At 35.8% G+C, this 103,552-nt stretch overlaps 1 protein-coding gene across 1 annotated transcript; it reads right to left on the reverse strand.

Moving 5' to 3' along the window:
- Nucleotides 1–15,659: 15,659 nt before the first annotated feature.
- fam149a (family with sequence similarity 149 member A) lies at nucleotides 15,660–102,963 on the reverse strand. The gene is made up of 15 exons (XM_051928548.1): nucleotides 101,973–102,963; nucleotides 65,280–65,387; nucleotides 59,680–59,815; nucleotides 59,441–59,583; nucleotides 48,957–49,076; nucleotides 44,701–44,874; nucleotides 42,455–42,636; nucleotides 36,237–36,388; nucleotides 34,859–34,962; nucleotides 31,678–31,885; nucleotides 28,505–28,636; nucleotides 27,351–27,479; nucleotides 25,524–25,602; nucleotides 21,551–21,703; nucleotides 15,660–16,791 (listed from the first exon to the last, which is right to left on the reverse strand). The coding sequence occupies exons 1-15, from the start codon at nucleotides 102,434–102,436 to the stop codon at nucleotides 16,715–16,717; spliced, it is 2,361 nt and encodes a 786-aa protein (XP_051784508.1). The 5' UTR covers nucleotides 102,437–102,963; the 3' UTR covers nucleotides 15,660–16,714.
- Between the last annotated feature and the right edge of the window lie 589 nt (nucleotides 102,964–103,552).

Genomic DNA, 103,552 nt, shown 5'->3' on the forward strand with positions numbered 1-103,552 from the left:
TTTTTCACTCTTTGTCATATTGCAGCCATTTGCTAAAATCATTTAAATTAATTTTTTCCCTCATTAATGGACACACAGCACCCCATATTGACAGACAAAAAAAAGAATTTTTGAAATTGTTGCAGATTTATTAAAAAAGAAAAACTGAAATATCACATGGTCCTAAGTATTCAGACCCTTTGCTCAGTATTTAGTAGAAGCACCCTTTTGAGTTAATACAGCCATGAGTCTTCTAAGTGGTATGTGTGGAGACAACCAGGCACTGCTCATCACTTGTCCAATACAGTCCCCACAGTGAAGCATGGCGGTGGCAGCATCATGCTGTGGGGGTGTTTTTCAGCTGCAGGGACAGGACGACTGGTTGCAATCGAGGGAGAGATGAATGCGGCCAAGTACAGGGATATCCTGGACAAAAACCTTCTCCAGAGTGCTAAGGACCTCAGACTGGGCCGAAGGCTCTATTCAATAAGGGCGCGTAGATAATTTAGTTCAAATTGCTCTGGAATATGTGAAGAGCAACAGGTGCAGATCTTTATTTACGCGCGCCTTTATTCGCTGCGCCCAATTGAGGTCGTCCTTTTGAGGCTCGCCTTTTTGTGCGCGCCCTTATTGAAGGATGCCTGCGCGCGCCCTTATTGAAGGATACCGTCTTGTACGTCCGCTGGCTTGTACGTCCGTAATATACGTCCGTACGTCCGTAATATACCTTTAATTTTCAATGGCGGTAATACAGGCGTGCGCGTCGGTAATATGCCTTTAATCTCCTCTGACAGTAATACTGGCTTGTATGTGGCTGTAATATGCGTCACTGTATTGTATACCTTTAATTTCCTCTCGCAGTAATACTGGTTTGTATTTCCGTAAAACGCCTCTAACTTTCTCTGACAGTAATATCGCGCATAGCACCGTGCCACGCGCATGCGCACTTCACCAGAAGACACCCACACACGGACACCTGGACGCACATAGGGATTTTATATATATAGATACTATGTACATTAAGGAACCATCAACAACAAATCAAATTAATAATATATTGAACAATTATTATTATAAAAGTAAAGTTGAATAAATCTGACTCTGCAGCTGTATAAATAAAAAAAAATCGAGTATGTGTTCAGGTAAAGTACCACTTCCGGTTGATGGATTTGGCCCAAAAGTTAATACAGATCTATAATTGTGGTGTAACAACCACATGCCGAATTTCATCCATCTATCTAGTTGCGTTTTTGAGTTATCGTGTTTACACACACACGCACACACAGACACACAATTCAAAATAATAGTATTGTTGGACACTGGTTAGTCTATAACTTCAAGATTCATCAAAATATCGAGGTCGAATTTTTTCATGATTACTATACTTTCTATATACTTTGTATATGAGAAAGTAAAAATGATTTCTCCTGTGCGAAGTGGCAGGTGAATTGCTGTCAACAAAAAGCAGACACCTGAGAAATAAACTGAAACATTACTCACTCGTGATTTTTCTGTCAATATGGTAAACGTTTTTTTGACCAGCAAATTCTGATTTCAGCCGTTTGAATTACATCTTGATATACAAAAAGCGCAAAGAAAGGCAGCATGCAAATCACTTTCTATTTCACACACTTTACGCACCTGCACTCAGCTTGCTCCATCACCGCAAATGCTGTGTGAACAGCCGCCCTCCGTCACCAGCCGTCGCTCACTGGATGAATATATGCGGGCAGCTTGTGGTGGATGACTTTCTATTTTAGAGAAAACTTACAAGGGTTAAAGACTAACGGCAAGAATATTCATTCAAAAATGAAAACTAAAAATATTATAGTAAATTATTATTTTATTTCAGTTAGTTTTCCAGCTACTTTAATAGTTTCGTTTAGTTATAGTTTTTCATTTCGTTTTTTTTAATTATTTTATTTCATCCATCCATCCATTTTCCAACCCGCTGAATCCGAACACAGGGTCACGGGGGTCTGCTGGAGCCAATCCCAGCCAACACAGGGCCCAAGGCAGGAACCAATCCTGGGCAGGGTGCCAACCCACCGCAGGACACACACAAACATACCCACACACCAAGCACACACTAGGGCCAATTTAGAATCGCCAATCCACCTAACCTGCATGTCTTTGGACTGTGGGAGGAGACCGGAGCGCCCGGAGGAAACCCACGCAGACACGGGGAGAACATGCAAACTCCACGCAGGGAGGACCCGAGAAGTGAACCCAGGTCCCCAGGTCTCCCAACTGCGAGGCAGCAGCGCTACCCACTGCGCCACCGTGCCACCTATTTTATTTCAGTTTACAAAAATGTTTTTTTAATAATAGTTTCAGTTTTGATTTTAGTTTTCGTTAACTATAATAACCTTGGTTGGAAGGGACAGATAATTACTAAGCTGATTTTCTGTTTTATACCACTTTGCACATACCTGTAAATATTAACTGGCAATTTTAAATCTATTTCTAGTTACACTGTGTATATATACTGCTCAAAAAATTATAGGAACACCTTTTAATCAGAGTATAGCATTACGTCAATGAACTTCTGGGATATTGATCTGGTCAGTTAAGTAGCAGAGGGGGTTGTTAATCAGTTTCAGCTGCTTTGGTGTTAATGAAATTAACAACAGGTGCACTAGAGGGGCAATGAGACGACCCCCAAATGGTTTCACAGGTGGAGGCCTCTGACATTTTTCCCTCCTCATCTTTTCTGACTGTTTTTTCACTAGTTTTGCATTTGGCTACAGTCAGTGTCACTACAGGTAGCATGAGGCAATACCTGGACCCTACAGAGGTTGCACAGTTAGTCCAACTTCTCCAGGATGGCACATCAATACGTGACATTGCTAGAAGGTTTGCTGTGTCTCCCAGCACAGTCTCAAGGGCATGGAGGAGATTCCAGGAGACAGGCAGTTACTCTAGGAGAGATGGACAGGGCCGTAGAAGGTCCTTAACCCATCAGCAGAACTGGTACCTGCTCCTTTGGGCAAGGAGGAACAGGATGAGCACTGCTAGAGTCCTACAAAATGACCTCCAGCATGCCACTGGTGTGAATTTTTCTGACCAATCAAAAACAGACTTCATGAGGGTGGCCTGAGGGCCCGACGTCCTTTAGTGGGCACCTTTCTCACTATCCAGCACCGTGGAGCTCGATTGACATTTGCAATAGAATACCAGAATTGGCAGATCCACCACTGGCTCCCTTTGCTTTTCACAGATGAGATCAGGTTCACCCTGAGCACATGTGACAGACATGAAAGGGTCTGGAGAAGCTGTGGAGAACGTTATGCTGCCTATAACATCATTCAGCATGACTGGTTTACAGGTGGGTCAGTGATAGTCTGGGGAGACATATCTATGGAGGGACGCACAGACCTCTACAGGCTAGACAACGGCACCTTGACTGCCATTAGGTATCAGGATGAAATCCTTGGACCCATTGTCAGACCCTATGCTGGTGCAGTGGGTCCTGGGTTCCTTCTGATGCACGACAATGCCCATGTGTTGAGAGTATGCAGGCAGTTCCTGGAGGATGAAGGAATTGATACCATTGACTGGCCCCCACGCTCACCTGACCTAAATCCAATAGAACATCTCAGGGGCATTATGTTTTCGGTCCATCCGATGCCACCAGATTGCACCTCATATCCATGAGCTCAGTGATGCCCTGGCCCAGATCTGGGAGGAGATCCCCCAGGACACCATCCGTCGTTACATTAGGAGCATGCCCTGATGTTGTCAGGCATGCATACAAGCACGTGGGAGCCATACAAACTACTGAGTATTATTTTGAGTTGCTGCAATGAAATTTCAGCAAAATGGACTAGTCTGCCACATCATTTTTTCACCTTTTCACCTTCCATCAAACGATGTGCCATCCTTTTTGTTCCTAACACATTACCCAGTCCATATCAGTATGGATATTCAGCATGATTGCTTTTACCGTTGAGATCTGATGTGTTTTCAAAGTGTTCCTTTAATTTTTTTAAGCAGTTTATATTTTTCAATTTGTACAGTATGAATAAAATCAAAAGGAAATCAACATGCCAGAATAAGAAGCTATTAATTTGTGAAATAAATTCAGTGGCACCCCTTTTCCTTCACGTTCACTCTTGCCCCTTGTGTCGTGAAATAGCACTAATAACTGCAGCAGTGACAACCATCTCAGCTACTGCATCACAAGTTTGTGCTCATGAAAGATTAAGTTTTGAAGCAGCTGGATTTGCTGAATGCACAAACAATTTTTGATGCAGGCAGCTCCAGAAGAATCAAATTATAAAAGGTAGAAAGCTTCAATGTAATCAGGCCTAGGGTCTTCCACCTAGCGGCAAGCAGAATTATAACAGCTACTGTGGCCTGACAAATGAATTTATGTTGGTGCACAAAGCGAGCAAGGCATAAATGGTCTAGGAGTATAAGAATATATGGAAAGTGGAGAATAGTAACTGATAGCAGAGAATAAGAAAGAGATTAGTGACCAGAAAGGCAGAACAGTTGGACAAAAACTAGTAAATGTAAATGACCTTTGAACATCATGTGGACAGAAGGGATCTGGCCATAGGGTAAATATAAAGGGTAAGAAATAACCTATGCACAAATTTAAATGCAGTAAATTGATTGCCTGGGTTTCTATATGAAGAATTAAAAATATATTATAATAATAGTATCCTTGCAAATAGAGGATAATGTGAGATCCTGAAACTGCTGAGAGATGAGGGAGTAGGGTTTTACAGTAAGCCTAACATAGTAACAAGTAAAAAGAAAAAAGTGACAGGCTTTCTGATAGGAAGAAAACAAGCTACCAAGAGAAAAAAAATAGAATGAAAGGATAAAATTCAAATTGGCACATAGAACTGAATTTAATTTGTGCAGGAGTGCAATTGTACAGCCAATGGGAAACCAAACTGGGAGTATTTAAGGGCTTACCCCACTCTGGATATAACTCATAAGCCAAATGGCATAATTGTAAATCTGCAAGTGAGATGCCTTCATCACACCTACAGTATTCCAGATTAAAGTGGCATGTTCCAGTTTTGGTCTCCTTCCATTATAAATAAAACTGGAGATCAGAGAGTATACCACTAACCAATAAGAAGGGGAAGGGAGTTGTGAAGGAGTTGAAAATAAAATGTGAATGACACATAGCGTTGAGAAAAATAAAAATCTTTTCAGACACCAGTCTACGTTTTGATGGCCCAAGGTAACAGATCTTCTGTCTTTAAGGACTTACGGCAGGATGAGGTAGGTCCAGGTTGACAGTCACCAGAAGTAACATCATTGTTGATAAAGCTGCCAAACTTCCGGTCAGCAGAGGAGGAAGAGATAATATGTTAGTATATAGTGCCAAGCTATGGACCAGTGGGCAGTACCATCACCAGAGCCCTTAAGCTGTTCCACTTGCACACACACGTGACAAAATATATATAACTTGAGCCATCATATTAGGCCACCTGCTCCAATTTCAACTTTCTTGTTCCCATTGTGGGTGCTTTTGGCGGTGAACAGGGGTCAGTGTGCGTACTTTGAATGGTCTGTAGCTGCACAGCCCCATATGCAGCAAACTGTGATGCACTGTGTGTTCTGAAACCGTTGTTTCATGGCCAGAATTAACTTTTTTTTTTAGCAATTTTACTATAGTAGCTCTTCTGTGGGATCAGACCAGCCTTGGGAGCCAAGACCCTCTTGCTAATTTACTGGTTGGCGTTCCTTGGACAACTTTTGGTAGGTACTAACCACTGCATATCATTAATATCCCACAAGACCTGTAATTTTCGAGGTGACTTAGTCATCTAGCCATAACAATTTGGCTCTTGTCAGAGTCACTTAGATCTATACGCTTTCTTGTTTCAAACACATCAGCTTCAAGAACTGACTGTTTACTTGCTGCCTAATAGGTGCCATTGTAACAATTTTCATGTTGTCTTATTTTATTTTCATGTTGTCTTAAAGATTCTGATTGCTGGACTGTGTTTTGGACTTTGCCCCTTGGACCTTTTCTTTGTATCTATATTTCTTTGTATTTGGCTATTTTTGTTAATAAGTCTTTCTTTATAAAGATTCCTGTTTGCACTTATCTGTACAAGCTGAGGGATCATGGCCATCCCTCATCTTATGGGACTTTTGATATATGTTTAGCGATATATATCATTTTTTTCCCCAGCTCCCCATTTTTGGGCCTGTTCTGGCTGAAACCTGTAGGTAGCCTTTTGGGCCTAGCTAGGCTAAAAAAGAGGCCCTGTTGGGCATACCAGGTGGAATTCTGGCATGCTCCCTAGCTAGTATTTGGAGGAATCACATCTGTTTTACCTTGGAGGAAATACTGTATCCTAGCATATACTGTACATATGTACTGTATGTATTTATGATCACATACAGTGGTGTGAAAAACTATTTGCCCCCTTCCTGATTTCTTATTCTTTTGCATGTTTGTCACACAAAATGTTTCTGATCATCAAACACATTTAACCATTAGTCAAATATAACACAAGTAAACACAAAATGCAGTTTGTAAATGGTGGTTTTTATTATTTAGGGAGAAAAAAAAATCCAAACCTACATGGCCCTGTGTGAAAAAGTAATTGCCCCCTGAACCTAATAACTGGTTGGGCCACCCTTAGCAGCAATAACTGCAATCAAGCGTTTGCGATAACTTGCAATGAGTCTTTTACAGCGCTCTGGAGGAATTTTGGCCCACTCATCTTTGCAAAATTGTTGTAATTCAGCTTTATTTGAGGGTTTTCTAGCATGAACCGCCTTTTTAAGGTCATGCCATAGCATCTCAATTGGATTCAGGTCAGGACTTTGACTAGGCCACTCCAAAGTCTTCATTTTGTTTTTCTTCAGCCATTCAGAGGTGGATTTGCTGGTGTGTTTTGGGTCATTGTCCTGTTGCAGCACCCAAGATCGCTTCAGCTTGAGTTGACGAACAGATGGCGGACATTCTCCTTCAGGATTTTTTGGTAGACAGTAGAATTCATGGTTCCATCTATCACAGCAAGCCTTCCAGGTCCTGAAGCAGCAAAACAACCCCAGACCATCACACTACCACCACCATATTTTACTGTTGGTATGATGTTCTTTTTCTGAAATGCTGTGTTCCTTTTACGCCAGATGTAACGGGACATTTGCCTTCCAAAAAGTTCAACTTTTGTCTCATCAGTCCACAAGGTATTTTCCCAAAAGTCTTGGCAATCATTGAGATGTTTCTTAGCAAAATTGAGACGAGCCCTAATGTTCTTTTTGCTTAACAGTGGTTTGCGTCTTGGAAATCTGCCATGCAGGCCATTTTTGCCCAGTCTCTTTCTTATGGTGGAGTCGTGAACACTGACCTTAATTGAGGCAAGTGAGGCCTGCAGTTCTTTAGACGTTGTCCTGGGGTCTTTTGTGACCTCTCAGATGAGTCGTCTCTGCGCTCTTGGGGTAATTTTGGTCGGCCGGCCACTCCTGGGAAGGTTCACCACTGTTCCATGTTTTTGCCATTTGTGTATAATGGCTCTCACTGAGGTTCGCTGGAGTCCCAAAGCTTTAGAAATGGCTTTATAACCTTTACCAGACTGATAGATCTCAATTACTTCTGTTCTCATTTGTTGCTGAATTTCTTTGGATCTTGGCATGATGTCTAGCTTTTGAGGTGCTTTTGGTCTACTTCTCTGTGTCAGGCAGCTCCTATTTAAGTGATTTCTTGATTGAAACAGGTGTGGCAGTAATCAGGCCTGGGGGTGGCTACAGAAATTGAACTCAGGTGTGATACACCACAGTTAGGTTATTTTTTAACAAGGGGCATTTACTTTTTCACACAGGGCCATGTAGGTTTGGATTTTTTTTCTCCCTAAATAATAAAAACCATCATTTAAAAACTGCATTTTGTGTTTACTTGTGTTATATTTGACTAATGGTTAAATGTGTTTGATGATCAGAAACATTTTGTGTGACAAACATGCAAAAGAATAAGAAATCAGGAAGGGGGCAAATAGTTTTTCACACCACTGTATATTGCTGTTATAAAACAAAATGGTTTATTTTTGCCTCTCCTAAAAATGGCTTTGTTTGGATCTTGTGAAAATTGTGAAGGATAATGTTTAGATGTCTTTCTTATCTATGTCTATTAAAGCATAAGAATGTGTACTCAGAATGGCTTAAGCAGAATGAAGAATTCACTTGCCACTCTGTTAAATTAAAATAAATATATATATACAGTGATCCCTCGCTATATCGCGCTTCGTCTTTCGTGGCTTCACTCCATCGCGGATTTTAAATGTATGCATATGTGAATATATATCGCGGATTTTTCACTGCTTTGTGGATGTCTGCGGTCTACAGTATGTGTGCTTCCTCAGTTGATTTGCCCATTTGAATTCAAACAAGGGACGCATTTGAATTTAAACAAGGGACGCTATTGGCGGATGGCTGAGAAGCTACCCAATCAGAGCACGCAGTTAATTTCCTGTGTGCTGCTGATTGGCTCAGCAACAGAGTGCTGCATTAACCAGGAAGTCTCATCTCACTCATTCAGCATTAATGCACGTTACTGCTAATGCTTCAGGATTGCAGAAAAGGTAAAAGTTTTGGATATGTTGAAGGAAGGAAACAGCTACACCGCTGTAGGACACAATTACAGCATCAATGAGTCCATGATTCTTTTTATTTAAAAAGGAGGAAAAGCATATAAGATCTACGGCCGCAGTGTCCTTTAATCAGGGCGCAAAACGAGTTGCAAGGGGACGTGATAAGGCAGTAGTCTGGATGAAATCTGCTTTAGGGATTTGGATTGAAGAGTGCTGGAAGAAGAACAACGGCAGTGCTAAACAGTGGCCTGAAGAGGCTCCTTTAGAAGAGCTGTAACGCTATCCTTTGTTGTGCAGTAAAATTAAACTCATCGTTATTGGACAAGTCGTCGTGTCATTGTTGGTGAGTAACCATAATTAATTATTTACGTACAGTACTTATTACATGTACATAGTTTAGTGTCGCTATACACACATTTTACTGTATACAATTTTTCTTGCATTGTACGTATTTATTGCTGGTGGCCTGTCTGTTGTAATGGCTGTAATGTATGATATCGGAGACGCTCGATATCTTTAAAATAATATTTAGGTTTTACTGCATGTAAACTGTGTTTACATACATAATTTCAACGAATCTTACCTAATATCTAAGAGAATACAAAGGGTTTATGCTGTATAACTGTGCGTGAAATGTTTATAATAGTGTGGGAGAGTTTGTAAGGACTTAAAATATATAAAAATAACCATATAAACATATGGTGGCTCTGGAACGCAACCCCCGCGATGGAGGAGGGATTACTGTACACCAAACCCTTTTCAAAGTGACTTTAAAGAAATCCATGACAGAGTAGAAGAATCCTGGAGGTTCCAAAGTTGAGTCTGGGTACAACATTCATCTGTCTGGGAATGAAACACACTGAGTAGTACTTGTGCTAATTGCTGGAGATTTTAACCATGTGATGCTGCACAAAACATTACCTGCCTTCTCCCAGTATGTGGATTGTAACACCCCGGGGAAATAGGACTACTGACCTACTGTATGCAAACGTTAAAGACACATACAGCGCCACCCTGCTGCCTGCGCTTGGGAAAGCAGATCATAACCTGGTTCTGCTTCAGCCTCACTACAAACCAAGAGTGAGGGAGCTACCTACAACCACACGCTCATTTAGGAAGTGGTCCCCTGAGTCAGAGCAGGCTCTGAGAGACTGCTTTGGAACTACAGACTGGGATATCCTGCAGGGATCATATAGTGAGAACATTGAGGAGGTTGTTGACTGCACTACTGACTACATCAACTTCTGTAGGGACATTGTAGTTTCAGTAAGAACAGTACGCTGCTATGCTAACAACAAGCCATGGTGACATCAAGGGCCTTTTGAACCAGAAGAAAAGGGCTTTTAAAGGCGGTGAACAGCATGAGCTCAAGCGCGTGCAGAAGGAACTCCGATTCCAGCTCAGGGCGGCGAAGGAGCAGTACAGGAGAAAGCTGGAGCAGAAGTTGCAGAATAACAGCATGAAGGAAGTCTGGGATGTGATGAAGATCATCACTGGCTGCAGCTCGAAGCGGGGTGCCACCATCGAGAGAGACGTGGAGAGAGCAAACCAGATGAACAACTTCTTTAACAGATTTGACCACCCTAACCCACTCTCACTCTCACCTCAGAGTACTGCACCCTCCATCCATCCTTCTGCTGATACCAGCATAGGAGAAAGTTTCCCCCAACCCACAATTACAGCAGCCCATGTAAGCAGGGAGCTGAGGAGACTTTGTGCCAGCAAAGCAGCAGGTCCAGATGGAGTATCGCCACGACTGCTGAAGGCCTGTGCGTTGGAGCTGGGGAGTCCTCTACAGCGCATTTTCAACTTGAGCCTGGAACAAGGGAGAGTCCTGAGGCTTTGGAAAACATCTTGCATCACCCCAGTCCCAAAGGTATCACGTCCTAGTGAGCTGAATGACTTCCGGCCTGTCGCCCTGACGTCACATGTCACATGTGATGAAGACCACCTAAGGCCATAGGTCCGCCACGCCCTCGACCCTCTGCAGTTCGCATACCAGGAGAAGGTGGGAGCGGAGGATGCCATCATCTATATGCTACACCGAACCCTCTCCCACTTGGACAGAGGCAGTGGTGCTGTAAGAATTATGTTTCTGGACTTCTCTAGCGCCTTCAACACCATCCAACCTCTACTCCTCAGGGATAAGCTGACAGAGATGGGAGTAGATTCATACCTAGTAGCATGGATTGTGGACTATCTTACAGACAGACCTCAGTATGTGCGTCTCGGGAACTGCAGGTCTGACATTGTGGTCACCAACACAGGAGCACCATAGGGGACTGTACTTTCTCCGGTCCTGTTCAGCCTATATACATCGGACTTCCAATACAATTTGGAGTCCTGCCACGTGCAAAAGTTCACGGATGACACTGCTATCGTGGGCTGCATCAGGAGTGGGCAGGAGGAGGAGTATAGGAACCTAATCAAGGAATTTGTTAAATGGTGCGACTCAAACCACCTACAACTGAACACCAGCAAAACCAAGGAGCTGGCAGTGGATTTTAGGAGGACCAGACCCCTCATGGACCCCGTGATCTTCAGAGGTGACTGTGTGCAGAGGGTGCAGACTTATAAATACCTGAGTGCAGCTGGATGATAAATTGGACTGGACTGCCAATACTGATGCTCTGTGTAAGAAAGGACTATACTTCCTTAGAAGGCTGGTGTCCTTCAACATCTGACTTCTTAGCACTTCCGGGTCAGATCAAAACTCTTCTTTTTCATCCCGGAAGTACGTCATTTCCTCTGTCACTGTGACTAAGACGTACTTCCGGGTTATAGGGGAAATACACGACCTTAGGCCTCCCTGCAACGACTCCTGGCGGCCCCCATGGTAGCCAGCAGGGCTGTGCATAAAAACTCTGTTGTCCATAATTCCCTGCTGGCATTCGGGGCACCTCCATGCTGCAATGAGGGCTCCATCTGGCAGCCTGGGGGTATTGGCCGGGATAAATGGCCGGCCATATCTCACAGGGTGTAGATCTGTGCATGACTGTACCCAGAGATGAACAGGTGTCCATTCAGGGCTGTATCTTGTGTTATGGTGTAGTCAGGATTTTGTCCCTGGCTCAGATGTCCTTTCTTTGCATTTAGTCTTTTTGTTGTTTTTTTTTTTTATCATTACTTTGTAAATTGTGTTATTAGTGATGTTTTTGTATAGTCATTAGTGAGTTTTGTCTTGTTTGTTAATTTCAAATTATTAACATGTTGTTTATAATTCTCTTTGTTTCTATGTCCTTTATGTTGTGGGCTCTCCTGATGCCAGAACTGTGGGACTGCCTCCAGCCCAGTATAAGCTGGGGTTTAACGCAGGACTAGTGTTGCAACATTATGATTTAATCTTCTGTTCTTTGGCTTCCTTCTTGGATTCCTTGAATTTTGTTTTTGTTTATCATTTTGTGGTTTATGAATTTTTAGATTTCTGGATTACACACAGCTTTGTTTGTTTGAGTTTCCCTTTTGTGTACATCTTTTAGATTCAGTATTCTCTGTGTTAATGGCTTCGTGTTTGGATGGTTCCCCCTCCTCCTTTTGATATGAATTATCTTAGTCTGGTCTGCTGTGGCCTGTGCAGGCCAGAAATGTGCTTCTTGAGTTAACTGTAATTGGAGCCTTGCAGCCTAAAGTTTTGAAGAAAGCATGAGTTGTGAGTTTTGTTGTGTCCAGAAGATCATAACTGACTTTCATATTACTTTACAGTAATATTATTATATTATATTTCAAGAATCTGCAAAAAGAAGCATAACATGTAGACCACATACACATAATTTCAAAAATGTCAAGTTGATTTTATTTTCATACTTTAATGCAAATGATTGCATACTTATGAATGATTTAAAAATGTTTTCCATAGTACTAATATCAAAATCTGTACATGTGCCAAGTTTTAGTTTCAAACAAGTAGACAATTAAAATTTCATTTGGCAAAAAAAGTTAAAAAAAGCATACAAATGAACAGCTTTTTCATTGCATATTTTACAAGCAACAAATCATTTTGCATATAACAATGTTAATTCCATTAGTTTTGTACATAAAAATTTAATATACTGTACACCAATATAAGATAAAAAGTATACAAGCAAATATATACACATATACATATAGTTGCTAAAAATAAAGATAACAAAAGAAGAGTATTTGGCAATATGCACAATGAAAAGATTAAAACATTTTAAAAAATGCTTTTATCTTCTTTTAAACACTATTGTCAGATATTAAATACAACAGACCAGTATTTAATTGATCTTATTGTTTAGTTATCGGGCTTATACAGTGGGGCAAAAAAGTATTTAGTCAGCCACCAATTGTGCAAGTTCTCCCACTTAAAAAGATGAGAGAGGCCTGTAATTTTCATCATAGGTATACCTCAACTATGAGAGACAAAATGAGGAAAAAAAATCCAGAATTGTCTGATTTTAAAGAATTTATTTGCAGATTATGGTGGAAAATAAGTATTTGGTCATCTACAAACAAGCAAGATTTCTGGCTCTCACAGACCTGTAACTTCTTCTGTAAGAGGCTCCTCTGTCCTCCACTCGTTACCTGTATTAATGGCACCTGTTTGAACTCGTTATCAATATAAAAGACACCTGTCCACAACCTCAAACAGTCACACTCCAAACTCCACTATGGCCAAGACCAAAGAGCTGTCAAAGGACACCAGAAACAAAATTGTAGACCTGCACCAGGCTGGGAAGACTGAATCTGCAATAGGTAAGCAGCTTGGTGTGAAGAAATCAACTGTGGGAGCAATTATTAGAAAATGGAAGACATACAAGACCACTGATAATCTCCCTTGATCTGGGGCTCCACGCAAGATCTCAGCCCGTGGGGTCAAAATGAACACAAGAACTGTGAGCAAAAATCCCAGAACCACACAGGGGGACCTAGTGGATGACCTGCAGAGAGCTGGGACCAAAGTAACAAAGGCTACCATCAGTAACACACTACACCGCCAGGGACTTCAATCCTGCAGTGCCAGATGTGTCCCCCTGCTTAAGCCAGTACATGTGCAGGCCCGTCTGAAGTTTGCTAGAGAGTATTTGGATGATCCAGAAGAGGATTGGGAGAATGTCATATAGTCAGATGAAAAAAACTCTACTTGTCGTGTTTGGAGGAGAAAGAATGCTGAGTTGCATCCAAAGAACACCATACTTACTGTAAAGCATGGGGGTGGAAACATCATGCTTTGGGGCTGTTTTTCTGCAAAGGGACCAGGACGACTGATCCGTGTAAAGGAAAGAATGAATGGGGCCATGTATCATCAGATTTTGAGTGAAAACCTCCTTCCATCAGCAAGGGCATTGAAGATGAAACATGGCTGGGTCTTTCAGCATGACAATGATCCCAAACACACCGCCCGGGTAACAAAGGAGTGGCTTCGTAAGAAGCATTTCAAGGTCCTGGAGTGGCCTAGCCAGTCTCCAGATCTCAACCCCATAGAAAATCTTTGGGGGGAGTTGAAAGTCCGTGTTGCCCAGCGACAGCCCCAAAACATCACTGCTCTAGAGGAGATCTGCATGGAGGAATAGGCCAAAATACCAGCAACAGTGTGTGAAAACCTTGTGAAGACTTACACAAAACGTTTGACCTCTGTCATTGCCAACAAAGGGTATATAACAAAGTATTGAGATGAACTTTTGTTATTGACCAAATACTTTTTTTCCACCATAATTTGCAAATAAATTCTTCAAAAATCAGACAATGTGATTTTCTGGAATTTTTTTCTCATTTTGTCTCTCATAGTTGAGGTATACCTATGATGAAAATTATAGGCCTCTCTCATCTTTTTAAGTGGGACAACTTGCACAATTGGTGGCTGACTAAATACTTTTTTGCCCCACTGTAAATATCTATAAGCGATTAGTAAATATTTATATTTTCTTCTTTCAGTCCTTATTTTCTTTTTAATTTACATTTTTTTATAATTGTATGTAAATGCTAGTGATCTGCAATAAATAGTGATATATGTGCAAACAGCGCTGAATGCTAAAGGGGAGCAACCATTATAGTGCCATATTCACTTGTCTGCTAATTTTGTAAGAAAAGTTTCTTAATGAGCAGCTAAATAAAAATGGCAGTGAAGCACTTCAATATAATTAAGGGAGCAAATCTCTATAAATAGCGTAAATTAAAAAGAAATTTTCATAAGAACATAAAGTATTCAAAGTTTTGGCAAAAATATAAATATTTTGGAATTTCTTAGTATAACAGAATAAAAAGGGCAGCTCATTAAACAGTGAGATCAATTAAAATTAAGAAGATGTACTGATTGTGAAATAGGATGGAATTAAGAACCACAGAACTGAACTTGTCAATCAATGTAATAGACCACAGATACAACACAAATATTTTACCTTGTAAAGTTGGAATGAAAAAATATTACCCACACAAATATGTGTATGTATCTATATATTTAAAGTATACATCACATTAATTTGTTATCTTTATATTGTGTACCAAAAATTTTATTAATATTGTTTCTTTGCCATAAATTACCATGGATAAATACTTCATTTCTGAATCAAATATTTTATTTATGTAGTCCTTGAATTCAGCTCATATGGTTAAATGAGGTTTAATGTGTCACAATGTCAAATTAACGAGGCAAATATATATATATATGAGTATGATACTGTCAAATGTAAATCCTTCTCAGGGTTTATATCAAAGCAGAAAGTGTATTTTTGCATAAGGTGCACCTGTTAGACTGATTCATAGTGTATAAACATTGTGGCAATCGTCATGATCACTCTCATTCATTCCTTTTTTTGTCTTTTACAATATGTTTTGGCATTGCTGCTGCTGAATTCAAGTTACTTATTTTAGCCTATGGAGATAGGAATTATATTTCTTGAGAATCACTGGAATCAATGGTGAATAAAAAATGCTTAGCTTAGCTGAGCTGACTTTAAATCTGTGTAGTTTCAAACTGTGGACTTTGGTATAGTTTCGTATGGAAACTACCAAATGGCCATAATCGTAAAGCATATATGCTATATATTTTCATGTATTCAGAAATGTTTATATTTTTGATAAAAAATTATGCCTATTTTTATAAATATACTATCTCAATGATTTAGAAATTTGGCAAAGGCATTACTGGTGTTTCTAATAGCTATTACTGCTTGAAATGACTGATTTATAATTTAATATTTAGAGATGCTTGCCTTTGAGGTAGAGCTTAGAAAAAAAAGTCCTGCCTGAAACTGGCAAATAATAAGAAAAGGTTAAAATTGGACAGACACTGGATGCCTAATAACTGGAAAAGTATGTTATGATCAGCATTCTGGAGTCATTTTTCTTTGTTGCAAATGACACTGGTATTTGTTATGTATTTAAGGGAGGAGGCAATTAAGGCATTTGTTTCTCAAACTGCAGACTCTAATTTACTTATCCTGTTATGCAGTTGTGCATTTCTCATCTTTTTCTGTCCTTTTTAGATACGGTTTGCTTTCTTCTGTCAAGGTAGTAATAGACACCTTTTGTATGAGACCTTCAGTTTCTTGGCAATCTGTCACATGGAATAATCTTCATATTGAGAAAGAAAAAAACCTGATAGACTGACATATTTCTTGAGAAAGCTGTTTGGCCATTTCTGAACCCAGAACTGAACTTTAGGAATGCCAATGCCTTGCCAAGCAAACGAACAGAAAAACAGGTTTCAGAGGTGCTAATATAATTACAAAGGTTTATTAAATAACTAGTTACCATTTATAATTACTATTTAGGGATAAGGTAAGGGAGTTTACTATAAGGAAACTGAGCTTTACAGTCATATGTGAATAATAAATTAAAAATCACTAATTTCAAGGAGTAATAGCTATTAGAAAGACTAGTAATGTCTTGGCTGTAGATCTAAATTAATTTAATGGTGTGCTGATAAAAAAAAGTATCTGTCCAAAATATGAAAAAACTGGACGATTTCAAATTTTTGACCAGTAGTATATATGTATAAAATAATATATATTTATAAATATTTCATTCATCCTTTTATGAACTTGCTTTACCCAGTAAATAAACAATTTTGTATTCATCATGACTTAATTGCAAATTCATTTAACATTATAATCCATGTACATATTTTATTTTCTTGTCTTTGTTATTCTTACATTTAAACTGTAATATTTTATAGACTGTACCAGTTTCAGTCATTGAAAAAAATATCACGAGGAAACCATCTGGTATTTCTTTTTCCAAAATGTTGAGTTCCGATTGAAGGCTCTTGTCTGGTTATGTGGACCTGGAATGTACAAATGATACATACATTAATTTTCTGTTTATATTTGTTCTCTTAAATATGTGAATACTTTCAGTCTTACTGTATTAGGGGATTTAATTTTTCACTTCAAGAAATAATAATGTAAAGTTTTAAAGATCACCCAAATGTTGATAACTTGACACCAGTGGAAATTAAGGGATTGTGCATTTAAGACTGAAGCCAGGAAGCACTTCTTTACGCAAAGACTTTTGGGAATCTGAAACAAGCTACCAAGACATGAAGTTGAAGCAGAAAACTTCATACCTATAAGAAGTATCTGGATGAGATATTGGGATAGCTTAGCTAAACAAATTAGCTGATGGATTTACTGTTCTCTTCTCATTTGTAAAAATTCTTAACATTCTTACGTTTTTACATAGTGTCAAGCCTGGTGTTAATATGTGTGTAATCAAAAGATACAGTCTTGAGGCTAGTGTTTTTGGTCCCTTTTTTTTGGTTTCAAGAGGATCCTTGAGAGTGGGAAATGAGTGTACGGGTAAAATGAATGCCAAGAGGGTGTTTCCAGGTTTAACCAGGTGAAGCCTAATTGATCTCAGGATGACTTCACTGTGAAATAGTCTTTTAAAAGCACCTAATATCCCTTTTCTCTTGTATAAGATGTTTGTTGTATTTAATTAAAAATGACAGTCTTATGGTTTATAATATCTTTTATACTTAACCAAACTTAAAAGACTTTGCAGGCACAGTACAGCAGAATTTATCAACAGAGTCCAGCTGCAGGTGAGACAGTCTGAGGCCTCTGACCTAAGGCATCCTGAGGTCCATAATAATGACGCCCATGTCAGTAGCATCTTGTTGACTCCACCCACTTTCCAGGAGCCACTCCCCTGGTTTGCCGGTGGACTGATGCCTTTATTACATGCCTGTCATGTTGATTTTAATTCTTTTTAGTTTCTGCTCTAAAATGTGTAGACTCTGAAGTTTTGAGGCCTGTGTATACAGCATTTATTAGACATCTAAACTGTCAAAGAACATTGCAATGCTGTCAGAAAAAAGGACCTACAATCTCTGATATACACATATACAAGTTCAGCCGGACAAATGTTTAACTGGGACATGTCGCAAGTAAAATTTAGGGCTAATACTAAAAGTGCCAGAGGACTGGCTGAATCATGGCTCTTAAATGAAAACGCCATTAACAAGACATTTGAACATGAACCCAACATATGCAGGCTTAAAAACAAAAACACCTAAATAATAAAAAAGACTTTATAACCAACATACTCCAATCCCCACCTTATTGATCCACCCCTTCCTTCTGTGTCCTCACCCCCTCATTTGCTATGTATTGCCTTTGATTCCTGTATGTCTAATCAATTTCCTCTCCTGATAGGTTGTCGAAAGCTTAGGAATAAAAACCTTTTTTAAGATCTGTGATTCATTTTCTCCCTTTGTGGATTACTAGCTACAAATATGAAAACTGTATCACAGACCTTTGCTTCCATATATATATATATATATATATATATATATATATATATATATATATATATATATATATAATTTTTTTCAGAAGTCAATGTAACGTTTTTTGAGTGAAAAAATAAAATGAATCAATTTTCTATGTAAAGCAAAACATTACATTAAAAGTGTCTACTGAAATTATTGTTTAATTATTATTTAACTAAATTATTTAATTGTACAGTTATACAAGAGGTAAAAATAAACATTGTCATGTTTCTCACATGAATACAAAGAGGTTCCAGGCCTCATAGTGTATGAAGTGTTCAGATATGTCAAAGGCCGAAAAATGTCCTGACTATAGCTGGATACTTCTCGAATTTAAGCATAATGTAAGAGATACAAACTGCTCTTTAGGGTTAAATGACTTTAAGTATAAGACATAGGGTTGATGTAATCATGTAAGGATAGAAGATATTGTATTTAGTATTGTTTTTACATTCTGTTTTTACAATCAAATCAAGCAATCAATTAATTAATTCTCATATCTGACCCTCAAATATGTTTATTATTCAACAACTGACATTTATCAGAAGGACTAAAAGAAAGTATAAAAAGAGGCCGATGAGATTCAGCAGCATAGTCTTTTAACAGCTTAAAATATATTTTGCATGGTTCATGGTGAGAACAGTAAAGTACTAGGTCATTGCAAGGCAGACTAAATTACAATTTCTGTAGATACTGCATAGTAATTCTGTCAAAGACAGTCCATTTATTTCTCAGTAGAGCACTGTGAATCACTAAGGAACTGAAAGTCCTACAGAAAAAGGGTAATTGTAAGTCTGGATGTAAGAAAGAAATCAAGCCCGAGGGTACTCAAGGCGCTTGCTAGACTGCTTTGTTGGGCTCTTTGGTACCTGTTTATCCTTTCTTTGAATCTGTTAAGAAAACCAGACCTGTAAGAGATACTATGCATAACTGTAGTACCTAGAAATAGGTGTCACAATAATGTTAAGGATTGCAGACCAGTAATTCACATCTCAGTCATTTTGAAGAACTCTGACAGATCTTCAATCATTAGTTACAGACCACCTAGGAAACTGTAGATTTGCAAGGTTCCCAGAGCCTACTCCCACCTGACACTATGGTCAGGATTATAAATAGTACTCTGATTTCTCTAGTGCTTTTTAACTCTCTTCACCCTCTCTAATTAGGTAATAATGTTGAATAAGGAATTTGTCATGCTGTATACGGACATCTGCATGTAGGTGAATATTATCAATATGAAGTTAACGGTGGTGAACTTCTGGCCTGCCAGGCAGCCCCTGAGATCATTCACCATTATGATGGAAAAGATGGAGGTGGTGCAGTTCTATAAGTATCTAGGGTTCCATCTGAACAGCAGAATGCATTAAAATGACAACACAGACAAGCAACTGCACTATTGGACTGAACTTGGAATCACTAAAGAGAGTCAGAGAAAAGAGAATGATGACAAAATTAAAGGCCATCATGACTAATAGATGCCTGTCCTCTTCATGGTGCATTCTGGAGTATCATTAGACAATAACTCATTTAATGATGGCATGTTGTGAGGTGTTACTGGTATATTTCTCTTTGCGGCAATCAAACTATAGGAAGATGTATCCATTGTGGCAGTCTTTACTCTTGTCTGTTCAAAACAGGAACAATATATTACAGTAAATTTTAATGGATACAGTATATTGTGTACCTAGTTTTGCATCTTGCACGTATATAATAGTTTTTACTTTATTTTGCACTATGATTTTATGTTCCATGTTACTGCTTTAGCAAGGGAATTTCCACTTTGAAATTATTCCGTTGTAGCTATACAGTAAAAGCTAGTACCTTCAATATGCACATACAAGGCAGTAAAATCTTAAATTGTATTTACTACTCTGTGTGTGGCTGACTAAAAATTAGTTTGCAAGCTCAACATAATAGATTGTCACTTTGTCTTTAGTTAGGACTGAAATTACAAGGTGGCGGCAGAGGAAAATAGGAGATTACTAAATGGTGCCAATTGTGAGCTCTTAAATTTATCAGTAACTACTTATTACTGTCAAAAACACAGATTTACACATTACATCACTGGTTACAAATGACCTTGCAAAATTTACAGTCCAGTAGGCCACACTGAACTTCATCCTATAAAGATAACAACAACTTTATCTTATCAGTTTAACAAGATGTTGGTCACATGATTCATAGGCATCTTGTGCTATTACGAAAAGCAAAGAATGCAACACTATAATCAACTGCAAACTAAAGTTTAGACAGTAGTATGAAGTCCATCATAATAATATATCTATTTATGCAATAAAACAACCCAAAGCAGATTAGATGACCACTTATACATAAACCAGTACCTAAATTCTACAAGGCAAAACTGTGGGTAGTGTAATTAAACAAATACTTTCAAATTCAGATACTTATTGACATATGAGAGTGTTCCTTTTCTGCATAGTTGTTTTATGGTTAGTTTATCAAATATATACTGTATACTATATAACTGTCATATTTGCAAGACATTAAGAGTTTGTTTCTTACTTCATATTGAAACTAATGACTGCATTTTGGCATTAGAGAAACAGATGCAAAAAAATTAAGGAACACTAGCTATGTATATAGTCTTTAATGCTAAATGTTTACATACAGTATAATAAAAGTAAACAACTTTTCATCTGTAATGGTCTACTATAATATTAATGAATTGTGAAAAACTATTTTTCTATCTTTAAACCACAATTTACAGTAAGGATGTCTGACCAGAGTGGGTGCTATACTGTACTTTACCTTGCTCCAGGAAGGTAGGTAGATAATGCAAATCTAGCATCAAATGTGTGGAATTTGAAACTGTGCAGCATGGAGAAAGTTATGTGACCAGCCTATAGTAATGCTCCACTTTATAAAATTCATTGAAGAGAATTCATTAAAAAACCATTATGAAAACGACTGATTAACTACATCGTATTTTAAAAGTTGTATTATTAATAGAAATGTCAGAAATGCTTATGTTTTCATTTATTTTCCCAATTACTTTAATCCAGCACATGGTTGCTGGGGACCAGGGAGTGTCACAGCTGTATCAGGCATAAGGTTTGAGCTAAATCCAAAAAGGGCACATGTCCAGTATAGCACAGAGTTAGAAAAAGTATTCTCTTTAATCAGCTATTATTATGAATTTAAGTAAAATATTTTATTTATGGATGATCACAATCCATATATCATCAATGTTATCACAAAGTGTGTGTTTAAAATCCTTTTTACTATTATGAAAAAATATTGTTTTTGTTACCCCACGATGGTTGACATTCTCCTTCAACATCCTTTGTTATAGACTGGGATAAATGATGTCGCTGATGGTGTAGCAGAGGATCAGAAATAGTATTGGACCCCAAACAAGGAGCTCCAACACTGAATCCAGTCACTCCAATATCCACAGGTTCACCTACAAATGCAATGCAAGACATATTTTAAGAGCAAATTTATCTGATAGGCAGAATTCCATGTGAGACTATAAAAATTACTATTTTAACTTTATATATCAGTCTTTTCATTTTGCTAATTTGCTAGATGTAGAGTATGGTCAAGGGGACTTATGCAGTGTCTAGCATAAGTCAGACATCTTCAGATTTTTCCTAATCAACTAAACAAAAATCAATCATCACTCTCTATAATAGCGTTAGAATTTATAAAATTCTCTTCAATTAGAAACAGGATGTGCACAATCATTTTACACAAATATGAAAAAGCATGTCATTACATACATTTTTTGCTGCAATATTTACAGTTTAATTTGGTTCTCTTACTTTACTTTTTAATAACTTTTTTTCTGATGACATGCTTCTGTATCTTCCCTTTATTGTCTGTTTATTCATTAATGTACTTTGAGAAGTCATTAGTTATTAGGGTTCAGGTGCTAGAACGGGATGTGGAAAAAGCTAATGCCCCGAACCAATTTTGTAATAGATTTTCCTCCCACTGCCACCTTCTTCCAATGATCAGTCTCTCCAGTCACACCATCCCTACTACATCAACATCTCTTAATATATCAAATAGAGTGGCAAGACCTTCAGTGTGGACTGTCCATAACTGAAACCCAAGTAAGGAGACAACCGTGGAAGCTACACACAGGAAAAGCTGCAGGACCAGACGGAGTTTGATTGGTTTGTTTGATTCAACTTGCAAGGCTTAATTTACTTTAAATGCCGAAGAAAATCTGTAGGTTGTAACCTATTAGCTGTTCCCTGAAGAATGCCCATTTGTAATGTTCTGATATTTTCTTTTTTCAGTTTTTGCCAATCTAAACTTTAAATTTAAACCTCTGGCATTTTACTGCTTACCTTTTCACCATTTTAGGTCATTCATTGATTTTCAACTGATTAAATGTGAAGAAAAACTGGAAAAACTGCGGTGTTATAAAACGTTTGACCATGTATAAGACTGAGATGACTGAACTAATATTAGCTGTAGGTTATTATTGTAAAGAACTGACATTATCAACCTGCATATAAATGGTGGCTGAACTACTTAATCTGATCCCCTGATCTATGGTGCCCAGCCTAGATCTTTCAGTCCCAGATGTACACAAACAATCTCAGCAAGTCCATGAACTTCTTGCCTATTTTGTACCCTTCGTATTCCCAATAATTATTATTATTAGTTATTTATATAATTGTATCAAATTGCTGTGTTTTAACTAATATTAATAGCTAGAAAGGGAACTTATTCAGTTCCTTTTCTGCTTTCATAGTGTAATATTAACAACAATTTTGGACATTTTGTAATAATAGATATTTTGGGTATATTGGGTATACTTTAAAAAATGTTATGTTTAAGAAAGCTGAATAACAATCAGTCACAGAACCTTCACCACTAACACATGTCACAGGATGACATTTTCACATCACTTGAATTATAATCTGCTGTGTATAAAAGCTAATGAGCCACCACAAGCCTATTTGGGTTCTGTTTTTAACTCCTTTGTAATATGGCGTGTCACATATGTGCGATTGGGAGACATCTGAAAGGTCTTAAGAATAGTACTACCACGCCAGACCAGGGGGTGGCGAGCTGCACTAACTCTCTTTCTCAATCTTCTGCAGACATTCCACGGGAAATTTTGCCAGATCCCAGTGCCATGGATGATGTCACTTCCGGTCCCCTCTGGTTCGGCTTGGATTGGCTAAGGGGGGGGTGGGGGTGGGATGTGTAGGTGTTTGGGGCATGCATGATGCCACTTCTGATCCAGAAGACATCACTTCCAGTTCCGGTGACAGTGATGACATCATTTCCTGTCCTGGGGCCTAATGCATAACGCCGTGCGTAGAATTCGCACTATAACATGACGTAAGCACAAAAGCCGAAATGTACTTACGCACAGAAAAATCCAGATGCAGGAATCTGTGCGTTCGCCAACTTCCGCATTCTTTAGCTACATAAATCCCGCTCAGCGTGGAAATAAACACACGTGCACGTGCTTGCTGTCCCACCCCAACTCCTCCCAGAATTACACCTCTTTGAATATGCAAATCAATATAAATAGCCCTTAAGCCCAGCATTCTGTGAAAAAGCAATGGCAAAAGTACGAGGAAAAACAGAAGAATTTCAGCGAATACCAAATGGAGGCAAAGAAAAAGGTACTATTTGTTGGTTTAAACAGTTATATAAGCAACAAAAGGAAGTTGATCGAGTGACATAGCGTGTCGGAGAAACTCGAAAGCTCAAGTTCACAAAGTCGCACAGTGCCCGAAATAAAAAAGTTGTCACATATCAAAGTCGGCGTGAAAAGGTGAGTTGTAGCCCACCGTCTGAGTGTCATATGAAAGCTTATTAGGGTACAGTGAAAAAAAAAGGCACACAGTGTGAAAAAAGCACGAAATGTCAACTTTAATCTCGAAATTTCCACTTTAATCACGTAGTTTAGTTTGTCATTAAAGTAGAACATCATAAACTTCATCTTAAAATCGTTTAATTTACTAGTTTCTCAAATCCCATCGTAACTAAAGTAGCACGTTAAATGCTTTGTTTTGTATTTGATCTTATATGTGCTCTATGTGCCCGAATCACTACGTGCTCTTCCTCCAACAGGACACAGAATCCATTACTTTCGTAATATTACAGCTCTCTGAGTAATTAAAATACTGAGAAGTATACGTGATATCATTTTCATGATGATATGAGTTAAAGCATGTTATTAAACATGGGAACACGGTGGCGCAGTGATTGCTCATGTCTTACAGCAAGATGCTTGCTGCGCCATGCGCCATCCATCACAATGTCCATTTTCATTTGTAGGCTCTGGGAATATGAATAACTTGATATGCGACCCTTCTGATAAATTGAGCTCATAATAGCATGTCTATACACAAACCATATTTTGTTTGTGCTATGTAGATTTTATTAAGTTGCCTTTTTCCTCAGAAATCTTAATTTTTAAACTGACCTAAAATGCACTCAATATCTAATTTTGCAGCTGTTGGCAATATAATTACAAATAGTTTTAAAAAGCATTTTACAACTTATTTAAATCTTTCTTTTAGAATCACAGCAAGATCTGACACAGTTGGTTTTGCAGACTGCAAATAATAAGCAGATAATTAATAACCTGCATGCACTTGAGACTCAAAATTGTATTGACTTATTTAAAAACGTAATATAAGATGAAAATTATTATGACACTGTATTTACAAGTACTATTATTGCATCTGTGGGAAAATTTTTATAAGGTATATATAGTTGGTTTTCAGTTAAAAATCTTTTATGTAACAACAATTTATAATACATTTGCAAGCTATCTGGAGAATATAGTGTACTTTGATTAGTAACCTCTTGTGCTAGTTTAATTTCTGTCATTTTAAAAACCTTTTACACAACCCTTGACAAACACTTATTCATCTTTGTGCCTTTAAATCTCTGGAACCTTCTTCCCTGGTTTATTTTTATAACAGAAAGGACACATCTTTGGGACATGGCAAAAAAACAGTGTGCCAGAGAAAAAAACAAGACAGACATAGGATCTGCAAACTGAACAATGTTATGATTAACCCATACTAAGAGGAAATGTCTGAGAGCCCTAACTGACAAAAACTGGGGTTTGGGAGTAATAAAAAGACAAATCAAGACAAATTTTAAATTCCCATTTCAGGTTTCAAAGCAAGAGCACTGAAGCTGTAAAACAGTAGCATTAATCCCAGTATCAAAAATAATGCACTTGTGTCATTTCATAAAAGCAGGATTTGGTGTATGTAAATGATGTAAAATGTTACCTGTAAACGATCCTTTCCCAAATCGAGTGTGGCTCGCAAAATCCATTGGTGTTAAAGATCTTTTAAATAAAGTGTCAGACTAAAAAGGATAAATAAAAAGGAAGATATTAATGTTATTGAAATTGTAGTTTAATCAGTCATTTTCCAACCCGCTACATCCTAGCACAGGGGTCGACTGGAGCCAATCCCAGCAACAAATCCCCAGGCAGGGCACCAACCCACCACAGGGCACACACACTAGGGACAATTTAGGATGGCCAATGCACCTAACCTGCATGTCTTTGGACTGTGGGAGGAAACTGGAGTACCCAGAGGAAACCCACACAGACTCCACACAGGGAGGACCTGGGAAGTGAACCCAGGTCTCCTTACTGCGAGGCAGCAGCGCTACCACTGCACCACCGTGCTGCCCGATTGTAGTTTATTTAACAAATGTCAGTATTAAATGCTTTCATTTCAGTTACTTTGTTTTCAGAAGAAAGTAATCATATTTGATGTTATCAATGTGTCATTTTCAGAAAAAAGTAAAAAAAAAAAAAGAACAAGCAAGTTTACCAAATGAAGATAGAGGTGAATTTACATTTTTTAAAATGTTCCCATAATTAAAATGGGGTATAATGCTAAGGATTTATTTTTAACTTTGATCGTAAAAATGAAAACAATTTATTACACAAAATTAGAATTATGCAGTATTATAAACTGTAACTTGTGGTAAAAATCGACATATTACTTAAAGAAAGATACTTATCCTCTACCAGGACAAGTTTGATAAAACCTTTTTGAGTCAGTAATCAGGCAGGAAAACCTTGTCCATCTGCATCATTTATTAACCCTTGCAGCACCATGCTGAAGGGGGAGCATTCACCATAACAGTCTGTGTCAGAATGGTCCAAAAGTACAGGTAAAAGGTTATATTTATAGTCAAATGAATTTGCATAACACTGCTGAATTAATGTTTACATATCATACTCTGATTGGTTAAAAGAAATGAGGTGTTTTAGCATAGAGCACAACCAACCTAAAATAACAGTCTTTCTCCACTATATCCTTGTTCTACAATATCTGTTGATTTCAGCACTTATTCTGTTATGAAAACTAACATGTCTTACTAAGTGCATGAAAGAAATTTACATCAACAGATTTATTGAGCTACCCCCCTGGAACATTCTTCTTGTTTACTTGACCATTTCAGCAGTGTTTTTATGACATTAAAAAAACAAATGTTTATATATTTCAATTTGCATTACAAACAAAAATACTTAACTAATGCTACCTCTAAATTGTATACTAATTGCATTTTCCAACTGGTCATTTTTGTTTGTAGACTGACAGAAAGGTCTTAATATGACTTAATATTAAAATGGTTTAGTGTTTACTGGTTTTGATTAGAATAGATTAGATTCTATTAGATTAGATTAAATTACATTAGATTAGATTAGATATTTTTAAGTAATCCCATGGGGAAATTTAAATGCACACAGCAGCAGTAACATAAAAACCAAGAATACAGACTCACAGGAGAGATAATACAGCCAATCAATCAATCAGTCAATACATAAATAAAGATTAAAAAAAATTAAAATAAATAAAAATAAACTTCACGAGTTTACAATAACCTCAGACAGAGTTAGTTGAGATTTCATTATTACACTTAAATGAGGAATTCCATTCCTATCAATCTTTGCAGAAAATAAGGTTAGACTCTTAACACTGCAAAAAATATTGATGTATTTCTCATTATAAAAGTGACTCTAAACGATATTCCTTTTAGATTTCTCAATAGCTTTTTAAAATACATTTTTATAAGCATGTATGTTTCAGGCTTACCCTAAATGTATGAGTTGTTTTAGGCCTTGACAATGGATCCAGCGCAATAGCTCGTTCCCTAAGAGGTCGATGGCCGATGCTTTCAGGAACAGCACTTAATACTCTGTTGTGTAACATTTTTCCTTTGCACTAGAAAAGAAAATGAAACATTTATCTTATAAGTGTCTGCTAAGATCAACCTTTAGAGCTGAACCACTAGTCAGAATATTCTCAGTGTCAGAATTTACTTAAGGAATATAATTTGTGCCAAGTGAAATAAATAAAGAGGCCATTATAAAAAAAATCACATAAAAGTACAGCAAAATATAAAAATAAGACATTAAATTATGAAAAAAACATAATTACATAGACTCACCTAAATTTTATGAAATGCAATTTTATAACTTTGTTTTGCCTTAATATCATAGTTATATTAAATTTAGTTATTGTAGGTTTTATGTCAAAATTGACTAATTTTGAAGATTGTTTGTTATTATTTAACAAATTAACTTTTCTCAAAAGGCTCTTTTAATTTTCTTCTGTTTATTCTGGAATACTCTTTTCTTGATGATTTGAAATTTGGCACAAATCTTATTCCATAGTTGCCTGCATGTCAAAAACCCTAATATAATAATCATTTGACCAGAAAGATACATTTAAGTGGACAGAATGTGCTTTAAAGTTTTTATAGTCACTGTGTGGCTGATTATTCAAAATTTATGTCACACTGTTTAAATTTTACATGTAGTCCATCCTGACTGAGGTCAAATATACTAGCATTATTTTGAAAAGATTAAATAAAATATGCTTAATGTACACAAATCACAAAGCAAAAACTATAATGCATGCAACTTTTAATGAAAATTAAAACCAGATAACTTAACAATTAACCAATATACACTATTGCTGTATTTGGCTACAACTTTACTGTTCATGAAATGCTGATGGAGAATCTGTCTATAAAGTGTATTTTCATTAGAAACAAAATCAACATTACTTTGAATGTCTTTCAAAAGTCTTTGAATATCAAACAATATTAATTGTTTTCTTCATCCACCTAAATACAATATTGAAAGTGATTTCATGGTGTATTTTATTTTGAAGGGTATAGTAAATAGATACAATGTTTTTTAATAAATGAGACATGTTTCAATTTTATAATAAAAACCTCTTACCTGTAAGTGACGTGATGCTGGTACTAAAATTCTCTGTTCCAATGTTTCTGAATGGATTGTTGGTAGCTGCTTTTTCTGCAAGCTTTGCATTGCAGATGATGATGATGATAAGTAGTCAGTACCAGTGTTTCTAAAATATAGTTTAGTAAATAAACAACAAATAAATCAAAGTTCATGACTGTGGTAAAACATCAGTTAATCAGTCTATCCATGCATTCACTCACTCATTTTGCAAACCTGTTTTTTTATTTACTTAGTTGTGTGGTGAATTGGCAGCATTGGATTACTAATTAGTAGCAAACTGTATATTGTGTAAAAATAAAAAGTACAGAAAATATATCTATTCCACTCAATAATATATTTAAAACATGAAAAGGATAGCAGCCTACTGATATTTTGTTTAAACTTGTGCTTTATTGACAGTATACAGTATAACCTTTTGCAATGTAAGTTTTGATAGAATGCAAACATGTTTAAAAAATATAGGAAAACTACTATATTTTCTTAGATATTGATAACACAATTTATGCATTACCTTAGAATAGAATAGAATAGACCATTACAATGTGTCATTCACATGCTGCTGAAGTTGCTGCATTTGTAGCTTTCAGTTAAACGTTTGCTGCCAAGAATCACTAATTTAATTACTTGTAAGAATTATAACTTCGTAACTCCTGATCTTAACGTTTACACAGCACTTCGGTTAAGACTGAGGCAAACTTATTCCTTATTCTTACACATAAAATTATAAATGGCTTAGTTTCTGCTTGCTTAATTGAACTTGTTAATGCTGTCACACACTTGCACATGGGAGACAGCTAGAGGGACCAATCAAAGTTAATTCCATGCCAGGCCGGGGTGTGGTGGAGTTCACTAATCTTTCCTCTGATATTCCTGCAGATAAAATACGGGAAATTCTGCCTGAATCCGATAATGTCATTTCCAGTTTGGAGGATCGATGATGTCACTTCCGGTTCAGGCCCCGAAGACGTAACTTCCACCGACCTGCCTTAAAACCTTGACAACCTCCCTCTGTAATCAGTTCTGTTTTGGACTCAGACCTGTTCACAACTTACATATATTTACCATTTTGCAGCCAGGGATTAAGTATACAGGTGGCTGCCCCAAACCTTTTTCTGTGTTTCAAGGCTGTTAATTTTCACAATGCATACATACTGGAATATACATTCCAAGCTCAAGATGCCTTTCTTCTACTGTGTGAGGTCAAGCTTTTATCTGCAGGGCCCAAAAGCCATGGAATAATCTGCATGGTTGCGTACGCGATGCCGACACAGATTTAAAATTTAAATTCAGGCTGAAAAATAGTTTAGCATACCTTATTTGAAATTCCATTTGTCAGTCAATTGCACAAATATTCAAGTGTGGAAATCACAATGACCCACTACTGAATCCTCTCTATTGTTTTCTTCTTGGTATCCTGCTATGGTACTTGGTGTTAATATTGTGAGGTCTACCAATTTACTGTTACTACATTAACGTTGTAGATTTGTGCAAGTTCCCTGAGCCTGAAAAGTGTGCTCTGAAAAGTGCTATACAAAAATGAATCGAACATTTCCATTATAAATCTAAAGGCACTAAACTGCCATGTTATACATTTATACATATGGAAATTCAATATTAAATGTTAATATCAAAGAAAAAAAATTGAAATAGTTAAAATATTTTTTGTCTTTTGTAAAGACAATTTTTATTCATTATGAGTACTGCTATTTTGTTAGCATTGCTACAATGTTGCTAGGTTCAGATGACAAAAGTGTTCCAAGTTATCCAATTGGGATTGCGGAGAACGACAAAATCTTTGTGAGTGCTTTTTGTATCTATTCAGGCTCTTTGGTTACAGACTCTAGTGCTTTAATTTAGTGAGTATGTCTTTGTTTAGTGATTTGGCTTTGGTAAACGATCTGTCCGACATTTGGTTACGAACCTTGTTTGTTTATGACTATGTCTCGTCTCCTGGTCCATTTACTATCTATATTATATTTCGAATTTGGCAGAACAGAGTATTTGACATTTTGATTGAGTAACATGCAGATAACCAATTCACTTACTGTACGAGAGCAGTTACTACAATATGAAGGAGTTGGTGTTCTAAACCAATTTCTACTTTGACGTTTTCTTCTACCATCTTTGTCAGGTCTAACAGGTTATCTCAACTTCTAGCTTTTACAAGCTCTCTGGTGAGCTCTTAATTTGCAAAAGAAAAAAGGAGCTTAACATTTCAGAATTTAAAAAAAAAACAACCAAACAAACAAAAACAAGGACAAATCAGTGGTCTCTGTGGTGTTCAACCAATTATTGAATATTTACTGCTCCAGAAGGAGCTTTACATGAGGTACTGGAAAAGAAAAGGTGCTATTTAGGTCAAGTAAGAGGCCAGCATTGAAACTTTTTCCATATGGGTGATACAAAGTGAGCTGATTGCTCCATTATTGCATATTTATTATAAATTGTAGGCTGGAAAAGAGTCAGGTACTTTTATCTTTAAATTCAGAAAATGGTCAGTCTTGTAAATTTGAACAACATATTTGGAGAAAGGGAAAATATCCAGCAAATTGCACAAGGCTAGAACCCACCTTGCATATGATGTCAGGCCATCATGGAACACTCTGATTCACACACCAACTCATTTTGACAATGTAAAGTTACTTTGGGATTATCAGATTGTCTTCTAAGATGTATTTACACTATGGGAGGAATCTCATGCAAACACAGGAAGAAAGCAAAAATTCCACGTATAAGCTACCATAACTGGGAACCGAACTAGAGTGCAAGAGCTGTGAGACAGTAAGACTGTACACTGAACTGCCCAACTTGTATTTCAGAGATCTTAATTTTTTTAATTGTGTCCAGATGTTAAACTTTAGTTTGACATGTTTAAAGCCCAAATCAGTATACTTTGATACTCTGTCCTATCTGGTGTTTAAAGTACTACCAGTAGTCCACAGCATAATGGGTATATAGGGAAACAAATGACACCCATCTTGTATTATTTCATCCCTCAATTTCTGATATATTTCTCTTAACTCCTAAAATATCTTTTTGCCTCATTACCGGAAAGTGTCATGTGAATATTCACTATATTAGAAACTGATTATACTTTGTGAACTTAATTGTTCAATAAATCCATTGTAGAATAAACTTTGTGATAATACTTGCATTTTAATTCCTCTCAGAACTTCATCACTAACTGTCTTTAATCGCAAGGCATCAGAGCTGAGTGCTGGAAGTTTCCGCTGAGAAGGAGGTTTGCGGAAAATTGTGTTTGGCATCTTTGATGAAGAAAGAATACTGTTGTTGAGTCGACTTATTCGACTGCATGAAGAGCTGAAATTACTGGTTGCCTTGTCTTCTATTTCAGATCTATAAAAATGGAATATGATTGTTATAACACATGCCATAGGAAAATATAAATACACTGCCCAACCTAATTATCAATAATGTTCACAAAAAATATTACAAAAATAAATTTACAGATTTACTAAAATGTAAAGGAGCTCAGGAGATAGCTAATTTATAAATTAGTAAATATACTGCATCATTTAACATATTAGTACACTGTGCTTTTTGCAGTGTAGTATAATTACAAAAAGAAAGTGCAAACCTGAAGAAACCAACAAAGTATGCTTAACATAACCATTTATTGATATAGCAAGAATTAATTTTGATTGTATGAATAAAACAGGGTTTATCTTTGTTACCACAAAATACATAAATTGAGCTTCAATTAAGCCTACCATCATTTAAAAAAGGATTGCCTTTTACTGAATAACTGATACAAATGAATTTTGGGCTTCTCAAATGAAACAATGCATAGTGCCCACTCTTGACCTTTGCCTAAGAGGCTCCCAGTTATTTGTCCATAGAAAACTATAGTTCTATAGTTCTAAACTACTTAATTCATGTGCTCTGAACACCAGCTTCTCTGCACCAGTAGAATAAATTTGTATTTCCTTTTTTGTTGCCTGATTCACTGCACCCACATATATGGATATGGGCAGTGCTTACCACATTATAGTGTGGCACAGAGCAAACATGCAATTGCTACATACATTAAAAGCTGTCAGTTATCAAATGTGTGGTGATATATGACAGACATAATATTTAAGCATGTAGCTGATAAGGTGCAGAGGCTCCATCCTACTCACACATTGATGGTTGCTTTTAGATTATATATACCTACTTCAGCTTATCTATTTATCAAATGTGGGTCCCGCATCAGTCATGGCTAAGTGTCTGATAAGGCAGAGGTGTGCAAAGTTCTTGAGCAAAATGCTATATTTTAAGGGGTAAGATATAAAGAGTGTAAGACCATCTAGCCCAAACAAACTTTCAGGGTAAGGCTTTCTCTGTCAATGTGAGTTTTCCTTTCTCTTTTTCTCATGTTTTAAATGGCTAAACTTACTTTTATAGTTCAAGATTACTAAGGGAGATGAACCTTATTCCAGTCACAGCAGTTGCAAGTCTGGAACTAAGCTTAGATGAACTGCAAGTCAGTTACAGGGCTGAATTTTATACAGTGACATGCCAATTAAAGACAGTGTATTACATGATAATGGTGATGGTAACAAAGGGCGGCATACCTGAAGGATTTATTATCTTCTTATATAATACGCTACCGTGGCTGTCCATTTGTCTGTCCAGGATTTCAAATCACCTGTAGCTCGCAAACCATTTGACGTATTGACCTGAAATTTGGTACACATATACTACGTGACCTCTTCTGTCTTCGGGGTGATGATTTTTATCACTCTTTTTATTTTTATTTTATTTTATTGTAGAATCAACTCTTGGCAGTGGGCAGCAGGGCAGCTGTGCAGTGCATGTGTATGGGAACCGTTCTCATCCCTACCACCTTCGCCATCACTTCCTCTGCCTCTTCACATCTTAAATTATTCTTGAGGTAGATTGAACACTTAAGTGCCAGCTTAAGTGAAAAATTAAGAAAAACGTACTAAGTAATTACAACACAATAACTGACTTAATCAGTTTTAACGCGAAAAGATGCCGACAGAAGAAGAGAAGAAGTGGGCTGCTAGGGTGGAGAAAACAAGAGCTGTTCACGAAGCAGCAAGCGCATCAAACTCTGAGCAAATGAATGCTAAACGTACAGAGAAAGAGTATGAAAACTATAAGTCAAGCATATTAACTGCATGTTATCATGCAGTCTGCCGTTACTGGTTTTATGATAATACTGTATTTCTAAAATGATGGTAATAATCCAGGTCTGAGTAACTAAGAATGTGTAAAGATACTATAAAGATGTATGTTGCCTTCTGCATCATCTCTGCAATTTTTAGTTGTTCATCCTTTAACATTTTAGTCAGAAAACATTTCCAAATTACAAATGCATAGTTATTAATCACTTGGATCATATTGTGAAAAATTGGTTAAAAAGCAAAAGACTTTGCTTAGGTATGTTCTTTGTAATTGTATATTTCCAATTATGAAGATAAATGCATTGATAGCATGATGTCTCCTGAAAGCAGTTTTGTGAGAGTAGTTTATGACTTTCAGAACTGAACTACAACTCAACGATAACTTGTCCCAGTTGTGTGTGAAATTTTACTGATTAACCATCAACCACAAATAAGCTTAGATTTCAATTTCATTTGAAGAAGAAGAGTGGGACAGCAATGCATCAATGCCAAAATAAGAAAGCCATCCTCAAATAGGAAACTAAATACAATTATTTCCATTATGTAATTACATAAGGAAAAACATTTAATAGGTGAAAAAGATTGGAGAACAAAAATCTTTCTTGGGGTTGAGAAAGACCAGTTCTTCCCAAGAAATATAACATATTTTTCAGAAGAGCTGGACAGACTCCTGTTAATTGAAATAATTTTTTTCAGAAATTGCAAAATGGAATTATTCTGAATGGGGAAGACAATTGGCAAGCTAGCAGTATAACAAAAAACAATAAATTATAATAGTGATTAAGGACGAATGTTGCATCGAGTTAATTTCAAAACGTGCAGTTAGTTAATATGGATGTCCAGTACCAAGTAGTACTGTAGTAGCCCAGTAGTCAAAAAAGTGTCGGACTAAGTATAATATCTCTGGTGTACCTAAAGGCTCCATATTTGATAACCTTTCACATACTACAAATTACAGACGTACCAACATTTAGTGCCTTTTTCTTTCTTTAACTCTTTTTATATACGCTTCTATAGACAACTAAAAGATGTGACCTAATATGCAAAATCTTTTCCATGAAACTGTACAACAGTGTAGATTGTAAGTCAGTATGTCTTCATATGAGCCTTTATACATCAATGTTGTCCCGCATCTTTAAAAATATAAGCAAAACTATTTCCATAAAAAGTTACTTACTGAGTCTTTTCCGGTAACCCAGAATATCTGTGCTGCAGTGGTTTGGCTTGAATTGTCATAACTCCATTTAAATTACTGTTGAAAGCACTTTGTATTCTAGAGGCCTGTAAAACCATTAACAGTATTAAAGAAATAGATATAAAATATTTGTTTTGTTTTTGTTTTTTTTCAAAACAGATGTTATATACATTTCAATGCAAAATGTATTAAGATAACATTCCATAAAACACATTTTAACAAAAAAAAATTAGTTATGGGTTGCTGACACAGTCCTTCACTTACAATACTCCATTTCACTGTAGCCAGATTCTAATCACATTTAATCACTGTTTCACACTAACATTGGTACTTTTATGCGTGAGAATTATGATTTTAATGTACTTTTTATTTATTTTTTCATTGTGATCAATAAACTAATGATGTCACTGGTAAGTGTCATTTCCCTGTCTCAGCTTTGTTTGCACATTACTAGTTGAGTTAGACAAATCCATATTTAAATAAATATTGTATGGTTTAGATCAAGAAATAAATATGACAGAGAGGTTTGGTTAGTCTGTTTGTCAGCAATGCTGCTTAGATTGTGAGTTTTGTTTGCCATTTAGAATTCAACAGATATGGTTGCATGACGCACAATTTAGCAGGCTGTCTTACAGTTTCAGAATACTGGATTCAAATACAGCTGTTTCAGTGTGGAATTTGTACATTTTCTCCTGACTACATTGTTTTCCTCTGGGGACTCTGGTTTACTTTCACCTCTACTTTATGAGTCAGCTCATCAGTAAAGTGAAGCCCAGCTCATCAGATTCCCTGGCCACCAATTCTTTTATGCCCCTACACTCTTTTTTTATTTGTAAATGTTTAAATCTTATTTTAATTGTATACAATTAAGTAAAAGTTTTAAATAAATATTTGTAAGTAAGAATTGTCATTTTATTATGAACAAACCTTTGTGCAACACACTTGTTAAAATTCTTGAATGTCACTTTTATTCAAAGGATAATGCTCATATTTTTATATGAAATGTAATTCAACAATTAAATGATAAAACTGCAGAAATCTAAAATTCACTTTAACCCACATATAGTCACTGAACCAAATTTTTCATTAACCATGCCTATTAGTCTGGTAATGTCTGTATATGACTCTTAACAAATAGTCACAATTCTCCATTATAATTATGAAGCTTTTCTGTCATAAATGTATATTTTTGTACAAATAACGGATATGTATATCAGAAAGAAATGTGTCTAGTCACAGAACTTTAAATGATAAGAATTATGTAAAACATTAACATATTGATCACAGTCCAGGACAAAATAGAAACAAGTATTTGGACATGTAGGAAGCTCAAAATAGAAAGCACATCAAATATTCTCACCCGATGTGGCAGCAAATTAGACCAAGACATTATTCTTGCATCTGAGCTTCTTGAAGGCGATACTGTAAAATCATCCACTGCAGTTTGGGATGCAGGCATGAGTAACATTTTATCATTGGAACTATCCACATTTATCATATGTGAATCCTCATCTGCAACCAAAGACAGAAAACAGACATAGTTAATGTCTTTATTTGATTACTCTTCATGTATGGTATTGACATTTTACTGTTATGAGTAAAATTTATAAATTTGTGAAATTTAAAGTAATGTATATAGTTGAATATCTGAACTAATGCTAATTACTAGCACGGTAAGTGAAGTCAGACTAAGGCAACTGTCATATCATCTGTAAGAACTAGCGAATTACTTTAAACAAAAGGATTAAGATTCATTGTATCAATAAGTACAATGAAAGCAAAACCATTCTTTCTGCAGAAATTTGAAATTAACGCTAAACAAATGTGTAATTTATGTAGGCAGTTTATATAATGACAGTGAAAACTAAACAGAAATGCACCTGCTTTGGAAAATTGATAATTACAGAGAAAGCAGACAAAATGCAAAGCATCTATTACATCATGTTGTTATGCATTCATTTGGTATAAACAGAAATATTTTCTCAGAATAAATATTGTTTAAAAAATTCTGCAGACAAATGTTAACTTCACAATGGTATTTATTGTTTTTTCATCTTATAAAAATTAATCAATGACTATCATCATAATAACAGACAAACCAGTAAGATGCAAATAGATTATAAATGACTGCAGTATCCATCTCTAGTGTTTAGAAATTGCTGCTGAAGTGTAATAGTGGATGAAAAATATCATTTTACAATATTCTATATACCTACCTGCTGCCTATAACCTTGCTTAGAGTGAAGAAATTATATATGGGTTTACCTGCAAATATAAAATTTGAATCTATTCTCTACTAGTAGCATACCATTTAGAAGTCTCATAAATTATTATCACTACAATTGTAGAAAATTAAAAAATAAAACTATTTTATTTGTGAATATTGCATTTGTGTTTGTTTACAATAGATATATATAGATTATCATTTGCTTCAGTGTTAAGTGTTCATCTTATCTTGGATGGATGGATTAAAGCATGAAGCTTACTCCAATAGATACTGTTACAGTATTCATTACATTGTCTTTAAATTTCGCTGACAACAATACCTATTAACTCTTCAATTTGAGATCACCACTTGTATTACATGTTTAGCTACTATAGTAGACCATAACATCCAAATTGGAATGTGTTTTTAATATCAGTAGTGTTTTTCATAAAAAATATTGAACAAGATATACAAGTAATTTATACAACACCAACCACAAATTGTTCACAAAAATTAAGAAAAAAGAAAAAGAAAAAAAAAACTTTTGTCATTTTGCATGCACATCACCTTTGATTTCCATTTTAATCTTAGGTCTCATTTGTGAGGAGTGAAGTATATAATAAGTGTACCACTCATATTAGTCTTGCTCCCTGTTCCTACAAGTTGTAGATACTTATCAACAAATTCTAATAAACATATTGCTGGTTGTCTTTAAAAGAATAAGGAAAAATATTACACCCACATTTATATTGTTTTAATGTATGTTTAAAGTGGATCTGTATGATTAACAGTCACACAATATGTGAAGTAGGCAACTACTAGATTATTCCTTTAACATGAAAAAAATACATGGTAAAGATAATTATGCAGTTTATTATACAGGTAAAAAGGCAAATTCTCATCTTAATAGTCTGACATATTAAATTGAGGTGAATTTTAGATTATTTACTTGATCACTCTTTAAAGAAATAACTATATAAATTAACATTGAAAAAGTTTTGAATCACCCAGAAATTTTCATGTTTTTGATAGAAATTGATACATTTTTATCAAGTGGTAACTTTCTCAATTTAAGTAAGGAAAAAACAGAAATCTTAGTAGTTGGCAAAAATGGAAGTAATGAGGGTATTAGAAATAAGCATGATCCTTTAGCATTAAAAGTGAAGGTAGAGCTAAAAATGTAAGTGTAATCATAGACTCTGAACTAAACTTTAAATTGCACATATATTAGACATATATAAATGAAATACCTGGCTGTTTGTGTGTGAAGCAGTCCACTCTGCTCACGCTCAACCATAGCCACTAGATGATACATACATGTGCTTTTAAATTTTTTCGGCACTTGCATGCATCTCAGTTCTCACTATGAAAGATGTGTGTGTGTGTGTGTGTGGGGAGCATTCCACTCTGCTCGTGCTCAACCACAGCCACAAGAGTTGCTGTGAATTCTATGGAAGATATAGAAGCTTATACAAGTTAGACTTGCACTTGGTGAGATGGTGTGTGCATGCACTTTTGACTTTCTTTGTTTCTTGCATGTATGTCACTTCTCCTTCAACCCAAGCAGACAAATTCAGCTTTGTGGTACATGCACATTGAATGTTCACACAATAAGCAACCTTACTGTTCTAGCCTGTTCCACTCAATTTGTGCCGCAGCTGAACTTGACTAAACATCCGTCTCAGACAAGGTATGACCTGTTATGGACCACTTAGCTAATGCCTCTGCAAGCTCACCACTATAGTAAAACTGCTGTGGAGTCTTCAGGTTGTTTTTTGTCCTGAAGACCACATGCAGCTAGTTAACCATATTACTAGGACTACATTTTTTTCACATAAGGAACATTGGAAATTTATAACAATACAAGATGCTGAGAAATTAATTCACGTTTTTTTTTATTTTTAGCTGAATGGATTACTGTAACACACTCCTAACAGCACTACCTAAGAAAGACATCAATCAGTTACAATTAGTTCAGAATACAGCAGCAAGAGTCTTAACCAGAAAAAGAAAATCAGAGTATATTTCTCCAGTTACATTGGTTACCCATGTCTTTTAAAATTAACTTTAAAATACTACTAAAAGCATATAAATCTTTAAATAATCTGGCTCCTTTCTACATTTTAGAATGCCTGATCCTCTACATGTCAAGTTATATATAACCTTAGACCTTTTAATAGTGATCTGGTTATTATTCCAAGAGCTAAACATAAGCATAATGTACCATTAAATTGATTTTTAAATATAGCCAAGGCACTGCTTTTGTTCCAACACTGCCACGATGAAAAGAAAAAGCTTAAATGGGCAAAGGAACACAGGCTCTGGATGGTTGATTTCTGAAGTGATTCCGAATGTTTGCCTCTTTTAACTTTTTTGGTTTATTTGCCAGTTTCACATATGGCTTATTGTTTGAAGCTCTGCCTCTAAAGCCAGCATCCTGGAATCATCTTTTAACTGTTGCAGATGACACTGGTATTTGGCATGTTCACTTTTGCATCTGGGCATTCCGCTTCTTTTTCTGTCCTAGTTAGATCCAATTTGCCCATTTCTCAGAAGACACAGCACATCTTTGATTGAAATCTTCAGTTTCTTGGCAATCTGTTCCATGGAATAACCTTCATTTCATCAAGCAGTAACAGACTACTGAGTTTCTTCAGAAAGCTGTTTGTTTGGCCATTTTTGAATCCAGAATGTAATGCAAGTACTTTCCAATCAAAAGAAAGACATTTACTGGTGTTAATTGAGCTAACAATAACAAAGTTTTCTCTAAAAAACATGATTAATTAAGGATTAGCTAAGAGACTTCACCTTTAGGACACTTGAGTACTGGCTGCTAAAAATAAGGCATTGCAGTCATATGTGAATAATGAATTATAAATCAGTCATTGAAAGTAGTTGTAGCCATTTGCAATTTCAATGTCTTGTCTATACGTTTAAATCAATGTAATGGTACTTTAATGAAAATGTATGAATTTCTACTAGAAACATGAACATTTCAGGGTGATTTCAAGCTTTAGAGATTAATGTATATGGCTTATGGAAGTCACTGTGCTAACAGGGTCTTGCATTTAATTTTTATTATAATGAGGTACAGGAGTACAGGGTCAGTGAAATCTGCAATTACTGTAGTGACTGTATTTTTTCCTTCTTTGTAATATGTTTTAGATATGCAGTACTTTAGTTATACATTCTAATTTATTGATAACTAGCTGAAATACCCAGCGTTGCCCGGGAGAAAATTAAAGTGTTTTTTTTTTAATTGTTTGAGAAAAATATAATTTAAAAAAAAAACACAACTTTAAAAATAAAAATAAATTAACAAACAATGAAGACTCACTAATGTGCTTGTCTTGCAGTCTTGTATATATGTTCTCACCCAACGCAACAGGGGCGTGGTGGTGCTCAAACATAAAGAATGCTGGCAGCTGTGTCGAGTGTCAGCTGGATGTTAACAAGCATACAAGACTGCAAGATCACCCCCCACCCTACCCAGAAGCGGATGGGTTAGGGTTGATTTCACCCTACAGTATTTTTAGTCGACCAATGAGAAACATGTGTACCAAGTTTTATGAAAATCGCTCCAGCCGTTTGGAAGTGATGCTGGAACATACATACATACATACATACACACATACATTGACTTTTATATATATAGATTTCGGCAATTTCAAATTATAGCTTACAAGTAGCATCTCTCTAAAGTCCTGCCCTTTTTATACTAAGGAAAATTTGAAAGCTTTTTTTATTATTCTGTTGGCTAAAAGTATTTAACATACATGGGATTAAATGAAAGATGGAGCTTGCTAAACTGCAATAATAATAACAATAACAATAATAATAATTTAAAAAAATTCAAGATTTCAGTGTATTTCCTTTGCTTATTTTGTAATGGTTAGCCATTTAAATGATAAACAATAAAATAAATAACATACCAGTATCCATATCATTAAAGAAACCTGCTGCAGTATTAACAACACCAAGTACAATAAAACAGCTCAGTATATTAAAAACAAGTAAACTGAAACTCATTTGTCATTACCAACAAAAAAAAACAATACATTCAACCTATAAAGCATTCAATATTGGTCCTCAAAATTCTCATTGTGTATTGAGAACATAACAGTGCATAATGGTCTTCTAAATAGATATTAAAAGGGAGCTAAAATCTGTATCCAGTCATTAACATCCAATTAAGTCTTTTCTTTGGCAGACGATTTTCGAAATTTACTCTCCTTCTTCAGGACCAGGTAGACAAACATATCTCCTTCAAAGATAATTAATAGCTTAATCAACATGTTGAACTTACCTTCAAACAAATTACAGTAAATACTCATCTGGGATATTCACTGTATCAATATAGCAATTCACCATAGATATCTTCAATGTACTGTATCTTCAGTCTTAAACTGCCTTATAGAATTATGACTTAGTTACTATTTATTCTCTAATTCATAAGGTTCACCTGATTACATTATCCACTTAAGATTGATTAAATACTTAAAGGCAGTTGAGGACATTTATACAAATTAATACAATATCATAAACTGACCCATACTTAAACATCCTGTGACTACTTTTGTGACTACTTTTTGCTGTTAAAATCTAGTTTCATATGTTTAATTTAATATATCTGGTTGACAATCTTGTACTGTTTTGACTGCAAAATGCAATGAGAAGTCTGATGACTCAATACTGGAAGCCATGTATTGTTTGATTTCATTGGCTCTTGAAAAATGTGTTTCAAATCTTGAAAAATGTGTTTCAAATTACATGTTGTAAGTATTATCTGCTCTTATTTATAAAGAATATAGACAAGCCATGTCAGCTTGCCTTCATATTTACTCATGAGTTCAAATATTGTGAATAGGCAAGGATGTGCTTTCTTTGCTTGGTATGTTGGAATCACTATGTGACAACACCCTAGTAAACAAATAACTAAAGAAACTGATAAACCTTGGGCCTCTGCAATGATGCTTTGTCTCACAAAGGTCTTTTAAATGGTTATTAGAATACATGTCCCTTTGAAAAAATAAAAAATGTTGCTCAAACACAACTCCAGTTGCTAGTTTTAGTCATTGATCTTTAATGGAATGTGTTATTTTGTCCCTTTAAGCCAATGATGCATACACCTAATTCTTCTGAACCTACTCAGCGAATGATGCAAGATTCATCAGATTCATCATTCAGAAAAAAAAGATTTATTCAGGTGGAAAAAAGGTTACTTTCTGTACTCATTTGACAATGCAGAGAAAATCATAATTAGTGGAAGGAACAATATATAGTAAGTGGTTTAGATGCAGAGGAAGAGCATAGCATACTCTATAAACAAGCACTCTAAGACACTCTTGAAGCCTCATTATTAAAATGTATACCTGGCAGGTCACTTTCCCAGTGTTTCCTTATGAGTTCTTCTAGAATCTCAACTGTTTCCCTCCATACATCATCAAAGACCTCAGCAGTTACGGCATCTTTGATACAAGCATGTGGTGAAACAGGCGGTACTCCACGCTTATTCCTCTTAGGGATTCTTTTGAGTTCATGCACCTCATCCTCGCTATCAAAGAAAAAAAAAATGAGGCAGATGACTAAATAAGCTGAAGGAAAAATAACTCATTTAACATATTTCAAACCAATTTTCTTTTAAAATCATTAACTGATAAACTATCAGGATTTGTGGATAATATTCTTTGTACTTTGCATATATTGGACTCAGTGGGGATAATAAAAATAATACTATATATTATATAGTATTAATAATATTATATAATATTAATAGTACAGTACTTAGTAATTAGTTAGTATTATTTTGTAATTAGTATTATTGGTATTTATAGTATTAATTATAGAGTATTAATATAATTCTATAATATAGCATTAATATTATTATATAGTATTATATACTATTAATACAAAAGTATTGCATAAGGACTTTCATGCATAATTTAATTATAATATGGAATCTTAAATGGAAATACATTGATTAGCAAAAAAACTCAATGATGTCAGTTTGGAAGAAATAAGGAGATAATTCTAAATTAATTTAAAAAGAAAACTAACAAATGTTTGCATACATACGTCCCTTTACCAGTTTCTATTAGATACAATTCACATACATGTTTTTATAACTCAGATAATCACATGCACTAAATCTGTGTACATTACTGTATATCATTTCATACTAGTTAGAATAAAAAACATTTCTATCTGGAATTAAATATTCTTACCAAACTCATATAATGAAGTAAAAGAAATGTGCAGAGCTATTTGGGCATAGCATTGTCAAAAAGAACAAATCATAAAAAAGTACAAGGAAATATCAAAGTTTAAAAGAACATGAATTACACAGAAAGGAATAAAACATTGCACAACTGTCAGTTTAGAAGAGACCATTCTCTAAATAAAAGTGCACTAGCACAGCAAAATGCCCATTTAGTAAAACTGGCACAATGTTACAATGGCAAGTCTATCTGTTTCAATCACGTTGTGCCTTTAGGGACCTCTTTTCACCAGCTATACTAGCCCTTATGCTCCTCTTTCTTTGTGCGACTTGGTACCTTTGTTCATCGGACATTCTAGTTCTTACATTCATCTTTCTTTCTACTTCTTGTTGCCTTCATTCATCAGATACAGTATTCCAGCCCTCTTGTGGATACTGGTCAACATTACGCCCAGGAACGGAGACTGGACATTTTGCCATTTTATATATATATAGATATGTGAAAGCTACACTATTTAAGAAAGCTACTAAAACACCTATGCAACTGCAATATAGCTCTATATTTGTAGAACAACTTGGAAATGTGGTCACTACATCATTACTGAAAGGCACTATACTGTATAAGGCTATTTATTTGTCTTTAATCAGTACTCTCTGTAATCCTGGAAAACTAGTTAGTTATAGTTTATGTTTAACTAAAAGATTCAAAAAGAACAAAAGAAAACAAAAACTGCTGTAACAATTAAACAGAATAATTAATGAAAGATAAAATCAATAAATCACTTTCAATTACAAAGAAGCTAGCTAGAGTTTGGCTGCTTTTATGTAATAAGAACTCTGACTTTTTAAGCTGAGTTATAAAAGAGAATGAGCACAAACACCTTCTCAAAATCAATTTATTTATTTTCTCAACCTGCTTTATTCAAGACAGACAATGAGGCAGTTATGTTCTAAACTGATGCTGTCCTCAATAAGTCAAAATACAGGCAATGAATTCTGCATAATGATTAAAAATCATCCATCCATTTTACCAACCTGCTATATCCTAACTACAGGGTTACTGGGGTCTGCTGGAGCCAGTCCCAGCCAACACAGGGTGGAAGGCAGGATAGAAACCCTGGGTAGGGTGCCAGCCCACCGCACGACGCGCGCACACACACACCAAGCACACACTAGGGACAATTTGGGATCGCCAATACACCTAACCTGCATGTCTTTGGACCATGGGAGGAAACCAGAGGAAACCCATGCAGACACAGGGAGAACATGCAAACTACACACAGGGAGGACCCAGGAAGCAAACCCGGGTCTCCTAACTGTGAGGCAGCAGCACTACCCACTGCACCACTGTGCCGCCCGAATTAAAAATCATTAATCAGTAAAATTATTCAAGTAACTTACATCTCTTTACAATCAAAAGCAAAATATTCCTCAATTTTTCCATCTGATTCAAAAATCTCTTCTTCCAAGAAAGAATAAACTGATGTATCTGATGAAAATAAGCCTTTGGCAGAGATCAGTGCACTGTGGACAGGAGATAAAGATGGTTCCAGTCTTTGGCCAGAGAGACACATTCTAATAGAATGATAAAAACGAAAAATATTTATAACATTACATCAAAATTTTCTATTACCTTATCTTTTTTTTAACCTCGAAAAATGCAGAAAAAAATAATCTGTTAGTTTCAAAACAGTATAATTGCTGCAAATTCTAGAGCTGCCATTGTAAGGGTAGAAAGCAGTGCAGATTTTTTTTTCTTTCAATAGTAACTTGCATAATCATGACACTTTAAAAAAGTAACCTGAAGAAATTCTACCTCATTAAATCTAAAAGAAGTGACATGGAACAGCATTTTACTTGTATCATATTACTACTGAATACCTACCTGACCCATCTGGCCCACAGTATGTTTTACATAACTATTTTTGCTACTATAACCATATAATTAGTTCACTGTGATACCAAAAGAATAACTTAATACAGTAAAACTTGCTAAAATATGATACTGTCTTATTAGCTGAGCATTGAGTTGTTCCTTATGGTATTAGGTTACCATACTTCAAAGGATCCAATTACAAATGAAATGTGTCTTAATTAAATATATATTTGACCAGAATACTGCTGCTTTAATCCATACCATGCTATTTTTCGAAGGAGCCTGTTGAAGTTTCATTTCAGTTTTGCTTGAGAGAGGTGAGAGAATTTTAAAAAGTTTCAGGTGGGTGATAAGGATCCTCAAAATGCTCCAGTAATAGCAGTAAATGACTGCTTTCTCATTTGAACTGCTGCTTCTGTGCCTTTGCTTCTCTAGATTGAGTCTTTAACCTGGAGAACTGCCTCAAGAAAGAATCAAGATAATCTTCCCTTTCGTGGAGGTAGTAAGATGCTACAATAGATGTTGTGAGATCAGTGAAGAAACTGTGTCTTGTGGAAGGAATTATTGCATTTTAAATATATGTCAAAGCAACAATTATTACATGATACAAGTTTATACTGTACTTGAACTGGTCAAATTAGTAAGGAAATGTGGTTCTGTGGAAAAATGTAATTCTTTATCTAGAAACACCTACGTTCAGACTCTCAGTAGGACGAAACCTGTTATTTCTCTTGGGAGCTTCTTTGAAGGCTGCTTACATGTAAACCCAGGCATAAGAAAACTTTATGTACAGTGTTGCTTAAACTTTTTGGAAATGTGTTTAGATTACTTATGATATATAACAATACTGTCCTCATGTATGTTGCTTATAGTTAAATTGTAATAATTTATTTTAAATTCAACTATGCTTTATCTGTTCCTTCTATAATAATTCTGATGTTATTAGAGAGCTGATGTGTTTGAATAGTTGAATATAGTTGAGGAGTTAATGTTGGTCTATTAGTGTCCCTAAATTAAAAGTGTACTGCTGAAAACTGCATTATATTAATCATTAGATTTTAAGGACTGGTACATCTTTGGGCCTCGTCTGGAATCAGGCTACTTCTAGTGGTACCTCCAGTCACATGCTGATCACAACCTCAGCTTTTAGATAGTGTTTTCTGTGCAAATTACAAATCTGAACAAAATCCTTATAAGCTTTTCTTTTAGACTGAAAAAAAACTTGGTAAATACTATACATTTTAAAAATACAAAATAAACAGTGAAATGGACCAGTAGTTAAAAAGTAAGGGGCAAAGCAAAAACATAATCTTAAACCAGCACGGTCCAAACCAGGATATCAAACCACACAAACGTTGAAACACAAAATGTCAAAGCTAAGAAAAAAAAAGTCAAAAGATTCCTAGCTGCCTAACGATTTGTTTTTGTTATGATCCTCCCCTGCAATAACAAATAACAATAAAGGAACAGGCCTCAAAGAAAGAAAGAAAGAAAGAAAGAAAGAAAGAAAGAAAGAAAGAAAGAAAGAAAGAAAGAAAGAAAACATACTAAAAGGCCAAATCTGCCTTAACCTCAGGGCCTATGGCATTAGCCTCACTCCAGGCAGTATAAGGCCAACTCATTGAGCAGTCTTCCAGCTGCACTGGCTTTGAAATGGGGCTAAGGCTTTTAAATTTAAAACAATTTAAAAATGCCTTTTAAGAAGAAGAGGAAAAAGTGTTCTAAAAATGTATGGCCCAAGGGACAAACAAAATACAGTTTCTTTATATCTAAAGAATTTTTATTTTAAAGTTTTTAAAAAAAGAGAAAAAAATCCAACATTATCAAAACAAGACCAAATCTAATAAACAGTAAATTGTAACAAATGCACATGCCAAAAGAAATTAACACAAAACACAAAATCACAAAAATGGTGTTATTATTGTGTCCTGTTATTATTTTATGTTAGTTTTCTAGACAGTCTTTTGGAAAGATTTATATAGTTAATATTTTTTGAGTGATAATGAATAAATTTCTGACATTACTTTTTTTGTTTTTGATTCATTTACTTATAGTTAAAATATTTTGATGTCTTTTCCTCATTTTTGCTTATTATGAATGCTAACCTCTTGTGGTGCACTTGCTTCTACATTGGGGTAGAAACTGGACTGGAAGTGTGCAGTGTGTGATATCACCTTTGTGATGGGATAAAAGATCAGCACTACATTTCCTTATCATCCAAGATTGAATCATTATTATCAGATTTAGAATCTGCATTTCAATTATTACTTCTTGGTAATGAATTATTTGTAAGGACGTATCAACTACCAATTTAGAATTGTGCTTCTGAATTGACAAAAGACCTTTTCTGACTTTAAGATAACCAACTTAGCCTAGAATTTAGACAAATGATTAATCTTCTGATCTTTAGTAAAACATCCTCTACTTTGTTCAAGCAGAACAAATATAAATCTAAACTAATAAATAAAATCAAAAAAATCAGCAGCTTCAGTTCAAGTACTGCTGGGGCTAGTACCCCAGCTGCAAAATTAGGTGACTCCACCTTCTTAGGCTCCACATACAGGAGGCAGGGCAAAGATCAAAGAAAATGAATACATATAACCATAACATAATTGGAGATTGACCAAGTCCTCAGCTACATGACAGAGGCCATCAACAAGGGGATAAGGGACAGTCAGAAGGTCGATCCTCAAGTGAAGAGGATTGCCTTTGTCAAATCAGTAGAGCAGCTGAAACAGAGAAGCATGTACTGCCAAACTCCCTGTTTTTCTTGCCACAGGACTGGTTATTGATGAAATGTCCAGCTTGCACAACTGAGACTTCACTTTGGCCCAAGACCATTCTGATCTCAGAAGAAATAAGGCAGGTCATCACACTGGAAGAACAGTAACTGTTCTGTGGGAAAAGTGGATGGAAGAGGCTCAGAAATGGAAGGGTGAAAAACACATGGAGTTGGTGGATGATTGTTGCAGGCAGGGATTTAGTTTAAAGTGTATGCCCTTTGAGGTGGGCTTAAGGGGCTTTGCAGGACAGTCCCTCACTTTGGCATATGGAGCTCTGGGTTTATCCTGTGGCTGAACAGGAAAAGAGCCATCAGCCATCACCTAAGGCAGGTGAGTCTAGCTAAAAAGGGGAGAACAGTGGGGAAGGAAACATGACACTTGGATACAGGCTGAGATGTGAATAAACTTGACTGTGTTGCCTAGATGAGGGTGTATGATATTCAAAAGACATCACTGATGATATATCTAAGTGTGTGCATCATAGGAAACTATTCTCAAACAAAAATAATAAACAGCACCAAATTAAAAAAAAAAAGAAAAAAAAAAACTAAAAGGATTAATAAACAGAGAAAACACTTGAGCCTTGGAAGAACCCTAGATGAACCACGACAATTTTATATATCACATACAACACTTCTGGAAACTGCGTGGTAGCAACCATGACGTCATTATCAAGAAAAAATGCCATACCAGCCCCTGTGATTCAAAATAATGAATAAAAATGGCAACAAAAATGTAAACAAAATAATGTTAAAATTGAATAATTTAGTCAAATACCAAAATGAGTATAACAGCTATGAGACAATTAAGTCTACTTTAAACTTGTAATGCAGGACTAAATGTTGAACAGGTCTCCTTTTGGGTTTTGACTTTTAAAGTTCTATTAAAACATTTCATTTCTTTGTTTTTGACTGAAAATAGAAATAGAAAACAATTTGGTAGATCTGTTTGTATTTTAAAAAACAGAATTTTAATCTAATTATGCCTAATGAACTTACTCTTTTATATCAGAAACATTATCAAGGCATCTTTGAGAGGATGTCTCTTCAGATGTATTTCTTCTGTGAAAGTGCTGAAAACCATCATCTTTTGGTAGCATTAGCTGGGTACCTAAAATCCTGTGCAAAATAGAAACAACAGAATAAAGAGGCAAAGTGAAAATACATTTCTTCTTTTCTACTATTTGACAGACAAATAATATAACATTGAATGCTGCAAATATTTCACCAACAATTATACATGGTATGACTAAAGTCAGATTTGCCATTCGAACCCACTGCAGCAGCTTGCTAGACCACCTCCGCTCACTGAAAATGTTTTACAATTCAAATGTTGATACCCATAGGATGGGGATGGAGTGAGCATAAGTTATTGTTTTCACAGTTTCCTTCACATTGACATTAAGATCAGACATACCCTGTACAATGGAAGAGGTAACACTAATGATGTTTTGTATGCACAGCATATATTAATACTGCAATTTTTAACATATTTTTGGAGCTTGTCTGTCCCTCTTTTGTCATAACTCTCCAAAAGTATTCAATATTTATACAAACAATTTTGTTGTGTATATTTTCAGAATAATTTTAATGGCAATCAATGCAGCTTGAAAGTGGGTGGTTGTAGTAAGACTGCTCTCCAAGCTGTCATGGAAGTGAACCAGCCAACTAATGATACCTCCTTAATATCCATCCAAGTTTGCCTAGACGTGTTTGTGCACTTCTGCACAGTGAACCACTAGATTCTTCTGACTGCTGCAGAGAATTATGCCATTGCTAGGTCATCCTTGTCCACGCTTATTTCCCACCCCAACTGCTTTTCCTTTAATAACAAATCTTTCTGCCTCATTATCACCTACATTATTTTTTCATCTGTGAATCTTCACATAAATACACTACTCGCCAAAAGTTTTAGAACACCCTATATTTTTCCAGTTTTTCTTGAAACTCAAGCAGATAAAGGTTTAGGTTACCAAAAACTGAAACATGATGTAATTCACAGAGTTATGCAAAAAGGCTTTTTTGAGGGAACGAGTAATGGGTTAACCACTTACAACATTTCTGCAGCAATAGAAGTCACTTTAAGCCTTGAATGTTCAGGCAAACAATTCCTACAGATGTCCCAACTTTTGTTAATGACTTACAGGGGTAGGATTCAAAAGTAATGAGCATTTGTTCAAAAAGACAAATTTATTGAGCAAATCGGTACAACTAATTAATAGTCTTCAAAATAGGCACCTCCTGCATCAATACACTTTTGTAGGCGGCTTTTCCATGACTCGAAGGCGTCCACGTAGGCCTGTTCCGGGATGGCTGCAAGGGCTGCCTTGACATTTGCTTGGATGTCCTCGATCGAGTCGAAGCGTTATTCTTTCAGCGCTGATTTTAAGCGCGGAAACAAGAAGAAGTCAGAAGGCGACACATCCGGACTGTAGGGAGGCTGGGGGACCACCGGAACGTTCACCCGGGCCAGTTAGGCGCTCACGATGAAGGCGTTATCGTGGTGAAGCTTCCAGCTGTCCTTGATGTCCCTTCGCTTGCGCTCAATGCTTCTTTTCAGCCTTTTCAGGACTTCAAAGTAGTAAGCAGCATTCACGGTCTGTCCTTGCGGGACAAACTCATAGTGGATGATCCCCTTCACTCCGAAGAAGGCAATGAGCATGGTCTCCGTCTTCAACGCGTACCGTTGCTCTAACGAACTTTCCATTCCGCCGTGTAACGCACTACCGCACAGGGGTTCCCGTCAAGGCCGATCCTACCGCTCCAAGCTTAGCTCCGTTGCGTTGTGAAGCCAACACCCACCGTCGCCGTCGCTGGCAAGTGGGGCGCGCGGCGAGGTACGTTCGCGTCAGAACAAAATGAGGCTCATTACTTTTGAATCCTACCCTGTATAAACTCCCTGACTGAATAAATGCACTGTTATAACAAACTGTGTTGCTGTACCCTCTGAAACATTATTTAGAAAATATTGCACTGTCTATTGATATTATAATGTTGAGAGAAAGGCAATTAGCATAGTAAGAAAGGCAGACCATTATAATCCTTAACAGTGGTTTGTCGTGTAAGTGTTCACAAAAGGTATTTTAACCTCTATGGTTCTTGTTTTATTGGTGGACAAGTTAACACTAGAAATGCCTTAATTATTAGCCTTGATTTATATGCACACCCTGCACTTATTTGATATTCTCATACCTCAAAAGAGGCAGAGGGCTAATTGTTGCTCCTGGGTGACTTCCCCTGCAGACTGCACTTCACAATACCTTGGCAAATGCCAAGAGCCAGTTCAAGAGCTGCACACCTGCTGGGACTTCCCAGGTTGTTACCTTTGAAAGGGCTACATAAATCAAACAGCAGCATGGCTGAGGTTAGCTACCTTAACTTCATTGCCTTAGCAGGGCCCAGAGGCTGGGAACCTCATCATTACCCCTGAAAGGGCTGCACAATTCTAACAGAACAAGCACAGCTTACATCTGAACAACCATGCTAGACATACTTCAATACAGCCAGGAGGTTCTTCTGCCAGGGTACCTTTATCTTTCGTTTTCTTTTTTGCTACTATTGAAAGAGCTAAACAAATAACAAATCACTTAAAAAAGCATACAGGAGCAAATTATCTCAATGCACAAGGCAAGTTTCAGTGAGGTAGTATTCAAACTTTAATGTAATAATTATTTATAATTATTTGCAGAAAAAGCATTCATTAAAAACTAGAAGTCAAAGGTAGAAGAGAGCATTCAACCAGAAGGATTCAAATGAATGTCCATAAAAGCAAGCTTTGATTTAGTATAACCAGGAGATAAATATGTGTATGTAATTTAAAGAATCCATTCTTCATATTCAACTAAGGTGTTCCTGAAAAGTATGCCCCTTCATTGAGCAGCCATTCTTCTACTCTTCTTTGTTGTGGTGCAATTTAGATGGTGCCACACTTTTGCTCCTCAGACAGCATGATGGTTTAGAGCAGCTTCAGAATGCATAGACCCTCCTCTCTTTCCCTCTATCCTACCAATGCATTCTCATTTCTTATATTAGAAGCTGCATGGCATCTCTCCATTTTAAAAAGCTTCATAGTATCTGCCTTTCTTAACAGCTGTACAGTATCTGCCTCTCTTAATAGCTATATTTTTTATACCATGGCTTGATGGCTATTTTTAGTAAGTGACATTAGTGATAAATCAGATGACTTGGTTTTGCAAATTTGTCAATTTTAAGTTATTTTAAACTATTTCTGAAACAACAAAGTCCCCAAAAGCCCCAATTTTACATATACTTTCAAGTAAATACACACTGGTTTGTTTATTTTAGTTTAAACATAAACATTCTAACACTACTTCATAATTTTTGGTTTTTCATTTACCTATTTTCCCAGAATTCCTAGCATTTGCATGTCTATTTACACTCCAGAATGCATCATTCTATTCAAATATATTGTGATTCCAGCTAACTTGTTTACCTGAAGGTTCAGGAGAAGAAAAGATTGAACGGTCCCCTTTCCTAAAGTGGTGTCAAACTTGGGCCACAATATCTTGTAAAACTCTTACTTCTAAACCCTTTTAAGCCCATCAGATACATGTCAGCAACTTCCATCCATCCTCCAACATTAGAGTGTCATTGACTGCCTGTCATCTCTAATCCAAACCTGCACACAATCACAACTAGTAGTAGTTATTCTCTTATGAGCTCTATAATATAGTTAAAGTCTTGGTCACACAGATCATTAACTTAAAAGATACAACTTATTAAAAAAAACTAACCTATTACAAATTTTATGAAATTAACTGAAAAAAAAAATAGATTTAATTCTCTTTATAAAAGGGTAGGTATTTTAGAGAAATTGCATGGAAAGCCAAGGTGTCAGTGAGTACAGCTTCTTACACAGTCCAAAGGAACTTGGAAAATACAGGAATCTCTGATCGGTACAAAAGCCACAACTGAATCAGAAGACAGGATTATGAGGGTCAACAGCTTGCTGGATATGTGCCTCATAGGAAAGTGAATGAAGTTAGCAAGTGTCGCTTTCAACTGTGAAGAGAAGATTTTGGGCTGCAAGATTGACAGGTTGAGTGGCAGTAAGAAAGTCATTACTAAATTTACAAAATAAGAAAAAGAGGCTTGACTGGGACAGGAACCACCATCAATCTCATTATAGTCTGAAATTAAAAACATAGAACAAAGTAATCATTGGGGATATGGATACCGCACAGCTGTTTAGCTGTGCTTGAAGCTGTTGTCCTATAAGGCATCTATCATACACCCTGCTGTTTCTCAGAAATATGTCCTTTGATTCTGTTGTGGCTATGGTTCTGCTAGACCTGTCCCTATCAAAGTTTTCTTCAGTTTCCAAGTTCTTTTTGATGGTATAGGAAAATGTACTCACTGACACCTTGGCTTTCTTTATAAGGTCTTTAAAATTTTGACCTGCACTTTTCAGAGAAATAATGGTCTATCTTCCTTTGTTAATTGCCTTTTTTATCATGCCATTATGATAGCAATATATGGTACCACATTATCCAAATAAGGTTTCAGAGGAAGTAGCAAAATAGTTTTTTTCTGACTCTACCTACATACAGATAGAAGATTTGTAAGTAATCAGCAAAAGATGGTACACCTGCAGGAACTTTTTGCATTAACTCTCAAGGATTAATTAATCTCCATTGGTTTAGAAAAGATGTAAGCTGTTATCTCATTATGAGTTTAAAGGGTTTTTAAATTAACTCTGAAAATTACATTATTTTTCCGTTTTTAGTAACCTTGTATTTCTTTTAAACCTCTAGCAATTTACTATTTAACTTTGTAACATTTCAGATTATTCACTTGACTTGAACTGCCTAAGTTTCAATAAAAAGTAGAAAACTAGGGATGTTCTACAACATTTGTCCGGTAATGCAAAAGAAAATCACCTAGTGCCTAGGCTCTCTAAAATGTCACATTCCAGCCAACCTTTTACTGTACTGTGACCTTGCAAAACTTTTGTTAAATAACAAGTATTTGTTTTCAAACCTAGTTTGTGTAATTAAGGGTTGTAGGCGATTATAAGCCACGCTAGCAACATCAGATATAGGACAGAAAACAGCCCTGAATGGAAAGCCAGCCCTCTGTTTTCATACCTGACCACATTCTATATACATCTTCTACTTCAAACAATTATCACATCTAAATTATACTACTGCAGTTTCACATTGAAAATCCCACACTGGGCTATCAGAGTATTGCAACTCATTTAGATACAGACATCCGCCCCATTTACAATGTTACTTCAGTTACAGTCACATTATAGCTCTGTTGAATCCCTTCTCTCCACTAGTTGGAATACTCATCACATTCAAAACCCAAATGATGATACACTGAAATACCAGAAGTACTTACCCTACTTATCAAGCATGGGATAACCCCACCAAGTTTTCAGAAAGGGCTGTTTGTGTAATGAATGGCTGGAAATCAGCTTTATTTATAGAGTCAGAAGCAGGTAACATAATAAAAGGTTTTTATCAGATTAAGTCAAAAGGTAAGGTGAAGAAGTGGTAGAGTTTCAAATTTAGCCAGGCTACAAAGATTTGACTGTAGTGCCACAAAATAAAAACACTAGAAAAAAAGGCAAAAATTAAAAGTGGGCAATGTAATGTATTATTTCAGACAGCTTTTATTTGGCTCTGCATGTGAGTCATAATGTATTTTATTAGGCTGCTATTTATAGATGGGTTTCTGTTAGTTATCTGGGATTTATGTTCTGAGATGTATACAGCAAACAAGGACCTTGTTCCACTGTATATGTTATCATCTGCATTGTTGAATGTAATGATACCCTTCACTTTCAAAATGTTATGATAATCATTACATGACAGGCACAAGGTTAAAAAATTAAACTCTAAACTTGAAACGGAAATACTAGACTCATTTTGCTGCAGTCAGTATGCTATTTTTTCCCTTTACTTCTTCCATCATGTGACACCATCTTGATACTACTCACTTGCTCAACTTTGTCACCCCATATGTCTGCCTGCAATCAGTTGTGCATCAGTGTTCTTTCCCAAATAATATTGATTATATTTCAGTCCATGCACTCCAATAATAAAAAAAACTTATCCATAATTATTAAAACAACTGATTCCACCTCCAGCTTTTAAACAACTGCCAAGTCCACGACAAGTTTAAAAAAAAACACGCACAGTGATAGTGCTTTTTGTAATAATTTTTTCTATAACCACAAACAGATCTGAGCAAGTCTGATAATGGATAGATGTAGTCACATTTGTGTGCCTAGGGGACACCTTAAAGGCTCTGTTGAGGTAAGAGGTTCCACTCCAAGACAAGACAGTGCACTAACCACTTCTAACCTTTTGTGCTGTGTGGGGCAAAACCTGGCTGATTTGTGACCCCTCCCTGGGCTCCTGAAGCCCTGTTCCTTTTATTTATAGCCAGCTACTATAAATTCAGCCCCAGATATGAACACTGCATTCAGTCTGAGAGACCTGTTAGATGGAGAAGGACTGATTCAATTTAAAGACAATGAGAATGAAAGAAAGAGGCAATTGTAGCTTGGGTTTCTTTTGTCAATTACAATTTTTCATTTAAAGGAAATTGCCAGATTGGTACCCCAATCCTTACTGCTGTTTCCAAGTCATCACTGGAAATAGCATTTAAAACAATAAATACAGTATACTTGGTTTAGTTTTTCTTGTATGTTTTTGTGTAAATCACTTTATTTGTAAGGCTAAAATCCTTACTTTTTTATTGTGATATTATGATGATTAACCTTTAAAATACTTGTTTAATTTAAGCAGATACTGTCTCTTATTTAAAATCTGCAGTGGTGCTCTGATATTTGGCATCCTGTACCTGTGATTTGTAAATTACTTTGAATATATGTACTATATATTCTAAACCAATAAAATAAATGTACATTTAAACCTGAAATGTTATGTATTTATCCTATTGATTAAAAGAAACAGATCCATTTTATTCTCAAGTTTCTCTCCATTTTAATTTGTTTGGTAATTGATATTGGTCTTTTAATTTTTAATTTTTAGATTATTAGTACCTATTACAATAACAAAGAGTAGTAGATATGGGTACAAATAATATTAAATAAATATACAAACATTAACATCTATGTGTGCCTAACATTAAGTATGTGCTTTTGAAAAAGAAACAAAAGAGAGCAAAAACCAATTTTCAAATATAAGGCTAGCTAAGCAGCTCTATTTCATACTTCATTTAAATGTATTAGGGGAAAAAACAATACATGTGTGGATTTTTCTACATTTACTGAACGAGAGCAGCAGCAAGATATTATTTTTTTAAAAACTAGGGGGCTTTGCCCCCCTGCTCACTTCGCTCGCCAACCCCCATGTTTGGTTTTCCAGATACACACTTTTAAGATTTTTTTTTCTTTGAATTGTTGCTATTTCATTAGTTTCACTTTTATTTCAGAACTTCGTTAAAAACAATATTTGGAATCTTTCAAGTCACAACATGCTGAATCTTTTAAATGAGGTCCGTGAGACATGTGTTTAATGACTTTGTACCATAATTCAGGATAGGTTTTTCTGTTTGGAATTTCAGCACAGTCAAAACGATCTACATCATCAGCGTTTAATAATTTTTTTGCAAAGTAACCTATAAATGCATGTGAGGTAAACCCTGTTTTTAAAATTCCCTGACTTAAACTTCAAAGCCTTACAATATTTACACACTTCTGACATATCACCTATGTCCATATATTTGATCTCTATTCGCCTTTTTGTTATTTCTGCAAGTAATAATTTCTCTTTGTTTGCGCTAATGCGATGTTTACTTTCTTTGTTTTGACACTTTAGTTTTTTTCTGCTTTCATATTCTGTATCTTGGTCTGCATGTGTTTCGCTCCTAAGTTTTTTTTGAGTCTTTTGAATTCCACTGTTTTCATTATCTATAACCTGCTCTGCATGTGTTTTTTTGTTTTTTAACCTCTTTATGACGTTTTACTTTGTTTTCTACTCTATGGATTTTATTTCTGACCTCGCTTTGTCCTGCGTTTTTTTTAATGACACCTGGTCCGTGGTGATTATTTTCCCTTTTTTCGAGTAATAATTTCCATTTGTTTGCGCTACTGCGATCTTTACTTTCTTTTTTATATACTTTCTAATTTTCCTGCTTTCATATTCTTTAACTTTCTCTGCATGTGTATAGTGCCAACGTTTTTGAATGTCTTTATGAAGATCTATTTTGTCTTTTACTCTTTGTCTTTTAATTCTGAGCCCATTTGGATGTGTTTTCATTCAATTCCACTTGTTCCGGGCTGATTATTACTTTCCTTATTTTCTGAATTTGCACCTAGATTATTCTTTTCTTTTTTGCATTTTTTTCTCTCCAACGCTTTTGAGTCTCTTTTCTCCGCGCTGCTCTTTCTTCTTCACTTAGTCGTCGACGTTTCATCTATAACGTATTTCTTCTATAACCTATAAGAATTGTGAAATTTATGTTGATGAGCTGAACATAGTGCTAAGCTCGGAAGCACAATCTTGGGAGACACAGGCTCCAGTGTTGTCTTTGAATTCATGGCAGCCATTGATGATGTTTCATGTTTTTTAAGTGCATTACTTTAGAGCATTTTGCAAAAGCAGAACTCCGTACAACTTTTGCATGTAAATGAATGGGTTTTGAAGAAACCAGGTTTCTGTCTTAACTGTGTTACTTATCATATCCCGGTTTTGTGTGTGCATATAAACACACTGACCGAGAATGTATAACTAGGTCGTTAGGCTTTTAATGTGGAGCTAATTATCGTTTAATAAACACACCCATTGCATTCTGCGGTTGCAATATGTTAAATTATCTCTACTTCATCAGCAAAACTAACTATAACAAATCCTACTGCCGTGATGTGTTGTCAGTTTTAATGTGGGAAATTAGCACTTAAAGATCTTTGGTAGCCTACTTTCTACAATACAGGAAAAGTAATCAGCAGCATATGATTAACTAATAGGAATAGATTTAGACCATTGTACTAAATTTACATTGAATTGACACTTAAACCATCATAAAAACAGGCATTCTGAAATAAATAGCACTGGCATCAAATGTTGCATTCAGAAAAGTCGCTTAGTGAAAAAAAATGGTCTTTAAAAATATGGCAATTTTGAAATAAATCCTGTAATAATAATAATAATAAAATGTTGACATTGTATTTCATAATAATTAAAAAAAAAGATGACAGTTTTTTTCACAATTTACTGACTATATATAATATATATAGTATATAATATATACTGAATATATATTTCTGCACTTTTGCATTTGGTCTTTTATTTCATAATATTATTTATTTCATTTTGGCACAAATGGTATTTTATAGAAATGCAGAAGAGGCCTGAAAATAAACTAAAATGCATGTATTGTTGAAAATGAAATGTATTGTTGAAAGAAACAAATTCTCAGATATTTAAATAAAAACTATATATATTACATTTACTAAAGATGTGTATCTTACTGTTGACAAACTACTGATGGTAATGTTTATTGATCATAACATTAAATATTTTTTGCATTAAAGAAACTTGTTTATATTAATCCTAGTATAACAAGAAATAACAAAGTACTATCCAGACAATTGCATTTGATTTCTTTAAAATATGATACCATGTAAGAAGCCGCTTCATGTGTCATGACCAGGTGTAACATCTGTATTAAACTGCAACTGATTACTCTACAGAGAAGTCCTTGTGTACTTTCCACTTATCTTTTTAACAGTAAACATTTACTTTGCTTGCTAGTGATTAGCAAGCAATTTCCAGTGATAAAGGTCCTTGATTTTGTTACATAATTTATCCTCGAACATATAGCAAGCCAGTGGAGGGACTTTCACCTGCCCTTTAACAACAAAATCACCTATCATTTTTTTTCAATTAATAGTTTTTACGCTAAACTATTTTATTGTGGTTTTGTTACAATACATAATTCATTTTACTTCTTACAAAATGTATTGTTACTGTAAAGCATTTTTAAACTACAGGTAGGCAACCGCGTATTTACAGTATATTGTTGGTCTTTTTCACTGCAGTCCTAAAGACGTCACTGACCATGGTAAACACTTGCCTTAATATGCAAAGTACTGAGTAAGAGTTGTGAGTGGCACAGTAAGCTAAATGTATGGAACAAAAGCAGACATGTTTGGAGCTTCAGACCATGAAGAACCATTAGAAAGGTTTATGAAAAGCCAAAAATTGGCTGTGTTGTTTGCAGTCCTATGTGTGCATTTTCTGCCTAAAGTATGACAAATTCAATACAGTAGATATAGATGGTCTACTTATTCTAGTACTTAGACACAAGCAGAATATGGTGTTCGGATTACTAGAAATCTTTCTAGGTAGTACTACATCTAATCATAGCAATTAAATTGACAACAGTTAGAAGTCACAGGAGGCATAAAAAATATGAATAATGCTGACAAAGTGAGTAAGTAAATGGTAAAATCAATATATTTTTCATCTCTCTTTCTCTCTTACCTGAGGTGGGGTGACCGTGTGGTCCATTCCTTGCATTCTGTTTGCAAGCCTTCAGTTCTGGAACTCACTTTACTTTCAAATAACATCTCATCAACATCCCAAAATAACTGTCGGATTTTCTGGGTGTTAACTTTGTCAAATTCCTACATGCACAAAAGAATAGTGAGAATGATAATTACATGTAAAATAGAAGCATTTTCCTTGTACATTTAAAACAATATTAACTTATTTCTACTTACATCATCTCTCCAAGAGTAAACTGAGCTTCTTTCTGTTGATAAACAAGTTGCATAACTGTGAATTTCAGACCAAGAATTGTTGAGATCTGTAAGTGTAGTTTGCCCACTGCATGTGTCCGAGGGTATTGAATCTTTTCTAAATTAAGAGTGAGAAAGAAAGTAATGTGCATACGCACACAGTAAAAAGATAAATACATGAGACAACAGTTCAACTAACTATTAGATTTTGGGAGTGGAAACTACTGATAATGCTTAAAAGACATTTTCTTTACTGGCAATGCAAACAGAAGCTGAAAGCACACATTGACTAATTATAAAAGGTAAAAGACTTGTCGATTTTAAAGACTTATTTTTTTATAATTTACTGTTGTAAAACTGTAGGAATAGTCATGAGTCTAGAATTCTCTACAAATAAAGCAAAAACCTAACCAGAAATCAAAGTCTAAACAAAGGTAAAGTTCAGAAACCGAGAGTTAAAAACAAAGTACGTTGCTAATCAAAGATTTCTTTAACATCATCCACAATCTTGGATGTCGCAGTTAATTTGACGTCAACTTTTATACTGTAGCATGAGTGACCCTCTGAGACAATGCCCCTAGGAACCAATGGTTTAATCTTGATAATGAATTAGCAAACTAATGGCACCCATGGAGAAAGCAAAATGCCATTGTGGCAACCATAAAAACATTAAATAAAATAAACATGACTTAACTATTAAATATAGAAACCAAAAAAATATTCAATGTAAATTCTCCAAATAGCAAACCCCCCAAAATAAGAGAAGAGTGCCTCCTCTGAATGCCGACCGTTGCATTTATTTGAGTGTGTAACATGAAATTCTTTTAATAATCAAGGGATATTAAAAGCACGAGCAGTCTTCAGAACCATATCCATGCCAGTGAATGAGGTACTCAACAGTTGTCCCTTTCCAATGAGAATCCAAATCCTGTGAACTTATTATTCAACAGGGTGATCTGGCATGACTGACCAAAAATAAGGATTAAAAGGTTTTAATCTAGAAACATGTAACACAGGATTCATTCTAAAATGTGCTAACATATTTGGAACAGTGTGGATGTTTTAAAATACTGTATGTTTAAAATGGTATATGGATCTATGAACCACGTAGCTAGTATATGGGACAGAACCCACATGTGGATGTCTCACAACCCTAAACTTAGGGGCTTTCTGACACTTAGCAGCTATCTGTAGGTTCTCCTTAACCTGCTCCCATGTGTCTTCCACTTTAGAAAAGAAAGTACTCTGCTAGACTAGGAACAGCAGCAAAAGACATAAATGTAATATTTACTACAGCAGGCTTAGATCTAAGCATACATTCAAAGGGACACACATTTATTGAAGATTCATTCAAAGTATTGCTGGTGAATTCTGCTAAAGGGAGAGCTGTTCTCCATTAGTCTTAAAACTAAAAATTTTTACTCTTTCAATTTGGCCTTTGGATTTAGGGTGTTAACCTGAAGACAAATTTAAGGGACAAACGATGTTATTACAGAAGAATCTACAGAATTAAGAAACAAAGTGTGGTCCTCTGTCTGTAATGGCAGAGGTGGAAAAACTACGTAAACAGAAATGATGAAATATAAAAATATCAACCAATTCTCTAACTCTAGGGGACATTTTTAATGGGCTGAAATGAGAACCGATCAGCAATAAAGAAAATATTGATTAGAAATGGAGTGATACATAAAAAAATCATTAATATGGTACTCCCAAGGTCTACTGTACTGACAACAGTGATGGATGATAAAAGAACAATAGGAGTACCCATCACTGTTTTTGTTCATGCACAAACATCACAAACATGTACAGTACATACTCGTGAATATCTCTATGCATGTTTACCCAACAAAAATAACATTGTATGAGTTCCAAAGTATGCTTATCCCCTGGTGCTCAAAATTTTAATAAAAAGCACTGATTACCACACACAAAGTTATTTATTGGAATATCTGTAAACTCATATAATGGTGAAGAATCTGATATGTTGATTTTTATAGCTTTGTGCTACTGGAATCAAATACGTGACAACCGATGATGTGTCATGATGACTGCAAAACCAAAATGGCATCATCCCAGGAATAACAAAATGGAGACAGAAAGGAAACAAAAAAAATTTCAATAACTAAAAAAATTCTAAAAGTATAATAAATGCATTTAAAGCCCCCAACAGGAAGTAATACTTATAAAAGGAACTTAAAACAACATTCAAAAAATGCCGTGCAATATCATTTTCCAGTGGAAAACCCCACTAGGAGCTTGCACATTTGAAAGTTCTTGTATTTCTTCTTAGGGGAGATCATTATCTCACTGGCTATAAATTTTCTTGGTCGTAATATTATTTTGGTGGCTATTGATCATAGTAAAATTTTTATAAGAGAGAATCAGCTTTTCAGTTCTTTTCTCCAGGTCTAAAAGAAATTGCAAAATGAAACTAACTGAAAAAGAGTGTCCAATGGGCTGGTCTGGCATTCATTCTTCAAGCAGTCATAAGATACATAAGGACTCTATGGCCAATATATATTATACATAAGTGCTGAGCACCTTCCATCTAGTGTCTCCAGTCTTCCAAAGCTAATGTAATAGCTAAGAGTTTACAGTCCCCTACATTGTAATTCTGCTCCATATGAGTACATTTTTTTGAAAAGAAGACACGGATGTAATTTACAATAATGTGCAATAATGGGACTGAAATTTGTAATAAAATAACAATAGTAATTAGCAAAACTCACAAATTGCTGTACTTGTTTAATACATTCAGGTGTCTACCAGTGCAGTATTTCAGAAGCATTACTTTTATCCATACTCGGTCCCACTTGTGAGATTTCACTCTGAAAGAGTCTGTGTGAAAGTCACACTTTTCTAATTTTACTCAGGTGTTATTTTTGTGAAAGTGTTCCAAAACATCCCTAAACTGTTTAATATGAATGTTCAAGATGCTGGAAACCATAAGGATAACATCAATATAAGCTAATACCTAGTATGTCATGAAAAATGTCATTACCAAAGTTCTAAAAAATGCCTGTGAACAACAGGAAATAAATGGTTGCAAAAGATTTAAGCATTGTGATTGACAGAGAGAAATCAATTTAAAATCTTAAAACCCAAAAAATTGATCGTAAAATCAGACCCTGATTTATACACCTGTTCAAAAATATGACACTTAATTTTTCTTTTTTACATCTTCTTGCTTCCTCCAATCTCGCACCAGTCTTCACCACTTCAATGAATTTTAATTTAAAACCAGCTTCATATTTTCTTCTGATCAAACGCTCCATCGTAGATAAGGGATGCTCTTATGATAAAGGTGTATGAGGGTGTGAGATACAAAAAACACAAAACAGTGCAAATGTTGCATTGGAATAGTTTGGGTATTACCGTGTGGTCACGTAGGCACAATACATAGAAAATAAAGGTAGTGTACCCCGTGGTTACTCTCTCAGGTGGGCATTAGCATATCATAATCTCTTGGATCAACAGGCTGAGATTTCCGCATTCAACTTATATGACCGACATTATAAAATACCAGAAATTATACAGTAAAATCAAGCCCCAACTTAACTTAAGCAAGAGTATATATGGTAGTTTCCAGTCTATGACTGGGTTGTGTTTTCTTAACCAGTAGAATGCCAGGATGACAAAGAAGGGAATTGTTTCCTTGATATAAGACACTTGTGGTCATAATGGATGGGTGGTTTTATTCAGAACTCCATTACCTAAAGCAGGGGTAGGCAACGTCGGTCCTAGAGTGCCACAGTATGTGCAGGTTTTTGTTCCAACCCAGTTCCTTAACGAGAACTCAATTATTGCTGATGAAGCACATATTGCTTAAGTGACATTTTAATGCTTCATTTTAGTGGTCTCACTTGTTAAGGTTCTCCAACCTTAATTGCTTATTTCAATCTTAAAACTGCTGCATTCAGTGTTTTAATTGCTCCTTATTAGCAATAAGATGTAAAAGACAAAGCAGCCAGCAGTTCTCCAGCTAGCTTTTTTCCAATTACATCTGTGTGTGTTCATCATGCACGGTTTGATTTAATAAAACACTTAATAGAAAAATGTGACAGACTGAAAATGATGTGTTTTAGGCTTCAAATCATTTGGATGATATCCTTGGAAAGGAAAAAAATCTACGATATAAAAGCCTTACATTGCACAGACTAACAAGCCATAAAATTAAATAAGGTCTGAGATTGGCAATGATTGGTTTCTAATTAAGCAATTGGGTTGGAATGAAAACCTGTAGCCACTGCGGCTCACCAGGACCGACATTGCCTACCCCTGTTTTACATCTTATTGCTAATAAGGAGCAATTAAAACACTGAATGCAGCAGTTTAAGATTGAAATAAGCAATTAAGGTTGGAGAACCTTAACAAGCGAGACCACTAAAATGAAGCATTAAAATGTCACTTAAGCAATATGTGCTTCATCAGCAATAATTGAGTTCTCATTAAGGAACTGGGTTGGAACAAAAACCTGCACATACTGTGGCACTCCAGGACCGACGTTGCCTACCCCTGACCTAAAGTACTAGCATCGACTACTAATATTTTAGATTAAATTAGATAAACCTTATTAATCCAGCGGGAATATTCATGCTTGTATTTCAAAAGTGCAATTATAGTTCCATTAGTTCAGTACCAGTGGACAGCTGTACATGAATCAGTTATATCTTGAAACTGAAAATGGGATGGGGTATTTGGGCTCTCTGAAGTGTACTGAACCTGTTATAGCAGCTGTTCAGAAATGTCTCTCAATTTATTTACCATCTGTTAAAAGGAAGCCATTAAACCTCTAACCTACAACCAATGATAAGCTGTTCTCTTATTTCTCATGCTTCTTTCTGTGCATTCATGTTTCATTTCAGGGTCCATTATTTCAGGTGACGCATGTTTCTGTTCTGCCACAACGAATAGAATATGATATAAACATAGTCAAAATGGAAGGTGGTAAAAGATGGTGGAAGCTACGTTATTAGGTCACCCAGTGTTAGGTGATTTCACTGTATCCAATCTATTTTGTTTGCTAATTCTACCTGTACATTAATGTATTGTCTATTCTCTATTCTCTCTTAGATGTCATTGAATTCTATTTTTCTTAATGTCAGTGCCTTTGTTTAAAGATTAAAACAGCTTAAGATGACCCTGAAAGATACAAAGGCCATCCATCCACATACAGTATAGAAAACACCTACAGTACAGTACAGATCATACTGTCCTATCCCAAAATTTGTCCCTCTAAGTACTAAAATAAACCATTATTATGACAAGAAGGTTCCATTAGGTATAGTAGGGTAATTGCCCTCAGAACTCCCCTATTTTGAATGGTTAGATATAAAAAGTTTCTGTTAACCTGAGCTAAATAAGAAACCAACTCTGCATCTATTGGTGACAACGTTTTCCCAGGGGTGTATGCTTCCCTTGTTCTCATAGCTTCCATTTGAACTCGGCACATTAATCCATGGCAAACCATGCCATTGCAACAAAATATAAATTAGGCATGGGCAACCAATACATAAATCATTTCAATTCCATATGAATATTTTAGCAGTTAGATTTAAGTAAAGGGAAGACAGGCATACCTTTGGTAATTTTGAATGGCACCAACAACATGTGATGTAAAGTGAAGAGGAAGAGAGTTGGCTTGGCTTTCAATAAACTGGTGATCAGAACCTTTTGACAAGCTCTTTCTGAAATGTGAAGAACAGGGGAAAATACAATATGTAAGGCAAATATTTACATATATACTTACAAATACTTGTGTTTCTTTTTTATGTCTCAGATACTATGAGATTAATAAAAAAACACAGAGCATTATAGCACATAATTTACTCACTGAAATATAAGACTGTAAAAAATAATATAATGTCACATATGCACATCAGTGGATCATCCACTGGGCTCTTCTGAGGTGTGTTCTTCCACCTTGAGTGAGAAGGGACACTAGCACTAACCATACCCTCTTTTTTTCCCCTCCACACTTCCAAAAAGATGCCCACTGAGGGAAACAGACTTCACCCCTTCCGGCCCTGCCACTACAGATCCTGCAGTTTCCTGAAGGAGGGGTTACTCATTACTAGAGCGCACCACAAGAAGGCGCTCCTTCCCACCGTGACTTTGAGAGACTTTATCAGCTGAGAAAGGTTCCTCAAGCTAGCACACATTTTTGTTTGAACTGTTGTTTCAATTAAATAGGGACAACTGGGTTGGTGCCCCAACATTTCAACTTGTAGGTTTGCAGTTCCTTACAATGACCACAATGTCTAATGACTTATTTTACAGCAGTCGGAAATCTTACAAATTTTCAGTCCATGGCTTTGAAGGAAAAATGTAATTTGTTGTCACACTGAACCATTATTTTTCATAACCATACAGTATTAAGATATTAATTATTCTTTCATTTCATATTTTTTTTATTATTTAGTGCTCATTCTTCAGTTTATTTATAAAGGATATTAACTAAATGCAGTTTACCATTCAACATATCACATCTATCTATGAAGTATAAACTGTAAATATAGGTTATTTTTTTCTAAGTTGCTGGCTTCAAATAGTGTGAACTTATAATTTTAGATATGATTAAGAAAACAAAGCTATTTATTTTAACAGTAAAGCTGTCTTAAACCACCTTTTTCCTGTACTAATATTTATTTAGCAATGAGAGCACAGATAAAGCATGAGTAACAGTTGTTTTTTACTTGCCTCACCAGCTACTCACAGATAACAGACCTTCTGCTTAAATAGCATGTTATTTTTTGCTTCTTTAGTGTTGTAGTGTATATTTGGAAATTAATTTTAAAAATAGCTGCTAACAGAGAGCACTATAAGAGCAAAATGTTTCAGTAACGTATATTGCACATTATAAATCAAACATAGGAAAAAAACAATTATACTTATTTTAAATCAAGATATTATTTATTTTAGTAGTTCAAAGAGAATTTTTTTTTTTTTTTTGTTCTTTATTTCGCCTTATACAATTTCTTGTATTAGGAATTTGGTAGTTTTCGCATACCCCTTGGGGTGAGAGCGCAGGGTCAGCCATTGTACAGCGCCCCTGGAGCAATTACAGGTTAAGGGCCTTGCTCAAGGGCCCAGCAGAGCAGGATCTCTTTTGGCAGTGACGGGGAATCGAACCGGCAACCTTCGGGATACCAGCGCAGATCCTTAGCCTCAGAGCCACTACTCCACCCTCAAATCTCGCCCATTTCTCCTGATTGGATTTCAAGAAGTCACAGTTGATAGAATTACCAACACACAACTCTCCAGTTCCTAGCTGGTCTATCATCTGCACAAAATGGGGACATTACCTTCCTGTTTGCATTGGGCTTCTTTCAGTGAATAGGGCATTAGAACTGTCCAAAGACAAACTACCAGACCAACTGAGTATGTTGAGAATTATTGACCAGACCAACTGAGTATGTTGAGAATTATTGCTACCTGAAATCAGTCAGTATCCCATCCATAGCTGCCTCCTTGCTGCTTTTGCTCATAATTTAGGTTCCATTGCCCAAATAGAGAAAAATGCGAAGCAAAGAGCAAAACAATAAATGATTTGTACAAAAACAAACAGCAAAAAATAAGCGAAACAATAAACAAGGCTTCAAACAAAAATACAACAAATACAAGAGTTAATAAAACAGCCTCAATGAGTGAGAGGAATCGACTTGAAGAGAGTGATAATCTGAAAACAAACAAGAGTGTAAATAATTAATAAACACCACCAAGCTTCCAAATGAGAAGTGTGGCCAAGGTAATTGCTTCACTGCTTTAGACTCTTTGTAAAACATTATCAGTTGCTGTTGTCTCTAGTTCACTTGTATAATATTTTTCAGAGAGTGGCAGGGGCAGAAGTAGCACCTAGGTAGCAACTAGGAAAGAAACTTATGGGGGCCACATGATATAAACCACACTGGTAATAGTGGCAAAGTATTTTCAGATCAGAGTCACCGGGAGAATTAGGACCTGTCTGTGCAAAAGGTCCCAAAAAACAGAGCCCATCAGTAACACCCCTAAAAGAGTCATAGTAGGCACTGCGGGGGGACACCTGTAGTACATCCTTAGGATACTATAGGGCATATGCTGAACATGCTATGAGTGACTAAATCTTTACTTGAGACAGTGGAGCTCTGGATGACCGACACGTGGCAAGCACAATTCCTCTATTATGACACATGAAAGGAGACATGTCCTATTAGAGATTGGTAGGATCCTGTTGTCCCAAAAAGAAGGAAGGTAGATTGGAAATGCCCTAAAAGATCAGGAGAGTAACTCACTGTGCCTGTCAGAATTGGGCAAGGCTAACCTAACCTAGAATAAACATTTCCATTGGCTGACTCAAAACAGCATAGGAAAGCTGAATAAATTAAATGATTTATTATTTATATTATTATAAATATTAAGCAAATAGGTTTTTTGTGTGTTAGATGGGAAACAGTAGGTGTTCAGAAGACTGACTGACTTTTTTTGCTACCGTTTGGTCAGTTTGATGAAGAGGAAAACAGCTCTACCTTAAAATTGCAAATCCTGCATATGAAATAAAGTATTAAGGTAAGTAACGTTTTACATGATGAGTACTTAGAGTCATTCATCCAAAAGGTGAATTTGGAATTTCCATCCATCCATTATCCAACCCATTATATCCTGACTACAGGGTCACGGAGATCTGCTGGAGCCAATCCCAGCCACCACAGGGCGTACACACACACACACACACCAAGACATGGAGAGAACATGCAAACTCCACCCACTGTGCCACCATGCCACCCACTTGGAATTTCCATCTCCAATAAAGAGACTACTTATTTATTCCTCTAATCCTAAGTCTATTACATTTAAAAATGATGAAAAGAAAAGAAAATAATCTACTGGTGATCTGTACTGAATGGTTTTATTGGGTGACATCTGACATTTATTAAAAAAAAAAAATTAACTGCATCATGATAGCGCATATCCTGCTCATTTCATCTGGAATCTTCAAATTTCAATGTATCTATAATGCAGGTTATGCGATAGTTAGTTTGTGTGATCTCTGAAATGTAGTCACTGCTTGAATGTCTTAAGAAAATAGAGGTGAAGTGTTTAACTGTTTCTTGTACTGATGTGGCATTTGAATGGTTATTTTAAGGATGCAGGGACACTGGGATCGTTAGAGGTACTTCTAATTGATGGTCCTGTAGCCAAAGAGGACTTTACCTAATCATGGAAGTAATGTGGCCCAGAAGTGATTGAAAGCCAAATCAGGTCGGAAGAAATTTTGTAGAAAGGAGAGTTTAGAAAGAAGGCTCATTTGTTGGGAGGAAAATGCCCTAATAGACGTTGTATTTTTTTATTTTTATTTTTTGAGTTCTAGCTTGTTAATCTCTGTTGTCTGTGTTTTATATAAAAAAATGTTGATAAACCCTTGGTGTTCTTGTCATTTTTCAGGTGCAGAGCAAATTTATGAGATGGTTAGCCTGATACTGTATATTAAAAAGTGACAATATTCTTCAAATATACATTTACATGCCTTTTACATCATTCTGTCTATTTTTCTAATCTGCTTCGAACTATAGACCTGAGGTGAGATGTAACACAATCTGAACCAAATGCAGGTCAGCAATTATTCTTGGTGAGGTCATAAAATAGCAAGTGATTTAGAGTCACAATGGGTTGAAGCCTATCCAAATAGCAGCGAAAGCAAAGCAGAAACTAACCCTGAATATGGCACCAAGTCATCATGTCATATTCTCTTTTTAAATGCTTTTGAATTTATTTAAATTTAGTAACTTCCAGTCCATTAGTCTTCTAAAACAACTGTAACAATTTTTTTCTAAAATGTATATTACTCAAGAGCATTAAGCTCACCATGAAAATTTAAGAACCGAATATGGTCAGATTAGAAGTACCTCAGGACACTTCAACCACTGCTGCAGGACAATAAGGATGTCTTGATGATTCATTTATCAGTCAAATGAATAACAGAGTTATTGGTTTTTAATCAGCCTGGCATTTCATTTCATTACATATGTGTGCTATACAGATTTTACAGAAGACTAATGCAGTTGAAACAGGTTAAGAAATGCTGTTGTACTCATTTCGAAAGATCTAAGAAATCCAGAAGAACAACACTACAGAACGACTTAGAGAATGTTACAGTCCACCATAGTGCCTATACTTTCCACCATCTACAGAGATAAGTCATCTTCCGTATACCACATAATGATGACACAGAGAGGTGACACCCTGATCTTGGTGTCCATTATGACATCTGCCACTGACTGCCCACCACTGATAAATTAGGTCCATTGTTAATGATACATCAGGTATAGCTCAATTCTCACTAATAAATCATCCTATGTTCCTTGGTTTTGGAGTCATTTTTATTCTGCACATCTATTTCATGCAAATTAAGTCCCTGTTACTAGATGCAAATATTTCTTTTTTTAATAAATAGTAATATATAATTATTTTACATGAAGGCTTAAGTTGAATTTGTAGTGGAGATACTAATCTAACTGTAGTACAATATAAATTCAAAAGAAACAAATTGAGTGATGACAGCATAACCATTCATATAGAATAGGTTTACTAAAACATAATACATAAAATGTAATATTAATACAGGAAATATAAATGTCTTTATACATAAGTAGTAATATAAGTGAACTGAAATTAATTATAAAATAAAATGCTTTTATAATTATCTTAAATGAACTTCAGTACAATTCTAATTACATATTTCAGGTATTAATACAACAACGTCTAATCAATCTGTCAATTTGCCACTTTTAACAGCAAGTCGAGCAGAGTCTAGCTCTGGCATACATCTCACTTACCCAATGATAATTAGTCCTTGCTGTGTATTTGCATCTCTGCTTTTGTAGCACTCTACTGAAAGCTGTCGAAACTGAGGAGTGAAGCAGGGAACAGCTGATGAATAGACTAAAGGAGCTGTTACAACATGCATGAGGAACAATGTAGGGTGGAAATTTTATGCCTTCAGTAAATAAAAATCCTTTTTTTTCAGAAAATCCTTGGAACATTAAACCTTCATGTGGTGAAATAATGTATTATAATCTTGCTCAGCTATAGTTTCTTCAGAACAGGTAACAGATGATGCATCATTCTTAGACCTAAAAACAAGATGCATTTTTGTTTGATTTGCTGACATGCAGCAGTTGTAACATCAGAAAAGCCTAAATACAAAGACAGTAGTTTTTTTTTTTCTGTGGTGGTTTTTAAAGTCAACATGTGCTGCTTACAGTCCTGTTCAAATCCTCTGCATTAAGTAGCAAACCTAAGCTCACTGATTCGCATGGCAAGGCTACTCCACAGCAACCAAGAAAGGATAATGTTTCTATCCTGGGAGACGTTCCCCTCCCACCAGCCTCTGAGCTGAGCATCACAACCACAACAACAGCTGAGCTCCAGGAAAGAATTCAGAATTAGTCATCTCTGAAAACATTACATAGATAGTAATCAGCAGGAAATTACTTGTATTCCAGGGCACAATATGCAAAGCCTTAATTAGAACTATATTTGAAAATAGAGAAAACTACACTTAGTTGTTATGATTTCAACTGTCTGCTTTTTACATCTTCTTACAATAATGCAAGGCTGATTCAAAACAGCCTAAGCATTTGATATACAAAGTCCACAAAAGCATAAAGGTAATAGCAGGGGTGGTGGAACACCCCAAGCCCCAGAAGGTGGTGCACAGGTGGTGCAGTGGTAGCGCTTCTGCTTTGCAGTAAGGAGACTTTAAAGATTGTGGGTTTGCTTCCCGGTTTCTCCCTGTGTGGAGTACTGAGAAAAGCACTATATAAATGTAATGAATTATTATTATCTTTGTGTTGATTGATTTGGTTGGGAATTACTGTGGCAAAACTATTAATTGTATTACATTTTCATCTTTTTCTTTACATTGCAGGCTTTTACTATTTAACTGTACACCAACTCTTTTCTATTTGTAATCTCCCTTTGTGACATTCACTGTTACGGCTCTTAAATATTTTCATCTAAAGTTCATTATCTATATTACAACCCCGTATTTTGAATCTGCATCGGAGAAACTTAAAAGCATTCACAGGTGACAGCAAAAAATGTAAATTGCCCACCAGTTCTAAAAGGGTGAAGAAAGTGCCAAGGGCAGTCATGTTTCAGCTATTCATTGGACTGTGTTTCATGCTCTCGCTGTTTAAAAGTGTAATGCTTTTGATTTTGTTGCTATTATTTTTGCCCCATTATTAAATGTAAAAATCTACAGAGAAAGTGGACAAGAAAAGTGCAACTACCCCATAACTCCCCCCCCCCCCAAAACCACAGGGTGTGGAAAGTTTCAGTTGGTATGTAACAGTTCACAAACATTGGATTTGCTGGGACACATTGTTGTTTTTCCAAATGAAAATATTGGAATATAGGTTTCTGTTATCCAAAAATTCATTGTCAACCACATTTTGGATTAATGGTAAGTACATTAGATGCATGTTTATCTAGGCAAGCATAAATGAGTGTTCATCAAATGAAGATTCTTGAACCTAAGAATGAATTGTCAAAAGTTTTTAATAAGTTTTAACAAAATTAGTGCCAACTACAACTACTGCTCAAGCAACAGTTATTCAACTCTTATATAGTCAAGGCTACATTAAGACTCCCAACACACTACGTCCACTAAAGACACCCACATCAGGCACATGCATATACTCATAGACTGTGAACATCACATATGAAAGTAATAAATCAGGTAGACAGCGGACTGAAGTATAAAAAACATCCAAACCTTTATATCAGGTCAACTTCGTCTTCTTTTTTGTTCATTTGTATATTGCATTGCATGTAAAAAACATCACATCTGTAGAAAATTAATTTTCTTTTGATATTGCAATTAACAAACATCATTAAAACATTTTTAAAAGACCTGAGCCACTTTGTGGCAATAAGGTAATATGTAGCTGAACAGTTTGCACCAAATAAAATAAAAGGCTGGAAATGGGATCCTTCATTCGGTTTGGTGTTGTTTAGTGTGTCTTATGTACAGCCGTGACCTCGTTGTTTGTTCACTTCTGTGTTGGTGTAATGGGACTGCATGTTGCTCAGCCCTATCCTGACCATCTGTAAGGTCACTCTCACTAGACTCAAGTGCACCATTTATGACTTGTTTAAATCATTAATATTTTCTTCTTTTCTTTTTTTTCAGTACAAAAGCATTTTTTACTTAAATCTCATTTCAAATTTTTCTTTTTTCTGTGGGATTGGGCTTTCCTGTTGAATGATTGTTCACAGGATTTTGTTTTCCTTGTTTGTGGCATGGTAACACATAAAATATACAAACTCATAAAAGTGACATGTTAGATAAGTGCTCTGACCCATATCAACAAACCAGGACTCATTTTTTCTTTTAAAAGCTTTTTATTTAGGTCTGATTGGATAGGTTTTAAAGTGTGAGGATCATAATGACATATGGGTGTGTACTGCATTTGAGGATTACTGCATTTATATGCCAGTGAAAAAGTAGACTTTTTCTGTTACTAGGAATTTTTTCTCCCTTTGAGAGTAGCACCCCAGGGTGTGCATCCAAGTCACCTTGATGGTAGATCCAGCTATGCATATAGTAGTTTTCTCTTTTCAAACTCACAATCTTGGCCTTTATCAGTGTCTTTATTGATGTATACACTATTGGTGTATCACCAACTGGCATATTTAATATAAAAAATGCATTTTAAAATCAAGAAATTAAATGTTATTTGGGGTTTATTTTATAATATTGCTGTTTAATATCAATCACATATACTGACTTACTCTCTTTCTTATTAGTTGTGTTGGTCTGTATGAGTGTTCAGATACCCTTGTTTCATATCAGTGGGTTAAGAAAATGGATGGATGAATAGTTAGAAGTTAAAATTATTTCTACTACTATAGTGCACCAAGAGCAATTAAAACCATAAGTGCTGCATTTGATTTAATAAAACAAATAACAAAAAGTCATACTGCATGTCAGAAATTGAACTGGCCAAACGTGTAACTGCCAATTAACAGAATTTGGGGCCGCTGCTTCGCAGCTCCAGCAAACTCCATTCAAACATTGGCCCAATCACTCTATATGAAGTTTATATGTTCTCTCTAAGTTTGCAGTAGTTTCCTGTGTGTATTTCCAAGTACTTTCAGATTAGACCTGATTCTGTATGAGTGAGAATAGGGCTGATTGGACTTAGAAATGGATCAGTGGAGCATTTGTTACAGGAAATTTGGTTAAATAGGTTGGAAAGATGATTACTGCACCTTCCACACAGCCACAGAGACCTGTGTTCAGTTTGCAGCTCATCTTCTATTCATGCACTCTGTGTCAATTTTGCAAGATTGTCCTATGTGGTCTTTTCCTGGGTTCTCTAATTTCTTTTCACATCAAAATGGTAAGCAAGATGCTGTATGAGGGTTTGATCTGTGATGGACTTGGGTGCCTTTCAGGGTTTGTTTTATCTTTTTTAATGTTGTTGGTGTTAACATCAGTTCTCCACAACTCTTTAGTACGCAATAAAATACAGTGGATGAGAAAAGTGTAAATAAAATAATGTACAAAATTGAATATTGTAATGTTATAAACATCGTGAAACTATGCAAGTTATTTGTGTACAAAACAAAAATAGATGTTTTTCTTGATATAAGAAAATAGATGCATTGATTGAATTCCCTGTCCATGACATATGACTGGAACACATGGAGTAGAATTTCATTAGGTCCCAAAAGAGGAAGAAGACTGCAGGCAGTGAAAGAAAGACATTGTAATATGTATGATATGAAAAGTGTTAGTGGGGTAAGGCACACATATATACAGTGTGCCAGGCAAAGGATGTGTTGTCATCAGTAACTGATGTGTGTGAACAATGGATGGGGAATGTTGCAATAAAGCTGTGCATAATGAAGTAAATCTACTGGTGAGGTTAATCAGGCTATAATCAAACCATCAAGCAATAATAATAATTTCTACAGGCTGACACGGGTGTCCAGGGCTATTTCTCTCCTTCCCACTGTTTTTTAATCTTATACCTACAGATACTCTCATCACTCTCACATTATTTCCTAATAAACTCAGACCAATACTCCTCAATAATAATAAAAGTAATTTAAAATCTGTTACTGAAAGATTTGTTGTATTTCACAGCAGTGTAAACAAAAATTTTAGCAAGCTGCACAAATCCATTTCTAGAAGCAGACGGTATTTCAGACTCCCTCACGAATTCTGTAGACCTGTTACACTTTAGAAGATCAAAAAATAAAATGCACCATCATTTATGGCATATACTATAGATTTGGCCAAGAAAATAGATAATTACAATGTAAGGCATGTGGAATGAGTAGTTCCAGGAAGAGGTCATGGACAGTAGGACTAACACATTTGTAAAAAGAAAAAGCATCTTAAAATTGATTCTGTTTTATTGGCAGCTGGTAAGACTGGAGAGATATAAATAAATTTTCAGTGCTTTGCATCACTGTTTAGGGCATATTGTAATCAGTCAACCATGTGACCCTGTGTTGGAAAATGGATGGATGGATGTAACCAGTCAAAGTTTTTATGGCAGATCAGTAAAGAATGAAATACAATAAACAAGCTGGAACGATAGAAAACTGTGGACCAGCTTACAGTACACACATCATACATCAATGCAGATGGTATAAGTAATGATATATTCCTATGATTAATGAATGAAATTTTGCAAAGCAATACGGCTCTGAAATAACACCGTTAAGGTCAATTTTAATCAAAATGTTTTAATGCGTGGAAGAGTGAGGCAATATGGAGTCCACTGATTCTAAAATGGGTGGTTAATTTTTTTAGCACCTACTGCGATTGGCATGTCTTGCCTGCCCACATGAAACAGAGTCCCAGTGGACCGATTTTTGTTGAAAAATGGCACACTTCTTCAAGGAAACATGTTGCAGCAGTTCTTGTTTTGTTGAAATATCTCAAAAATAGTATGTTGTACAAATATTTGAAATTTTAAAAATCTTACATTGAAAAGCACTGTCGAATTTGTGAACTTGTCTGTCTTAAAACAGATAAAGGTTCTTTGTGACTTTGATTATTTACTGTTTTAAATTCATCTTGAGATAGGTCAGTTCTTTTACTCATCCGACGGCTACTCCTGACAGCAAACAGCAAAAGAACAGATCTCTGATACAAGTTAGTCTAATGCCAGAAGAGGCATGTGCGCACATGCTGCTTGTACACCAGCTCATGTGTACTGCTGCTTCAGGTAAGTTAATTGTAAAAATGAAAAAAGTCACTAATCTAGAATTAAATGTAAGAAGAAATAAATTATGTAAGCATTACTTTGTAAGCACACACAGAAGAAATTTTAATTAAATATTAAATGTAAAGTTTAAATACTGGATATCAAAAACTTGGAACAGTCTCACAATACAGGCTCATACACAGTGGCACCCACTATAAACAAGAGGGTGTTGCAAATAAATAAATAACAACAAACCAAAATGAAGCTACAAAACAAAAGCAAAACTGAATTCAGCTAAGTTAAAAAAACTCAAATGAAATATATGAAGACTCAGAAAAAAAGTATTAACTGAAATAAAAACTAATAAAGTGGCTGCAACATAATATATTAGAGATGGTATCTGCTGTCTTTTAAAATTTTTTCAAATTGAATGCTTCCCATATCAATTGTTTACTCTGCATTTTTAATTAAAAAACCTTTAAGTTGTATATTTGATTGTTAGGTGATCCATAATAAAAGTTTCTACACAGCACTTTATGGATCTAGGTCTTGACCAATCTGTCTTTAAACTCCCACCCTATTTCACTTCAAGGGCAAGCTCTGGAATCAATTCTTGGATTAGCAGATGCCCTGTTTTGACTTGAGCTATACCAAAAACAAATCTTCCCCGACTGGCCCCAGCATCTCTAATCCCCGAGTCCTAATTAGCCCTTAATGTGCCAGACCTCTTAAGTAGTCTACATTTCTATTTTTCTAAAGAGTCAATGCAGTCAAGTACTTTGTTTATCCCTGTCTATCAGACATGTCCATCACTTATTTTGTTGCTTATACTCAGTCATCTGAGGAAGTTATCTTACTTTCTTTCCAGGGAACATTCTCTGTGATGAACCTGGAAGTCTTCCATTGTATTTGACATTGTGATAGAGGTTTTCTAAGGGATGGTGATTTTATCTTTGCCACCTTGCTGTTGCTTTGGCTCGCTAGTAACTATCTCACAGCAGGCTATAGAACAGATAATTCATATAGTTTGGGGTTAGAATCTGCCAGTGGAGCAATATGTAGCATAGAGAGAAATATAAACATGTAATGGTTGTGTAAATACACTTAACTGAATCAGAACACAGCAAAGTCCCCTAAAATTAAAGCAATATGTAGCATTACGACATATCACCAATAACTCTGCAATCATTTAAATTCACTATGAATAAAAATATTAAAGCAGATTATACAACCTGGACAAAAAAACAAAAAGCAGACACAAATGCAAACAATAACAAATTCTGAATTGGACCATAAACTGTTGTTTCCATTTAAGTGTAAAGAGGCAAAGGCATAAATCAATGACAAATTTCTAAATAAACTGGATCAAAATCATAACATGGAAGAACAAGAAAATTAGTATACATTTCCAAAAACTAGAAGCTTGGAATACACTGTATGTTTAATTGTGATGTAGCCACGGGCTTCTACCACTGACTAATTTATAATGATGCAGACTTCTAAATCTGTGAAACAAGTTCTGCTAGTCATAGCACTGAGGTTGCACCATTTGGTTGGGTCCAGTTTCAGGAGCATTTGGTGTGCCAAAACTTAATGTGTCCAAGCAGTTAAAAAGTGAAAACATTACAGTATATGACAAGACAACATACATAAGAACTGCAGTGGAACAACAGAAGAGTCAATAGACGTTGATAAAGTGATAGCTGCCAGTGGAAAAAAATCAGTACTTTGTGTAAACAGGCTATTTTCTTTCTAGGTATTTATAATGTTAGGCCTGCCAACATAATAAAAAAGTAAAAATAGAAAAGAAAGAAACATGAGGCACTCCTCTTATTACTTTTGGGAGAAATGAATACACTGTTAATTTCCACTGTTTTGTTTTTTTAATCTCTCTATGGGGCGGTACAGTGGTGCAGCGGCAGCGCTACCTCGCAGTACGGAGACCTGGGTTCGCTTCCCGGGTCCTCCCTGCATGGAGTTTGCATGTTCTCCCCATGTCTGTGTGGGTTTCCTCCGGGTGCTCCGGTTTCCTCCCACAGTCCAAAGACATGCAGGTTAGGTGCATTGGTGATCCTAGATTGTCCCTAGTGTGTGCTTGGTGTGTGGGTGTATGTGTGTGTGTGTGCCCTGTGGTGGGCTGGCACCCTGCCCAGGATTTGTTCCTGCCTTACGCCCTGTGTTGGCTGGGATTGGCTCCAGCAGACCCCCGTGACCCTGTGTTAGGATATAGTGGGTTGGATAATGGATGGATGGGTGGATCTCTTTATGGCAAAAGAAATTAATTTAAAAGAATCCAAAAATATATCTGTTAAAAGTGTGTGCATAATATATATTCACACTTTTTGTCCTAGAATGAGAGAGAAAATTTCCAACTATTTTATAATCAAATATTAAACAAGACTGAACAAATACAAATGTTTTAATTAACTGATCTTAGGAACAAAAAAAAACTAATTAGAAGCTGACAGAAGGCTTTAATACTTTGCAGGAGTAACGAGAAAGCTTATCATCCAACAAGGATCACATATCTCTGAAAGAGCAAGCGCTAGACACATTTATTGGATGGAATCCATGGCCTCATAAAAAATATATCAACACCATTACAGAGCAAATGAAATGGTTTCATTTTCTCCAGGCCTTTGTTTCAGAGGACAAAAGAACAGTGATTTCACGGTATATGGATAAGAAGAGTATGTTTCATACCTAATATTGTTTAAACTGCCTGATTATTTAGTACCATATAATGGATTTGTTTCATATTTAGTAAAACAAACATTTTTATATTGCTTTGTTGTTGTGAAATTCTTTATTTTTGTATGCTATATATTATATAGCTTTCCTTAAAATTTGTGTAGACCCCTTTGAAACTAAAAAAAACATGGCGTGTTAAGAAAACACTTGAACTACTAGATTAAACATGACATTGCTTCAAATTCTAACCAATTACCTCTTTGCACTTTAAGGAAAAAAAAGTTTCAACATATCACAGTTAGCGGTAGGCCCCTCTCCAAGGGATGATTTAGTTGGGCTAAACCCACCAAGTATCATGTCAAGACCCACCACCTACACTGGTATGCTGTTACTTGTTGGATTTTTGTGATCATACTAATGCCCCACCCATTACCATTTTGGTCTGGATTTCAGACTAGAAGGGTTAAGACTGTATTTTAAGTTACTGTTTATTTTTTAGTAAGATTTTGTTTCATCTTGACAACCCCAGTTCACACATCACGTCATATCATAGACCGTAAGGCTACATAATTTCTTTATTGGCTCGCTTTCAATGCCCTGCTTTTCAATAAGCTCCCGACAAGGGCATTTTTAAAGCAAGAATAATACAGTACAATACAATACAATACAATAATGGATCTCTGAAACCAGTAAGAGACCAGGGTATGCATCCCTAGTCCTCCCTGAGTGGAGTTTGCATCTTCTCCTCATGTCTGCATAGGTTTCCTCCAGGTGCTCCAGTTTCCTCCCATAGTCCAAAGACATGAAAGTTAGGTGAATTGGAGATACTGATTTGGCCCTAGTGTATGGTTAGGGTGTGTGTGTGTTCACCCTGTGATGGACTGGTGCCCTGTCCAGGATTTGAAATGACAATGAATGAATGAATGAATGAACCCAGAGAAGGTGGAAACTGTTTAATAGTATCTATCTATCTATCTATCTATCTATCTATCTATCTATCTATCTATCTATCTATCTATCTATCTATCTATCTATCTATCTATCTATCTATCGATCGATCGATGTGCCATGACATTGTCAGTTTCAAATTATCAGTACTGCAATTAAATTAACAGATACGTGTATGAAAATAATAGCATTTTGTTCAAATATCAAATATTTCTTTAAATTATGCACAAACTTATTTAAGGGCTAATCTAGACCATACTAATGCCATGCACAAATAAATAAATACATGTAAAACAATAATATTTTCTTGTGTATTATCATACAAACCTTACTGGTATAAAATACAAATTAATATAATTAAAACATGTAGTATATTCATAGAGAAAATTAAATTGGTATAAACAATTATTAATTTTACCATCCCAAAACAGCACTGGCATAATAAATTGCACGTTTGCACATATCAGTGTATTATCATACAAACCTTATTGGTATAAAATACAAATTACTATCATTAAAACATGTAGTATATTCATAGAGAAAATTAAATTGGTATAAACAAATTATAATTTTACCATTTCAAAACAGCACTGGCATAAATTGCACGTTTGCACATATCATAACACATTTTTTACAGGGTGTGTTCCTAGACATTAATATCAAGCTTATTTGTCATGCTTGCTACTAGCCATGTCAGTACTCATTGCTATTATCATTATTTTTATTTTTTATTATTAACTATCCAGATCCTGTTTTTATCCAGCCTAGTCACCCTATTTGAAACGTTTGCATGATCTGATGCGTTCGGTGGGTTTTTCTACATTTACTGCATTTCTCCTCTCACATCATAATAAAGTTCCATATAGGCTGGCTGGTCAGTCACAGCAATTCTTCTTTGAATGTGCCATGCAATGGACTGTTTCATTTCTCCAGGGTTTGATTCTATCTTGTGTACAGGACTACCAGAAAAAAAGACCAGGTTCTTCATAATACTGGATTGGGATTGTGTAGGCTGGAGAATGGAGGGATGGATAATAATAATTGCAAAAGTCTGTCAATGTTTTGCCTTGTGCAATTCTAGGGTTAATTCTTCCCTTTAAAACACTTGCTCCAAATGCATTGGTTAAACATGGTGTTTTCCCATATCTTTATCGCCATCTTGTGGCTCAACAGAGCATTGTAGTTTGCACTAAGGAACCCATACTGGAAACAGCAAAATAAAAATACATACTGTATATTAACAGCTTTTAAGCCCCCTAATAATAGTAATGTAACGTGGATTAAAGATAAATTAAAGTAAATTAAGGTTACGTGGCAGTGGAAGAGAGAAAGTCAAGTTAGCAGTTTGTACAGAGTCTTTGAGAAAATAAAGCTTTTAAGGTTTGATATACTCTGAAAAAGTCTCTTGGAAATCTACGTATGTGCTTGTCATTTTCAATCAACTGTCATATTGTGTAAAGTAGTTCTCGCCTTCACTTTGGTTACCTTTTAGAACTATGGAAACTTACTTAATCAAAGCTATTCTTCCTCTGTGTAACTAACATATTTACATTTCCTAATATTGTATTTGGCTGTAACTGACATTCATAGTTCAAAGCACCTAACAACCCCACCCTTTAACACATACACTCACTGACAGAAACCATTTTTGATAAGCAGTAGACAAACAATTACATTATGCATCCAGTCTGTGTGGTTTCATCATAGTTGTAGACATATTCACTAATAAACTTTGCTGATGATTCTGATATCACAAAGGCATGTAGGTCATAGTTATATTTATTTGCACAATATATATTTTCTACATTGAAAAGTCACATATTTTTAGCATACTGAAAATAATATTCCATAAAGGAAGAAAACCAGCGCATGCCTGGTTACAAACAAACAGGATATGTACAGTGATAATTAATATTTTATATAGTCACCACTAATTCTTATGCATCAGTTATTCATGCTAGATTTGTATACACTGAGAACTTGTGCAACACAAAGAAAAACTGTATTATATAAATTTTGAAATACAGAACAATTTTCATAGTGTCTTATTTAATTAGAATTGAAGGCAATGTATATTGATAAATGATGAAAAATATAAATTATCTTCAAGAAGATGGGGCTTCATTTTTCCATTCAGTTTCAAAACATACATAATGAACATCCTTAGCTTGTAAATCAAAATATATTAATCTCTGACAATCTACAGTTAAGTTTTATTATTCTAAATTAGCAAGTTGGACACAAATACGATTAGACCAATAAATACAGTGCGAGAATCAGAGAGAGAAAAACAAGCATAAATAAGATGAGTGAGTATGTTTCATCCTGTATCTCAAAGTCATAAGCTTTTACCCTCACTTCACATCCCTTCTGATCTGCTTCCCAGATGTGGGTTATATGGGCAACAGGACAAGCTGAATAGACCTGGGTATTCGATACACTGGAACAGTCTGTAGCTCCTTCTGGGAAATTTCCAAGTGCTTCCATATCACGTGAGGGATATAATCCCTCCAGCATGCCCTTAACCCACATCTAGGGTGTTCTTTAACAGAGCCATGCCTAATAATCTTACTGTCAAAGTTGCCTGGAAACATCCTAATTACTACTTCAAAGTATTTCTCTAATGTTGAGCATCTCACCTTAACATAGGGAGTGAGCCCAGCAAACCTTGTGCAGGAGTTGAGATTGGGCATGTACACTGACCTGTAAATATAAATCTCACAGTGTCTACAAAATCATTGACATCAGTCAATCTTAAAATCACCCACATCAACTCTCACTCATAAACAAGACCCATATGGTATTTTAGCTTCTTCATATGGAGTTGTTAGGTTCAGACACACAAACCACAGTCAATGTTTTCCATTCTAAAACTTGAAGTTGCATTTAGACATCAAACTCCAACTGCACAGCACCCAACTGGAAGCATGCTATTATCCACAGATCTACTCTAGAGTAGTTGACTGACCTTCTTGAAACTTGAAGACTGTGGCCATTTCTAAAACTGCAAATTGAGGTGGTTTAGAATGTATCTGCCTGGTATCTTTCACCCTCCAAAACAGGCTCTAACTCCTTTCCCACCAAACCCCACCAAACCCCACCAACCCTATCCTGCTATCCAAAATGTATATAACACTAAACCTTTTTGTAGTGTACAAGAAAAGCACTTTCAAGTATATATTATTTTAAATTGTATTTATTAGTGAAAATTGAGGTAAGGTATTTAAAACAGTGGTATGACCAGTAACACTGAATGGAGCTGAGACATGGGCAAAAAAGGGGGTGTAGGAGAAGATTTTAGATGTGACAGAAACGAGAATGTTGAGAGTGGAGTTACAATTAGGATAGAATAAGAAATGAGACAATCAAAGGTACAACAAAAGTCGGAGAGATATCTAACAATATACAGGAAAGTAGGTTGAAGTGGTATGGGCATTTGATGGGGAGAGACAATGAACATGTGGGCAAAAGAGTGAAGTGAATGGAATGGAAGTATAGGGGAAGAAAAAGTTATGGAGGCCAAGTGGAGGTCGATGGATAAAGTAAAAGAAGATCTGAAGGAAAAGGGTCTGACTGAGGAAGAGGTGCAGGACTGAGATGTATGGAGAAGATTGATCAAGCACATTGGCTCAACATACAAATTGAAGAAGAAGAACATGTGAAAATTGAATAATAAATACAAATTTTGCATTCATCATTTTTTTTATTTTGAGTCACTTTATGGTCACAGACAGCCAAAACATAACCTAGAAGCATCCATCATATGGAAAAAATGTTCTGGAAGAGAAGCCATACCAATGAAAAGTGCACTAAAACATAGAAATACTGTATATATGCAAATGTAAGCTTTAACAGCATATTATGAATGTCACCTAAGAGGATTAGAGTCTGTATTTGTTTTCCTTGCTTTCTTTCATTTAGTTTACTTGTATTGTGAAGGTTTCCATGGTTTGTGGTGTTTTACTGTGTTTCAGGAAGTAATTGGTCATATTTACCTGTTTTGCAGATGATGTGATTAAATGAATCTTGAGTTACACAACAGGTGAGACATATAAAAGGGGGTAGAAGTAAATTCTAGTGAGTTTTTTTCAAAGCATCTTCAGCCTTTTCCTCCCGTCCCTGATATCTCTAAGGTACATTGTCAACAATGAGACAAAACAGGATGAGGGAGTGTTCAGGAACCTGAAGCAGGGTCAACAGACACAAAGGGCTGATGACCAAATATGACAATGGTAGCAGAGAACAATCTGTAATAGAATTTGTAATGAGTAGGCTTCAAGTCTTCAACAATTTGATACATTTTAACTTGAGTTTCTTTAACTTCTGTATAAGTTTGTTTCTGAGCTGCATTGAATGGACCTTCTTACTTCATTTCTGGGCAAAAGATAGAGATTAAGTGAGGAAGAAGCTAACAAAAAGTATAGCAAAGATTCCGCAAAATCACTGATGGAATTTCATCTGTGGAGTGGGGCACATAAAATTTGAAATAACATACTGTAAATTTAAAATTATTTAAGTCTTCTGTGGAGGTATTCAAAAGTGTCTAATGGTGGAGACTTTAACTAATTCCTTTATCATTTTTAAGCAGTTAATTTATTTTATGGGTAAACCAAGGCTTTGTATATTTTTACCTAGTAGTGCCGTATTCAGTTTTGCACATAGACCTGAATCAGAAATCTGCACAACTCAGTTATATGCACAAGATGAATAAGTTGTTGCGAAAACAAGGCAGGACATAGTGGTGTAATGACAAATAACAGGGGCTTTTACTGTGCAGTTGTTAAAAGAACATAACCGTGAGAGGAATGCAATGTACAGATATATAATTTATTCTGTTTTAATTAGCATTTACTGTAGATGTGTAATGGACTAATGAAAATATATTGCGTAGATTAAGACAGTGGGTGACATAATTTTAATTTCTGGTTCCATGAATATGCTCAGGTGAATAATTCTAGTTGTTGAAGTTTGAAAATTTCTTTAACTCTTCCTTTAACTGAATATTTGCATATAAAACACATTACAATTCATTTTCAGAAACTGACCTACAGTAGTTGCACAAGTCTTTGAATACAGAGAACACTTAAAAATGATGTTGTTAAATGTGAACAACTTCACTGTGCAGATGCAGAACAATTTAATAAATGTAGACATGTCCATCAAAAATATCCTATTTATGTCTTAGCTTCGCCTACTGTATATACTGTATAAGCATATCAACTAAAATATTGTACCATGGTTTCAGGATGACTCAATAGCTTAGGTGGCACTAAATTTACTAGATGACATTTACCAAATCTCTTGGTTTACAATTCTCTAGGAGGAAAGTGTTTTTTATCCAGTCAACACACTAGTATGTCATACTATATTACAGAGTTTTAGGTGACATTCCCAAAACAGTTCAGGTATTTAAGAGTTACAGTTAAAAGGGAATGTAAAGATCTTTTTAAACTCAGCTTTTGCAGTTTGATGGAATACCTTAAATAAGTTTTAGCTGGTGGTCAGCTCTTCAGCGCTCTCTTGCAGGCAGAATCAATATGCTTAAAATACCTTTGTTCCCCAAACTCTTATTTCTTTTTCAGAGCATTCCCATATTTATTAAAAAATCTTTTAAAAAAATCTAACTATCAAGACACATAGTTGAAGCAGAAAAGTTGACAACCTTTACGAAGAATTTGGATGATATTGGGACAGCTTACCTATTAGCTAAACAAACAGACTTGATGGACTGAATGGCCTTCTCTTGTTTGTTAAAGTTGTTATGTTCTTATGTAAATATGATAACTCCATATCTTGTAAATTCACGTAGAAGGCAGAATGCAAGATATACAAGATAGGCAAACTTATAAAACAGAAGAGAGTGGCTATTTACAGGCTATTTAGAGTTCTAATTTATCTTGGCACATATGAAGTTTTACGATACTGAATTTTTAAGGATGGTATTTGATGCTGCATTTGTTGTCCGACAAGTTGTTTGTTGTTGAGGATTCTTCCTGCATTGAAGTGCACTCTTTCTTTTGCAACACAGTGTTTTGTTTGTGGTGTGCTGTGCATTTCTCTGTTAGGCTCATTGCTGTGCCCTCTTCAGCTTCATAGGGAAAAGAGTTACTCTTTTTGGCACAAGAGTTTGCTTCTTGAAGTAATAGCTGCATCTCGGTCTTGTCAGACTGGGCTCAGTTAATAGCAAAGAGATTGGTTTGGCAGGGTGGATTTCAAGTTTCAGGTCCTCAGAGACAGAGTGACTCATCAGCTTTTACATTTCAAAAAGTGAGCAGGATTCAGAGGGTACAAGCCAGAGAAGAGCTGAATTCAGCTAGTTTTAAAGGAAAGTGTAACCTCTGGTGATTGAACTCTTTCAGGGCTGATGTCGACTTTTGTCAAAAGGAGGAGTTGACGATGGTAATTCACTGTAAACTGTGACAAAACCAACCGTTATGTTTTAGTTGGACTCTCGGTGCTAGAAGGAAAGTTAGATTCATCGGTCTGACCGAGATTTCCTGTGCTCATGTGAGTAACAAGGTGCAAACAACGTCAAAAATGGCACTGACATCTAACGAGAGACCAAAGCGAATGCATAAAGCAAAATACTCCGTGGACAACGTTCTGCCTATTATCTCTAAACTGGACTATGACTTGTTGAACTCAAATTTTGAAACTAGTGATCGAAAACGAATGTGAGGTTCCAGCTTCAGCTGACTGGTCCCCAGGTAATCGTTGTACTGACAATGTTTGCCAGGGAGGACTGCCACTTAATAATGATAAGAGGTAGAAACCAGATTGCAATGCACTGTGACCATGTCCCAGCCATGCAAAGACAGCCTGGCAGCAAGCCTGCCACACATTCTTGTCAAACTGGCAGCCACAGCATGCGGCAACAGTCGTTTTATGTTGATTTCTGTGTGAAACGATTGCTTTTCAGAAACTGTTTTTTGGAAAAAATATTCAGCCCTCAAAGAGTTAAAGTCACTTCTAGTAACAGAGCCAATGCCTGCTCATTGGCTTGTTATTTTGTCCATCAAAGTTGTCACTCATTGAATTGTAGCTTTTTGTTTAAACTTGGGTGTCCATTTTTGACTCCATCTCTCAAGTACAGTGTCAATTCAACTCTGATTTACACTTTTCTTTTCAAATAAAGTATAGGTCTGACCAGGAGTGTTATGAGCTGCAGCTAAGCCATTTTTGAAGTAATGCAGGTTGGAGGTGAACATCCATGTTAAATCTGCTGTCTTAACAGGCCTTGTGTACCACTGAAAGCCTAGCAGAATGGATGTTGCGCACATTGTCCTACAACACTCAAAAATAGTATAATATTATATAAATAGCATAAAATAGTATTATATATTATAGATAGATTGTATTTCCAGACTTGATTAATTAGTGTCATGGTGCTCACCACTACACATCCTTAGGCACTGCTGGAAAAGACAGTAAGTCAGACAAAGAGTGGAATTTGATTATTCATAACATGCATCCTTTATGTATCCATTTCATCTTAACATTCTACATTGGACACACCTTTCCAGAAGAAAATAATTTAAAACACATCAGGAATTGGATCCTAATTGTGAGTGATGCCAGAGAGCTCAACCCTCGTTTAATCACATGCTTTAGGTATGTCTTAAATCATTTAGGGCAAACATATTTTCTTATCTATTAGATAGCATCAGATTTACAGTCCTCACAAATCCTCTAACAGCAATGTCTGGAGTTATATCAAATGGAATTAGATCATCTAGCAATAAACTCACAGTGGTTTCCTACATTATATTGTTAGCACTTTGACTAATCTTGCCCAACCTGAAGAATCATAATGTACTTCCCCAGAACTCAATGGGAAAGTGATTTCTACCTAAAAGTAGAAAAAACTAATTGTATATGTGTGAAATGGTTCACAGACTTCTTTTGATTCTGAAATACAATAATTAATACTATTTTAAAGTAATTCTGGAGGTCTCCTGCCAACATTTTCTGCTGTATAAGGAAGTATAATATAACTGGCTTTTCATTACTAATTGGCTCAATGTATTGGGTAAGGTTAGAGCTTTACATCTTTTAAGATTAATCAATCTTAACTCTTTCTGTTAAGACAGAATTTTTGATTGGAATGATTTTTCTTGCTTTGTTAATAGAAATTGTGTTTGTTGTATATCTAGATATATGCATTACAACATCTTCTGCTGTAATGCATATATGTGGGAATAAACTAAATTTTAATAATTAAAAAAACAGTTTAGGAGGCAGATGAGTCACATACAACAAGTTCCATTAAAAATTGTTAAAGGTAAAGAATTCTTTTGTTTTGCATAAAAAGATGAAACTTCTTCAAAAGAATATTAATTTTCATGTTTAACAACATAATGAGTAAACCAAAGTTAAAAAAAAATACTTAATTCCCCATTCAGCTTACTAACATAAGTGAATGTGAAATGTGAATGTTTGATTGCTTGGGCTCAGATTTACAAAGAAAGACTAAAATAATGGCTGTTGCATAGTGTCATTTTGTTTATTTTCTATTGAGGTTACACTGTTTAACAAAGTTTGTGTATTTATATATATAAAGGTTATATGGTTTGATATTTTAACATTTGATGCATTACAGTTGTAAATAAGTTTAGATACTCTGAACCTTTAGAAAAGTGAGACATTAATTTGAAGCCACTCTTAGCACGCAAGAGTGCCTGAGGTGTATCAGATTTGGGATGGAGATGGGAAATTTGAGAGGAAATAAGAGACTGTTAAAGGATTGAAAAGACCAGAATGACAGTAAGAATTTGGGAGTGTAATGATACTGTAGTTTCTAGGGGAATTTTATTTAAAGTTTAAAGTGTTTGATGTCATTTTCTAAAGGTTCCTGTTTAATTAAATATGCACATAATTTCCAAAACAACAATTAAGATTAATTAGGCCTTTGGATAGAATTATATTTATTATGCACTAAATAGCTACTTTATTAGGCATACTACCATAAAAATACATAACACATGCTAATGAAATAAACTAAATAAATCTGTGGAATACTACAGGTGTGTACTCAGTAAAACAACATCTTATTTATTAAAATTTTGCCAACCATCATAAAATACAGATAAATACTATATGCGGTATATGAGAAAATAAAGGACATTAAGTATGCACACTCACAAATTACAAAAGATGACATTTTTCTTTCTTTTCTAGATTTCTCGCTTAAATGTTATTAACACACAAAGGTTTGAAAGGACAATGATTGTTTAAAGACAAATTACAAAACCAATCTTGAGGAGTAATGTTATAGAATGCAGTAACATTTTTATGTCACAGTGTACATTGCCTTTTCATAGCATTTGTGCATCCAACTATGAAACATTACAGCACCATCTATTGGAATGCCATGAACATTGAGGGTGTTACTCTATTTTCCAATACAGTCTGGCTGCAGACCTGCAGTGGCAGACCCCTCTGTGTCTGCTCAAGTCACATGACCCTATGACATCATTCAGGGGCCTGCAGCTGGAGGTATGAAGTTGAGTGTCTTGGCACAGAGCCCATTCATGAAAATGTGACACTCGGTGGGTCCTCTGGACTGAAACATTAATGGATTGCATGTTTGCAGATAATGGCAGATATGGATGTTAAGGTAAATTAATAAATAATTATGGCTGTGATGTTCTTTATCTGGCTGTGGTTCAAATCTCTGTTTTATGCACTTTTTGTCCATTTTTGATTATTTTGTTTACATTAATATTTCTTGTGTTTATTTGTATTCTTCATTTTTAATTTTGTCTATGTATCAATGTCTTAGTTTTGTCCCATGTGTTTTATTGTTGGTCCCCCAAGAGGCACAGCCGCCTGCCAATCACCACCAAGAACTGCCCTCTGCCCTATAAATCTGGAGGGTCTCCCATGGAGGAACTGCCCTCTGCCCTATAAATCTGGAGGGTCTCCCATGGAGGAACTGCCCTCTGCCCTATAAATCTGGAGGGTCTCCCATGGTTCCTGGCAGTTTATTTTGAATGCACTAGGGAGTGGAGTGTTTACTTGTGTTTCTGTTGTGCATGTTATTACCTGGGTTTTTTAATTTTTGCCCTGTCATTTGACAATTCTTTGATATTTGTGTTGGGGCTGTGTTTGCATTGGATTCACTTGCCTTCAGGCAATTCCTTTTTGTTCTGCACAGAGCTTCTTCTGCTACAGAGCATTTTTATTAAAAAATAAAGCTTTTATTTTATAAAGATTCTTCAAGGCCTTTTTTGTTTCTAGTCAAGGTTTTGACAGTAACTGAGTTGAATTGAATTGAATTGAACAACAACAACATTTATTTATATAAATATAAATGATATGATATTAATATATCATCATTGTATGGTACAGTGAGGTTCAATATGCAGTTTCTCCTCAAACTAATTTTCCTATACAATAATACTATAAAAACAATGAAAAATATACAATATGAAAGAATAAGTACAATATACATGTACATATAGTGCAGAGAGTGCAAATGGTTCATAAAGTGGCTCAGACTGTGCAATATTACAGTTGTAGTGTAAGTTTATAGTGAGGTAACCTGGGAGCACTTGATTCATTGATTGAGTGCGTTTATAGCTTTTGGGATGAAACTGTTTCTGAACCTCAAGGTCCACGCAGGAATGGTTCTGAAGTGTTTGCCGGATAGGAGAAGTACAAATAGACTGTGGCAAAGGTGAGTAGAGCCTTCCAATCAGCTGAGGTGTAGCTGTGATACCACACACAGATACAATGGGTTAAAATACTCTCAGTGGTACAGCGGTAGTAGGTCAGCAGCACCAGTCGAGCGAGGCCAGCTTTTTTCAACATTCTTAAGAAAAACAGCCGTTGCTATGCCTTCTTCAGCAGTGCCGTGGTGTTAGCTCTCCATGAACGGTCCCTTGAGATATATATTCCCAGGAACCTAAAGCTTGACATACACCCCACCCTATCCCCATTGATGAAAACTGGAGCATAATCCTCATCACGTGATTTTCTAAAATCAATGATTAACTCCTTGGTCTTCCCTGTGTTGTGAGACAAGATGCTCACTGAGCACCATCTCACCAGATTTTTCACCTCCGCTCTTTAGGCTGGTTTTTCATTATTGGAAATTAGCCTAATCACTCTTGTGTCAATTTTCTTTATTGATGGTATATGCAGGTGCACAGTCGTAAGTGAAGAGGGATTAGAGGATGGGGCTCAGTACACAGCCTTGTGGTGTGTCCGTTTTCCAGGATATGGTGAAGGAGAGATGGCACTCTGACAAGAAAGTTACGATCCAATTACACTATGGTATGCTAAGACCCAACTGGTGCAGTTTATGGATGAGCTAGGAGGGACAACTTTATTAAAAGCAGAGCTATGGTCCACAGATATCATCCTCATGTATGTGCCCTGTCCCTCCAGATGGGTCAGGGTTGTGTGCAGAGATAGAGAGATGGCATCCTCTGTAGACCACTTAGCTCTGTATGCAAATTGATATGAGTCCAGGAAGGTGGGGATGTCGGATTTAATGTAGGAGAGAATCAGTCTTTCAAAGCACTTCATTATTATCAGTGTCAGAGTGATTGGACAATAGTCATTCATATTACTAATGTTTGTCTACTTTGGCACTGGCACAATGATGGCTGGCTCAAGGCATGCAGGGACCATTTCCAATATTGAGGAGAGATTAAAGATATTCGTAAATACCTCAGTGACCTGCTCAGCACAGTTCCTGAGCACCCGTCCTGAAACTCCATCTGATCCAGCAGCTTTATGTGGATTGACCCTCTGTAGTGTGCGCTGTACACTATACATGCTCAGTCTGAAGGAGGGAGACTTGGCATTCTCTGTGGGTATAATCCTTACAAGTGGAGTGGGGTTGCTGGATTCAAAGCGGGCAAAAAGTATGTTGAGATGATTGGCCAATGTGACATCACTTTGGGGGGAGACAGCGATGCCTTGGTGATCAGTTAATAGCTCTAATGCTTTTCCACATATCCCCGGTATCCATACTGTAGAAATGATCCTCCACACTTTTCCTGTAGATGTCTTTGGCCTTTTTTATACCTTTTTTCAGGTGTGACCTGGCAACAGTATAGGCTATGGGATCCCCAGATTTCAATGCCTGGTTACAAAGGTGTTTCACCTCTTTGTTCATCTATGGTTTAGTATTTGGAAAAATGTTTAGTTTATTGTCCATGGTGACATTATCCACACAGATATGGATCTAAAAAAAGAAGTGGATGTGTATTCCTCCTGGTCTAACTCTGTGCCCCGCTGAGCCTGCTGAGAAAACTCTTCCCACTATGTGCATTGAAAGAAGTCCTGGAGTTGTGATATAGCTTGCTCTGGCCATATTTTCACTGTCTTTTTGTGATAGCTTTTTTTCTGCAGATAAGAGGTTTGTATATAGGCATCAAAAATAATGAAAAATGGTCAGAGTGTCCAGGGGATGGGGTAAGGAGGGCTTTGTAGGAATCTTTAACATTCGTATGCAGTTTATCCAGGGTGCTTGATCCCTGGTGGAGCACTGCACATGTTTGTAAAAATTTCTGGAGCATAGTTCGAAGATTTGTCTGTTTAAAGTCCCCAGCATGCACGCAAATGCAGGCAGCATCTAGCAGTGGCTTAGGGTGGCATGTACACCACTATAATGATAGCAACAGAAAATTCCCTTGGTAGATGAAATGGCCTGCACTTAAGCATTAAATATTCCAAATCTGGGGAGCAGTAACTCTCTGCTGCAGTGTGGTTCGTGCACTAGTTGTTATTTATATAGACGCAGAGCCCTCCACCCTTGCTCTTACCAGAGGTCACTGACTTGTTGGCTCATTACACTGACCTGTTGGCTCCACATATCCATCTTGAACCAGGTTGTTGAACCACATCTCCATAAATATCAGCACACAGCAGTCCCTGATGGATCGCTGTGAGGTAAGCAACAGCCTTAATTTGTCCAGTTTGTTGGTAAGTGACCGGACATTTGATAGAAAGATGCTGGATAGTAATGATCTGTCTGGAACCTTACATAGCCTGTCCCCGCTTCTACTTCCTGTCCTGATGCCACCTCTATCTCCACCTCAAAGGGATGGTAATCCAGGGAGCTGCTGGTATTCGGGCTATCTCCATTGGAATACTACTGAAGTTAGAAGAATTGTGAAGAATGTGTTGACAGCTTTGTCTGATATTAACCAACTCCATGTAACTATATGAATGATTCGCAGTAGTGGTCTATAGCAGAATTAAAAGGACAGTTAAATAACAAAAGAAGTAACAAGGAGAGTTCAAAGCCACTGGTTCTGGACATGCCACCATGATAAAAAAAAATTTCCTAGTGGGAAATTTTGGAAGTATTTATGGAACTTACATGCTTTTGGGGCTCCCAGTTCATGACAGTTTCTGCATTTCTTTAGTAAATCATAAGATTATAAACTACTTGGCAAATTCAACAAAAGAAGACAGTTTACTTTATGTACATTTGTATCATAATGGAAAACTCACCTTAAAACTAATTGCTTTGCATGTTTGTTTAAGCATCTAATAATTAAAAGTTCTCTCGGGTTAAATATAGCATAGTATTTTTTCTGTGAAGTGATTTCACAGTTTAATATTTAAAAATATTCCTATGTTAAATGTACTGTGATTATTTCCACAATTTGATGACACAATTTAGTAAATACTGCATACTACAGTATATCAGCTCATGACGTTACAGTTTTAAACATACCCTTTTAAGTTTGGCAACTTAATATTTTCGTGATACATGTTCAAGAAAAAATCAAGAAATGCAGCAGCTAAACCTAACAGGAAAAAATTGTTAAACTCTGTTTGCAGACCTACAATGCAGACCCCTTTATGTCTGTTCCAGTCTCAGGACTCTTGCATCCTTTTGTGGAAGTATTATAGTATTGTAGCATCCTGCAGATTGTGCTGTAAATGGGTGGGGGTACTGTAGGTGCCCGATTGACAGAGAACTGTCACACAGGTACATGGAGTGCTGCACTCCACAGGTTTTGAGGAAGGTTTGCGTTACCATTTTAAAGCCTGAGAGGATTCAATAATGAGATATTCAGAGGTGGAAATAAGGAGCAGCTGCATAAAGAAGAACAGGACAGTTTTTGGTGGATCACACAGAGAAAGAGAGAGATGAATGGAGATCCTAGCTGTGCTACATCACGGGAGACAGCATAACACCAGCAGTATCTAGTGCCAAGTGCGCATTTACTATTTTATGAGGCATGTCCTGAAAGTGCAACCAAGGACAATAGCTGCTACTAACATAGTGTATTTACCCACCCAGATCATACCGCAATAAGAAACAAACAAAAGAAAAAGAGCTGTTGAAGAGAAAGAGACAAAAGTACAGTAGGGTGATTCGTAGTTGTTAAATAAATGTACCTGTTGTCGAGCTTAAATGTTTTTTAGTGTGTGCCTCATTCTTTCCATCTTGGTATTCATTACACTTTATTTAACATGAGTGTACTTTCAGATACAAGCTAATTAAAGTTATAAGCAAAGTAATTAATTTTAAGGAGGTTTCAGATAGATAGATAGATAGATAGATAGATAGATAGATAGATAGATAGATAGATAGATAGATAGATAGATAGATAGATAGATAGAACTTTATTGTACAAATGTTAAAATAGTAAACAATCTTTTTAATTATTGTATTCATTTATGATATTAGATTTTACTAGCGAAATGCAGTTACACATTTATTTATATTCAGCATCCATATCTGCGTTTACATGTATGCATACATTTATTCATTAAAGCACTGTTTTACAGTAGTCCTGGGGACCCAAGTAATGGCACATTTTTAAGACAGCTATGTCCCAAAACTCTCCACACATAGGGTCTTGTGTTTGGAGGGGTCTGCTATTGAGCTCTGCGCTAAACCCTTCCTGTATTTTCTCTATAGAATTGACAGGAAACAGAACATTATCCCTTTAAATGTATTGCTAGGAATACTGCGTACAAAGAGCTAATAAATATTTCCCTACCAAAAAGTCTTCAGTAATGACAACCCCATACAATCATACTGTGTTTTTACCCACCCAGATCATACTCCCATACATCCTGCTTCAAATAGATAAAAGGAGTGCATCAGGGCCTCTGCTTGTGAAGCTACAAATAAATGTTCACTCTGAGACCTACTAAGTCGTGAAATAAAATCTTTTGATCTTCAATACATTTTGTAAAAACTATCAGCTAAATATGTTTTTTATTTAAACAGATAAAATCACTTTTAAATCCTGGAAATGTTTTCTGTTGATTATATGTGAATTACTATGTGAATTTCCCCTTGGGATTAATAAAGTATCTATCTATCTATCTATCTATCTATCTATCTATCTATCTATCTATCTATCTATCTATCTATCTATCTATCTATCTATCTATCTATCTATCTATCTATCTATCTATCTATCTATACAGTACAAAATAAATAATGCAAGGATTCACTTTGACAACAATAATAACTGTGAAGAAAGCACACACAATGAAATACATAAATCTCATAAACATCAATTTGATTTCAAATTCAGCAAATGTTATGATGCAAAACCAGAGAAAGAAACAAGAAAATATTTTGTTTGGCTAATTAAAAGAAAGCCATTAAGAAAAGAAAACAGCAGTAATGAGTATTTTGTGTAAAAATCTAGAAAATAATACATTTCCACTGGTTCTAAAAAAGTGAAAAAGACAACGGTGAAACAAGTCATTTGAAATACTGTAGAAAGCAGAGACAAAATAATTTAACAAAGTCTTACATATACTGTATCATTGAAGAAAGCAGTCCATAGAAGACAAAGAGAATCAGAATGTGGTAAACCTGTAAGAAGTGTGAGACAAGGATGCACAGACTCACCATCATTATATAGTATAAATATGTCTGAATTATAATTGTTGATGCGATGAGGAATGTTGCAGGAGAAGTGAGAATAGAAAGGACATAAAGTTCATGCTCAAGGATTCTGACTCTGCTGTAGAATTAAAATTATGAATGAACACAATAAGCATTGAAGGTAGACAAAAGATAGCAAATGATAAAATTGAAATGAACATCTCATTAAATTGTGATAGAACTGAACTGAGCTGGTGGAGTATTTTTAATTGTATTTATTTCACACAACTGAATATGCAAAGACCAATGTAAGTGTAAAATTGCAGTTGTTATAGTTGTATTCAACATGAGAAGAGAAAGTGTGTTATCAAAGTTTATAAACTAGATTCTGAAGAAAATGGGGGTGACTAAGGAAGAAAAGAAAAAGCAGAACAGCCACATGAAAATGGTGAAACATGATAACACACTGGGAATTGGAATTCAATAATATAATGTGAAAAACAGTCAGTAAAGGTACAGAGCTCTCATATGCTATAGTAGAGCAAAGGTGGGATTGATAGGCCAGATTAGAAGGGCAGAATGTCTAAAGAGAGAAGTACTTGAGTGTAGATCAGATGAAAAGTGACCAAGACAAAAACAAGTGAAATAAAATTAAGTAAAGGACTTTTACATTGTGCAAACAAAACAAAACAAAAAATAGGGACAGAGTGGTCAGGAGAAAATTAATGCACTCAGGCACCTCTTTAGGCAGTGATAAATTAAAAATGCATAAACATGCAATATACAGGAAAGTACAGTATGTACTCTATGTAGAAAACATGGAATAGACTAAAACAATAATAAAATAGACTAAAATTGCGAAGTTAGATGCTGATAACGCTGAGCGGAAAATACATGTTTTAACAAAAAAAAAGTGACAGATTATATTTAAATCCTGAAACATGAGGACACAGGCAGGCACAAGAAAGACCGTGCTATAAAGATAAATGCTCACTGAGATCAGCAGAAAAATCCATGGGAATAGTGAGAAAGTATGTCCCTGTTTATAATTTATAATGGTGATAAACATATACAATATTTTTTTCAGATATTAATAATTAAGTAGGGTCTTCAAAATAATTCAAAAGAGGTTGGAAGGATGCTGTATTTTCATCTCCTCAAGTATTATGTGGCCATGGTGCATTGTTTATAACAACATTCTAGAAGCAGCATTTTGACATTTCTGCAGTGTGACTAATCACTAAATAAAACTAAAGTAATTAACAGTAGTCGTGGTTTAAATAATCCGGATTACGCTTGTTGAGCTATTGTGGAGAAGGAAAAGCAGTTTCATCTTACAGGTGTATCACCCATGACTGCACATGACAGAATTGCAAAGTTTGACTGTGAATTTAAGATAAACCCTTTTTAAAAATTGTATTATATGCTAAAGTTCTATTGTGTGTGGAGAATAGTGTGTTTATAGCTAAGGAAAGTATGTAAGTAAGAAGGCTATGGACATGTATTTTATTCTTGACTTTGCTCTATTCTCAAATTGTAAATGAGCCTATCATTCATTACACATTAATGTCTAGTCACCTTGTTTAGTAATTTATTTTAATCTGTTTCATTAATTATCAATTGTATAATCACATTTTAATAATGCATTTTGATTGCCTTATCTTTTCATTTCCCAGAGTTAGCCTGAAAAATTAAAGAAAACAGTGCTGACTGGTGTAATCTTCAAATCGTAATTTCAGTGCAATTAATTAATATATGTTATCTGTAACCAAAAGGTTATTTCAGTACTCTAATACAATATGGATGACTATAAAACATCTAAGCAGGATACAAACATTGAAACATTTTTAATTTATTTTGAACATGTATTCTTTTGTTATATACTGTATTAATGGAGTTTACATGTGTATTAGAAAGAGCAATTTGCTAAATGAAACAAGGCTGATAGAGTTTCTAATACAAAGAGTAAGAGAAAAATCAATAAAACAATGAAGCAAAAAATAATTTAATTAAAAGCACAGATCAAGCAACTAGATACTGACTTTGAACAGGAAAGACTATACGTTGCACTTCTCTAATATAACCTTTTATAATTTAGTTGACAATGTTATAGCTTTTGTTAGTAACGATTCAATTAAATATTTAAAAAAGCATTCTTAAACTCAAGCTCAAATGAAAGGACTTGGTGAATAAATTACATCTGATCAAATTGTTTAGAGATGAAACTGGAACTGCTAACATATAAACACTCATGTAAGAATCTTCATCATTAGATTTACACCCATATTGTGCTTAAATTCATTAATTTAAATATCTGAATGTTTTGTTGCCTTCTCTTCCAAACAATATACTTTAAGTCTGTGGTACAGAGAAAAATTATACTCTTTATGTTAATGCACAAATTGTTTTCTTTGTCTACAATCAGAATAATATGCATATACATATATTGTAATTATACGGATTTATTCCTTCTTATTTCATCCAGTTATTTTATGATTTTATACCATACTTTTTTACATTCATTTGAATACTAAGGTGCTGATCTATTAATTATTACAAATGGTTTAAACAGAGTAAAATGATTCCTTCAGCCTTTTAAATCAATCATATATGTCCTATAAAGGGTTATCTAGATTACAGGAGATTGCCAGGGTCACAAACTTTAGCAGAGTGGCACAATAAGGATGCTACAGTAGATCTACAGTATAAACAGCATGAAAAATAGAAAGAAATGGGCAATATTATATCTGCTTTGTACCACCCTGAAAGAAACCCATCCCAGATGGAAAAAGATACCACGACAATAACTTGAGCACTGAAGAAAATTAAGGAGTTATTGACATTTTTGTTGGCTGCTGAGAGGAGGAGAGCACTCAGCAAGGACAGTCAAATGTACCTAAGCTTTTATAAAACCTCTAATATCTTTCAGTTTTGTGTCTTGCATGTGGGCTTTCTGAGTGTCTTACAGGGGCAGATATATCTGGGCACTAAAGGGATTGGAGAGTTGGTTACATTGCATCTTAAATTTCTCTATCACAAATCAACAAAAATACAATTGAAAAGGGATTACCATTGGGACCCCAACTCTTTTCTTGCTTATTGTCTCTGCTGTTACAGTTGGAACCAAGTATTTAACTTGTGAGCTTTTCCAATATGTGATATGTGTATTCCCATCTGATTGTAAACAAAATGGTAGATGGTTGTCCATCTGAGCACATATTTTTCTTCACGCCTCCACTGCATTGTTGGTGCTCTCTGTACCACTGCATTGGTAAACGTGCATTGCCACAATAAACAGATAGTGTCTTTCATCTAATATGCGAGTTACTAACAAAGTTAGAAGAATACACAAATGCAGCAGAGATGGCAAAGGAAGCAGCTTTCTGATGCCTGTCACTAAGGCTAATAGGCATGTGCTTCATTTAACACCAAATTCTTGTTAATAAAATGCTAAGCATGTATGCGTCTGTGTCCGTTCACTTGATGTATCTCTCTCATTCCAAAAGATGACACATCACTAACATTAACACTGCTTTTATGAATTCAATACCAAATGGCATTTAACAGAGACATGCATTGCATGATATACTGCAAATATAAACGTTCCGGTCTACGTTGATTTCATAGATTTCAACACGTCTTACATGGGTAGCACAGCTAGTTTTGTGGTAAATGGACAACTCAGTTTACAACAAAAAAGGACAGGAACCTACTGTCAAAGGTCAATCAGAAGTATAAGCATTAAGAATACACAAAAACATGTTTCATAAGTAAGATATTCTGAAGTTTAGATAGATAGATAGATAGATAGATAGATAGATAGATAGATAGATAGATAGATAGATAGATAGATAGATAGATAGATAGATAGATAGATAGATAGATAGATAGATAGATAGATAGATAGATAGATACTTTATTAATCCCAAGGGGAAATTCACATTCTCCAGCAGCAGCATACTGATACAAAAAAAAAAACAATATTAAATTAAAGATTGATAATAATGCAGGTAAAAAACAGACAATAACTTTTTATAATGTTAATGTTTACTCCCCCCCGGGTGGAACTGAAGAGTCGCATAGTTTGGGGGAGGAACGATCTTCTCAGTCTGTCAGTGGAGCAAGACAGTGACAGCAGTCTGTCGCTGAAGCTGCTCTTCTGTCTGGAGATGACACTGTTTAGTGGATGCAGTGGATTCTCCATAATTGATAGGAGCCTGCTTAGCGCCCGTCGCTCTGCCACAGATGTTAAACTGTCCAGCTCCATGCCAACAATAGAGCCTGCCTTCCTCACCAGTTTGTCCAGGCGTGAGGCATCTTTCTTCTTAATGCTGCCTCCCCAGCACACCACCACATAGAAGAGGGCGCTCGCCACAACCGTCTGATAGAACATCTGCAGCATCTTATTGCATTTATGATGCATATTTCATGTCCCCCCACACTAACGGTAGCTGTCTGTATTTTTCTGCCCAGACTGATTGTTTTGTGTTGGTCTGAAGATGAATGAATAATGAATTTTGGTAACAATCTTTTTTTTGCCTGCGGTGGCTGGCACCTTTCCCGGGGTAATAGATAGATGTTTCCTGCCTTGCGCCCTATGTTGGCTGGGATTGGCTCCAACAGACCCCCGTGACCCTGTAGTTAGGATATAGTGGGTTGGATAATGGATGGATGGATGGATCTTTTCTTTTCAGGTTACCTCAAATAACATACCTAAAATATTTTAGGAAGACGTGAATAGGCAGTTGATACTTTTTCCCACTTTATTTACAGAATGTTTTCTGTCAGATCTGCCAGTAGGTGTTGGGTGATAACTGAAAACAAAGCTATACAGCAAATGACAGTTTGCCAAAGTCAGATTGCATATGGAGGTTAACATTCACACTACAACCATTCATATTAAGTGATTTTCTTTACATGCCCTCAAAATGCTGTTCATTTTATCAACTTCAGGTACCCATACCACTAGTGAATTCATTGTGGACTGACTATCTTTCAGTTCAGGCAGGTGTTTTCACACCACACTGAGTTAAGGTTCAGGGCTGTGGAGTCGAAGTCAGAGTCAGAAGCAATTACTGGGTTACTGGATTCGGAGTCAATAAAAATGAACCGACTCCGACTTTGACTCCAATTCTGACTAAATATAAATTGTAATGTGTTAGAATTTCCATTTTCACATATACTGATTTGATTAAACTATTTTTTTCTTCTATATCTTTCATAAAAATATAGCTTCTTTTTAATTTTGTAAATTTAGTCTTAAGTGTTTGTAAACCACAACAACATTGCTGCAGCCTTTAATTCCAAACTTTAACAGGTCAGGGTGCTAAAAAGTAGCCTGATGATTTATGCTGGCAGTGATGAAGTGCCTTGTATTTTGTATATTGTGTGCCTTCAATGAAAAAAGTAAACACATTAGTCTAATTACAAACAGAGAAGTCAGAAGTCAGTGATACCAGAAATTGAAGAGTTAGGGTCAGAGTTGAAGTCAGTTATACCATAAACTGAGGAGTCTAGTGTAGGAGTTGGATGTCAAAGGTTTTGAGTACTGAAACCATAGCCATGCTACAGTTTGGACTGAAAAGTTTGCTGTTTCAAAAGCTTAAGATGTTTTTCCAATTGCACCAACAGCAGCCTGAGCTGTACTAATCACTAAACCTCCTGTCAAATGTAAAGAAACACTTTTTTCAGTGCTTCTGGTGGCTTATTTTACAGTATTGTTAGATGTAATTATTGGCAAAAAGAAGTTTTTACATCAGTTTTACACAAATATGATTGAAAGATAATTGCCTGATTAGGTAGCACAGCTGTGTGTAATACCTTTTGTGTATGATTTGAATTTTACTGTACATTAAAGTGTAAACAGGAAAGCAGCATGCATGGCAGTGTGGTGACCTACAGTAGGTTCAAATCCTGACTTGGTCACTGCCTGTGTTTATGTTTGCTCATTCTGCCCAGTTAAATCCCATAATTCAGACAGGCATTTCTAGGAGTGTTCTGTGAACATGCACGATACTCAACAGTCCCTTGCCTTGTACCAAATCCTGCTGGGATGGCTCTGACAATAAATTGGATTTTACAGGCTCATGAAAAGGATGGGATGCATTGTCTAAAAATACATCCATACTGGTCCACTACTCAGACTGTTTCAGCCAGTGAAGTCTTTCCCAGTGGGTATAAGACAAAACAATTCTGAACTGGTGCCAGTCTGCATACACAAACAACAATGAAATGGAATGTGGATTAAATACAAGCAGTACAACTGAAAATACTTAGTTAAAATAATTAGTTTTACTGTGTATTTTGAAATGATACACATCCATCCATCCATTTGCCAACCCCAGCCAATCCCAGCCAACACATGGCGCAAGGCAGGGAACCAATCCCGGGCAGGGCGCCAACCCACCGCAGAATGATACACATTCAATAATCTAAAAGCAATTATTTGGAAATACCAAAAGATACAAAATTAAGGAATAACAATATACATAGAAATCAATATTTAACTAACAAAACCGCTTTTTGATTCCAAAGCTGCTGTTGGTAATAATGATTACCTTCACTATGCAAGTGAACATATGATTTTTAAATCAATAAAGGTAACTTACCTGCCCGGATGCCGCGACTCCGTACCACTCGCTTCAGTCTTGCCCAACGCGCTCCTTCTCAAGTTCTCAGGTATGCCAAGTAAGGCTCGCCCACCGCTCTGGATAGTGGCCGTTGGACACGGAGGGCTCGATTTGATCGTGTTTAAGGTGACAAGGCATGAACTTGGAGCTGGACGGACCAATATCCGATTAACGGTTGGCTCTGAGAATTTCAAACCTGTAACCAAGGCGAGGGGACTGGCGTTGCTCTTGACTGTTCGTGGGCTGTTAGGAACTGAGCTGCCATTCTTGAAGGATGAAGATATGAGAGGCATCATCTTGTGAACTGAAGGCAATGTAAGCGCAGCAGGTTCATCTTGGCAGCCAACGGAAGGTGACGGTGCGGCAGGAATTTGGGGCGGTATAGACGATTTAAAGATTTTAGCAAATATAGTGCCCAGGTCCAGCACAGCGATCTTCATCATGGAAGCGGAGAGGACAACTACAGTCTTACAAGATGCACAATAAACGCACTGATTCCAGGCTTCCTCTGGTGGAACTGCAGCAGCCGGTGTTGTAACAGGTTTGCATATTTTCTTTTAAAATAAATGGAAACAGTCACTGAGGAAGTAGTATTTCCTGCTTATCAAGTGTCTCCTTTACTATATCCATCCATTTAGAAAACAAGCCGTGCACGCCAAGATTTTTTATTACATTCCGCGCTTACTGTACATCAAATAAGGAAGTAAGTTCAGTATCCTTGAACAGAGTAAACTAACCGGGGTCTTTCAGTAGTCTACCAACAGACTGGATTCATAAACAGCGCTGGCGTAGCACAGCGCGCCTGACAGGTGACGGGTGGTGCATTCGTTACTATGCAAAACAAAAAGGCAACTTCTGATTGGCTGTAGTCGAGCTAAGCCCTTGGTGCACCGAAGCCTCTTACAGTTTAGCTGTCGCGAAGCTGGGAACTTCAACATCAAAACTGCATAACTACTGCGATGATCTAATATAATATAATATCTGGGTGCACGCAACTTACACATTGAAACTTAAGAGCAAAGGCTTTAGCAATAATAATAATAATAATAATAATAATAATAATAATAATAATAATAATAATAATAACAACAGATATATACTCATTAAATTACTTAATCTTTAAAAGAAAACATCGTGCTGCTGAAAATAACTTGGATAATCATCTTCAAAAGAAACTAAGCAAAAAAAGAAAACAAGCTCTATGTACACAAACAGCAAACTTCAAGAAGCACTACGATTTAACGTAATGCAAAAATTAAACTTTTAGAGTTCCATAAAAAAAACATTTTATTTTACTGTACTGTTAATGAAAATGCGGTGTATGCAATATAAGGATTTATGCATAACAAAGACAGAGAGAATCCATTCATCCTATTTTAGAGCTGTTAACCGAACTCATGGGATGCAGGAGCCTCTGTAGCCCCGGACTCACGACAAGATCTCTCTCCGATAGGGAATATTGTCCGTCGAAACCGTTTATTATTGCCACAATAATGAGAAGAAGCTTTTAAAATTGCAGTGCTCCCATAAATACACGAGAAGCGTGCAGGTATGAAAGT

This window comes from Erpetoichthys calabaricus, chromosome 5 (genome assembly GCF_900747795.2).
Source record: "Erpetoichthys calabaricus chromosome 5, fErpCal1.3, whole genome shotgun sequence".
Lineage (NCBI taxonomy): Eukaryota > Metazoa > Chordata > Cladistia > Polypteriformes > Polypteridae > Erpetoichthys > Erpetoichthys calabaricus.

What these genes read in the sequence shown, in the direction of transcription:
- fam149a (XM_051928548.1), bottom strand. Translation starts at nt 102,436, where the DNA reads ATGATGAAGATCGCTGTGCTGGACCTGGGCACTATATTTGCTAAAATC. An exon ending in GGGTTACCGGAAAAGACTCA is followed by an intron (nt 31,886 to 34,858) that starts GTAAGTAACTTT and finishes CCATTTTTATAG; the next exon opens with ATCTGAAATAGAAGACAAGG. An exon ending in AGAATGTCAACCATCGTGGG is followed by an intron (nt 16,792 to 21,550) that starts GTAACAAAAACA and finishes TGTACATTCCAG; the next exon opens with GTCCACATAACCAGACAAGA.